This window comes from Toxorhynchites rutilus, chromosome 1 (assembly GCF_029784135.1).
Source record: "Toxorhynchites rutilus septentrionalis strain SRP chromosome 1, ASM2978413v1, whole genome shotgun sequence".
Classification (NCBI taxonomy): Eukaryota; Metazoa; Arthropoda; class Insecta; order Diptera; family Culicidae; genus Toxorhynchites; species Toxorhynchites rutilus.
In genome coordinates this window covers 62,909,632-63,047,541 of record NC_073744.1, presented here as the reverse complement: position 1 = coordinate 63,047,541, position 137,910 = coordinate 62,909,632, and the positions used below count along the sequence as shown (strand labels likewise).

General features: G+C 39.1%; 6 protein-coding genes and 1 pseudogene across 17 annotated transcripts in view; 2 read left to right on the top strand and 5 right to left on the bottom strand.

Moving 5' to 3' along the window:
• The window catches only part of LOC129764029 (atlastin), a 43,504-nt gene extending 34,073 nt beyond the window's left edge, over nucleotides 1-9,431 (bottom strand). For 2 of the 8 annotated variants that reach the window (XR_008741069.1, XM_055762932.1), the window contains exon 1: nucleotides 9,218-9,431. The gene's annotated coding sequence lies outside the window, so the exon portion shown is untranslated. Of the gene's footprint in view, nucleotides 1-528; nucleotides 635-657; nucleotides 788-1,225; nucleotides 1,373-8,648; nucleotides 9,041-9,112 lie in introns of those variants that run through there. The other 6 variants (XM_055762933.1, XM_055762934.1, XM_055762936.1 and 3 more) reach the window with 6 other exon arrangements.
• Nucleotides 9,432-18,131: 8,700 nt separating this feature from the next.
• LOC129762421 (uncharacterized) lies at nucleotides 18,132-29,903 on the top strand. The gene is made up of 13 exons (XM_055760656.1): nucleotides 18,132-18,267; nucleotides 18,333-18,701; nucleotides 18,761-18,946; nucleotides 19,008-19,373; nucleotides 19,432-19,608; nucleotides 19,667-19,948; nucleotides 25,409-25,750; nucleotides 25,810-26,139; nucleotides 26,200-26,481; nucleotides 26,547-26,732; nucleotides 28,338-28,538; nucleotides 28,600-29,049; nucleotides 29,111-29,903. Exons 1-13 carry the CDS (start codon nucleotides 18,258-18,260, stop codon nucleotides 29,803-29,805), a joined length of 3,876 nt encoding a protein of 1,291 aa, XP_055616631.1. The 5' UTR covers nucleotides 18,132-18,257; the 3' UTR covers nucleotides 29,806-29,903.
• Nucleotides 29,904-33,919: 4,016 nt separating this feature from the next.
• LOC129766646 (uncharacterized) lies at nucleotides 33,920-50,025 on the bottom strand. Its single transcript, XM_055767227.1, has 7 exons — nucleotides 49,589-50,025; nucleotides 48,196-49,527; nucleotides 36,557-36,823; nucleotides 36,320-36,487; nucleotides 34,638-36,254; nucleotides 34,298-34,561; nucleotides 33,920-34,226 (listed from the first exon to the last, which is right to left on the bottom strand). The coding sequence occupies exons 1-7, from the start codon at nucleotides 49,884-49,886 to the stop codon at nucleotides 34,033-34,035; spliced, it is 4,140 nt and encodes a 1,379-aa protein (XP_055623202.1). The 5' UTR covers nucleotides 49,887-50,025; the 3' UTR covers nucleotides 33,920-34,032.
• Nucleotides 50,026-57,580: 7,555 nt separating this feature from the next.
• On the top strand, nucleotides 57,581-76,622 carry LOC129771947 (uncharacterized). 2 transcript variants are annotated; one of them, XM_055776116.1, is made up of 12 exons: nucleotides 57,581-57,682; nucleotides 57,740-58,072; nucleotides 58,127-58,375; nucleotides 58,434-58,478; nucleotides 58,536-58,814; nucleotides 58,894-59,076; nucleotides 63,353-63,535; nucleotides 63,593-65,755; nucleotides 65,815-66,081; nucleotides 73,777-74,061; nucleotides 76,372-76,443; nucleotides 76,539-76,622. In XM_055776116.1, exons 1-10 carry the CDS (start codon nucleotides 57,676-57,678, stop codon nucleotides 73,962-73,964), a joined length of 3,897 nt encoding a protein of 1,298 aa, XP_055632091.1. In that variant the 5' UTR covers nucleotides 57,581-57,675; the 3' UTR covers nucleotides 73,965-74,061; nucleotides 76,372-76,443; nucleotides 76,539-76,622. The 2 variants fall into 2 exon arrangements, with proteins under 2 accessions (XP_055632091.1, XP_055632083.1); XM_055776108.1 differs by having other exon boundaries at nucleotides 73,777-76,443.
• Nucleotides 76,623-90,438: 13,816 nt separating this feature from the next.
• On the bottom strand, nucleotides 90,439-115,978 carry LOC129772461 (uncharacterized). The gene is made up of 9 exons (XM_055776209.1): nucleotides 115,816-115,978; nucleotides 115,399-115,724; nucleotides 104,982-106,184; nucleotides 104,637-104,912; nucleotides 104,358-104,564; nucleotides 104,136-104,297; nucleotides 103,795-104,070; nucleotides 103,553-103,729; nucleotides 90,439-91,555 (listed from the first exon to the last, which is right to left on the bottom strand). Exons 2-9 carry the CDS (start codon nucleotides 115,694-115,696, stop codon nucleotides 90,591-90,593), a joined length of 3,564 nt encoding a protein of 1,187 aa, XP_055632184.1. The 5' UTR covers nucleotides 115,697-115,724; nucleotides 115,816-115,978; the 3' UTR covers nucleotides 90,439-90,590.
• A 6,925-nt stretch (nucleotides 115,979-122,903) lies between these two features.
• LOC129776873 (putative nuclease HARBI1) lies at nucleotides 122,904-124,203 on the bottom strand (annotated as a pseudogene).
• A 3,557-nt stretch (nucleotides 124,204-127,760) lies between these two features.
• On the bottom strand, nucleotides 127,761-130,667 carry LOC129770849 (polyadenylate-binding protein-interacting protein 2). Of its 4 annotated transcripts, none has more exons than XM_055773994.1 (3): nucleotides 130,427-130,667; nucleotides 129,401-129,760; nucleotides 127,761-129,336 (listed from the first exon to the last, which is right to left on the bottom strand). In XM_055773994.1, exons 2-3 carry the CDS (start codon nucleotides 129,724-129,726, stop codon nucleotides 129,216-129,218), a joined length of 447 nt encoding a protein of 148 aa, XP_055629969.1. In that variant the 5' UTR covers nucleotides 129,727-129,760; nucleotides 130,427-130,667; the 3' UTR covers nucleotides 127,761-129,215. The 4 variants fall into 4 exon arrangements, with proteins under 4 accessions (XP_055629969.1, XP_055629958.1, XP_055629951.1 ...); XM_055773983.1 differs by having other exon boundaries at nucleotides 129,401-129,744; nucleotides 130,427-130,665; XM_055773976.1 differs by lacking the exon at nucleotides 130,427-130,667 and adding an exon at nucleotides 129,841-130,073.
• Nucleotides 130,668-137,910: the final 7,243 nt, after the last annotated feature.

The following is a 137,910-nucleotide window of genomic DNA, read 5'->3' as shown; positions in this document are numbered from 1 at the left end:
TGTTCTTTAGCAGATCTTTTCTTATTTTCTAATTTTGACCATTTCCTCAACCCACTGTATATCTGTGGAAATTCTAGCTCGTTTCATTACTAACCATAACGACGATTTTGAGAGGTAAAAACTTTTACAGGTTCACAGATTACATGTTTTCAAGGAATTTGAAGCACATTTTCGCTTCATTAATTGGGCTTGACTTCCATATAAGTGAAATACATGATTGAGATGGAGTGGTTCCTGTTTCTCTCATAGTGGAAGTTTGTATTCGGGGCATGGAGTAACTGGAACATGACTATTCCACGAATAATCGGAGTTCTACTGTACTTGAACATAGTTCTTCAAATTAGAATATTGAAATGATAAGGGGAAACAAGTGAAAAAAAAAATTATGAATATAAAATCCCCCAAGAGAAATCTTACTGGTCCAGCTACAGTAATACAGTCCATTGACGGGTGTGTATCTTATTCGCGTTAATCGGCGTGACTTTGCACCAAGTCAGTCATTTCGATGTACTTGATGACGATACGTACGGTTTGAGTGGGCAACACAGCGGCAAAAAGCACCACATTCACATCCACAACGTTCAATTATATCTCTGTTTGCAATGTAGCAGCACAATAACACTTGGGAACTGTTTCTTCTCTTCATCTGTTACTTACTAATGACTCGATATGTCAGTTTCTTCAATTCATTGCCTCTTCCAACGCACGTCACTCACTATCACCCAACTTCTCCTACCCCTCTTTTAGCGACCGAAAATTGCCAGCTATTGCTTCAGTGTCCACAGCAATACGATTGATCGATCTGGCGATCTGGTACCTTACCTCGGTGCGCATACTTTTCTGTCACTTTCTATCAATGGTGTGTCGCTCACATTCCGGTGTTAATGAACTGGACCCACATTTGGCTATATTACGATTCGCTTTCACCTCACATACACCCAACAACTGTTTCATATACGTTGTTTTATAACCTGTTCAAATCGTCCCAATCGGAGACCAAAGCGGACACCAGCCAACCCGTCGCTAATCGTGTGTATAATAGACATGAACACCTGTCGCCATTCACAGGCTTCCTATCAAACCGGCCCAATACAATACATCTCCAATCAAAATGTTTCTACTCGGTGTCACAAAGTTCGAACGCAACATTTGCATGCAAGTCACCCAAACCCAAGTGATAGCGATCCAGACCAAGTGCACTTACGCACACACAGAGTTTACTCACCCCTAGAATAAATCTTTCGAACCACGATCGACGGCTCCGTAAAAATAACTATTTTCGTGCGAGCAGCATCACCTCGTTCTGTAGAACCTGTAGGGGGCAGACACACACGAACACCAGCGCGCAGCACTTTGGGCCGAGATCCACAGACACCAAGGTTCGACGAGTCTTGGCTATGTGGCTAAGCCACACATTCACGTGCACATGCGCTCTGCGATTCTCTTGCGTGAGCGAGTCGTATGGCTTTTTGTTCCACTAAACCACGAGAGTGCTGCACTAGATACAGTGAGTGTGACTTCGGAAGTTTGATTATGAGTAACGTGTTTTCCCGTGCCCCAAAACCGATGTTGAGCATGTCTGGTCAACCCATGTGGATGTTTTTTTTTGCAGTGGCCCAAGACGAACATGCATGTTGTCGTTGTATTCACCGGCATTAGCGATTTTTTTCTATTGAGAGATCTCACCAATAATGGAAAGGTTAAAAGTGAAGGGCACGAAAGGTATTGTGCGAATGTCTCCGATAACATAGTTCCTAAACTAATCCTCTATTTTGCTTGTTTGTGCTGTAAGCGCTCATACATGCGGGAGATGTAGGCAGATATGCCAAATCTGCGGCAATGTGCGTAGACCAGTTTGTTTGATTTTCAGATTTTTTTACCAGTGAAAGCAATGAGGTACATATAGAGGTGGAGCAGTAGGCGAAGTGTATATAAGTGTATATAGTGCCAATACAAACAAAATATCGTATCGTTATTATTTGCATTCAACATGGAATGTATATGGAAGAAACACAACAATGTTGAGAGTACCCACGGTTGCATGATAATTTGAGCCAAAGTTCTCATGAAATCATTCAACTGTTTGTTTTTTAACAAATGACAACTATATCGTGGCTAATTTCGATTATTCATGTGGCAAAAAGGTCCAGAGAGCAGTCGTATGCTTAGTTCTCGAAAACAGTAACATTTTCGGTGAAATTTTGATTAATTGGCGATTATTATCTCACAACATACACACCGACACTGAGAGCCTTCGAAAAATCAACATCATAACGGTAAAATAATGAAACTTTGTTTGTTTCTATGAACGTGAACATTTCACTAATATTCACTTCATGCTATCACATAAGCCTCATATTCAGCGGGAGCTCAACAAAAATGAACGTTTTTAATTGATAAATTACTTCCTGAAAATAGCATTTTCACGTGAACGCGGTGGGCAATCAAAGATAAACACAACGACTGACGTCACTATTTGCGAAATAGTTATGGCAGCGCATGCTATGTCGCTCGAAACCATCTTCATTACCTTTTTTCCAGGACATTGCAGTGAAAGGGAAGTTTCTAACAATCTTAGTAGATTTAAAGCCAAAGGGCCTGACCGGATAAGGGAGTAAAAAGTGCCCCCAAACCAAATCACTAGCTGTATGGCAAATATTGTAAAGAATATTAAATAAGAAATTTTGGCGGTTTATTTGAACCCCTAAAAAAAGATTCGAGATAAAAATTTGAAAAAAATACTGAATGTGCATCTTACTACGGTGTATCAAGAAAAATTATCAAAAAAAAATTTCATCAAAAATTTTAGTACTAAAAAATATTGAAATTCTGAGAAATTTTTTTTTTGGGATTTAGAGATTCAGTACTACTCTAATTCATATTTAAATGTGTTTCTACGGCTTTTCTAGATATGTGTGATTTTTTTCAAATTTTTTTCAGTGTTGCGCGGTACAAAAAATTTTTTTTTATATTTCCAAAGAGTCTGGCTAGGTAAGGGAGTAAAAAGTCCCCCAAACCAAATCACCAGCTGTATGGCAATTATTGTATAGGATATTAAATAAGAAATTTTGGCGGTTTATTTGAACCCCTATGTGGTTTAACATAGGATCTATAGTGAAAAACGTACTTTTTCGTTTATTTCACGCCATCCTCAACAGATCCGAGATAAAAATTTGAAAAAAATACTGAATCTTACTACGGTGTATCAAGAAAAAATATCAAAAAAAAAATTCATCAAAAATTTTAGTACTAAAAAAAGTATTGAAATTCCGAAAAAAAAATTTTCGGAACTTAGAGATTCAGTACTACTCTAATTCATATTTAAATGTGCTCCTACGGCTTTTCTAGATTGATAAATATCTTCAAACTATTTTTTCATCTAATAATAAAAAAAATAAATACACAGTACAAAAAATGTTATAGATTTTCTGGCATTTCGAAATTTTGAAAAAAATTTGAGACCCACATCTGCTCAAATTTTTATTTAAATGCGTTAGTATGTGTCTTTTTTCTACATGTGGCGTAATTTTTCCTGAATTTTTAAGAGCATTGCGACGCACAAAAATAATTTTCTTCATCATCTGCATTATTTTTTTATTTTCTTGAAATCGATTATGCTATTGTATTCGTGGTTTTCAATTGTAAGATTAAAATAAAAAAAACAAATCGGATTTTTTTAAGTGTTCTTCTCATTAATCCGAATGATCTTTCCACAAGGACTTTATTTTTTTCTCACAGAGCTTTATCGTACTGCTGACTCCTATGAACTTGGTAAACCATCTAAATCCAATGTAAAGATAATCTCATATATTTTAAGATACGAGAAACAAAGTTGTACAGCGCAATGCTCTAAATATACCGATAAAAATTAGACATATGGAAAACAAAATTTAAAAAATATTAGAGCAGTTATGGGTATCTAAATTCAAAATAAATTAAAAATGCCCAAAAGCCAAAAAAACATTTTTGTTTTCGCACAATCCTCTTTAAAATTCAAGAAAAAATACGCTACATGTGGAAAAAACAACACATACGAACGCATTTAAATAAAAATTAGTGTAAAATTAGGTCTTTGAGTAAATTTTTTTTCAAAATTTCGAAATGCCTGAAAATATATATAATTTTTTTTTGTACCGCGAAAAACACTCTAAAAATTCTGAAAAAAATCACATATACCTAAAATAGACGTAGGAAGAAATTTGAATACAAACTAGAGTAGTACTGAATGTCAAAATAAAAAAAATTTAAATTTAAATAAAAGATAAAAATTAATTTAAATTATTTTTTAGTGTTTGATTTTCTGATGAAAAAATTGTTTGCAAATATTGATCGATACACCTAAGTAAGATGTACTTTCAGTTTTTTTTTTGCATATTTTTGTCTCAAAGCTGACGTGAAAAAAACGAAAAGGTACCTTTTTCACCATAGATCATATGGTGTACCATATAAGGACTCAAATATATGGTACTACTGCCAAAATGTTTGATTTAGTACCCTATACAAGATTTTCCATACAGCTGGTGATTTGGTTTGGGGGACTTTTTACTCCCTTACCCAGCCAGACTATTTGGAAATATAAAAAAAAATTTTTTGGTACCGCGCAACACTGAAAAAAATCACACATATCTAGAAAAGCCGTAGAAATACATTTAAATATGAATTAGAGTAGTACTGAATCTCTAAATCTCAAAAAAAAAATTAAAAATTTCAATATTTTTTTAGTACTAAAATTTTTGCTGATTTTTTTTTAATATTTTTTCTTGATACACCGTAGTAAGATGCACATTCAGTATTTTTTTCAAATTTTTATCTCGAAGCTTTTGAGGATGACGTGAAACAAACGAAAAAGTACGTTTTTCACTATCCTACGTCAAACCACATAGGGGTTCAAATAAACCGCCAAAATTTCTTATTTAATATTCTATACAATATTTGCCATACAGCTAGTGATTTGGTTTATGGGCACTTTTTACTCCCTTACCTGGCCAGGCCCTTTGATTTATTTGCCAAATTCAACCATATTTTCAAAGCTTGTTGGTATCTAAGACCTTTCTATATAAAAGTTTAGCATAGTTAATCGGTTTGATTGTTAACGCGAAACTTGACTTTTTCTACGATGTAAAAAAGTAAAAATCCGTAGATTAAGCAAAGTCTAATAGAAAGTGTGGAATCTCTGTTTGTCTGAGCTGTAAGTGTTCGTTCAGTCATTAAATCATTCTCCTAGACCCGAGAATGGTTTGATGGTATGTGGCAGCATCGAGATCGTTAAAACAGAAATAGCAAAAATAAACCTTAAATTGAAAATTAAGTTCAATCTGAAAATTCGACGAGAGATGAATGTGTAGAGTAGGATTGGACGATCTTGGATCGATTTACAGAAGATCGGTATTATCCATTTCGATCCCCGATTTTTTGGATCGATTGATTCATTGTACCCGAAAAAATCGAGAAGATCGATTTTTTTCCTTCGATTTTTTCGATCTTAAAGGATAGCTTTCGAGAATGTCAAATTAGCGATAGTGAATAGGATTGGGCGATCTTGGATCGATAATTAGAAGGTCGGTCTTATCCTCTCCGATTTCCGATAGGATCTATTCTTTCTACTCCAAAAAAGTCGTGAAAACCGATCTTTTCTTTAAGATCTTTCCGATCGTGGAAAAAAATTGTAAATTTGTTTTTCAGTGAACATTGATTTTAATCTCACCAAAACCATTTGACAAATTTCATAAACATTGGATTCCCTTCAAGGTTGTCAAATTTGTAGTCGTAAACTTAGGAGAAGCAGTTTTGTAAGTTTCACACGATTGGATTCAACGGGATTATAGTCAGTAAAGTTCTGGATGAATATCAGTTGTTAAATTTCTAATAATAATTTAAATTTGATTTATTCAATTAAATAATTCCATTACGGTTCAAAATGAATGCCCTGGAAAATACTTTTTTCTGGGCTTTAAAGTGTCTGTGCCGTTTAGAAAATCGATTGCCGATTGGCCGAATATAGAATATAGCTTTCATCTATATATATAAATTAAAATGGATCACCGAATGTGTTGATAAGAGCAAAACTCTAGAAAGGAATTGTCCGGTTTTTCTGTATCAAACATTTATTCCATGTAACGGAGAAACATGTTATATGCAAGTGGTTTAGGTAGAAGTACAAGAAATTTTATAGTAAAAGGTAATTTTAAAGGGTAGATCAAAAGATCAATCAATGAATATTTTTGCGATTGAACCCATTAACGTGCGCTTAATAAGAAAACGTGGATGTGACAACGAAAAATAAATTTTGGGCGAGACGAAGTTTGCCGGGTCAGCTAGTAATATATAATGTTGATCAATTTCATCCCAAGGTATGTTTTGAAATTTTCCAAACTATGGATTAAGCAATTTTTTCAACAAAACATTTCATAACGGTTTGTGACCTTGACACCAGTACTGATTTAAGAAAATAATCGGCCATCATTTAAACAGAACATTTCAAAAATATTTACATTTTTCTGAAAATCGTGATCAATTTGCCCCCGGTTTACGGTACATAAGTAAGTGATCAGTTCCAATACAACCTGGAGATGTCTCGTTTAAGCTCTTGATGTGAATGAGGAACAGTACGCACATCCTAGCTAGTGTCGATCAACCATGGCGAAATCTCCGGATCTTGCAGCCAAATGCCTTGGAGGGTAGTTTTGCCTGCCATTTCGTACTGCTATGTACTGTTATGCTTCCTATGTAACAGATAATAGTAATATTTTCTGCAACATACAAATCATGTTTTATAAAAAAAAAATTATGAAAATTGCCAAAACTCCAAACAAACAACTTTATGATTATATCATACCTTTCTATCTGATTGCGCGAACATATATGAAACCCTACAGAGAGTCAAGCTAATCAAATACAATTTTTTCTATCATTAACTTTCTAAATACTGCATTAACCAAAATTCAATTGGCGGAATTTCACTTTTTCCAGATTGGTAACGAAATTCCCTGATATTCCCTGACATAGTTTGAATATTCCCTGATTTTCAAGGTTTTCCAAGGTAGTCGACACCCTGCACCTTCTATTGGTGTCAACGCGCTCCTCATTTGAACTTTTAATCAGCCACCACATGATTATATGGTACGTATTCAAACTTTTTCTTGATTATAATACAAGGCGGACTCGATTGTATACAGTCTCTGATTTCTTTTCACTTTATATATTCGAATCCTGTATATTATCGAGTCGAACAATTTTTTTTTCATTCGTTTCTAATGTATATGTTTTTCGTTTATTGAATATAAATGAAGAATTACATTTTTGATTCATCCCCTTGAAGTCAGAAAACACCTCTTTTCTTCTCTCTCAATTTATCCAGAATCTTGCAGGAAGTGATAGACGATCATATTTGATGAAAAAAAAATCTTCTACGCATATGATCGAATTTCAACAGTGACAGAGTTATAGAACTTTATTTTTGTTTCGGACTCTGTTGCCCCAAACTGGCTCATCATTAAAAAGTACACTACGTAAGACGATTCTGTTGCTTCCATTTGAAAGATGAGAAAATTTAGTACAGGATATAGTAGTGTAACATCTAAGTTAGTGGATTTAAATAACATTTTGGAAGCGATAAACTTAAAAGTTAGTAATTTTTAATGTGTTATTATTAATTTTATCCAAAAAAAAATCATACTAAACGTGATTATTTCTATCAATCAAATTAAAAATCTCTAATCTCTAACGAGTTACTCGTTTCGAGAAAATTCGAACTCAAATCGAATTGGTTTTAGTATTATGTATCTTTTTCAAGTTCATATTTCATAACATATTCATAACAAATGACAAGTGAGTACAGGGGACATCGAAATATTTTCAAAAAATTGCTTCTAACTGAAAAAAATCAGGAGGTGTCGGTTTTACCCTGATTTCCCCTACAAACATACAAAGTGACTGGCATTGAAAACGATCGTTGTGCGGTCCAATTACGTGTTTTAAGCTCTCCACACAGGCAACAGAATGCTTTTTAGCTTCGCACAGTTTTTGGCCCTCGGACTTTTCTAGCACACAAACCGCCAAGAAAGCGAAAATCGATGAGTTTTCTGCATTACTGTACTAAACTGCCAAAGGTCAATTCGCTTAATTCGCTCGAAGCAATAAGCACAAAATAATTAAGTGTTCAAGACCAAGTTTAACAGGTTCAAGTTTGAATTGAAATTTCCAAACAAAACAAAGCTTATAGTCAACTTCAACTACAACTCATGGCTTCGTCAATTGTATATCTTAATCAATCGTCAAAGTCTACCAACGGTAGATTGTTCAGATTTTCTTGATAAAGAAATTGTGGAACCAAGAAGGCTCAATTCCGCCGAAGGTTCATAGTGCAGGGTCATATGATTCAATTGATTCAGAAAAAGAATAACACGCTTTCAATAACATAAAAGTACTCCTACTGATTTGGAGTCTAGTGCCTTAATAGAAAAGAGAATGGAAGAAAGAAAACTGGAAATAAAGTATAAACAAGCAATGTTGCTCCGGCTAATCACAGCTAGGGTCCAGTCGTTCTTCACCGTCTTTGCGCCATATTCGTTCGTCTTCCACAACCACCGAAGTTCGGCTCCGCTGGAAGATTGCGCACTGTTACCACAACAAACGACTACCAAAAATACCTTGATATTTTGTATCCGCTGCAATTTCGCTGCTGCTTTTCTCCCAATATTGATACTGATGATGAATGTACTGCTGAAACTAAATCCATTTCCCTAATTTCTGGGCAACATTAAATCTTGTCCTGATTTTGGGCTCACTCATTGCACCCCATTCTTCTTCGCTTCGCTGCTGTTATGTATGATAAAAATGAAGTTTGTTATCAGCGCTGTAACCTTTGGAATCGAATGGAATCTCGCTCCACGTATAACTGGCTAAGTAGGCTCTAATAGTCATCGAACGTTTCGTCACACAATAACAGCAAAGGCCACTGCGATAAATGCCAACACCTCGTCTTATGCCACACAACGTAATCGGTTCAAGTTGGAACCGAAAGCATCACCTCGATTTAAAGATTCACCGCGAATGTTAGGAGCTACTTTACTGTTTCACGTTTTCCCTAATCCTCTTCATTGTTCACACTCACTTGCTCTTGCCTCTGAGGATGTTGCAATCAGGAACCAGCACAGAAGAGAAGAAAAAAATCCTTTCCACACCACCTTACAGCTAGAGGCATGATTTTTCTGCTCACCAAATAATTTACCACAGCTTTGTACCTTGGAGCTACTGCTTTCTTCGATATTAATGAACAAGTTTCCGTCACAATAAAATCTCACATTTCAACGCGTACCAAATAGAAAGAAAAATAATGCCCGATGCTTCCGTTCCCGATTACGGATGGCAGAGAAAAATCGTACCTTCCTTCTCGAAAGCAGTCTCACTGATAATGACGACAGCCGTGGTCTGCCTTTGTCATCTAGCAAACGTCGACAACGACAACGCAATTCTGCCGCTGCTCGAAAGGGGGCAAGAAGTGCTCGAAATGCTGTCAGCTAGTCTACTGACAGCATAATGATATCGTACTGGATGTTATTCACAATAGAGTTTTATACCACGAGGAAACTGATTTTTTTTTCTATTATAGATGGAAGATGCTGGAACGAAAATAAACAAAAATCGTTTGATAGGTGGACTCTTCTATCACGAGAAGGAGTTGAAAGTCTTCGGTCAACGCAAACATTGGTTCATACGAAGGTATTAAGTAAATAATATTTTATTTGCAAGGCTTTCCAATTCAATGAAATCAACTGGATTGCACCACCAGTAGCAAAACAGTTACTCCTCTCTTAATCAAGCAATAATTGGTCCAATATAAACCGCAGTATATATGAGGGGCTCAGAATGCAAGGGGTGTAAGTGACTTGATCGATTTCTCTTCATCAACTTTTTATTTAGTTAATAACTCAACTGCAAAAACGTTCCAATTTAAGTTTGCTATACAATCCGATAGATGAGGTTCTGACCTATCTTCCACATTTTCAAATACAGCTGGGAATGTATTTGCAGCTAAGTTATGACCAAAAGAGAGATTCGATGTAGAGAAATCGATCAAATCACTTACACCCCTTTCATTCTAAGCCCCTCATATAATGTTTATCTAAAATTGCATAAACTGTACAAGCCCGATTTTCTTTATTAGGAAATCTTATATCGGTATTATATGCATCGTGATATCGTTGAGGGCTTTCATTTTCAGGCCCGTCAATTCCCATCTAGTACAGTATTCAAAATCGGTGACTTTACGGAATTTCACCGCCCCTGTTCATATTTGCCAATAAAAACAGTGCCACTTCGATGAACGCATGGGGTAGTTAATATAGTTCGTCTTGTACTTGTGAATGTAGCATGAAGCGGTAAACATATAAACCGGTTCCGGTTCCCGATCGGGTTTGAAATTAGCAAAATGGTGCATGGATACCAAATTTGCAGACATGTTCGCAATTTTACTGATATTAAAATTTCTGTCGCAAAATCTATCCTGTTGCAGACTGCAGGAATATGGTGTTTCTTTTCTTTATGGCTTGGTTCAGTTCCCTGCGCTAACAGCCTCTTTTTCAGCCATCACTTTGCGATTCTCGCGGTTTCAAAAGTAACTGGCAGATATTTATGCACATCAACATTTCAGATTTTTGTCGCTGACTTTCCAAAAAATCATGATGACATTTACTCTGACAAAAGGCAAAACGAAAACAACAAATTTTTAAACTTTCACTTCATTTCGCACTTTCACGAAGGTTTGTTTTTTTCTGTGGAAATCTTCAGATCTGCCGTATTGAAGAATTCCTCGGGGTTGAGTTTAGAAAATGTACCTGTCTATGCGGAAGCATACCATTTGCACACTAATTTTTGCTATGTAATTATGCTAGAAATTGAATCCCGGCATAGTACCATAGCCGGTAATGAAGCGGCCGACCGTTTTGCCGGAATCGGTCACCTTGGACAACTTATTGGCAACGAATCCTATCCAGGTTAAGAACCGGCCACTACAACATGTCTCACAATTTCAACAGGGGACCCTTTCATCCCCTTTTTGACTTGTGCGAGGTTCGCAATTCAGTCGAACATATCGTCTGTATTTATCCAAAGTACGAGAATCTCCAGAACTTACACGGGTTCAGCGGGAGCATTCGTGATGTGCTTGGACTCTCCACGAACTGTTATACTGCTCTGTTTCTTGAAAGAAACTTGTGATCAAATCGAAGATCCTTGTTCCTTCCCCTTCGCGATAAGGGAAACAAGAACAGTCGGCGGATTCCCCATCTGTGGCTTGGGGCCATGGTAAGCGGACATCCTCGTCAAACGACCAGGGGAAAAAAGCTCTAATGTGTGGAAATTCGCGTGACGAAATCTGTTTTTTGTTTATTGTTTTATTGTTAATTGCATGTCCGTATGTGCATGTAAAATGAATAAATGTTTATGGTAAGTGCACATCGCGGCATGGCTTCGGCCGTTTTTGCTGAGACGAACCAGTCCAAGAGGCTGAAAGTCTCAAAAATAAAGAAATAAAAAAAGAATTATTGCCGGCATAATGAACATTTCAGAACATTTTTAAAACTGTTGGCCAATGGATACTATGAACAATGAACCGGCGCTAACAGAATTGCACCCATATCTGCTACTGCTGATGGAACTCTTGACTGAATCGCCAATCCGACGTCAGTGATACATGTTTCTGGGACCTTTAAATTTCAAGAAAATCCATCGAAGCAATTCCAGCAAGCATGATAACGGCACAATGGAGACGAATGGAATTTGCTAGCGATTGCTTCCGTTTGCAGGATGCTATCTTTCCAGAAAATCATAATAAAATTGATGATTTGATAGATAGTAGATAGTGTTGATACTTAATTTTTTTATTGTTTCTTTGCTTTCTCACTCACTGTCTCATCGTCATTGACAAATATTGCCTTATGTTGCGTTTTCTAGTAGCCCAAAGCAATACAATAAATATTTTTCTCTGTCTCCACTCTCTTGCTCAGACCAAGATTCCTAATAACATACGACGACAGGGTGCCTCCGGAATTAGCAAAACGCCCTCATTTTCCACTGGTAATGGGTAAATGGTGTCGTTTGTGGTCGATTCTTCTCCAACTTCTTCCGATGAGAGAGAGACTGCTTCTGACGGAATATCTACAACGCGTGAGGAGCGTTGGGCGCCTCCAATTACTTCCGCATTCTCTCATACTTCGCTTCTCATCGTACAATCCGTGGATAATTCCATTTTCAAACCCATGGAAAATTTGTTTCAACTTCGGATTCCAATGAGTCCGAATAACATGTGAATCTGTAATAGGAATAGTCGTCACTGTTTCGAAGAGAACCAGAGATATTTGATCGTGAAGTATGAGAATAATTTAGAAGAAAATGGGTCACTTACACTGCATTGATCGACAACGGCTGTGTATTAGGCAGATACAAAGCGCGGAAAATCTCAGCGAGAAATTGCTGCGATTCTAGGTTAATCGAAAACATTCGTTTCCAATGTCTTTCAATGCCCCACGAAAACCCAAAGCCATTGGATGTCCCTGGAAACAACGTTCTCATCAAACGATTTCCTAGCATTGAACCATTGAAATCACAAACGAAGTTTAGAGACGAGTAAAGAGGAATCTCGACCTGGAGGACATACTTCCGTCCTAACGGAAGAGATTTTTGTTTTGGTTTGGTTTCACAGTAGTCTTACTGCTGCGATGAAAGTTCGAAATTCAAGATTTACCGCCTGTTTGAATTGAGGCGAACGGGTACAATGCAAAATATACGAACTCGATCGGATTGTGAAATCCAATCGCCGATCGTGTACCGGAATAAGGGTGATAATCTGGACCCACGCTTAGGTGAATAAATTTAGATTACGAACTTATTGTTACCAACTATATGTGCACATCATCATTATCGATCAGCGATGTAGATCAATTCATAGGTGTTGACTGACACATGCTCTGATCTTTGCAACAAGGAACCCTGGAATATTTGTGCTGTTAGCATTATGCATTCATACCCTAACTGGAGACGACGAACGGTGGACCCTGAGAAAATTTAGGCGGCCAAAACTCAGATTTTTTAGCCAAAAATCCAACTTTTGGTAAACTGTGGTTTTCGGATACGCTGAGTTCATTTTTCAAATCTGTTTCGCCCAAAAACCAAAAGAGCGGGAGGGGCAAGGGGGCAAAGTTCAATTTTTTCAGTTTTTATCGTGTTTGGTATCAAAATGTATGTTTTCGGATACGCAGAGTTCATATTTCAACTCGGTTTCACCGAAAAAAACAAAAAAAGAAGGGGGAAAAAATTGATTTTTCGAACCATTGGTTAACTTTGAAAAACCATAACTCAAAAACAAAAAAACGTAATAAACAAATACAATCAATAATAACAAGGATATATTTGGAATTTTCTACAAATGTAGTAAAAAGGCCAGGATTGGCTTTAATTTGATATGTCGATCATCTAAATCGGTTTAGTAGTTCAAAAGTTATGGATTTTTGAAAAAAGTCATTTTTAGAAAAAAAAAAAAAAAAAGAGGAAAAAGTTGATTTTTCGGACAACCTTAAAATGGAAATGGTCACCTTACTGAAAAAATTGCGATAAAGAACGAAACTACTTCTACTACTACCACGGCAGTGGAACTTCATACAAATCACTCGTCGAAAAGTGTCTCCTTTTTCACCGCTTGTTTACATCGACGAATATATTTTTTTCCACTATGTTTCGTAGGAGAGTGTATGCATACTGACAGATTTCTACTACGAGGTGTTTAATGAAGGATGAAAGGTGGGATTGTTTATGTTTATATATGATTTATCGTACGATTTAATTGAATGCATAAAATATGTTAACAAAACTGGAGTTCAGCACCTTTTTAAATTTGAACAAATATTGATAAGAGATTCCCAGCAATTCTTTATGTTTATTGCGTGATTTGGTTACTGTAGTTGTTTGAAACGAAGGTTTAGTGTAATGATTTTATTTTGAGGATTATATTCACAAACATACAAGTATGAATAATATAAATTGCATGCATATGATGTGCCGCTAGCCCATACATGCAAACGTGGAGACGATATACATACATTCTAGAAAAACTTAAATCGTATAATTATCGTTTATATCACATCATATACCTCATATACATGTATATGGCCTCCAATTGCATATGCATATGCCAGTTATACACATCATACAAGTAATGTGTCTTGGATGTATGTATATCGCCTCCAATTTTAAATTTTTGACGTAGGACTACGTCTTACATCAAAGGTGCCAAATCAGAAAACAGGTCACGTTTTTATGAAATAAAGTTAACGTTAGTAACTATTTTTTATACGAACGGATTTAAACGATTTGCATACCAATCAAATTGGAAATTTTCTAAGATTTTTTTGTTTGATATGCTATACATTACAATCCCATAGTCTGTATATGGTTTAAATTGATGAAAATTGGAAGCATTCCCATTTTCCCATACATTTGTTCTGTCCATTTGTGTGTTTTCCCGAACAGGGCTGTCAATAAGGGGTATCTTATGCAGCCGCTAGAACAGAAACAACGAAGGGGGATAGCGGAAAAAGAAAACTTGAGAAGTAAACTCCACCCTTGCGTAATAAGTAAGCTGTCGCTAGCGTATAAGTATTGCATCTCCTCTGAGGAAAATTTTCAGAATCTTTCTGTGACCAACAACAAAGGTCGCTTATTCTGTTCGTTTTGTGTTTAATGTTTCGCTAGCGAATATTTCACTTGAAGTGCATCTGGCATTGTAATTAACATAACCATCCAAGTCATGGCAAAGAAAGCAAAAAAAGAGAAGAGTGCAAATTATTATAGGTTCTAAACATCGATGTTTGGTTTTTTGTGTGTTGCTTGTTTTCGTTGCGCGAAACATAGAAATTTAAAGAAACTTTGTTGACGGTTTTGACCGAGAGTCGAGAAACGATTTTTCATAAACGGTCATTCTCGCGATGTTTCATTTTTAGCACTGTGTGTATCTGTTAGACGCGCCTGATGCCTGTTGAATGGCGATGCACTTCTTCTTCTTCTTTTGAATTATAGACACTTGAAACTCAGAGAGTTCATTTGTCTTTGATGGCGATGCACGGAAGATGCCTCTCGTTGATATTCAGTGCAATGCATGCATTGATATAAAGAAACAAATTGCGACATATAACCAATTAGTGTATTGTTCTCGCAAAGGCGAAAAATGATCGTTGCTTCTCGAAATGATTCTACAAAACTACGCTAGCCATTAAACCTTTTCAGCGTCCCCGAAACTTTTTACTAAAGAGTTATTTATGAAATTTCGACGTATTCGCAAAATAATATTCGAAATGATAAACCATCAAATTTCAAAAGAAAAAAGATTGCGTAGTCCTACATTCTAAGCGGTCGTGTCTCGGATACAACCCCTCGATTTTTTTACGATTTAATGTTTGCTGGGCAGGCTCGAAGGCAGTTTTAAATTGTTAAAATATGAATGAAATTTTTTACTTCATGTTATATGATTACTTGAAACATGCAGTACTGAACTTTATTTAACCATTTCTATATAAATTTTGCGATATTTCCACTCAAGCACAATGAACAATCAGGAATGACGTATCCGATCGCAATCATATGTATCATATGTAAGAGCTTTAATTGCCCTAAAATCATATTCCAGATAGCCGTACGAGATAGCTGCGGCTTGATAATCCAAATAACCGGAGTTCAAATCCCATCGGAGCATTTTATAACCGTCGTCACCACTCATATTAAAAATTTATATCCCTAAAAGTTAATTGTTTCGTTCCTATTTGTACAAACATAAATGTTTATAAAAGTTCTATATACATACAAAAATGGTGATTCCCCGGGCTGAACATTTTACTTTAATATTTTCCGCCATTTTTTTATGGCAGTGATGAATCGTATATTCGTATGACAACAGACTGGTTATGTTATTAGGTATTGCCTAATAAAATTGCATGTACAGTAAGTTACCTCTGATTCGACATTTAGTTAATTGAGCAGACCTGTAATGGGACACAAATAATTAGACATTTTCATCATTTTCATAATTGATATTTTGTAAACATCGAGTTTCGTACCCAAAGTATGCCACCAGATGTCGACATTGTACCACTATCATCGTGAATGTCCAATTACAGGCCAATCCCCTCTAATGCGACACTGTGTAGTTACCTCTAATTCTCGATATACCGAGGATTAGAGGTAGCTTACTGTATATGATATTTGAGCGCATCATATACCACACAAAATATCAGATATTCGATGCTCTATATACGATAGTTATACGATTTAATGTTCGCTGGGTTGGCATACTTGGCAGCTTCGTTTGTCAAGTTCATAATCTCATGTTTACAGTTTTGAGTTAAGTGCAATTGAATGACGCAGTTGAACTAATTTATTTTTGTCACTATGTTTATCAGAACGCCAAAGATCGGCATACAGATAATCTTTCGTTCATAAAAGTTTAAAATAAAAAAAGCAACTCTAACTTTCACTTTTCTTGAAACCGGAAATATTCGGAGTTAAAAATAATTTTAACGTAATATTTCAAACATACATGTATTTACAAAAATCTATAATAATTATTATAATTATCATGTATAAGTCGTATATTCATCCATCCAATCATCCTGAATACTGTTGCAAGTGGAAAATAAATGGGTGTTCGTTGCTTATGATGCGAACATAAATAACAATGTAATACAGTTATTTAAATTTATTACGACATGCCGATATGCCACTCAGTGTCGCTTTGGAGGTGATTTTGGCCTGTAATTGAATATTGGCGAGTGGTACAGTGTCTACGCCTGGAGGCAGCTTTAATGTGGCGCCATAATTTGGGCCCTGAACTCGATGTTTTCAAAAATGTCCAATTAAACGTGTCACATTACACGTCTGTCCAATAATCTAAACGTCGCATTAAATGTAACTTACTGTATATAAACAATATTTATTACCAGCTGTTTAGAGGCATCTCGCACAAATTGACAATATCATTCAGTTGTCAGTGCAAGTCGGTGCAAATTTTAGAGTGTAAAAAAAGTTCACTGTTTACATAAAAGCAATCTCGAATCGGTCCCACTTTTTTGCTTGAAGTTACTATCCCCTGCTACTACTACGAAAATTTGAAATTTGAAAAAAATCTATGTCGGTTTGGCACGGAATGGCTGACCGAATAGTTTGCCTCACACAAACTATTGTCGTACCTAGATGTCGACACCATACCGCCGTCATTAGTGATGTCTAAATTTTTCATTTATTCGATTATCGATTAATCATTGAGGCATTTTTCAATATTTGATTCTTTCGAATAATTGTCTTTCAATGTTCGATTAATCGAACGAATATTTATTTCTTGAAATAATCACGTATCACGTTGTCATTCTGGTCGCGTGATCTATCGGGTTGTCGATGTTAGATGGTTGGATGAAAAATGTTGGATAAAAAAAATTATATAGCCTAATTCTTAGCCTAAAAATGCATTAAACCTGAGAAAGATTCCTTCTTTAATTAATCGCGATTACAGTGACAATTATTCGATTTTTTTTATCCCTTTTGTTTAATCTAGGCTCATTAGCATTTTAGCTGTAACAGAGCCGAATTTGAATCGTGTACATGTCACATATTTATCATATCTATAATTAGCACATTACACAGTTGCCATTTTTCGGCGTTAGAGTATTCCCTTCTATACCATTGCAAATGGTACAAATTTACACAATAGCCATTTAGGCGTAAGAGTTTTCTATCTGTTCTTCCATTATCCAGTTAAGACTGGACAGCGGAGAGACAATTATTCGATGTATTCATATTTTGATTTCGAATAATTGTCTCTCCGCTGTCCAGTCTTAGCTGGGTAATGGAAGAACATATAGAAAACTCTTACGCCTAAATGGCTACTGTGTTAATATTTAACCATTTGCAATTATTCGATGTATTCATATTTTGATTTCAAATTATTTGATACAAAATTAATCGATTACAATTTCAGATATTCCATTATTCGAATTAATCGAACGATTAACCGACGTCTCTAGCCGTCATTGCGAATGCCGCCAATTTGAGTGGCGACAATTTTGAGCAGTTTTTATTTATTGTGTATTTGATCTGTCATTCATGCATTTATCCTTCAAAATAAGACCTACAGTGAAAACCGATTTTGTTTAATAGTTTCGCTTCTCGTAGAAAAAAAAGCTATTTGTACTGTTTAGGCAGCAAACCTAACGTTGCCGATGTCTAGAAGTAAGTAAACATTAGTACCGCAGATTGAAACAACACCGACGAATGAAAACCCCCTTCTCTCGCAGTAATAACACAAGAAGACGGTGCAGTGGGCTACTCATCCGAACAAGACGATGAAGATGACTCCGAGCGGGATGTTATCATTACGGCTGAACCGAACGAAATTTACGTTGGCAATACGGGCGCTGTTGCTGCGTCTAAATTGTACACCCATTTTAGAGCCCATGGGTACATTACGGATATGAACATATGGCGCACTCACAATCACTTATATCACGCACGAATTGTCTACAAAGGCAAAAATGGAGCGCAAAAGGCGATAGAGAGTACTAATGGCAAAATTTATAATGGAAAGCGCCTCCGGGTTTCGCTCGTAATCGAACGGATCCAGCTGGAATATCCCGCGGTAATTCGAATTGATGATCTATGCGCCGGTAAGTGAGACAACATAGTCAATTCAGTGATTCTGTGTAGCTTCCATTATTTTCCACAGAATGTTCCGAAGAGGATATCTATGAACATTTCGAATCCTGCGGAGCAATAAAATTTGTCATCAAAACGGGTTGTGCAGCATATATTCAGTTTGCAGCAGTCTCTGGGGCTTACCAAGCGCTAGGGGTAGAGAAAATTTTAATGGGTGATCCCTATATAATCTCTAGAGTCGGTCCGGATGATAGAGGTAGGTGCACTATAAAGTTTGAACCGATTAAGAACTACCAGATAATTTCTTTGGAATCCAGTGGATCATGTACAGGTGATAGAAAACATGAAGGATATCAAATACAGGAAACCTTTTGTGATGGTGGAAAATTATCCTGAACTGGACCCAGATACACCCCTCAAGAAATACAAAGCTGAATTCGAGAGAGTAGGCCCTGTGCGCCATTTCAAAATCGCGCCTACCCCCAATGGAACGGTGACTTTGGCTTTGTGCACAGAAAGAAACGACGACAGGGATTTGTTTATCGATAGATTTGATAATACAATGGTGCGCGGTAAAACCTTGAAACTGTACATGGCACCGGGTAAGGCTAGAATGACTATTGATCATGCTGCCAAATATGCCCTATCCAAAACGTCGATTGTTGTGTCCGGATTTCCCCCATGTAATGGATTTGTTTGTTAGACTGTTAGGATGGGAATATTGACTGGCTCTCGTTACAGATTACAAAGATTACGACGTCTGCAAAGTCTTCAGAAGGTGTGGAGAGATAAATTTTCTCGAGCGATTCGACGAGAAATGGATGATTTGTTTCGAAAGTCAAGCAGCTGTTCCTCTGGCACACTATTATCGATTTATGATAAATAGAGAAACATTGGTTATAAAGAAATTGATGCCAGGTGAGTTTTGTTTGGCGTATAATCAGTGATTGTGTTGCTTATTTTTTATTTTCCACAGCCACAATGCCCGGTAAAACCAAGATCAAACTGAGAGACTATGAAACACATGTTGAGCCGACGACTAGGACACATTTTGAACCGGCCTTCACGACCACCAAAACCAAGATTATATCTGAAGCGGAAAAACACATAGATTCATTGTTCAAGAAGAACGAAGCTGCAGTCAATAAAGTAATATCGAAGCGCGTTGCTTCTGATGAAGCTCCAAAAGATGGCACGTCATCCTCTACCACGAAACCAGATGGCCAGCCCAGCGCATTCATAGAGTTGTCCGATGAAGGTACGTACGTATATAACGTAAGGCTACAATTTCCGGAAAAAAATTCTATTTTAAACGAGATGAATTACCCTGGATCGTTGACTGGTTTGGAGCGTGATAATTTCCACACAATATCCAACTCTAAACTCTGATTATAAACATTGGCCCTGATCACGAACGTCACTTCACGGTGAAAACGAAATGAATTCTATGTAATTTGTATGCATTTTATTCCGTTTTCACCGTGAAGTGACGTTCGTAATCAGGCCCATTATCAATGGATCACGTAGTTCAATAACGTAGAAGGAAACGATTTTTTTCCAGCAATGGAGGGCAGTCAATTTCTCCTACAAATAATTTAGCAGCAAATGTAGCATGATCGATCGTGTGTCTAACTGCAAGTGGTTGAATGTGCAATGGACGATAACGCTCCTCGTAGGTTCGACGGGCGTATCTAACAAACTTCCTCTGTATAGCTTCAATACGGGCGATCCATGTGACGTGATAGGGGCACCATACAACTAAATTCGATTCCAATATTGACCGAACAAGTGAACAGTACAGAGACCTAATACACAGTGGGTCTCAAAATTAGTCGGCAATTTTGAATATGAAGCACAATTGATGATTGGCTCTGGCAACAATATCGTGGTAATGAATTCGATAGAATTGTCCACTATCCAGTATAATTCCGAGGTGTTGTACTCGGGTTAGATGGGAACCATACATGGTGTAGTAGTAGCTCGCCCCTCGGAATATATTCAAAGCGTCCTATTTGGCTTAAGAAATCTCAACTAAGTATTAATAAATTACGCTAGTTAATGTACACGTTGAGACGGCAAAAGTTCCACAGGGAACGTTAACACCATTTTATATATATATATATATATATATATATATATATATATATATATATATATATATATATATAAATCAAAATGATAATAACTTAACATAAACGAGAGTACAATTTTCTGAGGACTGAGCGAGATAAATGAAAATCAAAAACACTGTAACACTGATTAAAAATCCTACACATACTATTGACAGGTTCATTTCTACCATAATTAGTCCGAGCAACAGAGAGACGAAGAAAGTTATGGGAGCAAAAATTACGACGACGAATGTCTATATTAAGACTACTGAGTAGATCGCAGCAATCGATATTCGAGAGCAGTAGATCGGAAATAAATATCGGTTTAGCTACATTACGACACAAGGATAACCGTTCAAGCCCTATAAGATCACAACGATCTTCGTATCTAGGAAGGTTCAGAGGGTCCCTCCAAGGCAGACCACGAAGAGCAAATCGCACAAATTTTTTTTGAATGATTATAAAATACACTTTCTATTAGTGTCAATGCGCCCATCATTCGAGCGCAATAATCGATCACCAGATGATTATTTGGAACGTATTAGATCTTTTCTGGATTATAACACTTACAAATATTGTGAACATCATGCTTGTACACCATTTGTATCAGATTTACATAGTAAAACCATTGAATTAACGCATTTTGATTAACTTAATTCTGATCATGAGTTGTCCAATTCGATAATGTTGTTTTGTCCACATGGTTTCTATGCCAACCGCTTGGCGCAAAAAATGGTAGAATTAGCAACTAGAGGCTTGGGGCTTTTGAACAAACCCAAATTCATGTCGATTATATGTGGTTTTCATGAATAAAAATCGATTTGCATTTACTAGTTGCGTAAAAACACCCCAAATCGATTTGCATTTACTAGTTACGTAAAAACACCCCAAATCGGACAAACCAAGATCATTTACCCTATATAAATTATGTACCGCTTATCGCTAAAACACATGCGATTAGCGTCCTATTTCTTCTCTGCTCTTCGCGCTCATGCGATAAAGGACTAGACCTAAGAATACAATTTTTATCACTTCTCGTGTGGCCCATACAACGCACTCGCCTTTGGTCTTACCTAATTGCTAGCACTAAAATATTATTTCCACGCCTAGCGTTCTATTTATTTTGCTCAATTCTCGCTTGGATTGAGTCATAAGACTCTGGCGCGCTTATCTTTAGAAGCTAAGAAAAGAAGGAAAGGAGAATCACAGTCCCTTTTTGCTGGCAGTGATTAAATTGGAAGGCAAATACGTCTGTTGTGCTTCATATTTATTATGCGCTTGTTTGTGCTTCAAAAATATTATTTAGTGCCGGTCCTGCTATCTAAACTGGGTCCGTAACAGGGTTTTTGTACAACAAATTCCTGATGAAGAGAATCGTCCAAAGCTCACTCAACTTGTACAACAAATTCTTGATGAAGAGAATCGTCCAAAGCTCAATCAACGATTGAACTACGCTGCCAACTTCTTCCCATTCAGATATCGATCACAAACTATAAACACCTTTGTTCCTATACTCCGTTTGAGATGGGATCGAAACCCAGAACATGCAACAGTAAAGTTTTCCTACAGGAATTATGCTTCCCATGAAATATACATGCAGTCTATGCCCGTAATTCAAAATTCTGGATTCTCTTCCATATCCGTACTAGCACAAAAATGTCCAGTATGCTGCTGGCCCCTTCTTTATCAAAGCAAACTTTGATAAAGAAAAATCAACATTAGGCATAAATGATGTCCGCTCGTTGCTAGCTCGCACGCAACTGTGGTTTCATTCCATTCATTATTTGGTTTTAAACTTCTTCTTTTCATTCACCCCTAACCCTGAGAAGGGCCCTTGTGGAAAGAGAAACTCTACTCCATACTCCTACTTCTTGAAAAAAAATTCCCACTCCCCGCCATTTCCGCTCGAAGCTCGCCGGCAATGATGTTGCTCCGATGACCCCCAAACGAGAAGAGGTGTGTTTTCAAATCGCGGATGGCTTATTCATACCAAATAAGTTGAAAACGGACAGAAACGAACGTATTAGTTGTTCGTTTTGTACGGTACGGGAAGGAGAGCATACAAATCGGCAGAAGAAATGTATGGAAAAATGGAAATGCTTCCAGTTTTCATTAATTTAAACCATTTAGGGATCAGGGCATTGTAATATATAGCATATCAAACAAATCTTGGAGAATGACCGATTCGATTGGTATGCAAACCATCAGAATTCGTTCACTGTAAAAATAGTTAACTTTATTTCATAAAAACGTGACCTGTTTTCTGATTTGGCACACTTCCTGAAGGACGTAGTTCTACTTCAAAATACAAAACCAACGGGAAAAACACAACCAGAAAATGTAGTTTGTTTATATAAAAGCAGTGATGCCAGCTATCACGCGTCGTTCTGAGCGTTCTAAGTAATCCAGTGGATTACTATCGGGGCTGAATGGCGACCACATATCCTTCGCCCAGAACGGCAGATGATCATGTAATTATTTCTGAGTGCGGTTCGAGGTGTGGTACGGAGTCCTACGACGTTTAGCTTCCGGCCGTCTGTTCTTTGATCCATAGAAGTACATATTTATTCGAAATCCTGATGTAGATTTCTGTGTTTACTTTGACGCCTTCTAGAATAAATACCGGATTCTTTTTTTGTTATCGGAAGCCACCAATCCAAACACCATAAGGCTAGTAGATGCTTGATTTGTTGATCACGTTTATATGCTCGTCGGCCACGTCTTTTACCGCCACTTTCGCGGATAGTTCTTTCTTTTCTCGGTCTAAAGCTTTGTTCACGGTTCACCGAAGTCCACGGTTTTCTTTTTTTTTATTCTTTATTTGAGAGGTTTTCAGCCTCCTGGGCTGGTTCGCCTCTTTATCGACGGCATTGCCGCAAGGTTTCGTTGGGAACAGATTGCACATAAAATTATCACATAAAAATTGGACGTAAAAATTAAACACATATAAATCCAATCAAAATTTGCGAGACATGACTTAACAAAGAACTTGCTGTTTGCTTGTTGGACCAGATGGCATGGATGTCCTCGGACCATGGCTCCAGGCCAGTGGAGAGGAAGCCGTGCCGTTGAAGATGCCGACGTGTTCTTATTCCCCTTCATAGTGGAGGGGAAGGAACAAGGATCTTCTTGACTGATCCATTGTTCAGACGCTAAATCTTTAAAAATAGTTCGGCATCTTTTAGGTAGCAGACAAGCGCTGCTACTCTTGCTGGATCGTCCTTCAAGATGTCTCTTACACTCCCGCTGATTTCAAGCAGGTTTCGCAGATCATCGAATTTCGGGCAACCACACAAGAAGTGCTCGACGGAGTTGTGGATTTGGCAGAGGTCGCAGAGTACATGGAAGGGTCCTCTATTAAATCCGTGTGAGACCGAGCAGTGACCGGTCCTCAATCTGGACAGGATTCGTTCTTCTCTCATTCCTTTAACATCGTCAAACCTGACAATCGTGCCCTTGACTTTTCTGAGGAACTGTCCCCTCTCTGCAAACCACCTTTCGGTCCAAAAGGTGCAGAAAAAGTTGGTGATCCACAACTTCACATCGTCAAGCGGCACATCCCGAGTGAAGAACGGTCTGGTGTGACCGATTCCGGCAAACTGGTCGGCCGCTTCATTCCCTGCGATGCCGTTGTGTCCGGGGGCCCACATGAGCACAGTGTCGGGCTATATGTTCGTCCTGATGGCCTGTACCCATGGATGTTTGGACCTGGTCGCACCGATGGCATCAATGGCGCTTGCCGAATCGGAGACGACCAACAACGGCTTGGAAGATGAAGTTGTAGTTGCCTCGAAGATGCCGGCCACTTCGGCCGAGAAGACCTGGCAGATGTCCGCGAGTTTCTTGCTGGAAATCAGACTATTATTATTATCGCTTACCCCAAATCCAACTCCCGATGGTCCTTTTGAGCCGTCCGAGTATCTGATCTCGTGGAGACGGTATTTTTCTGCTATGATGGCCTTGAAATATTCTAGCAGACCGATCGAGCTCGCCCTGGCTCGAAAGTTGTCCCTAATACCGTTCTCGACGAGAACAGTTGGGAACCTCCAGTCGTTCGCACCAAACCAGGATTGTTTTGCCACTGGGGGGAGGTTGGCGTACGCCACCCGCTGCAGGATCATGTTGCTAAGGGCGGTCAGGTGGGTCTCCCCTCTACCGCTGGTTTTCGACAAGAAACTGGCAGTCCTGGCTACGATCGCCGAGTCTATGATCAGATCGAAAGGAGGTTCTCCAATTTCGGCGCAGACAGAGGCAGCTGGTGTTGATGGCAGGAGACCACGGTGATTAAATCGTATTTTTGCGACATTTGAGCGTGGGACACATCACGAATACGCTGCCATTTCGTCATGGTGTAATTGTCAAACTAAGGAGATCGGCTACTTTAACTCGAGGCCTATTATGATATGAATTAAAGTTTATGTGCACGCAAGAAGAACACTAAAGTATTGTCTGTACAGGTGAAACGGGAACCCTATTTGTACGATGGTGCAAACATTATCACTCATACGGTATTAGAAAACATTAAAAAACATCAAAGCTTCGAAAGTATCCCCGCATGACGGTACTTTTTACAGAGATTTCATAATTGAGTCCGTCTTTTTTTTCAGAATCGGAAACACCACCCGCGTCTGAAACACAACCGGAAAGTACTCACCCAATGAAAAACCGAGGTATCTTCATCGGGAACCTGCCGAAATGCGTCGAGGAGAAAGATATTCGACAACTCTTCCCCGGGAAGGAGATCCAAGAGATCGTAGTGCACTGCAGCCGGGACTCATATCATCCCACAGCGGCAGCGTATGTGGCGTTTGCACACAGACCCGATATGTTTGAAGCTGAAAAACGTAACCATATTATATTCCGCGGCAAACGAATCATGGTTAAGGGCGCGTACAGCTATGAGTTTTTCGCTTCGGGAAGAAGCCTGATGTTGAAAAATTTGGATATGAGTAATGAGTTTCACTTTACTTAACGATAGGTTTTATTTCTCATTAAAACTTTTTTCCAGATACCGACGAACTGGTCGTCATGAAAGAGGTCCAAAAAGTAATGGGTAAGGGTACGGTTGAGGACGTCCATAAACCGGCGCATCATTATGCGTATGTGGATCTCAAGGAAGATGTACCGCTCAACATTGCAGTGATTAAGCTGAGGCAGGCTTTTACTCGTTTTAAAATCGACGTATATCCGCTACAGAAATCCATACCGAAAAGATGGATACTACCAAAGCCCCGCAATACGAAATCAATCGAGGATATGCGCAAATATGCTGGTTTGAAAGATCCAAGTCAGATCAAATTGACTGACGAAAGATTTGGTCCCGATAAAGCCAATCAATGTCAGTCGGTCTATGTCATCCAATTCTGAGTTTATATTAACCCTCTATTTTTCACTCCAGTGTTTGTTGGCAACATTCCCCGGGACTCGCAGGCCGAGGATTTAATTCAGTATTTCAACAACTACGGAACGGTAATCGATTACAAACCAATCGAAGAGAAAAGTTGTTATTTGCGAAAATCGGTTTTTCTGAGTTTCATTGACGCGAAACATGCTGAGAACGCGTATCGCCAGCTGAACCACTACTTCGAGGGCAGCCTGCTGTGTATACATCGGATGGATGCTGTTCCCTTACAGTTCGAGAAGGATGCATCGGTTCTCAGTGTCAAATTCCATAGTCCGTGTAAGTTAATCATACGTTCCGTACTTCAACCGTGCAAAGCAGCATTTCTTTTTCTCTTGCCTTAGTTCTTACGTGCGACGAAATATATCACGTTTTGTCACAGAATGTGGTCGTCACCTACGGTATGCGATTCGATGCATATGATGAACGAGCCAATTTGATCGTGGTATATCAGAGAAAAGGAAGGAGGGATCCGCTCGAGAGTATTCGGAATATCAAATTCATAAATGATGAAGCAGTGCTTTTCGTTGGTAAGTATGACACAAACCAAGCATTTTTATTAGGAGAAAACTAGAAGTGGGTTATATCTGTGATATAGCGCAAATTGGGTGTAGGACTACCGTTGGTTTAGCAATCAATAAGTAACTATCATGAAGCTCTTAGACATTTCATCTTTCGAACGAAGTAATTATCATACCACTTCGTTTCGCCGGAAAAGAATTATTAACGCTGAAAGGAGGAATCGATTCCTTCTCGGAAATACCCTGCGCAAATAATACTCCCTCTCCAACCCCCGACAATTGGAATCAACGGTCAATAGCGGCATCGTGAGCATTCGATAATTGAACTGCTGCTTTTACCAAAAAAAAGCGGTTCTGTTCGGTCCGGCGGCAGAGAAGAAATAGAATTAGGTGAGAAGAGCATAGTGCTTGGCGAGCTAGCGAAATCATTCTCATGTCAGTTCACAATCACAACTAAATGAATTTCTTCCTCTTCTTCTTCTTCTTCTTGTATTATAGAGACTTTACACATTTGCAGTTCATTCGTCTCTAGCCCTGATAGATTTCCGAACGAGAACCAGTTTATATACAGATTTGTGCTAGTGCTAATCCCTGCTAATGACTGTTTTCGAAGTAGTTTTTCCAAAGCCATTTTCAGGTTTTCGAGTCGATAATTAAAAAGCATATAACTCTTGAACATTTTATCATTTGAATAAAATGATTCATTTAGCTGAAAAAAATTTTTTAAAGATCAAAGAGGAATCGTTTTCTCTTCGAAAATAACTAACCCGTTGACGCTAAGGCTAAACCCGTTGACGTTAGTGAATAAAAATAAAAATATTGATTTGTCTAAGTAGTGGAAAGTAGTCTAATTCTTTTTTGAATATTTCAAGTATGCAAAGTTGTTTAACCCTTAAACGGGGACCGGCGTCTATATTGCCACCAATGATTTTATTTTTTCTCTTTTTTTTAACAATAAATTATCACTTCTAACCTTAAAAAAAAATTTTTTCGCTGCACTTATATTTTACTTGAACAAAATCTTCTATACATATCTGGCAATACTTCATTTTTTGCTGTTAAAATTGTACGATATAAATTTGTGAGATATTTTTATGTAACAAAACCGCGTTTTTAGAGCGCCGGCAGAAAATACTGAAAATACTAAGTTATTCACTGTAAACGTACTATTTAGGATCTACTGTGTGAGATCATGCAGTTTTTTCAATAAAATAAATAGTGTATTTGTGATATTTTTTTTCTTTACCAGTTTATATTAAAACAATGTGTTTTCTCGTTGCACTAAAAATATTTTTTTGATTCTTGCATAAGGCGTAATAAAGTGAATTTACAAAGCAGCGGCAAACAGTGTTTTTAGTTAACGGTTAACGGGTAACTATATTGACACCAATATTTTCGCTGTTCCAATAGTTATTTTTTTATCAATGGTAAATATGTGTTATTCCTCATGTGAGGAATATGTTCTCTGAAGTTGGAAGCGATTCGTTGCCAAGTTTCAAAGGCCTTATAAACGGTTGAATGAGTCGAGCTAAAGAAGTACAATTTTAATTCAATCACCATCTGTCGTACATAAATTATTTAATGACGCTTCTATCGATATGCTTTTATTTTTAGGTGGGCTAGATTTGACCCACCCGAATCCTGACGAAGCGCGGGAACCCCGGAACATATCTAACTCCAACTTCCGAAGCCAGAAGGAGAAATATCTCAGCTATGTTATATACAAGGAGAATCTCAAGGACGATATGGACCTCCGTACACAGCCAAATCATGAAAATGACGTCCCGTTCGATTCGTTCGATAACTACAATTCAGGTAAATTGCTTGCGATATAAACCGTTGCCGAGTAACTGTGATGCTTCGTTTCAACATTCAGTGCAAATCAACAACGTTTCGCCGGATACAACGATGGAGGAAATTCGAGATTTGTTTTGGAAATGTGGCAATGTGGTAGACTATCGGGCAATACTGTTGCAAGAAGGCGCAAGCAAGATCTGCTGGGTTAAATTCGACGTGGACTTGGCCGCAGATCTGGCCTGTACGTACAACCAACGCATGCTCAACGGAAAACGCATTTTGGTGCACTTGGCAAAAGAATGTCCACACGTCGAACGAGATCGTTCCGTCATGGTCGAACGTCTTTCGCCCCATTTCAGTACGGAACAAATCTACGATGAGCTTAGTCAAATCGGAACAGTAAAGTACGTACAAAAGCAGACACCGAATGCCGCAGTTGTATGTTTCAAACACAAGGACTGTTTGATAGACGCTCTCCACCTTACACGAATGTCTCACTCGTCTGTCGTCGTAAATCCTTGCTGTCGAGGTGAATGTGTTCAACTTGCGTTTTAGATTGTGCGCCTCTATGTTGCTTTCTTCATTTGTAGGTTACGATGCCAGGTTCTTCAACAATTTCACCGTCAAAGAGGAATTCATCAGTGACGACCTCATTAAATCCGTGCTAAAGCCACGAATCCTGCCAGAATTCCACCAATCAGAGTTAGAAGTACCGTCCTTCGATAGCCTAACGGTGGATGTTAAGGCTCAACTAATTGAGGATGTGTTTATGACACGACAGAATATAGCTAATTTTAATAACATGACCAAGATCGAGCAGATAACCGAACTGAACAAAAACCCCGATTTCGCAGGCAAAGCACACTTCACACGGTTGTCCACAAGTGAGCAGGCAAAGCTGTTGGAGATAACAGAAACATTGGAACGAGAAGCCAGGAATCAGTCTAAACATCCACCACCCGTGAAACAGGCCCGTTTGAGTACTGAACCAACAGCTAGCAATGGAAACGGTCAGAGCAGTGGATCGTCGGAATATGCAGCAAATTCTTTTCCATCAACCGGAGGGTTAGATTGTCCACCTGACCGTCCTCCATGGTCTAGAGACCGCCCCCAAATGTTCCATTCCATGTTCCCAGAGCAGGGTCCATCACACCGGAATAACATGATGCATCCTGCCCGCAATAACTTGAGTGGTCAATGGGAGCAGCAAATGGCATCGATGTCATACAACAACAGTCGACGACGGGGACACCCTAGCAACTTTAATCGATCATCGTATTTCTAAACGGGAATAGTTTAAGTCATTTTTCAAATGTAGTATTGCAGAAAATATGCACATTGGACTTACAGATGCAATATACAAATGTTTGTATCAGAATCAAATGATCGTATTGTCTCATTGTATCCTTGAAACTTGAATGTTGTGAGGTTTTACGCACATATCGTTTCTACCCAACTGCTTCGTTCCTTTGCTCCAACTCTTTTCGAAGGCCATTTCTAAAAATCTATCACCAATGCTCTTGGAAATAATGAAAAGCTCCAGTTGTTGTGCGGAAGTGACTTACAACTCCAGAATCATTCATAAGCACTGTTCTGCCGTTCTACGCATAGTTTTCTCATGTAACTTTTTGAGAATTTTCACTTTTCCGGAAAACACACAAAAAAAGTTATTGTTTGTTCCCAGCTCTATTGTCCCATGTTGATATTCCAAGCATAACAGTTCCGCCATGTATTTCTCGTGGACCTTCTATCTTCTTCTTCTATCTATATTGGGGAGGTTGGGGAAAAAGAAATGTCGTATATTGTCAATTTATGGCAACACATAAACATATCTTGTGTTGTACTTATCGCATCGGGTCATACTATACGGCTATTTAAAGACGACAATCTGTGCTACAAGTGTCGTTTTAACAGTGTTGTGGTTATCCTTTTCAGTCTCAAGTTATAGCGCGTCAAAGATGGAGTTCACCAAGGAAGAAATTCGCCATATTTTACGTTTTTACTACCTGCGAGGTAAAACTGCAACGAAGGCGGCCGAAAAAATTCGTGTAGTTTATGGACCCGATACTGTAAAGATTTGCACAGCACAGCGTTGGTTCGATCGATATCGTTCTGGTGTAGTGGCTCTCGAAGATACACCTCGTACTGGTAGGCCAATCGTCGTGGAAACCGATAAAACCGTTGAAATCATCCAAGTAGACCGTCATGTAAGCACTCGCTCGATTGGCCAGGAACTGGGTATAGACCATAAAACCCGTTTGGAACCATTTGCGATTGGATTCCAAAAAAGCTGGATGTATGGGTGCCACACGAGTTGACGCAAAAAAATCTTTTAGACCGAATCAACGCCTGCGATGCACTGCTGAAACGGTACGAACTTGACCCATTTTTGAAGATGGTGACTGGTGATGAAAAGTGGATCACGCCCAACAACCTAAAGCGAAAAAAGTCGTAGTCGAAGCGCGGTGAGCCGGCCCAAACCATCGCCAAGCCCGGATTGTCGGCCAGGAAGGGTTTGCTATGTTTGGTGGGATTGGAAGGGAATCATCCACTATGAGCTGCTCAACTATGGCCAGACCCTCAACTCGGTTCTCTACTGTAAGCAGCTTGACCGTTTGAAGCAGACGATTGCCTAGAAGCGGCCAGAAATGATCAATTGGAATGGTTTTCCACCAGGACAACGCTCAGCCTCACACATCTTTGATGACCCGCCAGAAGCTATGGGAGCTCGAAAGGAAGGCCTATTGCACCCACCGTATAGTCCGGACCTGGCTCCAAGTGATTATCATCTCTTCCGGCCCATGCAAAACGCTCTTGGTGATACTAAGTTGGCCTCAAAAGAGGCTTACGAAAACTTGCTGTCTGAGTTTTTTGCAAATAAAGAGCGCGGGTTTATAAGAGGGGGATAAAGAAGTTGCCTTCTAAATGGCTGCCATACAAATGAAACACAAATTTCTACATTTCTCGAGAATCAATCAAGCAAATGCAACCAAATTAGGCATCTGATGAGTTTAGGGTACAATAAATGATTCTATGGTGGTTAGACACTCCACCCCCCCTCTCTAAGGAGGGGCTGCCATACAAGTAAAACATAAATTTCTGCATTACTCGAGAATTAATCAAGCAAACGAAACCAAACCGAAACCATGGTTTTAGGGTGCAATAAATGTTTTTTCGGTGGTTAGATACTCCTCTCCCCTCTCTTAGGGGGAGGCCGCCATACAAATGAAACACAAATTTCTGCATAACTCGAGAACTAATCAAGCAAACGAAACCAAATTTGGCATGTGGAGGTTTTAGGATGCAATAAATGTTTCTATGGTGGTCCGACACTCCTCCCCCTCTCTTAGGGTTGGCTGTCATACAAATGAAAAACGAATTTCTGCATAAGTCGAAAACTAATCGGTTGTGTCCCATTCACCCGAAACACGTTTACCCGAAGCACATTTACCCGAATGTAACGCATACCCGAATGTAACAAATACCCGAATGCAACACATACACGAATGGACATTTACCCGAATGAACACTTACCCGAATGCAACGTTTACCCGAATGCGACATTTACCCGAATGAAGAAGGAAAAATTCCGACAAATCAGTTTATGAGTTTTGTCGAATCTGATGTTAGGAAGTTACGAAGTAAACTGAGAAATTGTAATGAGGAAATTCGAAAAAGATGTTGAAGACTTCGCTGTGTTATTTTTAGAAATTAGTGTAGGCACAATTGACATGCTGTCTTCTTTCCTTCCCGTATTGCTCTTTAAGACCAAGAGATCATTCAGAAATGAGCATGGGTTATGAAATGTTCCGAAAATTAAATAGGTAACTTTAATATAAACATTTTTAATGAAAATGTGAAAAGAATAGATAAGAAAAAATGGTACTTACGTATTTGCCGCCGCAGCGCAATTTTTATCATGAGTTTATTATTTCGTGATTGTCGGAGTGGAAATCGTGAACTTCCACCGATTACTCGCAGCAGTACTAAACGCACACACAAAGCGTGATGAGGTACTTTCTCCCGCGAATCTAATGGTCATATATACATACTCACAACCAAATTGTATGGAACAATTCAATAAAGTTAATAGTCTGAATTTATATCTTGAAGATAAAACACGCGCTAAATCTCCACGAGTCGAAGATTGATTCCAACAGTGATGAAATTTATTTTGAGATCAATGTAATGGGGGCGAAGTCCCTATTTAACGAGGATAAGGAATCGAGGCGGCACCAAGCCGCCGAGGTGACGCAATCCGAGTAGGCCGCCGACCCGCCTTCGGAAGCGGCGGCCTCTTGCAAGCAAACCTGTGTTCCACCGATTGCCCGGTTTGTTTGAAACATAGGAGACGATCCTTCAGTCAGGTCCGAGCGAGCGTTAGCGAGCGTCGGACTGCATACGTTTACCTGGTGCATTACGTTTGCCCGGGTAATTATACATGTCATGCATTTTGATTGCCTGGTTGCAAACGTGATGCACCAGATAAACGTATGGCATCCGACGCATTCGGGTAAATGTTACATTCGGGTAATTGTTGCATTCGGGTAAGTGTCAATTCGGGTAGATGTTACATTCGGGTAGCTGTCGCTTTCGGGTATTTGTTACATTCGGGTGAGTGGAATTCGGGTGAATGTCTTTCGGGTAACTGTCATTCGGATGAGTAGGTTTCGGGTAAATGTGACACAATCAAACTAGTCAAACAAATGGAGCCAAATTTGACATGTGAAGATTTTAGGGGACATGAAACGTTCCTATGGTGAATATACACTGTTCTCCCCATCTCTAAGAGGAGAAGAGGGAAGGGGTCTGCCTTTATTCTATCATAATTTCTGTATCAAACATTTATTCCATGTAACGGAGAAATATATTATTTGCAAGTCGTTGAAAAATCTTTGAACGAGAATTGTGTCTGAAAATAATCTGATATTATAATGATGATTTTTTGTAAAAGTATTAGAAATTTTTAGTAGAAGGTAAATGCAACGGGGTCGATCAGAAGATCAATCAATGCGATTGGACTCATGAACTTGCGCTTATTAACGAGAATGTTTGAAGGTATTGATAACAAAAAACAAATTTTGGGCGGGACGAAGTTTGCCGGGTCAGCTAGTATTGTAAATAAGATCCAATCTCTTCATGGGATGGCATTATTGTAAATAAAAGGAGGGACTCATCGTAACAGAATCCCTCTTAGAATCCCTCGTTGTGATCGGCGACAACAACAGTAGTCGTGAAATTCGAAGACGCAAAATCAACGTAAGACGTGCCTACTATGGGATTCACAAATCTTCATGTTCCAGCCGAGGTGGCCATACACCAGTAATCATATTAAAATAAAAATGTCAAAACACTGTCTTTCGAATGAGAAGTTTCTTTTAAATTTAAAACGCTTCATCTATCCACTAATTCCTTTATTTGAAGATAAACAAATACATTCCCGATATTTTTGCTCTGTATACATACATTTGAATCATCCCCCGAATAAAAGGAAAGGAAATGCCCCGTAAACTCAGCGTTCACTCTCAACATACTCACGGACAATGATGGGTATTCGATTGTGCAACTCTCGCACAGCTAAAGCCATTAGCATCGACTCGGGACGCTCGAAAGTAATGGTAGCAATTGTGGAGTTATCGTAATACCAAATGAATTCAATACTGCCACAGCCATCGAATCTGGCGTAGAGATCCCGCTCGGGAACGGCTGTAACGAGGTAGGAATAGATGTCAAGAAGTCAGTACTCGGGTCGACCAATACTATCTAGAAATACTTACGTTCTGGCATCTCCACCACAACGGTATATCCCTCTTTATTGGCTGGCTTTCGACAGTTCAGTGCTACCCTCAGACGTTTGCCGCAAATTTTCACACGATTCATCTCTAGTGCTTTGAAAGCATCTTCGCGCTGATAGTAGTCAATGTAAACCTCACCGTATTTTCTGCGTAACTCGAGGTCATACTCGACGACCCGACCGTAGCGATCAAATGTGGCCTTCAGCTCATCATCTCGCACTCCTTCGGCGATATTGGCCACATAAACTAGAAAATTGTGAAATACAAAATACTGTCAGATAGATACATTGTGAACGAGCCGACTGCACTACTGCAAGCTTACCAGCGTGATCGGATTTCCCTTCGCGGGGCCGTCCCAGTTGCCTCATCTCGCGCATTAGCGATTCGGGTCTCAGTCTGACTTGGTTTCGCGACCGGTTATAATGCCGACCACGCTCGCCGGATCTGGAACGCCATCTGGTACGTTCCCTCGATGACGACCGATTACGGCGATACCTATCGTTCGAAGGCGATCGCCGTGGTTTTGATCGGCTTCGTCGATATCGACGCACCGGACTACGATTGGACCGACTGTTGCTGCTTGATCGACGCCTTCTACGAGAATTACTGCGACTGCGACTACGACTACGACTGCGCTGTACCCGGTTCGATGCAGATTGTTCTCTTTGTTCCTCCTGCTCATGACGGTCTCGCGAGAGCGAACGTTCTCTCTCCGTCAACCATAGCTGTTTAGCGTTAAGCTGACGTTGTATTTCCACGCACTCGCGATCCAGTTCCGATTGACGTTCGCAGAACTGAGCAAATTCTCTCGAGTTTTTGTATTCATTACGCTTTCGCAAATCTGATAGCTTGCGAGAGATGTCGATCTTCTCATTGCGAATCTGATCAAGGCGCTCATGTGCCTTACGGTCAGTCGGTGAGACAGATCGGACTTTTGGTTCTGGTTCTTCGTTAACAGTTAACTGTTTATCCAGCAATGCCAACCTCCGTTGTATATCACGTTCCTTCTCCCGTATGTACTTTTCCATTCTGTCGAGTTCGTTCGGTGAAGTTGAGCGCTCAGAACGTCTTCCATCGGACTGCCGATCAAGCTCTTCCAAGGGATCATACACGTCACGAGGACGAGTGTTGCGTTTTTCTGCGAGGTATTCGCGAAGATCGCCTTCCTGTGGCACTGGAGCCGGGAATGGAATCGGATCTGGTTGGACATGATGAATGGTGATAGGAGGGATGGCAATCGGCGTACCAAATACGTTAGCGACTACCGAAGGAGCGGACATGCCGGATGGTTCGTGCATAAACGCACTTCTGTTCACGGGAGAAGCGGACATGCCGGATGGTTCGTGCATAAATGAACTTCTGTTCACGGGAGGAGCGGACATACCGGATGGTTCGTGCATAAATGCACTTCTGTTCACGGGTGGTGGAACAATTACTGGGGGACCCCAGCTGGGTGCGTAGTGATGCTGCTGATCCCTCGGTGGCATCCCATATATTTGGTTGGGTGCTGGTGGATTGGCGTGAGTAATTGCATCAATATTCCGCTCGAACGAAGGAAACAACTCGCATTGATAGTTGTCATGTTGATCCGAGTCGAACCGATCCCGTGGCGTCTCCTGACGACTGAAATGAGAGTGTTGAACTGGTTCCTCTTCAGCGATTTCCATGTCCACCGAATTTCTTCTGTAGACTGCGGAATCCCTTCTGCCGTCTCTGGATTCGTGTTCCCATTCATTGTCGTACGTTGGGCGGCGATTTTCCCGCGTTGGTGAAAAATCATCGTCGCGTTCATCGTCATCGCGCATACGTTGCTGCGTCGGGATAATTTCATCCAATGGAATTTGAAGCGTCTGCCGGGAGAAATTGTTCGGTATCTGGAACTGCTCCTTGTTGCCGACTGAATTCCCCTGTGAAGTCCTCATCATAATATCTCGATATGCTGCCAAAAAGATAGTGGGTACAGTAAAACGCTGTCTTGATTAAAACCAATGCTCCCAAACTTACGAGAAACTTGGCATGTGGACTTTGCAAGCATTCTAACACGTAGCAGCTTTTTCATCGTCTTAACATCGCGACAGATGACGACGAATCGCTTAGGGCCAATTTTATCCACAAAAGAGATAGCCCCGTGGCTTACGAGATTTGCATACATTTTGGATACCGTAATGTGTTCTGGAAAAACGTTCAAAATTCGAAGATTCAACCATAAAGTTGCCTCAGTCAGTCATTTGTATCAATTACCGGATTCACATTCGACTAAAAGCGATTCATTGACATCCAGTCTGGGTCTTTCGCTAGCTAGGTGTTTGAAGATGGGACACGAGTTTAGCAAACCCTTCATGCGAACCGCGTTGAACGCGTCCAGAAACGTACTGAAGCTGACGTACAGTTTCCAGCTGTCGTCGTACTGGCTCACCTCGTGGCGCATCTCGGTGACGAACGCTACGTTGATGAAATGACGACGTATGTCTTGGAGTGACGTCCGCACCGGACAGTTGTAGATGACCACTGCGGGTGGAGAAAGATGGAGATGTTGGATGGGGTTGTTCACCGTTTCACGCACTGGTTCCCGCGACGCACGGTAATAAGAAAAACAACTCTCCATGACTCGATTTCGTGTGACCACCGCGATTAATTTCTACGGATCATGTCATGAGTTGACGCCGGGACAATGGAGTGTTGCAACTTTTCTCATTGAACGTCGAGTTATGGGGAGTTGATTGTAGATTGATTGAGTTTTTTTTTCAATAAAGCTAGATTGTGTAGACGTTCTATTTGCTCTACAGATTATCGACATAAGAGATTCCTTTACCAATATATGGAAAGAGGAACTCAAAGACATTCCGGATTCATACTAAGCAAGATGTGTCTAAACTCGAATTCCGATTCTAAGGAGAAAAGGAAGGCGGCACCATAGTGTCTCAGGAATAGAGTGTTATGATGAGTGCCGATAACACGCTTGATTCATGTCTAGAACAATTCGAAATGATAAAAGAATTGAAGAGCATGAACGATGCTTGAAGAGGACACACAAGCACGGTGTTTTCGAACGCCGAATGCTCAGAACGGTGGTGTACCGGAAACCGGAGTATGAAGAAAGAGAATGAACTACGAACCGGCGCAACTCTACGGCGAATTAAGTATCCAGAAAGGCGCCAGTGCTGGGCGAGTACGACGGGCAGGGCATGTTGCAAAATTGCCGGACAGCAGCCCTGCAAAAATGGTATCCGCATCGAATCCGGTAGGAACAAAAAGGAGGAGAGTCCAGTGAGTGAGATGGTTGGACCAGATGGAGAAGCACCTGACAAGAATCGATGCAGTCGAGAGTTAGAGATATGCAGCCATGTATCGGGTTTATTGGTGTCACATTGTGAAGAAGATCTAATCTTTCAATGTGATGTAGTATCACTATAAATAAATAAAAAAGTACCTTACTAAATCATGATCTTCCAAGCAAATTTATGTATTATCCAATACCTTATTGTTGTTTAGCTTTCAGTACAGCACTGTATCATTATTATGTTTCTTTACAATGAAACTGTTGGCTTAAGAACTTATAACTTATAATATTGTATATTTCTAATTATATTAAGTTTATTTGGTGCCTTATTACAACTTTTCCTGTCAATGTGTTGCAGTCTAACCACTCATCAGATAAATTCTCGATTATTTATCTTTAAACAATTTCGATCCCTAAAACACAACGACGTGGTCTGCAGTGCTGTTTTGCATTTTGTGGACAGTAGAAGCTAGCGGTAAAAAGCGTTCCGAACGCCTTTCCTTGACTGAACTGTGCTGGAAACTGTCTCTTGAAAAGTCGAATTGAACATGAGTGTATCTGTTTGCGGGTCTTCTACAAAAGTGTCCTGGAACAATTATTGCCACGGATACGGCGCGTGCGGCCCGACCAGTACCGATCTGGAGAATGGTTTTTGCTTCATGACAATGCGCCCGCCGCTCACCGCGATTTAGGTAGCGCTATTCTAGTCAAACGAAATGTGACTGCCATCACCCTTCCCCCCTATACTCCGGACCACGCTCCGACTTTTTCGTGTTTCACAAGCTTAAGAACGCTATTAAAGGGGACCGTTTTGACGATGTTCCAGACATTCAACGAAATGTGACGCGTATTATGAACTCCATACTGGCTGAGCAGTTTGAACGCGCCTTTCGACACCTCTACGAACGTTCATAAATTTGTGTGGAAAGAGAAAGCCTATAAGTAGAAAACTAATATCTAATCTTTTGAATATCTGGTTTTTTTTTGTTTTAAAAAATAGGCCCGGATCTTTTTGAATGCACTGTGTACTACAGGTGAGCGAGATTGTTTTGTATCGTAGACGAAAATTATTCACACGTATAAAATAGCGTGCAATGTTGCTTCCGCACCCACCGTATTCTCCAGATCTGGCCTCCAGCGACAATTCTCTATTCGCAGACCTGAAGAGAATGCTCGCTGGCAAGAAATTTAAGACCGATGATGAAGTGAATACCGAAATTGAGGCCTGTTTTGAGGAAAAACTGTACTAAAAAGTATTAAGTACTAAAAAATGGTATCGAAAAGTTGCAAGATCGCTATAATCGCTGTATCGCCCTTGAAGGCAATTATGTTGAATAATAAAATTGAATTTTGCAAAAAAAACAGTTTTACTGTGTACCTTATAAACTTTTCAGCCTTTTCAGTCGTGTCAGTCAGCAGTCAGTCAGTCGATGCGGACGATGTGTTGACTAGAATAATTTATCAGTCATCCTCGCCCTCAACGCTAGTCAATTCATTTTCTAGTCAATTCACTTTCTGTTAACGGCGACTGCCGAAGTATTCCTAGTCGAAGCGAAGCTACTGAGAGTAGAGTTTTCATTTTCCACCTTCGAAGATTTCGGGCCCTGGTTGTGTGTATCGATAAGATAGGAATACTCTTACGCCTAAACAGGGCTACAGTGTGATATACAACATGAGATAAAAATGTACACAAATAAGTTCGGCTCAGTTTCAGCTTGATAAATTAGCCTAATAAAATAAACAAATAGAAGAAAACAATTTTTTTTCTTCTACGTCCTCTAGTTGGTGCTATGCTTTCATTTTTTACTCCACAGGTAGCGCAAATCGTGAGATTCATGTGGGTCGCTTTAGGGCCATTTTGGAATATGCCGAAAAACGAAATACTTTTGATTTGGCTTCCGAATTTCTTTATTGGTGCACTCATGAACCGCATCAAATGGTATTAAATATAGTAAAAGAGTATGTCTACATAATGCAGTGCTAGAGTTGCAAAAATTAATATTTTAAATACTAATGAACTTTATGGTGCTTAAAATTTAAAAAATCAGTGGAGGCAATTTATAGCGTTGAAATGTTTAGCAAAATATTATTATATCATATATTATCCTTCGTGTTGATATATTTTCAGAAACCTCTTCGTGCCTGAAGAGCAGTTCGTCCCTAGCCAATACAAGCTCTTCATCGTTCAATATCTATGGGATTGGAATTTACTAACATTTTATATTCTACAAAGTTACTTACCCGCTTCCCTATTGAGAACCACATCACGAGTTTTAATGGGCACATTGACACCGTTGGAACCACAATACTTTTTGGAAATACTCTTCGAAGAAAAATTACACTATTGTAAAATAATATTTCACCGAAAACTGTTTAAAACAACGTCACATATCACAAATATCACCTTTGGTCACAGATGGCACATTTTTTTTTAACTGGGATACCACGAATATGAGCGTATTCGCGAAGTTACGCGTTATCGTGATGTTTCAACAATGTACGATTTTTCTTCAACCAATACAGGTCGTGGGTTCATCCAGTTCACACATTCCTTCACTGAAATCACGAAGGAAAGATTGCCAAAAGGGCCTGCGTCTGGTAGCTTTACTATGCTTGGCCTTGAATGACGGTGGTGTCCAAAGGGCTGAACTGCAAGCGACCGAGCGGTCCACTGGTTGTGGATGGTCGAACGGCTCCTCGAAATGGGAACAAGCTGCGAAAGCAGTCCAAAATGATTTTTTATATGCACTTCATTTCGTTTTCTCCGTGAAGTGACGTTCGTGATCAGACCCGAAAGCTTAAATTGGAAGAAAGGAAATGTATAGATCGGTAGTTGGGCTGAACAGTCCACAACCGACACGAACGACAACGATCAACGGTGCATCAATTTCGCACCCTCCCAGGGAATGTTGGTGAAAAGCAACTTCTTCTGTCTGTCAGTTTTTCGTTTTTTTTAAGGTGATATCTGCTCGGCCAGTGTCCGGTCAATAACCCGCTTAATATACTCAAATGTGCCTTATTCAAGCTGAGTGGCCTGCGTGTTATTCTGTTACAAGGTGTAATGAATAATTTGGATTGGTCAATCATCGATATTTCTCAGGTTTTGAGCGCTGTTTTCATGCATGATGTAGATAATCCACAAAATGGCTTGGGCCCGACGAATTTAGTTGAAGATTCTACTAAGAGATTGCTAAGAGATCGGCTTTTTCATTACCTTCTATACCGCAGTGACCAGGTACCCAGTACAGATTAACTTCGTTAGTAGCAGCTAGTAGCTTCAAAGATAGAATACATTCCCAAACTAGCTTTGACTGACATGTGTATGCTTTTACTACATTAAGAGCTGTTTGACTATCTGAGAAGATACAGATATTGGTATACCTGTATTTTCTGACCAAACAAATATTTTTACATGTTAGGGTAGCTTGTATTCCTGCTTGAAAAACTGTAGGCTACTGTTCCATTGAAATTGACTTGTCGATTCCTGGTCCAGTAATCCTGTAGATTTACCAATCGGTTTAAAACACGAGTGATCCTGGTCGAGTTTTAGGATTGTTGCGATTGAATTCAATCACTTTGAAGGGAACACTGAAGTTAGTATTTGTTTCCATCTAGTTTTCATTCCTGCTTACTATACGGTTCAGTTGAAAATCATTCAGGATTTCCGCTTCAAGTTGCACATATTGGAGTAAGGGTAGTAGGTATCAAAAAGCATCTACGCCTTTGGAGGGTGCGCTGGGCATTGATCCAGTTATTGATAAGCATGTCAGACGTCGCTGAGCTGATATTTGTGTAGTTGTAGGCCACCACACTAGCGGAACATATGTTAGTCTGGCTCTCACAATTGCCGAACAAATCATTCAAATCATTCATTCTCGGTTCGTTTTGAAAGCTCCAATTATACACCTCACAATCTAAGAGATGGAATCTTACACTTTCTTTTTCTGGTAAATGGAATTATGACCGTTTTTGAAGAATTAACGCTAAGTTATTCCAAGTTGCACTATTTGAGTGTGTAGTTAAGGGCTCACTAAAATGATTATGTCATCAGCAAAACCAATGAATTCGTATCCTAAATTAGCTAGATTATTAAAAAGATCGTCGACAACTAGGGACTACAACAAAGGAGACAGAACTCCTCCTTGAGGGAAACCTTTAGTTGGTTTCGTTGTTAGAGTAGATCCTCCTAATTTAGCTGTTATTAGTCGGTTGGTTAGCATGGTATGTATTCAGTTGGAGATGTACATATAAAAACTACATTTTTTCATAGCTTTATTTGTAGAGTTGTGGGGTGCATTATCAAATGCTCCCTTAATATCAAGAAATGCTGCAAGTGAGATTTCTTTAGCATCGAAAAACTTTCCTATTTTTGAAATTAACGTGTGAAGAGCTGTATCAGTTGATTTATTTGCTATCACGTTTACCAGCGTTGGGAATAAATATAACCCGAACTTCTTGTCGTTTGCTAAGAATGTAGCTTTAGTACCATACTAGCCCTAAACATCTCCGTCAGAAGAGAGAGAGATATCCTTGCTTTTTTGTAACAGCACCGGATAAAGTGCGCTACACATACAGCGTCACCGTCACAGCGTCAACTATTCTCTTGGACTTATTTTGCCGCCGTCAATGTTGCCGGTGATTGTGTATGTGAATGCTACCATACGATTTCCATGGGAGAATATTTGACATTTCATTCGTTTACGTTTGACTTTACGCTGACGGGACGTTGAATGTGTAGTGCACTTAAATTCCATCAAATCCTGGAGATTTAAAGGGCCCTAAGATATCCACTGATAGCTCAACCCTTGACTTCGTAAAGACCGCCCTAGCCATTTCTTTAGCTCTATTCTCGTCTTTGCTTGGGCAAGATTGAGCTGTATTGAAGACATGTACGTGTAATTGGATTGAGCCTGGGAAGTGTGTTTTCATCATGATACTAAGTGTTTCCTGGGAATCGGTTGTATATTGACTGTTTCCTTTTTTTCAGACTACCAAGTCCATTGGTATGATCCAATAGTTTTCATACTGAAATATCTTTCTTTCGTGTTTACAATTTATATTTAGTTTTTTGTTGCGTTGTCCGTGGTCACCTTGCTAATCAATTTTGTGGTTAATCGGAGCGTATTTCAATAAATTTTTTTTTTGGTTCTGTAAATTTAATTAAAACTAAAATTCATTAATAACAAGAATAAAGTCGAATTGACCTTCCACCAATTGGAGGGATCGAAGCTTGTCATGCAAACATCAGAGGCAAAGACCTCTGTATTGTCAGCTTGTATTAGCCTCCGAAAGCAGCGGTTAGTCGCAAGCAACTTGTTGACGTATGCTCACTCCTTCCTGAGCGACGATTGATCTTGGGAGACTTCAACTCTCACGGAACTGCCTGGGGGCAACAGTACGACCACAATCGTTCATTGTTGATATATGACCTTTGTAACAGCTTCAATATGACCGTTTTGAACACTGGGGAAACAACACGTGTACCTAAACCTCCTGCTAACCAAAGGGTTCTTTGACCTCTCGCTTTGCTCGAATTCACTATCGTTAGATTGCAACTGGAATGTAATCCAGAACCCCAACGGTAGTGATTACTTGCCAATCAAATTTCCCATCGCCATTGGGTCGAATTCTTCTGAATCTATAAACATGATATATGACCTCACAAGACACATTGACTGGAAAAAATATGCGAGCGCGATTACTCTAGCCATCAATTCCAGAGATGGTTTACCTCCATTGGTGGAGTATAACTTCCTTTCTCGTTTGATCTATGACAGCGCTGTACGCGCTCAAACGAAACTCATCCCATGTTCCGCCATTCGCCGAAGGCCTCCCAGTCTATGGTGGGGTAGCCAATGTTCCAGGCTTTATGTAGAAAAGTCGAATGCATTTTAAGCTTTTCGGAAACGTGGAACCCCTGAAAATTTTCAAACGTATTTAGCCCTTGAGAATCAGTTCAAAAATTTGATCAAATGGAAAAAACGTGCTTATTGGCAAACTTCGTGGGAGGTTTGTCACGAGAAACGTCAATGAAAAAATTTTGGAAAGTGGCTCGAAACATGAGAAATTGCTCTTCAACGAATGAAAACGAAGAATATTCACATCGATGGAGTTTTAATTTTGCACGGAAGGTTTGTCCTGAGACGAATGGCTTACTCTCAAATACACAATATGGGTTCCGCAGGGGCAAGGGGATTGTCTTGCTTTGCTTTCGTCAGAAATTAAAATGCCGAAAAAAATAAATGGCTTAAGTATTATTGGACATAAAGGGGGCCTTTGATTTAGCTTCAATAGAGGTTTTGTCGGACAAATTATACTCTCGGGGTCTGCCGCCTCTATTGAATAATATGTTAAAGGGTGTGTCACATCAAATTGCATCACGGAAAAAACGCTGTAGAAATTTAATTTTTAGGAATTATATCTTCAGCTTTCGCTTATAATCAGATAAGAGTGTATAGATCACGTTGGCCATGCTTCACTGTCAATTTTTCGTAAATTTGGAAAAATGTCGTCGAACGAAAAAGAGCGTCGTGAATTAATCCTGTGCACTCATTTCGAGAATCCGGAGTTGTCACATCGGGACATCGGTAAGATGCTGGGAATCGTCCAATCCACGGTCAGCAGAGTACTAAAACGATACTTCGAGAACCTAACCATCGACCGGAAGGTGAAGAACGGCAAAAATGGATGCTCCGTCAGTGAAAAAGATCACAAGCGCGTAGTTAAGCAGTTTAGACGTGATCCGAGAAGTTCGGTCCGGGATGTCGCCAATAAGCTGAATTTGTCAAGTTCATTCGTCCAGCGGACCAAGCAGCGGGAGGGCCTGCGTACATACAAGGTTCAGAAGGCTCCTAACCGCGACGAAAGGCAAAACATGGTGGGGAAGACGCGAGCCCGGAAGCTGTACACCGAATTGCTGACGAAGCCGCATTGCCTGGTAATGGACGACGAAACCTACGTCAAAGCGGACTTTCGTCAGCTGCCGAGCCTGTTGTTCTTCTCCGCAGAGGACAAATTCAGCGTTCCGGAGGAGATTCGCAAGCAGAAACTATCCAAGTTTGCCAAAAAGTACATGGTGTGGCAGCGATCTGCTCTTGCGGAAAGCGGAGCGCCCCCTTCGTGATGACCGGCACGGTAAACGGGCAGGTTTACCTTAAGGAGTGCCTACAGAAGCGCTTACTACCACTATTGAAGCAGCACGAGGGCCCGACCATCTTCTGGCCGGATCTCGCTTCGTGCCACTATTCAAAGGACGTGTTGGAGTGGTACGAAGCCAACAGGGTCACCTTGGTGCCAAAGGAAATGAACCCGCCCAACGCGCCGGAGCTTATGAAGCAGGCCCTCCGGAAGAACCCAAAAGTTGTCAAATCGGAGACGGACTTCAAGAGAAAATGGATTTCTGTTAAAAAAAAACTACAACCTGACGTTGTACAGAACCTTATGGACGGGGTAAAGAGAAAGGTGCGAGCATACGGGCTTGGGCTCGAAATATGAATAAAAAGAAAATGCCAAAAGTTGTTTAATAGTTTTTATTTTACTGTCTAAAATTTTCAAAAGGATCGGTCTACTGGGCGAATTTCTACAGCGTTTTTTCCGTGATGCAATTTTATGTGACACACCCTTTATATAACCTGCTTTGCGAGAAACATTTGAATTTTTCTCACGGAGATTCGACTCTAAGTCGGGTCTCTCACATGGGCCTTCCTCAGGGCTCATGTTTAAGCCCTCTTTTGTACAACTTCTATGTAAGCGACATCGACAATTGTCTTACACAAAATTGCAGTCTAAGACATCTTTCCGATGATGGAGTGGTGTCTATCGTAGGATCAAACGAATCTGACCTGCAAGGACCCTTACAAGATACTTTGAACAATTTTTCAACCTGGGCCATTGGTCTAGGAATTGCGTTCTCCACGGAGGAAACAGAGATGGTCGTCTTTTCTAGGAAGCATAGATCAGCGAAATCAAAGCTTCAACTTTCGGGTAAACCGATCACTCATGCTATGTCATTCAAGTATCTGGGGGTCTGGTTCGACTCCAAATGTACTTGGGGAGCCCATATTAGGTATCTGAGTAAAAAATGTCAACAAAGAGTAAACTTTCTCCGTACAATTACCGGCACCTGGTGGGGAGCCCATCCCGAAGATCTTATAATGTTGCATCGAACAATTATTCTCTCAGTGATGGAGTATGGCAGTTTCTGTTTTCAATCAGCCGCCAAAACTCACCTCATTAAACTCGAGCGAATTCAGTATCTTTGTATCCGTATTGCGTTGGGATGTATGCCCTCAACGCATACCATGAGTCTCGAGGTTTTGGCAGGCGTACTCCCACTAAAAGATCGCTTCAATTTATTATTTCTTCGGTTCCTCATCCGGTATAAGGTTATGAATCCATTGGTGATTGGAAATTTTGAGCAGTTGATCGAGCTAAATTTTCATTCTGGATTCATGAGTTCATATCATGAATTCATCTCCATGCAGGCTGTTTCTTCTTCGTTTATTCCCAACAGTGTTTGTTTTCATGACTACATCAATTCCTCTGTACACTTTGATCTGTTCATGAAGAAGAAAATCCATAGAATTCCAGATTACTATAGATTGGGGATCGTTCCTACGATCCTCAATGCAAAGTATGGGGATATCAATTGTGATAATATGTACTTTACTTATGGGTTCTCTATGAATGAGTCCACAGGATTTGGAGTGTTCAACGAATTTTTCAGCACCTCCCACAGTATTCAGTATCCTTGCTCAGTGTATATTGCTGAATTGGCAGCGATTCACTGGGCGCTGGACAGCGTCACTTCACGACCTGTTGTACACTATTACATTGTAAAGGATAGTCTTAGCTCTGTCGCAGCTATCCGTTCAGTGAGGCCGGAAAAGCACTCGCCGTACTTACTCGAGGGAATACGAGATTTTGAGTGCTTTAACCAGACGCTGTTATGTCATTACCTTTGTCTGGGTCTCTTCACATTGCTCAATTACGGGTAATGAGAGGACCCTCTCATTAGCAAAGGCAGCGCAAATAGAGTGAAGATGAATTGGGCCGATGGCTTCACTCGATTTCTCCTAAGGTTCAAAAGTCTGGACTTGAGTCGGGACTTTATTCGTACCTTCTTCCGACTCATGTCCAATCACTGTTCGTTAGATGCACTACTCTTCGGCTTCAATCTTGCCAGCATCAATCTCTGCGTTTGTGGCAAAGGTTATCCCGACATCAAACACGTTGTTTGGTCGTGCGAGGTGTATCTTGTCGCCAGATCGAATTTAGAAAACTCCCCTCGAACCCGAGGAAGACAGCCCAATGTGGCGGTGAGAGATGTGTTGGCTCGGTTAGACCTACATTACATGTCCCATATATATGTTTTCCTTAAAGCTATCGATCTTCGTATGTGATTGTCCCTATATCCTTATACCCTCCTTTCCTTCCTTTGCGAGTAAATCGTCCCCTGGCTATAAACAGTAGAATAAGTTGAAACGTAAATACACTATAGATATACGAATAGATTTATGAATTGAGTGTTCATCAACATTGTTACAATTTCCTTATACCCCATCCTTCTCCTAAAAATATGTCACCCTTCTAAACTCGAGTACACCGCGAATAATCGGTTTTCCACCTTACTATATACATAGTTTTAAACTTATAATTAAGAATTCGGCTCCTTTAAACTTAAGTAACTGAGCCTGAAAAATAAACGAATTGATAGAAAAAATAAAAAAAACAATAAAGTCCTCGAAGACATCTGTTCCGGGTGTCACACTATGCCACTGTATAGAATGCGAAGCCACTTGGATTCGGTTATGCTTTTGGATTTTGGTTATGCTGGAAAGCTGGAGCTCAGTCGGAGCATTGTTGAATTGTCGCCCGTGTACTGCTGCTACCATGTCCATCTCCGATCAAAGAACAAGATGTTTAAGCGTGTTGGATCTTGAAATATCACTCCACTAGAGAATGGAAGCTGACTTTTGGTAGGGACAACAGCCCGCGCGGTTCAGCCGATGCCGATTCGACAGGTGATCCAAACACGTTAAAATTAACGAGTGGAGTTCTGGTATGGTAGCGGGGCTATTTTCTGGTGTAGCCGTGAGCAAAGCTGTGTATCTTTCTTTAGAATCGTCGTTTCAAGTGGAGCTAACGCGATTCACAAAGGCAATCCAGGACGCATAGGTTTAAATCTAGTTGAGTCCAAAATCCTCGAGTAATGATAACATTTCCAGTCCAAAGCTTTGTGGTGTTGTTTAGATTTTACTCTATTTTGTCCAAATATTGTATATTTAGTGTATTCCACTAAATTCCAACGTTGGCTACCGTCTATAGTATCGCAGGTGCTAAGGTCGTCTAATGATTGTGTCCCAAGCGGTCCCACGATGTTTCTTGGAAACGGGAACAGATTTTACAGAAGACCGTACGTTCAACTGATTCGAATATATTATCACTCGTTGCCACTGTATTATAAAACCCATGCATTGCCAGCTTATAATACATTCGAGTTGATGTTGAAAAGTTGTTGTTAAAAATATTTGGAATCTACTACTAAACCCTGTTATACATCTCTAGATTCCCCTCTAACCGCCCTCCCATTACCTCTTACCTTCATTGCTGAACCGGTCCGGATTCGGATTGCGATAACTGTCGTCGAAAATTGTTCGAAACACCATCTGCATGCTCTTCTGTCTGCTCTCCTTCATTTGAATATCGACCATGCGTAAGTTTTTCAACGGCTTTTTAGTGTACGATTTTATGGCACCCCTCAGTTTCGTGTTCTCGGCGGTAAATAAGCGGTAAGCCTCCTGGCTAACCGGGACCACCTTAACCTTGTCGCCGTCGATACTGGTAACGCTTCTGGCACGATCAAATGAAATACTGTACCGGAAATGAACGACGGTCGGCTTTCGGTTGTTCCAATCGCGCTTCACATAGATAACTTCCCCTATGCCACGGAATGCCTCGACAACATCCTCGAAAACAATGCTCGGAGGCAGTATGTTTACAAGAACGCATTGTCCCGGTAAGTCCTGGATGGTTTCATAGGGGCGCATTGTGAACACCGTGCAAACTACTCCGGAAAATTCACACTTACGCATGAAATACTGCAGCACTTTTTTCGCGCTGCGTTCCTTTTGATATATTATTTTGTATGTCTTATTGTACACTGAGCATGGTGGGAATCCTATTTCAATGCTCAATATATCTCCGTATTGACTGAAGTATTGTATGACATTCTCATCATACACTTCGCGGGGAATGTTCTCCACCTTCACTGCTGTGTTTACTGCTTGTAGATTCTTGGACCTTTGTATCCTAACTTCACTGCGAAGAATTCCTATAACCTGTGGATCTGATTCTTGTCTTGAGCCGTCAAAAATATCTCTTGCCGGTGAGTTTTCGGTCAAGTCCAAATCAATCGAAGGTTGTGGTATATCATTGTTCCGCCGCGGTGCGGGCACTTGAATGTCAACATCCTCTGCATATTGATCATCAAAGGATGGCCCACGCTCGGGTCGGGTTTTCACGGGTTTGTCATAGAAGCGATTGGTGACCGGGTCGTAAACTCTATTATCTTCTTCTTCATCTTCGTCGTAATAATCATAATTAGCGTGCGATGTAACTGCCGGTTTCATTTCGTTCTGCTCAGCTGCCCTTTTCTTAGTATAATTGTGCTTCACTTTGGCATCCATCAACTCATTGTAAACTCGGGGTGTCTTGAAGCTGTCCAAATCTTCCAGCCTAACTCGTATATTTCTCTGTAGCACCTGAACGTTGATTCTGTTACTTCCCAGTACAGTATTACTCAACCGTTGGGCAGCAACAGCTGCCGATTGTTCCTTAAATCCCACGTAGGCGAAATTGTTAGTTGGAATCTGGACTGCTTCGATCGTCCCGTATCGTCCAAACGTTTCATATAGATCTTCTTCACAAGTTTCTGTAAAAAGAAATATCAGTGGTAAACATTGCATCCAACAGATTCACTGCAGACTACGTACCTCCACTGATGTTCCGCACGATAACAGTATGCCCGGCCCAAAAGTGACGCTCATCGTTTACCAGCGCAACAATGACCCTATTCCATTGGAATATGGTCTGGTCAAAGCTACATGCTTTGAGCGCTTCCATTTCGTTCTCGAACAATACGAAACCTACCTTAGTACGACAATCGTTGCGGTTCTCACGCATGAAAGACACTTTGATAACCGTTCCGACATCTTTAAAGAAGTCTGCAAGCTCCTGATCGGTGGCTTGTTTCGGTATGTTGGCTACGTACACCACCTCGTTTAAATTCATTTTCACCACCGGACTACGGCCGATACTTGTTTTGGGGTACGCAAATGTAGAAATTCACGAAAATTCAATCTTTTCGACACAACGTAAAAAGAGCCAAATTTCATAGGACTTCAAAAAAATAGCAACCAATTTTAATGAAGAAGTGTTGCCATGTGTATAAAAAATACACCTCGACACCTGTCACTACCAATCTACACATTAAATCGGAAAGGGACCTAAAACAGTAAATTTTGGTTTAATTTTGGTTCAACCCAAGATGAATAAAACGACATATCTAAGAGTCCCCGCACACTGCAGACTTTTGTCAGCCGATAGATAGGTCGGACCAAGGCGCCTCTATATATATACCAGGTGAAACAATCATATGAAATGCACTTTCAGCCATATTGGAATTGCTGTCGGTATTGTTTACAAACAGCATCCGAACGCTGCCGGCGGCTCTCTACAATCTGCTACGATTCTTATTCGAACGATGCCTACTATGTTCGGATTTCGAGAATTTATGTGAAAAAGACGGGATGATTTTGTAGAATTTCATTCTCATTTCCACTACTCTAGCATGTGGAAATGCAAAAATGGCGTATCCTAGCAATAACAAAACAAACAACCCCCGCTCCACAAACCGTAATCCCCTTCTTAATGAAGTGATGATGTTGCTTCACCTGTTATACATTGATATAAACGCCTTGGGTCGGACCAAGGAAAGTGAAGTGGAAGGTAAAACGTAATGTCAGAATTGCCGTTCTGACGTATCCCGTAAATTTGAACTTATTTACATAGATGGTATCCAAACAACACTAAACATTGACTACAGTTTCGCCGGCACAATTGATTGTCGTTATGAACCAGCACAAAAAACAAAGCTGCAAATTATGCGCCAGTGGCGGTACCACGATCAAAGCACTCCCTGAATCACATTAGCCGAGCCAGCTGGCGGAAGCATATGCATAAAGGTTACTAGGTTACTATTTTCAACGACAACTGTTTATTTATTATACTGCTTCAAATATCTTCGACGAAATCAAATGTATCCAATGTAAGTAATAACATAAACAAATCCAAACTTTTCGTCTTGCCATTCCTCAAACGTCTTTTGTAAATAGTGTAAATTACGAGCCACCTGTTAACTCCACCATCTTGGGTCGGACCAAGGCGTTGTACTATAGGTGGACCGCAATGTCAAAATTGCTGTTCGGCCATTGCTCGTGAAAAAACAAATTTGTTTACAAAACAAGTCGTATCTTTTGGTGACAAATGCATTCGTTGGCAAAATAGCTGCTCGCGCTTTATTGTCGAATCATAACAGTGCAGAAGGATGTTTTAGTATATCTTTTCGCCTTTCTTTCCAAGCTAAATGTACTTCAGTTTGGTTCCCATCGGCGGGGAAAGAGTACTATCAGCTTACGGCGATGGTGACAAAAAATAACGCTGATTGTGGCTCCACTGATTTCGCTCAGGGAGGAGGAGAATGCTGTGCATATACCGGGAAGGAGATCCGGAAAGGACCGTTACAAGTAATTGGCTAGAGCAAAAGGAGGTTGTGCACTATATTCCACGAATATTTATTTGTTTATTTTTTCCTTCAATTATTTTCCTTAGCGAGTTGACATTGAAATCATAACCACACACCCAAACAAAAAGTAAATAATTCTGAGAGTTACGTCTCGCTACTCGTCTCACGTCATGTCCTGAAAGTGTCAAGAACGAAACACCTATAGTTCAGCATCTTGGGTCGGACAACTTAATCAGTATGAAGCGATACAAGATGGAAAATGAAAGGTGGGAAGATTTTTAAAATCTGTGACGTCACAGATTTTGTTTATGTATATTACTTTTCTTATAATAGTTCACTACATAGAAAAAAGTATTGTTACTAAAAGTAAAAATAAGCAAATGAAATGAACGAACTAGTTTTTTTTCCTAAATCAATGCTAGCGTTCAAAATCATAAGGGCCCGACATTTTAACAGAAACTGAAATTTCAGTATTTTTGAAGTGTTCTAAATTTAATTTCAATTCAATTTTACTTCTCGTTACGTCGACCAAAAACGTAAACGAACAAAGTCAGAGTCACACAATCTTTTATTCCCTTGACGGATAAACATTTGACAGTGCATGGGAAAAAATGTTACAAGTTTTTTTTCATGTAAAATGAACTTGAAAAATAAATTTAATTGACTCCGTATGACTTAGATTGAGACGAAAAGTTTTCCGCTTGCGTCTTAGTTTTAGACGACTGAAGTTTTCAGCACCCTAATTGTGAAAAAAATAATTACAATTGCTGACAAAAGTCAAACTTCCATGAAGTTGCTCACGTATCCAAACATAGTAGACATTAGAATACTATTTCTGAAATCAAAGAAAAAAAATAAACATTTTAGTTCGTGATATGTTCGGTTTTTTTTCATAATGTGAAAAATAAGATTTGGAAATCTGTAATTAGCTTCTGCATATCCTCTTTCAACGTTATTCGTTGACACATTCAATTTTGTACTATTTGAGTAACTGACTGGTATGCCTGGTATGTGAACCTCCTATCTTCCTGGCTACTAACACAATCAAAGTTCAACACAACCAACCCCGTGAATCTTCCCACCTTCTATTTTTCATCTCGAAAGCGATATGCATTTGCGCACATTACACCGATTCAGTTTGGGCCGATAAAAAAGTTTGATAGGTTTCCCGATTGCATTTACACTATTCTGTTGGCCATCCGTTTAATTAGTACTGGCTAGCATCGATCTAAGCACACAAGACGATTGTTTATCTTTCGATAGTTCAATTCGCTCTCAGTTTTGGCATCCGACATACGCGCCGTGCGAATCAATGAGAGTGGGATGCACCCAATGCTCTCTGAATCTCTTTTTGATTTTCCTTCACCATTCTCTTCTCCGTTGTCAAACACAAGTAAATACAGTCTTTCGAGAATATTCGACCGACAGTTGGCTAGTATGCGCACTAGCGAACCAATCCGACCAAACTATCGGCTGAAAAAAAGTCTGCGGTTTGCGGAGGCCCTAAGAGGTGCTCATACACTGTTTGACCGAAGCCAAATATTTGACTCTTTTTGACAAATCAAATTTCGCAAATGTGTACTGATTAAATATATTCGACACAAAACACAATACGCAAATATTCAATTATTGGCTGTTTACAATATTTTTTCGATCAGTTCTTCGAACCTGTGTTTGTACAAATTTTAAACCACCCAGCAAACATTAAATCGTATAATTTTGCACGTGCCAAGTCTTACAAGAAATCCGAATAAATCATAATCACATATAATATCAATCAAAGTATAGTGCTCCCTTGGCCGAGTGGTTAGCGTCATTACTAACATGCCGGGTGTTCGGGTTCGATTCCCGTTCTGGTCGGGGGAATTTTTCGTCAAAGAAATTTCCTCCGACTTGCACTGTGATCACGCGTATTCTAGAGCTTGCCACTCAGAATGCATTCAAGGCGTGTTATTTGGCATAGAAATCTCAACTAAGTACTAATAAAAATGACGCAATTAATACTACGTTGAGACGGCGAAGTTCCTCTAGGAACGTTAGTGCCATTGAAGAAGAAGAAGAACTCGATTTTATATACCATTATCAAATTAAGTCGCATATCGGTATAATAAACATCAATTTTATGATGTACATTGTCGTAAAATATATGTAATCCGCATCATATGTGTATATTACGCTGATGCAGTTTGTGTGTCGTATAAGCGTATAATTTAAATCGATTCAGTACTGTAGTAAATCGTGTTGCATGCTGAAGAAAATCATGAAACAGTAAATCATATTAGATCCTAATAAAGAACATATTACATAATATTGAAATGTCAATGAAATGCTGATGAACTCGAAAGTTTTAACCGCTGTTGAATTAAATTTCAGATAGCCGCGCGAGATAGTTGGTAGATGATAATCCAGACGACCGGAGCTCGAACCCACATCGGAGCAGTTTTCACCAAACATCAATCTGTGCCATTTTAAACATTCATATTCCACTCCCAAAACAAGTCAACCAAACAATGATTATTTCTACGAACATAAATACTCATATATAAAAATGGTGATTCGTGAGGTTATAATAAACATTTCACGAAAATATTTTGCGCCATTTTTTTTCTCATGTCTGTAATAAATCGTATATGAGTATGGCAAAAGTCGTATTTGGTGCTTTGACATTTCATGAATATATTCATATTAGATCGCAATTCAATTTCAACATAATCGCTATTACAGCCGGTTAAAGTTGCATATTCATCCAAACAAATTCAGTAAGCATTTACCATGTATGTATATGGCCTCCACTCTTGCATGCATATGCCAATTAGGCGCATTATATGCCAACCAAATTTTAGGGAATATGATGTTATATATACGCTTGTTATGCGATTTAATGTTTGCTGGGCAAACTTTATCTGTCAAAAAGTGTCAAATATTTGACCTCCGGACAAACAGTGTACGGCTATCTATGGTACTAGGTGGACCCGCATGGTCACTAAGAGCATCTCCAGCAAGCATGACGTAACTTGACGTATTCTAAGACGCAAATAAAGTGAAATCGAATCAAAATCATATATAATGTCGATCAAAGGATATATTGTTTACATATGAAATCGTATAAAGTGCGAAAACCTCGATTTAATTTATCACTGCAAATTCGATCTCAATTCGGTGTAACAAGCATTGGTTTTATGATATACAATATCGAAAACCCAATCTATACGAAATCTTACATGCATAACAGGCTGATGCAGTTTGTGAGTCACATGAACATATAAATTGAATCAATGTAGTACTGCAAAGAATTGTTATACATGCTATGCAAAATTGTTCAACGGTAAATCGTATTGGATCGTAATTGATGCCATATTACATTGTATTAGTAATTTGGTATATCAAAATCCGCAATGTCGTATCTGTTGGTAGTGATATGGACGTTTAGGGAGGCTACCAGATCAGTAGGCCCGAAAGCAGCTTTAATTCGATGAAATTTGAGTGAACACTTTTGCTTCTACTATTACTTCTACCTTCACTTTTACTATTTGTCTGCTTTAAACACGTAGCACTGAACTTGAACAATTATATATAAATTTCAAGACATTGCCACTGAAATACAATAGATTAAATACAATACAATAGATGTGCCATCCACTCATGAGCTGTTCATCCGAATCGCTTCATCAAAGTGAGCGGATTCGGATCAGCTCGCAATAAAAAAAACACAGTTTTTCAATTCACATTGGAGCTGCTGAGCTGTTGAGCGACAGAGCTACTGAGGTGATGAGCTGTGGAGCGGCTGAATTGCGGATAGTGTGATAGCGCCCTCTGTGCACCCGTGGCCGAGTGGTTAGCGTCCCACACTATCATGCCGGGTGTTCGGGTTCGATTCCCGTTCTGGTTGGGGGATTTTTCTTCAAAGAAAATTCTTCCGGCTTGCACTGTGGTCACGCGTATTCTAGAGCTTGCCACTTTAGAGTACATTCAAGGCGTGTTATTCGGCATAGAAATCTCAACCAAGTATTAATGAACGACGCTAGTTAATGAATACGTTGAGACGGCAAAAGTTCCACAGGGAACGTTAACGCCATTCAAGAAGAAGAAGAAGTGATAGCGCCCTTCGTGATATGACGTCAGTCTATTTTCGTTCGCGTTCAATCGCTTTAGAAGAAATGCCAGAAAGGAATAGGTTTTAATTTGAAAATATGAAGTCACTTGTTTTTTAATTACATTCTCCATACAACACATTACAAAATGAAAAACATTATTATATCAATAATTGTTTGCAAATGAAATTTAATTTCAACATGACCACGGCCTCCATACCGTGGAGACACAAACTTTTATTCCCGCGTGCTGAATCAAAACAATTCAAAAATCACCTGGCAAAGGCAATTGATTGGTAAAGGTTTGATAATGTTAATGGACTTCCATGTGGAACAAATAGACTTTTATAATATGTACAACAAATTTTACTTTTTTCGCATTTGTTAATCTGATAGAGATAGAGAGTGGCTGTCTCTTTGTGACCTTTGTCATCGCGAATGATCATTTCACGTTGCGCCTACTAATGGAAATATTTTTATAAATCCTTGCGAGAGTGAATATAAAAAAGTTTATCTCGACAGATTTAAGGCTATATATGAATGTGAGGAAAACCAAATATCTTGAATGTTCATATCTTAAAACGGTTTATTTTTTCCGTTGTTTAAATTCATCTTCTAAGTTGGATTTCAGCATTCAGTATTTGTTGTATATTATACTAGCTGCCTCGGAAACCGTTGTTCTGCCATATACATTATTTCTAGAGCCTATTTTTGTTGGTTAAAAAAATAACGAATATATTTTAGATATATTTTAGGAGAAATTGTATGTTATCATTCGAGCCTGTAAAAAATCCATCATAATATTCACAATAACGACACATTAATCTCAATGACGTCAAAATTAATTCCAATTGAAAAAATACCTCCAATTGGACAAACTTATCATTTTAGAAAAAATGCACAATTATTTTTTTCTATCTCACTTTTCACTGCAGTACAAACGTGTAACCCATTTTTTCGATTTTTCCTTTTTATCTTGAGTTTCCTCCAAAGTATTCCGTCATTCTAATTTGAGTGAAGACATGCTCAACGATATAAAGACGACACCAATCTTCTTCTTCTGTTCTTCTGTGATGATGAGTTATACGTGCATGGGAAAACCCTTGTTTCAAATATAAAGATATTTAGAATTCATACCAGTCTTAGTTTATATATACAGTGGAACCCTGATTATCCGCGAGCGGATTATGCGCGACAGCGAGTTCCATAGTAGATCCATAAGCCTTGCCGGAATTTGTCAGTGAGTGATAGGCTCATGTGCTTTTGTTTTGCTCATGGCTTTCACATTATCTGACCACTGGTTTACATGACCTTGTAGAAGGATAGTTCAATGATTTCTGTATTGATAAAACATAGTTTGGAGCCCATTTTTAGTCTGTTGTTGCGTTATCCGTGATTTTGGTTATTCGCGGTGAGCTAGCCAGATTATTCCGTGGATAATCTGGGTTCTACTGTAATTACAAATACAATTCATTTATTTCGTATTGCTGTCTGTTAAAAAAAACATGCGCTTTAGAATTTCCCATGGTAGTTACGTTTCAAATGCAATTGTGTGAACAACCGCAACATTCAATTAAGTTGAAGAGCTGTTTCAAATGATCAGCTCACTTGTATGAGCTAAACGGCTCTGAGCCGCTCACCATGATGAGCTGATTTGCACATCTCTATTAAGTTGGCCCTTAAAAGAAACATGGTTCTTTCCTGAGCCGCAGTTCTTTTTTGAACCGTGGTTCTTAAATGAACGGCTCTTGAATGAACCACGGTTCAAAAAAGACTCCACGAACATCTCGGTTCATAGTTAATTCATGAACCGTGGCTCTTTTTTGAACCGCGATTCATTTAAGAGCCATTCATTTAAGAGCCGCTGTTCATTTTTAAAGAACCGTGGATCGTGCGCTCTTTCTGACTAACCGGCTCAAATGAGCGCTCGCCCATCTCCATGCGATACTGAGTGGTGCCTCAGTATGTCCTATTAAAGGTGAATCACTGTATAATTCTTTGAAAAAAGTTACATTTAACACTTTTTTATGAGTGTACGTGAAATGGTGCAATATTGGGGTTAATTTCTATCAGTGCTTATCCATTTGAAGCAAACTTCAATTTTTGGAAGCTGCAGCAGCTTTGGAACAACTGTTTGTTGTACGATAAAATATAAAACACCCAGAAAGTAAAATAAACGGATGCAATGGGAGGTATGAGGCTTACATTTGCAAAATTTGTCGACTTTGCTGTTATTTTGTCCGTTCTAGGTAATCCAGAAGATGCGGACGGCAGCTACAGCGGTATCAGCAGCGGTTTATATGCATACGTTGGAAACATTCCCAAGGCGGCCACTGAGGATGAGCTGCGTAAATTCTTCCAGGAGTGCAAAGGAATAGTGGCGTTCAAGTTTCAGCTGGAAAGTTGCACCTATTGCCCAACAAAGATCGCTTTCATACAGTTTTCCAACCGGCACGACGCCGGCAAGGCGTACCGACTGAACCAAACTTTTTTCCAAGGAAAGCGTATTTTTGTTGCTAATATTGATTCGGAGCAAAATTTTACGCCAAAGTATTCTGTTATGGTTAAAAACTTAACCGAATGTATGCGGTCGTTTATTTACACGGAGGTGGATGTTCTAAATGATTTTATTTCAGATATCACTGAAGAAGATGTCTACAAGCATTTCAAGCATATTGGCACGATTGGTAATGTCCAAAAGCCAGCCCGAAATTATGCGTATATTTCATTCGATCGCAGCGAATCAGCTCAGCGAGCGTTGTCATCCAAAAATCGCAGTTTGAAAGGTGTTGATATTGACATATATTCAGTGAAAAGAAATATATGTATGTTGCTTGAGAAGCCCAAACATTTGCCCTATCCAACTATCAAAGATAAATGTGATGGTGATTTAGCTTCGATTTGGTTTATTTGCTTTTATTATGTTTAATTCCTTCGTTTCAGCATTGGGTTTGCGGTATGATATACAAGCCGAAATGGAAACAAAACGTAAGTATTTTTCATCTCACTTTTTAATAAGTAATCCTACTGTTAATTTGATTTCAGTTTTTGTCACCAACATTCCGCGGCAAGTGTCCGAGGATGAAATACTTGAATATTTGGGTAAATTCGGGAAAATTATTGATTGGGAAATGCAAAAGTCTCCGATTTCGGTGTTGACCAACATTGGTTACGTGACCTACATGAAGCCATCGAACGCTCGCTTTGTGTACTTGTATGGGCCGCACAATTTTCAGGGCGTTGCACTGGACATCTACAATCCTCATATTACATATGGAGAGACCAAATCAACCACCGCTGTTCTCCTCAAAAGAACCAACGTGTGTACGTATTTGCATGAAGGAGTCTAACGTTAGTTAATCTATTGTTTGTTGTTGCTCAAATGGATCCTAATGAATTTCAGATCTAACAAACGACGAAATTTTTCAAGCAATGAACGAATGCGGTCGCGTTTCTTACATCCATCGCGTGGATTCTCAAAGGTATTGCACTATCGTTCGCTTTCAATTCTATATCTCCGTTAAACAAGCTTTGAAGATGAAACGAATTGCGGATGAGAACGTTTACGTGACGCAGTATTCTGACCGTGAGTATTTGCTTGTGGCTTTTGAGCAACTCCAAATGAAATCCGCAAATGACAAAAAATGCGTATTTTTGATTCGAATGAAAGCTAGTATTCCGTTTGGGTTGGAGGAAATATAAGTTTTTCACAGCAATTGGGAATATTTTTGATCATTTATATTTAAAAAAAAAACTGAGTCGTACCAAAATAGTGCCTCAGAAAGAGTTCTAGAGTATTTATTTATTTATGTATTTAGTCTTCGATTAAAAACACCGCACAGACACTTATGAACTAATTCTTAATCTAAACACATTTTTGGACATGTTAAAGTCAAATTGGTCATCAACTTCGTTGAATAAACGGCAACATATATCCAATGGGTTGTTCTGTCCATTTTGAGACCGATGAGTTTGTAGTCGGAAAAGCTCAATTATGTCGCGTTTGTCTTAACGGTGCGTGAAAATTAATTTTACCAAGTAGTTCGGCACAGTCGATATTGTTGGAAATTATGTCAAAAATTAAAAGTCGTTGTAGAATCATTCTCTATTTTTTGAGCATTGGCAAATATATTGGCATTGACAAACATTTTTGTACACTTTCAATTCTCCGTTATGGAACGGCGCCCATACTGGAACGGCATACTCTAGTACACTGCGAACTATAGAGCAGTATAATGTTTTCATGCAATACACGTCTTTAGAAGATATGGTATTCCTACGTATGAATCCCAACATCGAGAAAGCTTTGGCGATAGTTAACGATACGTGCGCCGTGAATTATAATTTGTGATCCAGGTATACACCGAGATCTTTTATTGTGGTGACTCGTTCAATACTCGTTGATGACATTTTGTAGCGGAAAGTAATGGGTGAAAGTGACCTTCCATGCCGTTTATGTCATGTCAACGTTTATGTCACACGTTTATGTCAGTGCGCAACAATCCAACATAGACGTTATGCTGCGAAAAACCTTCAGGTCATCAGCGTACATTAATTTCGGAGATTTGATCGATCTGCAAAGGTCGATGAATAAAACAAATAAGAGTGGTCCCAGGTGACTTCCTTGTGGCACTCCGGAAGAAATATCAAAAGTGCAGATTGTGTGTTCCCAATACGTACGAATGCACTACGTCCTACCAGATACGTCGAGATCCACCGGGTAAGCAAACCAGGAAGGCCAAGCCTTTTCAATTTCTCCACGGCACAACAATGAGGAACCCTGTCGAATGCTTTGGTCAAATCTACATATATGGCATCCACTTGTTGTCGTTTTTTCAATTTTTCCAATGATATTTAAAACATAACACATTAAATTCATTGTGGTAGAGCGTTTCCTAACAAAACCATGTTGTTCCTCGGCGATGATGTGATGCACGGACTCGTATAGAGTATCATGCACCATGCTTTCGAGCATCTTCGGCAAACAGCTGAGTATCGAAATTGATCGGTAGTTACCCACGTCGTTGATACTACCGCTTTTGTGAATTGGAGTTATTGCAGCTATTTTCCATAAACTCGGAAAAACGCAGTCGTTAAGTGATCGGTTGTAGATTGTAGAAACAGGAAAGGCGAGGGAAGCTGCACATTTTTTAATAAAGAGAGGAGGTAGTCTGTTCGGTCCTGCGCCTTTTGACGTATCGATCGATGGAAATTTTCTGATGACATCATGCTGACTGAAGAACATTTGAGGTATACTGAGGTTGTAATGCGGCAATTTATTCAGGTACGATTCAGTCAAGGGTGGTGAGTTATTACTTAGCACACTTTGAAAGAACGACGAGAACAAGTTTACCGAATCCAACAAAGTTTCCGCCGCCACCCCGTTGAGGCGGATGTTGATGGATATTGCTTTTGTTTTTTTTGCGCTGGGTGATGTAGTTCCAGAAAGTTCTCGGATCATGTTTGATGTTGTTCTCAATACGATTCATATAATTGTTAAAATATGTCATCTGTAGAGAATTGTAATGGCGCTCAATTTCGCGTAACTCGTCCTTATGTAATGTGCTCCTAGATTTGAAATAATGATTCCTCAATTTTCTCAAACGATTGCGTACATGTTTCAGTTCAGCATTCCACCATGGCTGCTTGAATTTGTCACGACAAGAATTTCTTTCAATCGGTACATTGATCCGAATTATTTCATACAGCTTTGCATAAAAATCATCAATCGTATCGCCACGAATTATTTCGTTCCATTCTACATCAGAAATGATTTCATTCAAGACCGAAAAGTTAGCCCGATTGAATTCGAATCTCTCGTCGTTAACACTCGCATCAGCCACACAAGCTGCAGTGGCTTGGAAATGAAGCAGGAGCGGCTTATGGTGACGGTCAATTTTCATTATAGGTATTGGCGGTTCAAGCAAGTTAAGATTCTCAGGCACGTTCGTGAGAATGAGATCCAGTAGTCGCCCATTGAAGTTCGCGAGAGTATTTATCTGTTGAAGTCCAATCGACATTAACTTTCAACTAAGGCAATTTCTTGTTCTGACGACGCATTAATGGGGAGCAGTTAGTTTATATCCTCATCAAATCGTCAGTCCAAGTGTGGCAGATTTTAGTCACCCAATATTATAATCAAATCTCTTTCGTATGCTCGCTCAAAAATTCGTTGTACGCTGGAAGAGTGTGCACCATATAGTGCCGCATTAGAGTTTGGCGGAAGGTAGATAGGGCAAATGAAAATCGATAGAAATTTCAGTTTAATTCGAACGATCGCTTGCTCCAGATGCTGGCAGTTATCCATTACAATTGACGACCTGTTGAGTGTTTGTTTCACTCCGATTACTACTCCGTCGCCTCGTTGGAACATGATGGTGGCTGTGTTACGTTCGCAACAATACAAACAATAGTTATTTGCCAGTTCACTGTTCATAATGTTTTCATTGAACCATGTTTCAGTCAGTACTACAATATCATAATCGCACATCAAAAGCGCCAGAAACAGCTCGTTTGTTTTGGTCCGAAGACCCCTCACATTTTGATAGTATATTGTGAAATTGTGTTGGGCGAGAGCGGATAACGTTTTTTTTGCCGATAAGACTCGCGATGAAGCGTCGGTTCTGGAGTAACAGGCGAATTTGAGTTGGCAATAGGAGTGGTTTCACTGGATGAGCGATTGGGCTGGTATGAAACGAAACGGAGCGCGCTTATTAGTATGTTCAAAGTCGAATTGCCGGAAGGTTATTTCTCTTTGCCAGGTCTCTGCTGAAAGTATCGCTTCTTTGTGTTGTGGGTCAATTGCAACTTTGAACGACACAAAAGTTAAGTCATCGAGACATTTGCCTTTCGGAACTAACTTTGTGACGTCTATAGTTTCGTTGATGTTGAGGTTGGGCTTCACTAAATCTGCAACTTGCTGATTAGTGGCTTCAGGAGCGAACCCAGACAGATACAGACAAAATCTTCCTCTTTCTGCCAATTTTGCGCAAAAGGAATCGTAATATTCGGTGCCACGTCTTTTGTTCCATGGTACTCACATTGGGTTTTTGGAGTTGCTGTCCTCGACATCCATTTACAAAATAGAAAAATAATTCTCAACAATTTGTTGATTCCCATATTTTTCGGAGTTTAAAACGTTGAATGCCGAATTTTCGATCAGGTTGCGTCAGTCACCGGTGACTGACAGTATATCATATAATAATGAAGGTAACTAATATAAGCGTATAAGCTTACGAGCATTCTCTTTCGATCAAATATGTCTTCCATTAAGATAAGAAACGATAGCCCTAATACGTTTAAAAAAGTCCACAGAGTCACTATAAAATCATGTCACTCAACGTGTTAAGAGATAATGATAATAACACTAGAATTTTTAGATTTTATTTTTCTTAACTAATAATTTTGTTGTGTATTTTTTTTTCACTGTTTTCTTACGTTTCTTTACACATTATGATAACTTGTTGCATTGTCATTAGAGTACAACTGTAAACATTAGTTTACAACTTTATTCTTGGATACATATACCACGGAATTTTATTTTTGGATACCTGGAATTTGTTTGGTGTTACCAATTTTTCAAAATTTTCGCAAAAGACACTGTTTCAGTACGACTCATAGTTTTTGAGATATAAATTATCAAAGATTACTCTTACTGAAATCGATACGCCTAAGTTACATTTGGGTCAAAACTTTTCTTCAACCCAAGCGGAATACAAACATTCTTTCGAATCAAAAATACATGTTTTTAATATCTGCCTTTTTAGGACCATTTCATTTGAAATTGCTTTTTTGTGTCATGTCTGACTTGCGGACAAATAACGAAAAAAAAATTCTACATATAAACTTCTTTTTTATTTCAGAGAGTTACGTAACGGACATTGAACCGATTCCAGAATCAATGCCCAAGGGCAGTAGTCGCATACACAAGGAAGCTGCACTGCGCAAAATAATTGAGGCCGAAGATCGTGCAGAATTGACGCGCCTGCAAACCCAACCCAACGAATCGTATTCATCACCAAACCCAGACTGCTTCAAGAATGAAGGTAACGAAGAATTGCTTTTGAGCTGTAAATATTAGTAACATTCCAATCATGTTGCAGTACAAATGATGAACTATCCCGATGCACAGACACCAACTCAGCTGAAAGATTATTTCAAAAAGTGTGGTGATGTGATAAACTTTCGCGAGATTTTCCATGATCAATTCATTAAAGTGGGATTCCTAAGTTTCAATACACGTCTGGAGGCAAGGCGGGCCTGCTCGATGAACCAAAACTTCATGAATGGAAAACGTTTGCTTCTTCATATGGCGGACGAGAGTTTGTACATAGACGAAGATCTTTGCGTTGTTGTAACCGACCTAACCAGCACAGTGACCGACGAGGACATTTACGATCGGTTCAATGACATCGGAAACGTGAAATTCGTGCTTCGCGAGACTGTCGCGAGAGCTACTGTATGTATGGAACAGAAGCGTTGGTTGGGGCAAATTCTGAAAGTAAATTTGATTGGAAGGTGTAAAGTTAAAACCAGACGAATTCAGAATGTTTCTAAAGGACCCATTCTTGGTATTATGACTGCAGGAGGACAGTTCGGGCCAACCGGCCCCATGATGGGTCGCAATGGGCCGATGATGGGTCCCAATGGACCAATGGTGGGTCCCAATGGACCGATGATGGGGCCCAATGGACCGATGATGGGTCCTAATGGGCCGATGATGGGTCCCAATGGACCAATGATGGGACCTAATGGGCCGATGATGGGTCCCAACGGACCGATGATGTGTCCCAATGGGCCAATGATGGGTCCCAATGGTCCGATGATGGGCCCCAACGGACCGATGATGGGCCCTAATAGACCAATGATGGGTCCAAATGGACCAATGATGGGTCCCAATGCTCCAATGATGGGGCCCAGCAGATCAATGATGGGTCCGAATGCCCCGATGATGGGATCTAATGGACCAATGATGGGTCCAAATGGGCCAATGATGGGTGGTCCGATGATGGGTCCCAATGGTCCAATGATAGCGTCCAATGGCCCTATGATGGGTCCGAATGGACCGATGATGGGTCCAATTCCACCGCAAGGTCCAATTGTTACTCCAGCAATGCGACGCCTGATGCAAACTATTGAGCGTCAAATGATCGGCACTCAGGCTTTTTCTTCATTACCTATGATTGATCAGTTTCAGCTTGTACATGGAATCGTTAATCAATTACTCAATGTTCCCAATTTCGTAAGCATGAGCTCAGACGACAAAATTCGTTATCTTATTAGTGGCCAGAACGGTTTCAGTTGTGCTCACACGTTCACACTGTTCACGTATCCTCAGCAGCAGCAACTACTTTCGTTGATTTATACTGATTACATGAACACAATAAACACTCCAGCGAATCCTAGCGTGGTAACTTCGGCCATAATAAATATTCCCGTTCAACAAACACATGCACACGCGGAAGCTGATATATCAAACGCTATGAAGGATGATGAAACCATGGCTCCGTGGCAGAAAAAACCTGCCACATCTGTGGCATCGACCAGCTTCGGCAACGGCGAAAGTGTGAAACAATTTGATGTGGTGTCTGCACAAGACAGATTTGAAGAAGCAACGCGATTGCAAGCATCTATCCAAGATAACCAGATAGATCAAGAAGCAGATGCGTCATCAAGTAGCTCAGATTCGGATCATATCCCACCAGCACCGGAACCACCACAATTCAATCCTACCAGATCCCGCTCGATATCGCCTCCGACATTACCTCCTCAGCTGAACAGAGTGCAATCACCAAGCTCATTCTATCGTAGGTCACGTTCACGGTCGGTTTCTCGAAGTCGTCTGTCCCGTTCTCGTACACCCGCATCACTCCCACGAAATCTGAGTCCATTCTCGAGCGCGTTACTTTCTAGTCCTTTGTTACGATACAACCGATCTCTATCAAAATCGCCACAAAAGTCAAGTCCATTACGAGGCAAATACCGTCACGAATCGCCAACCCGCAAAAAAAGAGCGTCCAGATCACGTTCACCTTACTCATACCAGACGCGTCACGTTTCCCCCAAAGGAAGCAGTCGTTACCGCAACCATTCTCGATCCCGGTCGCCTGAAAGGCTTCGATGTAGTCCGTCTAGAAGTTTTGAAAAACGGTACCAGAAACTATCGCCCCCACGAAAACAACGGAGCCGCTCTCCCCTGTGGGATGATGAAAAGTCTACGCAGGCTAAGTCGAGCGAACAATATCCAATAGGAGCATCCACGGATAGTATGTATTCAGTAACACCTCTAGTATCCTGTATTGATATCTTGTTCTCATTTTGACAGTATTTGTTGGTAATCTACCCCTGGATGCGACCGAGAGCGAGGTGTCCTGTATTTTTAGCAGATTCGGTCAAATTGTAGCGCTCAAAATTCCTGCGCACAACGTCGGCACGAAGAGGGCCTATATGAGGTTCGACACGTTCGACCAGGCGGTGAAGGCGTTTGAAATGCATCTCCGGCAGTATCGTGGACATCTGCTGCGGGTTGCGTTCACCAACAAGCGCCACAGGGAGCGACCCGGGTATGCGGTTAACGTAAGCGTTGGAGGGTGTAAGTATCGTTTTGTTTTTCTTGCAAAAATTGCGCATAGTATTGTTACAGTCTGTAATTAATATAGAATCTAAATCTGGATTCCGAATTTAGAAACTGAAATTTGAAATCATGGAATCTAAATTAGAATTCCAAATCTTGATATCAGAACCTTCATACTACATCACACACAGTCCATGACTGTAATTATCCAACCAATGGTTGGATCACGATCCACCAGATCTAACCACCTAGTTCGCTGGGGTTAAGTGGGTCACTGATGTATTTGACCTTCTTTACCGCGCAACTCCTGGGACTCACATGAACAATCCTAACAAGCTATTCGGGTTCCGGCAGCCTCTTCCTGAATAATGGAAACGAACAAAATGCTGTACAGAATAAAGTTTATTCAGGTGAACCTTCATCACGCCAAGTGAGCAAGCAGTGTCCTATGCAAAAGGTTCATTCGCGAAACTCTGATGTGGCTCTTATTCAAGAGCCTTGGTTCAATAATTCTTGGATTTGAGGGATCATTGCACATTAATGTAGACTTCTCTATTACACAACACAAACCGCACCAAGAGCAGCAATTCTTATAGGGGATAACATTAGGTATGTACCCATCACAGAACTCATCAATAGAGACATCGTGGCAATACAATTGGAGGTTCCAACGACCCGAGGGAAACCCGTTATCATAGTCGCTTCGGCTTATTTCCCAGTAGACACCTTTGAAGTTGCTGCGCTGATCCGACACAATGCAAATTCAATAACAAATAGTGCACCATAGCATGTGACGCCAATGTCCGCCATACGGTCTGGGGTAGTAGCGACATCAATATTTTTTATCTCATTTGATTATTTTATTAGGTTCATTTAGAAATTCAGCTGTAGAGAACAGCAGTGTTTGCCGATTGATCCTTTCACTGAATAATTCGCGTTCAAATATGATCTTACAGAAATTATTTCCCCCAGTGACATTCTTTTGCTTTTACGTGCTACAAATCATGACACAATAAAAAAACGAGACAACTCCGCTTCGCAACTTCATGACACACGAGCCAACAAACCAAAACCGTCATGTACGGTTCCAGGGGGTCTCCGTAGCCACATTGGTTGCGCGTTCGCTTAGTAAGCGATCGATCGTGAGTTCAAAACTCAGGACCCTCATTGACCATCTTTGTGTTGTTATAGAATAGCTACGTCCACGCAACAATCATCAGCGATGGAAATCGATCCACGGTCGAAATAAGATCGATTCATCCATACAACTGCTCTGCTTTGCAAGACACATCGGGCTGCTGTTCTATAAATAACTCAACAATGATCATTCAACTGTCTGCGCTGTCCGGTGGTCCAACTGGATAATGGAAGAACAGAAAGAATATTCTTACGCCTAAATGGCTACTGTGTGAATGTACCATATGTAATAGTATAGAAGGAATTCTGGCGAATGACAACTGTGTAATGTGCTAATTATAGATAAATGATAACCATTGTGACATGTACACGATTAAAATTCGGCTCTGTTACAGCTAAAATGCTAATGAGCCTTAAATAAATAAATGGGATAAAAAATCTGTACGGTTCCAGTGCAGAAAGTTTATTTTCTTCTTTGCCCCTAACATATACATGTCGAACCTCTCCATGCATCATGAAATAGCAGGATCATATGGACTACGCGAAGCGAATGATTCATATATGTAGCAGATCCTGATCCATAAGCAGGGTGTCGCTTTTGACTGTAGGTTTTTCAGTATGTAGTTTGGTTTTGTCAGTAGGTGAAGTTAGTCCTTCAGAAGGCTTCTACATTCGCGCTGTTTCAGTTGGCAGTTGGCAGATATGTAAGCGTAAACAGAAAGTTACGTTAGAGTCATACATTTTTCTGGCATTCTTTCCCAACTGTTAACTGTTAATTTTTGGCAATTTTCAAGCTATACATTATCGTTTGTTTCGACGAGTCTTTGAACAAGTGGCAATGTGGCACTGAAACGGTTGTGCTATGCGACAATTTCACTTTGGAGATCTATATAAATGTCGATCTCGAAATTCTCGTTCGCTTTATCTAGAAGACAAGGAAAGTTGTAGAAAAGAAGGTTTTGCAGTGAAATTGATCCGACAGACCTTCGAAAATGTCATCATTTAAGCTGACAAAATGTTTGTGCAGATATATATGTACAGAACTAGTAGAAAATTTGATTGCTGGTATGCATCTGGACTTTTTCTGAAAAATTACTGGAAAATCAGGGAATATCAGAGAATTTTTTTTTGAGTTTTGAGTCGACACTCTGGTTAAATCACACGTAATTCACACAAGATGTGGAGGAACAAATATGAACTGTGGGTGTAGTTGTAGTGTCTGGTTTTCTGACACCACTGCTCGAAGAAGATTGTGACAGGATCTAACGGGACAATGTAGTTTCGAGATAGAAATAGCGAAGAGTTGAAAGAGAGCGGTCGAATAAATAATAATTTAGAATATAAATAATTTTAAAACTATCAAATTTATTTTAAAAATAATAAATTACATTTTGAACAAAAATAAAAAAAAATTGGACTTAAATTAACATATTTTAAAAAATCTTCGGAAATTCTTTCTGCTCTCATGGATTCGCTTGCATGATCTACTGCAGTAACTGCTTCGTTTTGGTATCTCATCTGTGAAAAATGAATAATAATGTTACAAATTTGCAAATCATATTACTCTGGAATAAACACTCACGATATATTTCGTTGGTGATATAGGCAATCCAGTGGGTCAAAACTATGGACAGGAGATTCGTCTCGGAAGCTCGTAAATACGCAAAAAACGCAAGAGAAAATATTAATAAAGTTATCAACAGAAAAACAAAACAATCAAATAGTATAAAGTACGAATCAAGAAAATTATTATCATCAAAAGGGTTATTGTAAATATACCATGAAATATATAACAAAAATTGGCATCAAACATCGCAACATCAAATAACAATGTAAAGTTCAACAATACACAGAAAACGATAACAGAACAAATAATAAAAAACAGTACAATGAAAACAAAAACGAAAATAAATCAACTAAAACCATAATGTAGAACTCTAAGTAAAAAAAACATAATAAAAGCAGAGGCTACAAAAAACATCACTACAACGAATCAATCAAAATTAACAAAGGAAAAATCTAAAACCACAATACAGAAGTTTGAAAAAAAAACTGCCACAGAATACAGCAATATATTAAAACTGAATGCAACAAACGAACAAAAATAAAAACTACAATAACAACTCACAACAATAACCAAAAACCATAACATAAAATTGCTTCCGCTACCTCGCCTACCATTAATAGTAAGGATTCAAAACGACAACGATCGATAAAACTTACCCCTTTTGTTGCTTTCAGTCGTTGATTTTCCTGCCGCAGTTTGATATTCTCTGCTTGCTCCTTCCGAAGATCTCTCTCAATCTTCATTCTCTGGAACACCGCCATCTCCATCTCCGTTGCATCCAATGGCTCCCAGTCGAACAAATCCTCGTCATCATCAACGAGAATTACTTCACTGGGAACCATAGGCGGAGGCGTTTCATCCTCAATCATTCTCTCGTTCCACTGCTGCATCTGGTTTGGCTTTGAAATTGGCTGCAAAAAAGAGTTTTGTTAATACCATACAACACACTCAGAATTGATTTTTGTTACCTTGATGACGGAGCGTTTTCCACTCGATTCTCCATGCTCGCCGGGTTCCCGGTTGGCCCAAGAGCGCATTGGGACCAACGACCCGGTTCGAATCTTCGACGTGAATGCCGCTCGCTGCATATTGAATGGTGATGGGATTTATACTTGCTTCAATCTTCAAAGTATAAACCTCAGTGAGAAAACGTATTGCACAAACAAAAAGCTTGCTTAGATTGAATTAGAAATTAGGAAATGGAATCGGGTCTTCATTGTTTTTTCGTCACCATGACATTGTATCTTATGTCATGTGTAAGCTGATTTTGTTGTGATTCTGGTGATGGTTTGCAAATTAAGTTATTTATTAACTAGTTTCAAGCTTTTAATATACGTAGAGGCGAATGAACTGAAAAGTTTAAAGCCTCTTTAATCCAACATCATCATCATTTTAATATAATTTCTTGCAGCTTTATTGAGCATGGTGGAATTCATCTTCAATGGAAAATTGAAATGAACATAGCAAGAATCTTTATTGAAACTGCCGAACCCAGTGAATCCATATTTTGTGGGTGTGTTGCAAATTGCTTACACAGTATTCGGAAGAATTACCTCAAAATGGCATTCAACCATATCGCTTGGAATAAAGAATTGTTCGGCGAAGTAAGAATCAATGAAATGGAAGATCCAAAGAGACGTTTCTCTTGGTGAATACTTCTAGTGTAAAATAACAGTTGCGAACTAGCAACCACAAGGTGTTCATTAAGTGTTATTTTGAAGAGCCGCGATTCTTTGCTTGGACCAATTGTTTGTACTTTTGGTGAGCTTTTGTATGTCAAACCGGCGAAGATGTTAATTCGCGACATGATGATTATGTCGCGCGTGCTCTGATGTTCAATCCGGAAACCGATTGCTCTTCCGATAGTGTTCCGATACGTTCCACATACGTCATCAACTGTTTACAATCGTCTCCAAAACCTTTTTGTACAGCGGCAAAATATTTATCGATCTGGCTTCGTTGATTTCGGTAGTTTTGGTATGGGAATCACCCCCGTCTCTTCCATGCTTCTGGGAACATACCATGCTGAAGAAAACCGTTCACTATTAGAAGTGGTTGGCTCGCAATTACAATCAATGAATCAATCATCACTCCCTTCGTAACTACGCCAGCGCAATCTTTTAGAGATGTAATCGTTTGCTTTAGCTTCCACATACTATTTTGTTCACGGGGTGCCGACTACCTTGAAAACCCTTGAAAATCAGGGAATATCAGGGAATTCAAACAATGTCAGGGAAAATCATCATCATATCAGGGAATTTCGTCACCAATCTGGTAAAATTAAATTTCACCAATTAGAATTTTGATTATTAGAAAGTTAATGATTGTAAGTATTTCATTAGTTTGACACTCTGTAGTTTTTTAGAATATGTTTTTGCCTGTAGGTGAGCTTAGTCCTTCTAAAAGATAAACAGCGCAAAAGTAGATGGCTTTTACGTTCACACTGTTTTTATTGGCATTTGGCATCCGTATCTGCAGTTCAGTTTCAACTCATTCCCTTTCTTTTCTTCTTCGAAAACTATTGATAAATTCATGCTTGAAAATAATTATATCAAAGCCTGGAAACTGTGGTGCCTGGAAATAGTTATGTGTCACAAATCACTCCGCACTGCTGAAAAAGACATGGTTGTATTAAGACAGTATTCTAGAAATTTGAAAAAAATCAAATTTTTTTCCTTCATATTTCTGTTGTTTAGGAATATACCCTAGTAAGCCCTAGAAAGAACTTATCGAAAATCCTATCATTTACCGAGTTAGAGCCATTTTAGTAATACGGTATCTAACCTGGTACGGCCATAACAATGAACTTCAAACGCGTTTTTCTCGAAACTAGGGTTTTCAAACTGGCGTACACGATATCTCAAGTTCTACTGAACCGATTCATGTCGAATTTATATGGATACAATCTGCAGGCATCTCTCTATCGCATGAACCTCTTAAAAATAATATTTTTTGAATTTTACTATTTAAAAAAAAATCGGGAAACGTAAGAAAAAACCTTTAAAACCGCATTTTGTTTTTCAAACGGCTGCCATTTTGTCAAAAAACATGTTTTTGACTTGTCCGAGGTTCATGCGATAGCGGCATCTTTACTAATTCAGAATCTGTTCGATTTCAGATTTGTTTCAGATAACCAGAAGTGCTGGAATCGTGTACGCCATGGCACAACTTTTTTTGAACTCTCTCACTTCATCAGCTCTTAACTATACTAGTTATGAATATTTTTTCTCCGTTCAATTTTTGATTTATTGTTAGATAGATGAACACATAATGATATAATGGATTATAGAAATATTTTTTGTTTTATTTTTACGGAGCTCGAAAAAACGTCCGAAATTCGTGTCTCTACATTAGAATACCCCCTTAAGAAGTCAGAGTCAGAGACCAACTTTCATCTTTTAAAGAAGGCCTAGGAATTATACATTTGAACAAACGTCTTCTTGTGTTGATGGGCGGTATAAACGTGAATTGGTCATATTACGCGAGCTGCAATTGGTCTTTCGAAATGTAGAAAAAAGCCCTTGAAATGGGTAGCTTCGGATTGCATATTTTACACAGTTCATCAAATCAAAGATTGATGGATTCAAAAGAAATTCGCTAAAATTTTACGACAGACAAATCTTGAAATTTCATCTGAGATGCGAAGCACTGGTTTCAAAGCTTATTAAGCCTTGATGTATCCTTGATCTTTTCAACATTGATTCCAATAAAAAATTGGAGGGAAATCGATTCAAGAAGCTTTTAACTATTTTGATATTTGACGAATTTTGGACGCATCAGTTGAGCTCCAGCAGACTTATCACTGAAACAATATTGCTAGCAACACAAATCAATTGGCTCACTATGATCCAGAAAATGAACGACTAGAGCATTTTTGGAAAGTTAAATGGGGACTTCGCCATTTAACATTTAATATTGTTGTGTCCAAGCGCGAGAGATTCCAGATGGAGAAACGTTCACTCTTTTACCAAATTAACGTCAATTTCACATGAATTACAATGAGTTTCTAATTCGTAACTCATCTTTAGTTCTCAATCAGTTCAAACAACTCATTCGGGGTGGTTTCGACCAAGCTACGCCTTATTCCAGTATTCCAGTATGAAAAAATTCTATTCAAGTTGAACTTATTGCCATCGAAGAAGATCTCCTGAAAAAGTGAAAAAGTGCAACGAAGTACCTCAGAATCTTTTACAGCTGTTTTTGCACAAAAAACAATGTGATAATTGGGTAATTTGGCATCAATTCATAAAATCCGGAAAGTCATGGCTTGGTTTAATGAATAAGGGCTTCAGATTCTGGACTGGTCAGCTTATTTACCAAATCAAAATCCAATCAAGAACTTATGAGTAGTGATCGTACGAATAGTAGATGCAGCGTATAAGCAGTATGAGCGATTTGAAGAGCTTAAACGAGCAGTATCCTCTGAGTAGAACGAGATACACACTACAATATGGCGTAGCTTGGTCAAGACCACCCCGAATGAGTTATTTGAACTGGTTGAGAACTAAAGATGACGTACGAATTAGAAACTCATTGTAATTCATGTGAAATCGACGTTAATTTGGTAAAAGAGTGAGAGTTTCTCCATCTGGCTCTATAGTTATGAAACACTGAAATTTTAGTTTCTTGAATCTTTCGCGCTTGGACACAACAATAAAATTCAAATGGCCAGTCTTGAAGATAGATATTATCTCTATATATATATAAAAAATGTTCTGTTCGTTTGTGTACGCGTCAAAAACTCAAAAAGTATGGAACCGATTGAGCTCAAACTATGATACAATATACAAAACTACCAAACACCTCTAGGATTGTTGTTACAACATAAAAAATTGAAAAATTCAACTTAACCATGCAACAACAATGTGCCACAGCAAAGCGTGGCAGGGTACAGCTAGTATACTGTATACTTTAATTCAACTTACATATCTCTGTAAACTCAGAAAGATGGAGTGGTTCTATAGTTATGAAACGCAGTGTATTAAATATTTTTTTCCCTCCAAACACAGATTATGACGAAATCTCAATATATGACACGTTCCGAATGTGCGGTGACATTACGTACGTGTGGACGCGGGTGTACAACGGTAAATCGTACTGCGTTCTGGATTTCAAACATCCGGACGCGGTTAGAGCCGCTCTCGAGACTCACAAGCTGCTGGACGGAACCAAGTGCAAGGTAACGGCAATTCTTTGAGCGCAATGAATCTTTCGCGATAACGGGGGCTTTCCGGCGAAAGTGGCTATCTACCGATGGCGGTCGCCATAGTGGAAGCGTGTGCTTTCGGCTATCGGTAAGTAATTTGCGCTGCTCTAGAATTTAAATAAGCCGCAATAGTTTCGTCGGGTTCATGCAACCGTAGCGTATATCTAGACTATTCTTACACGAGAGACACTTCCGAAGAACTGGAATATTGTAGTTTTAATTGTAGGTTAAGATTTCCCTTTATATCGACTATTGTTTAGCATTAGTGAGCCTACGAGGAAGAGTAAAAGAAATTCCTTGATTCATCTGACACATTAGTCTTATCTAGGATTGGCTTGGATCGAGCACCCGAGCAATGTAGGAAAAAAAACATGTAGAGGTTGGATCTGATAAGTTGTTTGTTTACTAAGCTGAATAAGCATAAGTGATACATTGATCATGTATTTTAAAGAGGAAAAAAACATTTTAGTTGTAAGAGTAGTTTGTGATAATTTAAGTCGTTAGGCGTTAGGTTTCTTTTACCTTATATGCAGTTTCTTTTACTCTATATGCAGTGCAGTACTAGAACGTAATGTAATAAAAGGCAGAGGCGTTTACTATTAAATGTTGTTTGGATATATCTAATCAGATTATTCATAGTGCAAGTTTCGCTAGCATAAATAGGAACATTCCTTGTATTGGCGCATAGGATTACTTTACTTATCTTGCAGGGCAAACAATACGATTAGGAACGATTTGACTATAATTATCTGGTAATGAGCAGAAAATATATAGAAAGAGAGAATAATAAGATAGGAATTTTATCTTGCATATGTCAAAAGTTCCGCAATACACTGATAAGCACTACTAACATGCTGAAAGGCTTTGATTATGTATGTATATAAAAATGAAATGTTTGCCAGAAAACATTGCCACACTTATGGAATATCATTAATAAGTTGGAGAAACTGCAACTACAATGTAATGTTGTTACTCATAGAATATTATAGGTTAAGAAATTTCTAAATAAGCTAATTGAAATTCGTTTAAACCTCTAGCATACTAACTTGAACCTACAGTACTTTGGTAATTCCTAACATAATAATTCTATTCGTAATAAACGATCTCTTCTTATATTGAGGATAAAGTGGATATGGAAAATAGGCAGACGTTTTTGTTTAGTTGATAATACAAAACAAATGGAATCCCAGCTACTTTTAAACAATCAACCATGGCATTTCTAGTTGGGATCAACCGAAAATAGAGGGATGTAGCTATGAATGGAGGGTATTCACAATGTTTTGTGGAACAAGTTTTGCCTCGTTGGTAGGTCGACACACCAAGCAATAATGATCGGAAGAACAGGATTCGGCCAAATGTCAGAAAAGGTGCCGCATCAGCTTGTAATTCGATCAAACCGTTTCACCATTACGTCGGAACTTTAGGGGGTTTTAGATGACAGTTCTGAGCTGAAACTGCGCTCTGAATAATCCGGTCATAGCGTATATATTGCGTATATCTTAAATGTATGCAAATAGTTACCATCTTTTAGAACTTTAAGGTTAGTATCGTGGATAATATACACAGGATTCAATTATTTCTTAAGAGGTCAATTGAAGCAAAGAAAAGGACGATAACATCGGTTGAAGTTTTCTGGAAAATGGCAGCGGTAGCAGAAAAAAAAAAATTCATCGAGAAGATGCATTCGCACTAAACTTAAAAAATTCATGGAGAGTGGTTTTCGTTCAACGAAAAGTTTGAGTGAATGCCCATCCTTTACATTTATCGCGCGTAAAAAAAATCACCGAGGTACTGAGAGGAGCAATTGAGAGTGAACCGAGTAATGGACTTGATGTGAATCTTTCGGTAGCAACATTTTGATACACAAAACACGGATTCGTACTTTTAAAATTGACCACCATTTTCTGGAATTCGTGTAGGGTAAGTATGAAAAATTGTATATTTGAATAAGCAGTATATCCCGACATTTCCATAAGTGAAATGCAGGGAGAAACACAAAAAAGCTAATAATTTTAAGAAGTAGATTTAAGAAGCACACATCTACCAACCACACATTTTTTCTACAAATTCAGTAATCGATCGTCCAACAACAGACGCAATGACGCAACAATACCACAATTTTTATTGTCAGCAGTTCAGCGGTAATCATTAAACGTAGAATTCACTTGTAGATCTTATTCTTGATTCAAGAATAGATTTGGATAAGATTTACGAGCGACATATCAGACTGTTCAACATGTTGCTAGCACCACCCGAGAGGAATAGGCGAGCCACGCAATAATTTTACTCCTGTTTGTAACTTGTTGTGTTTTATTCATAAGAATGATGACTATTTCTACTAAACACTACAATTGAATTAAAGTGAATATACTAACAAATTTTCATTGTTCTCGCTTAGATGCAAACCTGGGGCGCTCACACTTGGATGCTGAATTTGTGAAATCAACAGTGGCCGATGGTGCATAAAATGGTGAGAATGAATTCGTTTTGTTCAAGATCTTAGACATATAAAATATATTTGACTTAAAAAATGAGTTCAACTTTCGCATGCATTATTTATTTCAGCATGGCAGAGTACACATTGCATATCAGGAACAAAAACTTAAAATCGAAGAAGCATTTGTGGAAGGAATAAATTGTGAAATTTTACATTTTCTTGTTAAATTCCAAATATCCGAATTCACCTATCTTATAAGGCTGTCCACATATCACGTGGGCCAAAAAAGGACGATTTTAGACACCCCTTCCCTTCAGTGGACAAGTGCGGACATTATCTATCCCCTGTTGTCGACGTGGACATTTCTCTATTTGAAATTTTTTTCTATTATTTATTATTATTATTATTATATAGAGTTATGGCACTTCTCAGCATTGAGCTGGCACATTCACCTACCCCCGGGCTTCTTAAATGCCAAAGGGGGATTAGGCTCTGTGGTATCTTTTTTTTTTCTTTTTTTCTCTTTATAATAGTGTCTGCACAATCATCGTGTTCTAATTATGGTGATTCAGGAACCGTCGCACTATGTTACACGTTCCAAGAATCACCGCTTTCTGCATAACCGCAAGCTGCTCTGTTACTTGCAGCTCCTCCAATGACTGCGTGAGAGAGTGTGGAACTAAACCAGTAGCAGAGATCACTACTGGTATAATACGGATGCCTTTCAAATGCCACATTTGTTTTAGTTCTTCTGCCAAGTCGTGATACTTGGTTATCTTGGCAGCAAACGTAGATTGTAGATTGTGGTCTAACGGTACTGCAATGTCTATTATCAGCACTTCTTTCTTATTTTTATCGTAGACCACAATATCAGGGCGATTAGCTGGTATTCGGACATCCGTAATAATCTCGCGATCCCAGTACAACTTGTAGCAGCTATTTTCCAAAACCGGATCCGGAATATACTTGTAGTAGGGTACCAACTGATTTACCAAGTTGCGTTTTGATGCTAGCTGTTGATGAACAATCTTGGCAACCGAGTTGTGACGATTGAGATAAGCTGATTCGGCTAGCGCTCCACAGCCGGCTATGACGTGTTCTATCGTCTCTCCTACTTTATTGCACTTTCTGCAACAGTCAACAACGTTTTCGTGCAAGATGTACTTCCGGTAGTTTTTGGTCGCTATTATCCGGTCCTGGATGGCTACCATAAACCCTTCTGTTTCAGAAAAGAGTTCACCTCGCACCAGCCACGTGTTCGATAATACTTTGTCGATATGCGCTTGCTCTAACCGATGGGGGTGTGTCCCATGAAGTTCCTTTTGCTTCCATGATGTTGTTTTTTCTTCTATGGTCTGCAAATTGCAGCTAAGTTCGTACTGCTCCTGCGCCAGATGCAGGGCACTGAATCCACGGTCCGCTTCACAGACAGCGCGATAGATATCGTGACGGGTCTGACTTTCCACGAAGTAACTCCGCAACTGCTGGATCTGGGAACTGCAAAGCGCTCTAATATCAGTGACACCTCTTCCTCCTTCAACACGTGGCAAGGTGAATCTTTCTATAGACGACTTTGGATGGTGCATACGGTGCTTTGTGAACGTCACTCTCATTGCTCTTTCTATTGTTTCTAAATCGGTTTTCGTCCACTTCAGCACCCCGAAACTGTACGTGAGTAAAGGAACGGCAAACGTATTGACGGCTTTGATTTTTTTGCCGCCGCAGAGGTTTGTTTTCAAAACCTGGTTGATTCTGATCAAGAATTGTTCCTGGAGTTCCTTCTTGATTTTTGTGTGACAAATCCCTTTCAATTGCAGAAATCCCAGGTACTTATAGGATTCGCCTTCCACCAAATCTTAAATCACTTCACTCTCGTTAATGCGGAATCCTTCAGTCTCCACCAATCGTCCACGGTGGAGCTGTACTGCGATTCCGAGTTCCATCCGCACATCGGAACTAAAGTCGCTAACACTAAAGTAAAGTAAAGTAGAAGACTATGTAGCGCTTCTGTTGATTCCGCAAACAGTTTCAAGTCGTCCATATAGAAGGTATGGTTTATTGTCGTTGTTCTGTTGATATGGTAGCCATGGCTGCTTCGGTTGAGTGCTCTGCTCAAGGGATTAGCAAGGCAAAACCACAAAGGACTGAATGTGTCACCTTGGAATATTCCCCTGCGAATATTGAGAGTTCTGGATCTCAACATAGTTGTTCCGTCGGTGATACTAAGCGAGGTGTTCCAGTTTACCATTGCGTGTTCCATAAACCTGATGACGCCATCATGTATCTTGTACATTTTTAGTACCTTTATCAGGTACGTATGCGGTACTGAGTCGTATGCTTTTTTATAGTCAATGTACGCCATACTCAGGTTCCTTCTGTTTCGGCTTGCTTGTCCGACGATGACTGCATCGATAACGACTTGATCTTTGCAGCCCCGCGTGTTCTGTTTACAGCCTTTCTGTTCTTCTGTTAATATTTCGTTAACTTCGCAATGGTTTTGTATCTTTTTATTAATCACCGACGTAAGTAGCTTGTACAGGCTCGTTAGACATGTTATTGGCCTGTACTTCGCCGCATTCGCTGTGTCTTGATCCTTTGGCATCAGATGAGTAATTCCCCTGGTCACGAACTCCGGTGTTGTTTGGGGATTTTCTAATACCTTATTGAAGCACTCTGCCATTCGCCCATGAGTTGAAGAAAACTTTTTGTACCAGAAATTGTGCACGAAATCTGGTCCTGGCGCAGCCCAATTCCTGGAATATCGAATGGCTTCGTTGATATCATGGGCGGTTACCATAACGGCAGGCATTGCTTCAAGTCCGTTTCCATATTCCTCTTCTTCTGCCAGCCACATCCTGTTACTTCGGTGTTGAATAGGGTTCTCCCATAAGCCTGACCAAAACTGGGTAACTTCGTCAATCTCAGGAAGACCACCATCGTAATTATTGCGTTTCTTTTTGATGCGGCTGTAGAACTCCCTTTCGTTCATACTGAACATACGATTATCCGCATGCCTTTTCGTACATTCCGTATAACGTCTTAACCTTTTTGATAGAGCACTCAACCGTTGTACATGGGTGTCGAGGATCTCAATGATGCGGTTTTCATTAAGATCAGAGAGCTCTGCCGGCTTCACAATTTCAGCAACTCCACGAATCAGCTTTCGCGATCGACTTCCCCTCTTGTACTGCGTTAGTCGACCGATTTTTACTCGGAGCGTTTGGATACGACCTTCCAGGCGTCTCATCCAAGCAGGTTTCGATTTTTTGGAGAGTACGCGGTTCTGTCTATCGTCTTGGTGAAAGGTGCGCATTCCTAACGTCCGTACAACAGCTACAGTTCCACAATAAACGATAAATTGCAGCTCCTCTAGATTCTCTACCACTTCCAGGTACACAGGTAGTACTTCCTGGTCGAGTACTTGGACGGCACTCGTTAGTCGGTGGGAATACTGCAACTTCGGAATCTTGTGTCGGGTTAAGGGGTCCGTTCCGTAAAACTGGGTCACTGCTGCATCCATGTGGAAAGCCAATTCGTTCTTTAATTGACCTCGTTGTTGATCCTCTGCCGGCTCTTGTCCTCTAGGCTCATCCACTGGATCCGGTGGTGGTGCAATAGATTCGCGCCTTTCACTAGCGAACGATGCACTCAGCCTAGCAGAGCTCCTTCTCGACATATCGCTCGATCTTCCACTCTCTCTACGCAGTTCTCGTTGCACTTCCAACTTGATGGCCTCTATTTCAGCCGGGGACAGCATGTTGTGTGACAAAATCGCTCGTCTCCGTGTGTAGAGCTTATTCCGATCTAGTTGGCCGGCAAATCGTGGGAACTGCTCGTTGAACATTTCCAGCATTCTTGGTCTGCTGGACATGTCCGTCTCCAATCTTGTGCAGACATAATAGCAACAAATCACGAATTCATTCATCTCTCTCGTCCACATGATTCGTTGCCGTTGGCGGCCTGTCAATGTGAGCGACTGACGTCGTCCAATCGCAGCATCATTTGCAGGTGCAGCATTGCCATTGTGATTTCTTGTGCTGCGGGTTCTGTTTAGCGTTCGGTTTACGGGCTGAGCCCGATGACTAGGGGTCCGCTCTTGCACCAATTCCTCTAGCCGCTGGCCGCTCGCATGTTATTATTATTATATAGAGTTATGGCACTTCTCAGCATTGAGCTGGAATATTCACCTACCCCCGGGCTTCTTAAATGCCAAAGGGGGATTAGGCTCTGTGGTATCTTTTTTTTTTTCTTTTTTTCTCTTTATAATAGTGTCTGCACAATCATCGTGTTCTAATTATGGTGATTCAGGAACCGTCGCACTATGTTACACGTTCCAAGAATCACCGCTTTCTGCATAACCGCAAGCTGCTCTGTTACTTGCAGCTCCTCCAATGACTGCGTGAGAGAGTGTGGAACTAAACCAGTAGCAGAGATCACTACTGGTATAATACGGATGCCTTTCAAATGCCACATTTGTTTTAGTTCTTCTGCCAAGTCGTGATACTTGGTTATCTTGGCAGCAAACGTAGATTGTAGATTGTGGTCTAACGGTACTGCAATGTCTATTATCAGCACTTCTTTCTTATTTTTATCGTAGACCACAATATCAGGGCGATTAGCTGGTATTCGGACATCCGTAATAATCTCGCGATCCCAGTACAACTTGTAGCAGCTATTTTCCAAAACCGGATCCGGAATATACTTGTAGTAGGGTACCCACTGATTTACCAAGTTGCGTTTTGATGCTAGCTGTTGATGAACAATCTTGGCAACCGAGTTGTGACGATTGAGATAAGCTGATTCGGCTAGCGCTCCACAGCCGGCTATGACGTGTTCTATCGTCTCTCCTACTTTATTGCACTTTCTGCAACAGTCAACAACGTTTTCGTGCAAGATGTACTTCCGGTAGTTTTTGGTCGCTATTATCCGGTCCTGGATGGCTACCATAAACCCTTCTGTTTCAGAAAAGAGTTCACCTCGCACCAGCCACGTGTTCGATAATACTTTGTCGATATGCGCTTGCTCTAAACGATGGGGGTGTGTCCCATGAAGTTCCTTTTGCTTCCATGATGTTGTTTTTTCTTCTATTATTGATTGGCAGACTTATCTCACTTCTTAACTAGGCGAACCTAGCCAGAATTTTCACCTGCCCCCGGGCTTCTGAATGCCAAAGGGGGACTAGGCTCTGCGGAATGCACGTATCTGCATGCTCGTGCTGTTTTAGTCCTGACCGAGGAATTGTCGGACAATCGCGCAGGTGCTAAGGATGACCGACTTTTGGATGCCGGCCAATTCCTTCTCGATGTTCAACACCTTTAGCGCTTCCAGAAGTGTCTTCGGGATAATTCCAGTTCCAGAGAGAACGACTGGAACAATTCTTGGGACCTCCCTTAGCCCCCACAGTTCCTTGAGCTCCACGGCCAATGGTCGGTACTTGCAGATTTTGCGACCGTGGGTCTCCTCCAGATTCTGGTTCAGTGGAATAGCGACATCGATGATGGTGACTTTGCGGTCGCTCTTGTCGTAAACCATTATATCTGGGCGGTTGTGGTGGATCGAGAGGTCGGTCAGAACAGTGCGATCCCAGTACAGCTTGAAACGGTCATTTTCCAGGACAGGTGCAGGCAGGTACCGGTAGTTTGGTACGTTGTCTTCCAGTAGAGCACATTGGAGCGCCAGTTGTCGATGAACAATACGGGCCACGTTGTTGTGGCGCTCGGTGTAGGCTGCGTTGGCCAAAACGGGACAGCCTCCCATAATGTGCTCTATGTTTTCACCTGGTTGATGGCACATCCGGCAAATGTCATCAACGTCTTGATGCCAGACGTACCGCCTGCAGTTTCTCGTCGGCATTATCCTGTCCTGGATGGCTATCATGTCGGCTTCTACTACTGAAGAGAGTTCACCACGCGTTAGCCACAGATTAGATGCGGCCTTGTCGACGTGTGGCCGGTCCAGTTGATGGGGGTGGGCACCATGCACTGCCTTCTGCTTCCAAGCTGCAATCTTCTCCTCCACTGTCTGCAGATTGCAGTTGAGTTGGTACTCCGCTTGCGCCAAGTGCAGAGCGCTGTATCCTCTGTCGGCGGCGCAGACAGCCCGGTATAGCGCGTTTTGGTTGGCGCGTTCTGCGAAGTACTCGCGCAGTTGTCGTACCTGGGCAACACACAGTGCAGAAATGTCGACGATTCCAAGTCCCCCTTCTTTGCGTGGTAGTGAAACTCTCTCCAGTGCCGATTGAGGATGGTGCATTCCGGCCTCTTTGAATGCTTTCCTCATCCTCCTCTCAAGGTCCTCTAGGTTAGTTTTGCTCCATTTGACTACACCAAAACTGAAGGTCAGCAGGGGAACCGCGAATGTGTTGATCGCGCGTACCTTGTTCCCCGCGTTGAGGAAAGTCCTCAGGACACAGTTCACTCGACTCAAGAACTTGTCTCGCAGCTCCGTCTTGATGTCGGAGTGGCGAATCCCGGTGAGCTGTCGGAATCCAAGATATTTATAGGATTCGCCACGAACCATGTCTCTTATAAACTCGCCGTCATAGACCTCGTAGCCTCCGGATTCGGTAAGTTGTCCTTTCAGCAGGTGGACACAGCGACACTTGTCGAGGCCGAACTCCATACAGATGTCCCTGCTTATGTCTTCGACAACCCGGATAGCTACACCTAGACGCTGACGTGAATCAGCGTAGACCTTGAGATCGTCCATGTAAAAGGTATGGGTCACTTCTTCGTGGGCGCCGTCGCCATACCTTATTTTATAGCCATGACCGTTTCTATTGAGCGTCCTACTATTATTATTATTATTATTATTATTATTATTATTATTTATTATTATTATTATTATTATTATTATTATTTATTGGACGGAAAAGCCTACATAAAATTCTACAGATACATTTATTTAAACCTAATCTAAAACTAAACACGAACGCATTAAAAAAATTAACTGGTTTAGTAATAACATCTTGTAAAGTTCCTGGTGCTGGAGGATCCTTGTCAGGATCGATGGCACGAGTCGCCATTTAGTAATCACGGGGATTTTTTTCTGTGTGTTATAATAAGTTCCGTCTGTTTACAGAATTACACTGGCTGCTCCAGAGAGCTCAGCTTTATTGGGGGTTTTCCTTAAATGTACATAATTAGTCTAATGATTAATTCTAGGGCGTGGTCAGACGCATTCTTCCGAGTGATAGAGCACGAACTTCTTTGTAAGCAGAATTAAATAGGAAGAGGAAGTGCAGATACATATGGCGCTGAAGGCGCGCCACATGTTTACTAAATTTCTGCTGCCAGCCAAGCTAACAGCAGGGCGGAAAGAAAACAAACGCGCGTCGTGGTTGTGGTGCGCGTCGAGTTACACAACCATAAATGATAAACGAACCCTTGGCCCAGATTGGTGTCGTATCACGCTTTATGGCTGTATCGCCCGGCACCTTCGTGGGAGGTTTATTGCCTTAGGGGCCTTGAATATTGGAAAGCTAAATTTATGAGTGTTCCAGGGTCATCATATTACATAGGGGCACAGACGGAAGGAGCTTGATGTAGGACTGTGATTGTTTATAATAATTGAGCTTGAATTGAATTTTTCCATTGTTCAGAGATCTGTAATTTTTACTCTTTTGATACATTAAATGGAGGTCCTGGGAAGACAGTTTCCATCATCAATTCTACCATCTAAAATCCATTTTTTTATTTGCTTGAAAAAACTATAGTAGATCATATTTTTGATGAGAAAAACGAAAAACATAACGGCATTTTTTTTAAAGTCACGGATTTTTTATTCATACCACAAAGCTAGTAATCCGCCTTAAGGCGGGGCTGGGTATGTGGTCGAAAAAAATAATTTTTCTTCTGAACTGCTCGTAGTAGTTATTCCTGATGATGGAAGGCATAAAAACAATCCTGGTTTGGCTGCAGGTGTAAATTGATGTCGCATTTAAGATGTATGACTTGCGTTTCCGATGTACATCTCGTGTTTTTGCAAGTCCTTCTTCCGGAGTATCTGGAAAATGATTCATTCTATCATGCCTGACATCAGAGGGTGGAACATATGCTCGCTTCGAAGTGGATGGTTTCTTTGAAGTGATCATACGTGGGTGAACGGGAGTTTTGAAAAACATCTGGGCTTGATAGAATTTCGTAATCTCGGTCAGAAAGTTCGATAAATGAATACCTTCGGATCAGTTGTGTCAGCGGATCCAGTGAACTTTCCGGGTCCTACAAGTAGGCCTGACACATTTGACTGCTTTTTAGTGATATTTTTTTTGTTCTTCAATTTCCTGGTCATTGTAGTATTCATCATTGTCCCGAAGTCGTCTTCACGATCTACTTCGTCGTGTCCCCATACCGTGCTTGAAACCTATAAAAACACAAAAATAGACTCAATTTCTGCAAAACAGCTGTATCCGATGTTGATTTTCAGTAGATTACACTTCAGCAGGAGTCTGATTTTTTTTCGCTCAGCTACCCAATACCGCCTCAAGGCGGGTTATGGTTTTTAACGAAAAACTGTAATTTTTTTACCATAACAACAAATGTCGAACGTAAAAAACTAGTCAGAAGAAACTTATCGACCAATTTTTCCACCAATGAAATGTTCAAAAAGTGTGTTCGTTTTTCGTTTGGAGTACGCAACCGAAATCGAATTATTTTTTTCCTTTTTTATCTCGAATTTCCGACTTTCGACAAAAAATTCTCCTAGCAGAAACCAGCCAGCAGTTATCCTGTGAAAGACTGAAACAAAACCAATGTGTTTGTATGATAGATGAAATTATTTTGAAGACGTGTTAGTGTGAATGAACATTGATAAAAATGTTTGAACAATTTAAAAATAACTCGACACTGTTTGAAAAACTACGGTGTAGTGATCATTTTCTGCTTCGGCAGGGCATATACTATTCAAGCATTTATCTGAGAAACCAAGCTCAGTAACTTGAGCGGTGCGATCGGGTTCAGCTTGATGAGATCCATCTCATGTAAGGATTATGTTCTCTGAACCTGGAGTCGATTCGTTGCCTAGTTTCCACAGCCTCATAAATTGTTAATATTTTCCGAGTTGTTTGGTATGCTTGTTCCATGTCTTTAGAGAATTAGCTTATTTTGGTTTGCGTCTGTGGTGTTTTGCTTTAGAAAATATTAGGTTGGGGAAAAAGTAATCCCTTATTTTCTCGGTGGCTGGCTTCAGTGATCAATATCTCGAGTAATATCAATTTCAAGTTTAGGCTCGTTGTTATGGTGACATTTCACACTAAAAAAATCTTGTGCTGTTTTTTTGTCCGTTCCATTCAGTTGTGAGTTACAGTTACAGTTACAGTGTTAACAATGGAGGTCAATAAAGAGGAAATTCGGTACATTTTACACTTTTCTTCTATAAAGAAATGCATGCTGAAATTGTGAATAGTGCTAATGGTTCCGATACTGTAACAGTAAAATACGTGCAATTATTTTGCAATTTTCTTTTTTGATGGACCGTTTGAACCTTCTGGTCAATCAGAAACGTTCAGAATCGACCAAAAGAGGAGGAGTTTTGTCCCATCAGGACAACACAAAGCCACACAACTCCGGGAGCTTGATTGGGATGTTTATTGCATCCACCATATATTCCGGACCGTGCACCAAGCGATTACCACCTTTTTCTCGCATTGTAAAACATTCTGAGTGATAAGAAATGGGGATCAAGAGAGGATTGTGAAAATCTATTGTTAGAGTTTTTCGTCAATAAGCTACCTTTAGAATGACAACAAATTTTCCAACAAAACGGTGCATATTTGATCGGACTATCGGACAATTCGAAGCATATAAGAAAAGATTTTGAATTTCACCCAGTAATGGAATACTTTTTCCACAACCTAATATTTCAGAAATTCCTGAATGTATGCAATTTGCAACTCATGAAGTTCGAGCAAGAACTAGACTCGAAACAAAATACAAAATACGAAATTTTACTGATGGTAATTTCTTATCGACTGGATTTACATAATAGGGCCCAATATTCTGCACCGCAAGCGACGTGTGATAGCAATGTCACGCGCTTTATTCTGGAAGTCTCTTCACTTTCAGTTCCTATCTTATACCCGAATCGATAACAGAAAAGTATTGGTTTGATCTCGTTTGTAAAGCAAACTGGTGCATTCTTCTCTCTTTGGAGATCTTCCCGAATGTGGTGGTATACGCCCGACAGTGGAACATATGCAGACAATTTTTTTATGCTTGGGATAGGGACCGCACAAAAAAAGTCGCATAAAAAATCGTGCAAAACTTCACCACCAAAGTCGTGTTCGGTATACATTTTGAAAAAAAACTTTTTTTGTGCGGTAGAAAGGGACCGCATAAAAAAAGTTTCTCCCGAGAAAATAACTCAAATCCACGTCATTCACCGTTCAATTTTCTTTTGTTTCCCTGCTTTGCGATGGGACACTTTGCCTTTTCGGTTGCGCGTAGTTGTTTTGTGCTTTTAGTTGCATGTCGAAACGTGTCGCTGTTAGAAATCATGTCATGCAAAAACAAGAGCATTTGTTGAGGGGAGGGTAATAATTTCACAAGTGGATAATTGAGACGCAAATATGCTTTTTTCGCACTGAAATGCATATAAATCATCGAAAAAAACTAAATGGACGATAACTTCGCCAAATATGCTTCTTTTCATACACCGTACAAAAAAAAACCGCACAAGAACAGAAAATCGCACAAAAAGAGGTTTTACTGTATGCCTAATTCTGCCGGATTTTCATCTCGTTCGAGTTAAAATTTTGTATTACCTATTCCGAACGTTTTGCACATTTCGATCGACTTATTTGAAACTGTTAGAAGGAAATTCGTATGAATGTCGAAATAAGCAAAATAAACTGAAACTGTGCTGAAATTCACGCTCATGGTAACTATATGGTAATGTTTTGGCATCACATGCTAGCTTAGTTTATTAGTTACCACTTTCCACTTATTACTTACCACTTGTCAATCCCATTCGGTTTTATATAACCTTATTGGGCAATAAATTCTGTTTAAAGCAATTTTGTGCGAAAAGTGCATAGCCTAATTGTTCTTCTTCAATGGCACTAACGTTTCTAGAGGAACTTCGCCGTCTCAACGTAGTATTACTTGCGTCATTTTTATTAGTACTTAGTTGAGATTTCTATGCCAAATAACACGCCTTGAATGCATTCTGAGTGGCAAGCTCTAGAATACGCGTGATCACAGTGCAAGTCGGAGGAAATTTCTTTGACGAAAAATTCCCCCGACCAGAACGGGAATCGAACCCGAACACCCGGCATGTTAGTTATGACGCTAACCACTCGGCCAAGGAAGCACCCCGCATAGCCTAATATACGGCCTGATTCTACGCGGCGTGTGAGGTGAGATGACAATTGTCACATCACCATCACGCAACTCTCCTCACTCTATTCCTACAGTCGTTTCGGATGCCGTGAGAGGTTCATTTGATGTATGTGAGAGGATGAACAGCAAGTGACAAGCGGCCTTATTCTGCGTGGCGTGTGAGGTGAGATGACAATTGTCACTTATGTCACGCGATTCCACCAGGCGTATGCCGTGAGAAATCTCACTTGAATGAACTCTCACTTTATTCCCGCTCTCAAATATACGTGACGATTGTCACATGAACTGGGATTTCTAGGTGACAATCGTCGACATGTCTTGAGGTGTCGACAGTGCATGAAAACAAATGAAAAAAGGAAGAGGAATAATAAGTGTTTTTTTGGGTCGTATAGAATCGATAGTAATGGTATTATATGTATCAATAAATTCAATTTATCTTCAATTTTCACAGTACGAAAGACAAATTGCAAGTAGTTTGTTTTTTTTGTGAAAGCGGTAGTGAGTCTGTTATTCCTCAATTGGACGAATAAGCACACCGAAATTATTTTCATTTCATGAAATCTATTTATTTTCTCTAAAATATATCTATCATATGGGTCTTGTGTTTCATCTATCTATCCGCGAGTCATCGTCACCGAACTGCATATCCATTTCAGAAGCCGTGGTATATGCCCGAGCCGGAGCCAGAGCAACAATTTAACACTGAGAGTGCAGAGAGCAGCAGCAACTACGACCAAAACAAACAAAAATGCTAAACTTTACAGGATGCAATCAACTGTTTCACCAAATCTAAATCAAATACCTGCAAATTCGGCAGAATGTCCTGATACACTAACAACAGGCCAGGTTAAATCAGATCTATAGATACGGTACTGACTGCAGCAAAACAAATATCTGACCTCTCTGAGCGAAACAAATAAAATTCTGGGATGCCAGATGTTTTTTCTCAAATATATGCGATAAAAATCTGAAATATTTGTAAATATGTGCTAATGTCTGACATACTGACCAGCTTCGTTTATCATATGGAATCAATAATGTTTTGTCACTATTTTAAATAGCCTGCAGCAGGAATAAAAGGTTGTGATAAAAGTTAAATGTCTGCAAATTCGTGAACACATGTGCGAATGTGGCATCTCTGATCAGATTTGGCAACCAGCAGAATGAACGCCTTGTCACTTGCTGTTCATCCTCTCACATACATCAAATGAACCTCTCACGGCATCCGAAACGACTGTAGGAATAGAGTGAGGAGAGTTGCTTGATGGTGATGTGACAATTGTCATCTCACCTCACACGCCGCGTAGAATCAGGCCGAAGGCGTTCATTCTGCTGGTTGCCAAATCTGATCAGAGATGCCACATTAGCACATGTGTTCACGAATTTGTAGACATTTAACTTTTATCATAACCTTTTATTCCTGCTGCAGGCTATTTAAAATAGTGACAAAACATTATTGATTCCATATGATAAACGAAGCTGGTCAGTATGTCAGACATTAGCACATATTTACAAATATTTCAGATTTTTATCGCATATATTTGAGAAAAAACATCTGGCATCCCAGAATTTTATTTGTTTCGCTCAGAGAGGTCAGATATTTGTTTTGCTGCAGTCAGTACCGTATCTATAGATCTGATTTAACCTGGCCTGTTGTTAGTGTATCAGGACATTCTGCCGAATTTGCAGGTATTTGATTTAGATTTGGTGAAACAGTTGATTGCATCCTGTAAAGTTTAGCATTTTTGTTTGTTTTGGTCGTAGTTGCTGCTGCTCTCTGCACTCTCAGTGTTAAATTGTTGCTCTGGCTCCGGCTCGGGCATATACCACGGCTTCTGAAATGGATATGCAGTTCGGTGACGATGACTCGCGGATAGATAGATGAAACACAAGACCCATATGATAGATATATTTTAGAGAAAATAAATAGATTTCATGAAATGAAAATAATTTCGGTGTGCTTATTCGTCCAATTGAGGAATAACAGACTCACTACCGCTTTCACAAAAAAAAACAAACTACTTGCAATTTGTCTTTCGTACTGTGAAAATTGAAGATAAATTGAATTTATTGATACATATAATACCATTACTATCGATTCTATACGACCCAAAAAAACACTTATTATTCCTCTTCCTTTTTTCATTTGTTTTCATGCACTGTCGACACCTCAAGACATGTCGACGATTGTCACCTAGAAATCCCAGTTCATGTGACAATCGTCACGTATATTTGAGAGCGGGAATAAAGTGAGAGTTCATTCAAGTGAGATTTCTCACGGCATACGCCTGGTGGAATCGCGTGACATAAGTGACAATTGTCATCTCACCTCACACGCCACGCAGAATAAGGCCGATAATTGTTAAATAACACCTAATAAAATACGAAAATATGAATCTTTTCTACAGTATTACAGTAAAAGAATACACATTGTGATATAGGCAATGGTTTTCGTTAAAAAACTTTTTTTACAGCTCGATACGAATACACAATCACTCGAACGAAAACATAAATGGATTGACATTCGAGTAGCGTCGAACGGATTAAACAACGGAATTTGTCAGGTCGGTCGCAAGCTAGAGAACGTTAAATTTGGTAAATACAGTGGATGGTGTAACTCTCCCTATTTTAATTCAATGATTTTCGTGATGAACGCACCAAAACTGAATCTTCTCAAATAATAATCCACAAACATGCTTACTGTATCTATTTATTCATCCATTTATTTATTTATTCATTACGATACAATACGAGTGTCAAATTTTTACTCAACCAAAGAGTATCTCAAATCGAGTCCATTCAATCTTACGTTGGAGGTTGAGAATTCTAAACATTATTCATCATCTAACTCCATGCTGCATTGAATCGAACGGTATCGAAATCCTCCTCCGCGGTTCCACGGCTTCTCTTCGGAGACGGGGAGCGATTTTCCCGTATAATCGGTGCAATGTCCAGCCCACTGAACGGATCCCGCGTGCGATAGTTCTCGTTACGGTTAGGGCGATTGCCTCCCTCGAATGGTCTAGTGGGACGACCCCTTCCACGGCCGCGACGCTGTCTAGCAGCCGGGTTAGGTACATAATGGACGTCACCATTGCTGCTAAAAATAGTCTCCTGGCGCCTGTCGTCGTATATATCCATCTCCCGAGAGGTCTCTGTTGATGTAACTAACTGTCGTTCCAATTGTTCGAGTCTACGCTGAATAGCTTCTTGTTTTCTTGATATATACTCATCAAGATCCTGTTCGGGTATATTCGTGGGGATTTCCCAGTCCAAACCAACATCATCGTGGAACCGACCGCGCTGATGAGGTGATCTTGACCGGTGTAATCGACGATCATCAAACTCGCGACAGAACTGGGGCGGAAACTCGTTATCAAGTAATTCTTGCATCCTTCGTTCCTGCTCGAATCGATTGAATTGCTCATTCCGCATAAAGTGCTGCTCGCGTTCGAAGGGATGCATCGGTTCATCACGTCCGAATTCATCTTGTTGCCACATGTTTCGCTTATGTCCACGCTGAAGCGATCCGCGTTGGTTCTGTTGCTGTCTATTTTGTTGATTACCGCCGCTGAATGGATTGCGGACTCTTCTGTTTTGTTGCTTGTTTCCGGCAAACTTTTGTTGGTTCTGATTCTGTTGCTGATCGTTTTGCTTTTGATCTTGTCGTGGCTGCTGTTCTGGTTTAGGTTTTCCTTGATTTTCGCTCTTTGCAGCGTCTTTCGTTTCAACTACTTCCACATCATCATCGAGAATAACGATAGGTTCGTCTGATTTTTCAGCTTTTCCTTGTTTTCCATCGAATAGGGCTGGAAAATGAAATAATGCGTTTGAGTAATGTATTCGTTGTCTAGGATCCAGACGATAGCGACAATTTGACAATTATTAGATTTACTACAAGCTCCGTGAGATTCGATTTTCTAAGCGGCGTAAGGATCGATTCACTGATTAAATCGGAATCGGAGAATCAATCTTTGCCGAATAAAAAAAATCAAGTGTTTCTCCGATTTATTTATTTATTCTACATGCTTTTTTTTTGCTTAAAACAGGAAATGAAAATTTAATATTTTTATTCAAACATCAGAAGCATTTTGTTTTGTTCCTCAACAAAAACTCTGAAGTCTACAAAAATGCATTTCCATAACGATCCCATAATAGCCAAACCTACAATACGTCTGTCACTTAGTCGGAACCGGTGCCAGTTCTTGAAAACAATCTTTCGCCTGGAACTGATAGCACCGTTTAGTTTTGCAATCGTGTGAGCCACTGGTTACAGTACATCGCGGCCCTCAGTAGCTGCGCTACTTTTGATCCTGCCTGCGTTTGCACGGAAGTGAACCGTAGAAGAATCAGACTGACTTTGTCAACAAGCTCAACCCTTTTATTACGGCAGGGTGCACCGCCGGAGTGCTACCCCTGCACGGAGCACTGCGCCGAAAAGTATGCACATCGCGTTGGTGTGATCGAAGAGCAGTATGAATTTCATGTCGTCTAAACACACACAGTACACACAGAACATCGCGCGGATGTCGTCTATAGATGACGCTCGTAGCGAAAGGGTTAATGAAGCGATCCAAATGTTGACATCTTCTTCTATGGGCCCCATTCTATATGACGAGACGAACGATTCATCTGTTGTCATTGTTTTATTGATATTTTTCTACCAGCATATGGTTTCATTACTCAAACGTTTCGTTATTATGGACTTATTGGGGTCAATTAACGAAAGAAAAACTTTTAATCTACATGCATTAGGGTGCCAATGAATGAATGGAAAAATAGACCCTAAAATTTCAACAAGTTTCCCTATACAAAATGTTTACCATCTCAAAAAAATACCCTATGCCAAATATCAACTCAATCGGACTTAACACATTAAGGGCCGTACGTTTTGGGGCAAATTTGTACGCTTCATTTGTTCGGATTCCACGAATAAGATCGTTTCCTTCGGAATGGATGAAACGAAGGTGAGCCATCGGTAGGCCTTGTTAGATTCTTGCCAGACCAAGAATTCAACCATCAAGTGTAGAAAACACGGATTCTTTCATGATCCATCCGTAATAGACGGAACGCAAAACACGAGAAATCTCGTGAGCGGTCTGCAATGTGTTAAGGGAGAGTGGCGTAAAGCGGTCAAAGTTTGAGTTTTTTGAAAATCGAAAAATCACCCAAGGGGGGGAGGGATCGGGGTTTTCGAAAACAAAAATTTTGATGCCAAATGTCTTAAAATTTCATGAAACGTCGATATCTAGTGTTATCCCGAAAATTTTTTTTTTATCAAAAATCGACACTATGGTACTTTTTTTTTCGGAGTACGAGACGAAACATATGGTTTTAAGTGCCAATAAAAATAATTATCTCGATTTTTCATTCTGAACTTGTTGCGAAATATTGGTTTGCACGATAATATACCCTATGCAAAATATTAGCTCATTCGAACTTAATTTATTATTGTTGTCTGCAACAATAATTTAAAATTTGAGTTTTTCAAAAACCGAAAAATCATCGGAACTCGGGGGTTTCAAAAAATTTTTTTTTGATACCAAATGTCTTAAAATTGCGTGACACAGCGAGCGCGTCCGAACGGTCGGGTCAGACGAATTAGTCGTTTGTTTATAGTCGAACGTTCGTCTTCTCGTCCCGTCTTATGGAAACGTATGAACATCTTGTGTCACGATGTTTGTGGTCGAACTCCACTGAAACGGCTCGATCGATTTTAATGAAATTATACACAAAAAAACTTAATAACTATGAGAATATGTTGTAAACTATTCATGATATCGCTAGGGTACCGATTGCAATCGACCAGATTCTGCGTGGCGTGTAAGGTGAGATGACAATTATCACGTATGTCACGCGATTCCACCAGGCGTATGCCGCGAGAAATCTCACTTGAATGAACTCTCACCATATTCCCGCTCTCAAATCTGTCATATAAACTGGGAATTCTAGGTGACAATCGTCGATATGATATGTAAATTTCGGTGAATCGAACGTTCATCGAGCGCGGACGTGTTTTCCGTGGCTCGGTGCATAGTTGTGTTAGATATTAAAAACATGTTTCCGTTCCTCCTGTGTTATTATTCTTTAGGCCTAGTTTTTCATAGTGAGGAATAATGTGCAAAAAAGTTGTTTTTCTGTTATGGATTACAGCGTGCAACAGAATTCTCATGCTTCGAAGAGCAATTCGATTACGATTGTGTGTCGATCTATCACACGTAGAATTGCGTTCCGTCGATGCGGTTTCGTTTTTGAAAACATTATGTGAATAGGAAAATAGGAGTCGCGAGAAATGAAAATCTAAAAATCTATAAAAAGTTAACATCAATGTAGCAAGATTTAGTGTTTTCCCTTTTTTTAATATGAAATTGATGCAAAAATTGCAAGCGATGATGTATGTGTATATGTGTGTTGATATTAGCCGGAAGAGAGCTAGCAATGTAGGAAAAGAGTGAATACATATTTCGTTTCATGCTAGTGATTAGTAATCTGTTGGGCAGACAAAAGAGATCACTGCATAGCATTTATATGGATCGACGAGATTGAGCTTTGTTGAAATAATTATTTTAGCGAAATAGTTACAGAAATTACACGCTACTCTATATTAATAACATGCGAACATTTGTGTCTGTACATAAAAATATTTACTTTTAACGTCAAAGCCATATACACGGAGAAAATTCGAAATTTCTGTTATGGCTATGATCCATATCAATGGAAGCAGATTCATTATAAAAACTTGCAGAGGAACAGTGCAAATTGCACATTGCGATTGTATAGCCGGAATAGGTGAATATGTTCCCAGGCTTTGTGCTTTTTGCCCTGGAATGTAGGTCTCGTGAAGAAGTAGACTATAATGAACATTCGTGTGCAGATATCCTTAATCGGTGGTTAGTTATGCGGTTGATTATGTTGAAATTAAGGACACATTCAGCCAGAAAGATCAACCAACCCCCAGTTATAAAACTCTGCGGAGAAGTGAAATATGTTTACATTCATTTTGTGCTGCTCGTTGTGTTGTTTGCTATTGGAATTGCTTATGCAGTTGATGTTTATATTTTACCTTTCGGCATACACCACATACAGATAGCAAAGAGAGAGGGGATGCAATCAGACACTGGAAGATTTTCTACAGCTGTCAGTTGTATCACCCCGCCCCACCCTATCCTGTTCTCGCTATAACACAAAGATGGTCAATTGAGGGCCCTGAGTTTTGAACACACGATCTATCGCTATTACAACTAATGACTACGAAGACCTTCTTGTTTAAGCGTTACATCTAGTTAATTATTGACCTGAAAACTTGTTTCAATAGCTTTGAAAACAGGCTATTGAAATCACACAAATCTGTATATAAACTGGCGCTCGCTCGAAAATCCATTTAGTCAGCGTTGCCAATGTTCCGGTTTAAACTGGATTCTTCCAGTTTTTTTTTCTCGATTCAGTCAAACATTTAAATCCTAAAATCTTCCAGTTTTTTGAAATATTATCCAATTTTATCTAGTTTTTTTGTGTGTGCTCCAGTTTTACCCATTTTATGTAAAGTAAATTCACAATGTTTAAATTTTATTCCTCCTTCACCTTTCTTATCTCTGCGAAAACTGTGAAACGAACTTCTAACCTCAACAAAACAAAGAATAGAGGCAGACTGGAGAATGTTTGATGAAAGGTACACTGGCTACGAAAAACTACACCCAAAATTGATTTTTAGCTCATGTTTTGTCATCCCGATTTATGACATTAAATGAGACATAACATAACAGAAAATGTCATGACTCACAAATACTGGTAAGCATTTGTATAATATACATGGTACAGCAATATAAGATTAATACGAGCGAGCGAAACAAAAGACAAATAAGCTTTCCGCATACTTTGCCACAGACACGGCCCAGACCGAGATAGATATTGTTCTCCTTCATGCGCTCTTTTTTTACTCTTACAACTAAACAACTGCTGAAGCATCATTAGCCATGTGGATAGCGTGGTCGTGTAAAATAGTTTTGCATTACAGCTGGCCTTGGTTCGATCCCCATAGACGTCGTATGGACTTTTTTTGGCACAATCCCAAGTGAAATGAGAAAAGAAAACAGAAAGATATGTCTGCACGCATACATACAAACCATTTTTAAGCTTATTATTTGTGCATTTGGCTCTACAGCACACTAAATGGCATCATTTCTGCCAAAGATGAAATGTTTTCTGCCAACGCTAGTTTGGGTGTACGATTTTTTTCACGGGTAATCGGGAGGGATGAAAATAAACGAAAATAGAAAGTTGAAATGTAACTGCATAATGAGCGAACAGATTAAAAGAAGTACCAGTAATAACGCGAAAGGACAAGAAAACAGGTAAAACATACGACATACAGGAACAATTAGGTACAGGATCTATCGCTCAACTTTTATCTTATTAACCAACCTACCCAAGCAGCAACGTGGTATACAGTATTTGAATTTGTATAAACATCAAATGCTCTACTGCCGTTCTACGCATAGTTGTCTCATGCTACTTTTTGACAATTTTCTCTTTTCTTCATAAAATGATGTTTTTATGCCTAATCTTGAAAAACGCAAAAAAGCTATTGTTTGTTCCTAGCTTTTAAAAAATCACCAAGCTCAATTGTCCCATGTTGATATTTCTAGGCATAATTGTCACTCCATGTATTTTTTGTAGATCCATAATAAATAAACCGGTTCAAGTATAAGAATTCAATGCCACGTTTCCAGCAGGGCTGTTGCATTCATTTCTGGTTTGGAAAGACGAACTAATTCTCAAAAATATAAAAAAAAGTTTACTCCCTTCTTCATAAAACGATGTTTTTATGCATAATCTTTCGGGAAAACACCCAAAAACTTATTGCTTGTTCCCAGTATTTCAAAAAAACATCAAGTTCAATTGTCCCATGTTGTTATTCTAGGCATAACTGTCCCACTATGTATTTTCAAACCGCAATCAAGCTTGATTGATTCAAGTGAGGGGAACTTTTCACATTTCATTAAACAATAGTTTACCCCTTATAAAAAAAACCCGGTAATTGCCTCGTAATACTAACCTCGAGCTTGTTAGTATTACGAGGCAATTACCGGGTTTTTTATAAGGGGTAAACTTGTAATACTTGTAATACTAACCTCGAGCCAACCGCGAGTAATCGGTTACATATTACTAACCTAGTTGTAAGCAAACATTGTCAAAATATTGAACTCCCGGTCCCGTTAGGCTGACGCCATATGAGCCTTTATAAATATATATATTTTGGATAAAAAAAGCTCTATATAAGAAGTAAAATAATAAAGAATAAGACCAAAAAATTGGAGAGAAATAGCTTTTGCATACCAAAATTTGATAATTTCAATACCAAAGTAATATTATTTTGGTATTGAATGCGCTCATTTTAGTAGAATACTGTGGGACATAATCAAAAATTATTCCTGAATTCATCACATAATCACTCCATAAATCAAATGCACGTCGGTTTGGCAGTTTTGCGTATTTTGTCTCAGTTCCCATTCGTTGCAATTTCCAAATTGTATTCTACATTCTTTGTGAGTGTGAAAAAAGGTAGCAACGAAGATGGCCGAAAGACGCACTTTAGAAACGTCAAAATTCGCGTTAGAGGAGAAAGAACAGAGAATTGAAGTTAGGTTCGATGCAGTGATCTATAACAAGAAACCGTGTCCCCACGCATCTCCATTAATCACATTGTCGAGCAGTTTTTCGACGATTTTTATCAGTGATTTTATAGACATGGAGCAAGAAATTTTTCATTTTTTACTCAAATCCAAACCTGGAGGTTCTAGAAAAAAGATTCTCAAATATTGTTTCACAGTAATGTTCGAGTAGTAGAAAACGTCATTTTAATATGCTTGAATGATATTTTCATTTTATAAAATGGTTTATTTCGCCATTTTATGAACTACATATTACACAAAGTTTCGAAGAAAGTTCTATTTCTCAAGCATTGGAGTGGGTAAAAATATTACTTTAGATAAATCAAAGCCCTAAAATAAAACGATTTTACAGGATCCAGTTCTCTTCCAGTTTTTTGAAGAGCAATCTTCCAGTATTTTTGAAAAATATTATTGGCAACCTTGCATTCAGTTGCTATTGCTACGTGAGAAGAGAATGGTCACGCTCACACGCCTATGCATTATGCTTTTCTCTCCCAATTCCAATTATTTTCTGCAGCCGGACTGAACGGAGCCGCATTGTTTGGTGAAAGCTGCAGTTCTATTATCGAATGCCCACGAATGCCGCTATCGACCGATTATTCCAATTGTCGTGGCTTGGAGAGGGGATATTATTTGCGCTGTGTATTTTCGAGGAGGAATCGATTTCTCGTTTAAGAGTTAATCATTATTTTCCGGCTAAACGAAGTGATATGATAATCAGTTCATTCGAAAGATGAAATATCTAAGAGTTATATGCTGATTAGTTATTGATTGCTAAGCCAACGTTAGTCCTACGTCCACCTTGGGGTTATATCACAGGTATAACCCACATCTAGTTTTCATAACATCAATTTCTAGAAACTTTTTGTATATGATTTTTTACGTTTTTGTTCAATTTTTTGGGTTACCCTACCGATATACAATCCGTCGTAAGATCATAATTGAGGGACTCCAAAGGAAAGGGATGTAAGTGACATTTTCGATTTCCTATTCATCGACTTTCTCCTTTGGTCATAACTTAGTTGTAAAACACATTTCCAGCTTATTTGCCAATGTTAACAATTGGTCAGATCCTCAATTATTGGTTTCTATAGCAAAATCAAATTGGATCGTTTTTGCAGCTGAGTTGTTCACGAAAGAAAAAGTTGATGACGATAAATTCGATCAGGTTTGAATTCGATCAGGATGAATAGTTGGATAACCATAGAACTTGACAGGATTTTAACTTCGTAGTAAAATATATATATATATATATATATATATATATATATATATATATATATATATATATATATATATATATATATATATATATATATATATATATATATATATATATATATATATATATATATATATATATATATATATATATATATATATAAAACATGATGAATAAAAGCAATGATTAGGGCTCGATATTCTGTAGCATTTGCACGATGTTGTCCGCCAGACTCGTGGGCTTGTATGAAGATATCCCCATATCCCCAAACCCTTTAATTTTGCGTCCGAGTTCGGAAACACATATGCCGATCAGCACGAATCCAAGTGTCGTCGACGAGTTAGATTGTTATGATTTGAAAAGCATACTTTCAAAGCAATGTTTGAACTATTGAAACGAGTTCCTGGATCAACAAGTAACAAGCATACCGTGAAGCACCCTTATTTCAGCCAGTGCATAATTCCACCCACTTGACATAAAATACTGTTTTCCACACTAGCTATCTTCTTTCTTCTGATAAACTATGTTTGTGTATACTTGTAAAACAATAATTATTTGAAAAATTGGCAACAAATTACTATTAGTTAAGCTTAAGGATATAAATTTCAACTAATATCGTTCGTCGACCTGTGACACCAAAGATGAAAAGCGAAATATGCTGTATCGCTTGAACAAACAAAAAAAAATATGTAAATACTCAAAATTCGTCGATCTGTCATCCGCCATTTTTGTTGTTTTTCTTAGCAAAGTGGCTAATAGCATTGTCCACAGTTGTTATCAATTTACAAGGTGTAAATGACTGAAAATCTCAGGAAAGTAATAAAAACTGAACGATACAGGTACGTTGCATTGATTTAATAGTTTTTTCACATATTTTCATTGCAAATTCGATCCAAAATAAACATGGCTGGAACAACGACACCCATATTTCTACCTGTTTTTTTATTCCACCCAACAAATTTCATTTGCTATATTGCGATGAGTAAAACAAACGTCGGTCAAAAACACATGCAATAGGCAATAGGTCGAAAATAGCAGACGCTGTGAAAATGGCGAGAACCGGATTTCCCTTTCGAAAGCACGGAATTCCGTGCGCAAGAATGTCTTGGGAAAGTATTCCAGACCACGTCCTGGAAAAGCAACCGTTCTCGATGTCACAGAAGGACGAATAGTTGAATGGCTGTTAGCCGAAACAAAAGCTGGATTCCCCGTGAGCACAAAGAGATTACTGTTAAGCGTAGCACATTAAGTGAGAAAATCAGCTCGTTCCAATCCATTTAAAAACGGGATACCAGCTCGTAATTGGATCCATGGGTTCATTAAACGGCATCCAGGAATATTGAAAAGGGTGCCAAGCGTATTATCCAAGCATCGTGCAGCTATTTCCAAGCAACAAATCAGGAGCCTGTTTCACGAATTCCATGAGTACTACGAAAAAGAAGCGCTGTTCAACGTGTTGAAATTTTCGGAACAGATGTTCAATTTGGATGAAACAGCAGTACGTACAATAGTTACAAAAAAAACTGGTTATAGCTGGTTCCGGCCAAAAAAACGTCCAGGCAACGGTAGTTAACACCGATCGAGAATCTTACACTGCCCTGTTTTGTGGTAACGCAGCCGAGCAGTTAGCGGCAACGTCGATTCTATACCCGTACAAATCCAGGATGCCAAAAAAAATCTGGCAGAACTTGGCCGAAAGCTGGGCCGCAGCAAAAACGGGATCGGTTTGGATGTCCAGGATTGTTTTTACCCTTGGCTTGTCCAGCAGAAACTAAAGTTCCCTATTACCCTCATTCAAAATTTACATAAGGCACATGTCTCTTGTGAGACAATGCTGCTATGCACGGAGAAAAAACATAATCCTGGTTCATCTTCCACTAAATTCCACTCAAATCATTTAGCTGCTGGACGTCAGCTTTTTCAGAACACTTAAAAGCTGTGGATAGAACGACGAACCTACAATCGACATTGATCAACGGTTTCCGGCGATGTGGATTGTATACGTTAGATCCTATTGCTGTTAATTATTCAGGTCTTATTGGAAAATCCATTAGAGCATCTTCATCACATACTGTGTTGCCAATACATAAACGACATATTACTACTGTAATTCATTCGATTATTGTTTTCGATTCATTTAACTTGTTTACAACATAAATCATTATCGAATCTACTATTTAAAACGATTCATTATTATAACAATTTGATTATTGGAATTAGGAACAGCAATTAACGGAATTAGGAAAATGACGTTTTTGCCGGTTAGAATTAGGATCAAAGGTGCAAAATATTTTTCATCATTATAGGTGGTTTGAATACAGCAACGCTCTCATCCGTATGTTTATCAGTAGTGGAACAAATACCAAGCAAGTAACACAATTAAGAACATTATGTACGCGTAAGCAGTAATTTTTCGGGTACACAAATGTTGAATATTGCCTTAGCTGAGCGGTATATGGGTACTTCACGGTATAACGCGTAGACATTTCATCTTTCGAATGAAGTGGTTATCATACCATTTTGTTCAGTCGTCAAAAAGGTATTAATGCTCAAAATCTTGTTTCTTCAATGTAATGCTCTCGTTTCCTAAACTTCGAACCCACACCCCAGTATAGATATGAAAGACGTAGTCCTACGCAGGGGTACCAAATGTACCGCACCACGACTGTATTCTGACGACTGTCACCATCATTGGCCCGTAACAGTCGTTAGATCAATCTATTAACGACAATCACACAGTGAAAATGTCGTGCGACATTTATATTTACTCGTGTGCTGTACACGGCTGCATTTCCATATGTGAGTATTTTGTTCATTCGTCTGCGACAGGCCTGGTTGCTAACTAGTCATGTTGTTTGTAGATTCGGAATGCAATCGTAAATGCATTGCTACTGTCGTGAATGATTTTTTTCCCTCGTGCTGATGATGTCGGGTGTCTTTGTATATATTATGCAACGTCGTTCGCTTACAAAAGTGTGTTCTTTATTCACCAGTATTTTATTCATTTTCTCATTCGCAAACTATAGGTTGTAGGCTTTGAAACGGAAGATAATTTTCAGTTTCTGGTGAATTCTGCAGCATATTCCGAATTGTGAGTAGTGAGGAGTGTGAGCAACAGGGGAGAATCTGTTGAAAGAAATGCGAGAGGAAGTGTTGTGGGTGGAATTAGCGTAGATGAAAGTTTCGCGGGTGCAAATGCATGGCCAGATGAGAGTGAAGCTGGGGGTAGTGGAGCGGGTAGGAGCAACGATGGAGTGGATCGTTCGGATGGAATTTCTAACCCGAACGGAAATCGAACTCGAAGCCCCCGTGGCAAGCGCCACGCAAGCCACTAGGTCATGAGGACCATACATAATAAAAAATATGTCCTTTTTTTAATTCTTTATTGAAGATACTTTCAGCCTCCTGGGCTGGTTCGCCTCTAAAAAAAATTGTACTGAGCCTGTTTGAAATCCATCGGTTTTCGAACGTTTAAAGTTGGCTTCCTACTTGGAGGATAAACCTAAACATTCCCATCACTGAGTATTTCCCGATGTCATCAATATACATATTAACAAAGAAACTCTCGCCTAGAATCATTAAGGAATCCGTGCTTGTTTCTCCTTGCTGCTCATTTGTGTACCTATCTTGATTCGGCCATCCCAACAGTACATCATTCTCGATACAGCCGATCTAAAATTGAATCGGCTGTCTCTGTATATACGTAACTTGTGCTCACAACCACATCCCAGAGCGTACTGGTGAAAAAGCACAAACGCATAAAATAAAGGCTTGTCTTACGATCGCGATTTCTTGGTCATGACATTTTTCTTGCGACAGTCAAATTTGACAGTAACTCGGGTAAACCGATGATATTCATCGCATCGTGAGCAACTGTTACAGCGACAGAATTAATGGAGTAGCAGACACGAAAAAATGGAAAATTAACAGTACGTTTGGCTCACTACGATCGGGCCCGACAAATCAGACAAATTCGACGAAGCACCGACTGCTATAGCACAGGTTTATTTTATTCATTCGTGCTCTGTCGCTTGTATGCGAATGTAGCGCGCACACAGTGAGTCTCGATTTTATTTCATACCGACTGTAATGAAAATGCAGTACTTTTGGGACGCCTGGTCCTACGTCAAAAAATATTTTAAGAGATCAAAGCGTCGGCGTAGTTATATTGCTTTCAAATGTGGTCCTATTTCGCTACGCGCGTCTCTGTCGTGATTCTGTTTTGTACTATGTCTACTGAAACATAGTTCATTACGAATGTAGCTCGGATTACGAAAAGTTCCGGATCCCGGATCGTCCAGAAAAAAAAATAAGAGGGAATCGATATTGTATTGTGATAACGATCAATGTCAAGAACGCTTCATACAGTGCCAGCTGCGAGGCCATCACTAAGTCGTTACACTGAATGAAAATCCCTAGCTTTCAGGAAGCTGAACAGATTACACCGAAAGTTCTACAAGACACACGTTCTGAAATAGACGGTACGACCATGCCCGCGAACAGGTAGCGAAGGCCATGAATGCAGTAGCATTGGGTCTGATCACGAACGTTACTTCACGGTGAAAACGAATTGAACTGCATACCATTTATTTCGTTTTCACCGTGAAGTGACGTTCGTGATCAAGCTCATTGTCAAACAACACTGAACCGAGCAGTGACAAAAAATGGAGGGTTCATCGTGACTTGAAACCGCAGGGAAGACCCATCGAGAGAAGTTCAATAAAACGTTCCGGCTTGTGGTCTTGCGAGCCGTGAGTACCTATAGAACAATATCGTCGGAAACAGTATATGTTACCTCAGGTATGGTTCCCATCGCTAACATCCTGGTAGAAAATAACGAATTGTATAAGAACGGCATGTACTCAAAACAGAACATCAACATAAAAATAAATAAACAATGATAATAATAATACCTATCTTCACAATCTTAACTCCACCAATCGATTTTACATCTTGAGCTTTCGACAGAGCGTCGGCTGAACAGGAAGATATTTTGAAAACGACCACTGCCTGCTTGTCGTTTTGCTTCTCGATGTTACGAATAGGGCCGATTTCCTTCATTCTATTGAAAATATCCTGGATAGTTAGAGCTGAAATGGTAAAAAAAGAAAACCCATAAGTCTCTAATCACTGTAAAATAAACACCCAAACTTACGTTCTTCAAACCACAACGACACGGCATTACGGTTGGTCTTTTTGGCTAGCCGTATCGCCTCGGTAATGAATATACCGTGCCCATCGAATGCATTGATCGGCGGTTCCAGATCGATCGCTCGCAACACTTTCGAAAAAGTGTTAAACCCAACGTAGATGCGCTCGGATGTGTCGTATGGTTCGGGCTCGCGGCGAATCGTAAGCGGCTCCCCGACCTCTTTGAAAAAATCTTTTATTTCCTGGTCAGTGGTTGTTTTAGGTACGTTGATCATCAAAACTAAATAAATCAGATAGTGTTAGGTGGTGTTTGGGTAGCCAAATTCGCGCAGCGTTTGATTTTACCTTCCGAGGAGTGTTTCCTGCTGTCGGAATTGTCAACCTCCTTTTGGTACGAGTAGTATAGTTCCGAATCCTGCTGTCGTATTTCATTTACCTTGGCTACGCGAGATGCTTGGTTGTCGGGTATTTTGTCCCGCTGATTTCTTATGCTCTTCATTGCAGCCCCTGGAAAGGAGGAACAGTATTTAATTCATGAAGACGTTAAATATTTCCTGCAATTCTCACTTGAAATTTTTCCGCCTCCATCTTTGGAAAAGCGTTCCAAAACGACCGGCATACCGCCGATTGATTTGACCGCTAACACTGCTTTTGGATCAACGTCTGCCGTGAAGAAGATACGAACCTTGCGCATGTTACGAAGCGTCAGCCGCACAAAGTAGAAAACTTCACCGACATGCTTGAACGCTTTGACTATGTCTTCGTAAACGATATCTGTAGAGTAAGGTATAGTGTTGAAAATGCGAAAATAAATCCGCAAAAAATCTAGCTATTGTTGAAACCTACACTGCGAAAGATAATCCGCGAAGAAGCAGCGCTCTGGAACCTCTTCTATGTTGCGAGTGCAGGAAAGCACAAACAGATAACGGCCATTGTACGGATGCAGAAAGTACTCGGATGCCAGGAGGGCACTCTCCTGCTTTGTGAATACAACTTTCGCCCACTTCGTGAAGAAACTGTTTTGCGAGTTGCCAAATTTGAAGTGCTCTACATCGCCGAACTGTTCCATGTATCGGACAATATCCAAGTTGTGCACTTCTTGATCAATATTGTTGATCCAAACTGAGATGAAAAAAAAAAAACAAACTCATGCCAGATAAATACCCTAATGTGAGCTAGTAAATTACATACCAGCTCGTACGTCAGGATTCTTAGCATCTGTGCTGTTCATTCTGATCTCCGCTGCCTTGATTGGTTTCATTAGATCGCCTGGTTTGGGTTGATATTTCGATGGAATAGGTGGCACCGGCAAATCACTATCCGTGTCGATATCGTCAATTATGACAATCTCTTCAATCGGGGCTGTAGTCATAGGTTTCTGTTGACCATTTGCCAAAGATGTTCCATTACTTGGTGAATTGCTGGTGACTGGGGAACGCAGTGGCGGCAAATCCTGCTGCTTTAGGACCAGAGCGTTGGCCTTCTCCTTCAACCTTTGAACAGCGGATAGCTGATTTTGCTGTTGAGGCTGTGGTTCTGAGTCTTGTTGTCGCATAAACCAATTGAGCTGAGTTGATCTCTGGGGTAGGGGTTGCTGCTGTGGCTGATGCTTGTTTTGTTGTTGTTGTTCATTCTGTTTCTGCTGCTGGTTAACCAATTGCCGATTATGTTGCTGTGATTGATTTGACCTTTGTTGTGGTTGCTGTTGGTTCCACCGTTGTTGTTGTTGCTGCTGTGGTTGATTCGATCTTTGTTGCTGTTGCTGTTGTGGTTGATTCAATCTTTGCTGCTGTTGCTGTTGTGGTTGATTCGATCTTTGTTGCTGCTGCTGTTGTGGTTGATTCGATCTTTGTTGCTGCTGCTGCTGCTGTTGTGGTTTATTCGGTCTTTGTTGTTGCTGCTGTTGTGGTTGGTTCCATCTTTGTTGCTGCTGCTGTTGTGATTGATTTGATCTTTGTTGTTGCTGCTGCTGTGGTTGATTCGATCTTTGTGGCTGTTGTTGAACCTGATTCGATCCTTGTTGAGGTTGATTCGACTGTTGTTGCTGGTCGTGAACGTCTACCATTGGTTCGACAGGTTCTTGCTTCGTCTGCTGATTGGCCTGATCTAGCCTCTCAGACCTTCTTATTTCAACTGGTAGACACATCATCCTATAAAGATCCGGCATTCGGTTGGGCAGAGTGTCAAGATTAACGATCATGATCTCGACATTACGTGTGAGCAGCTGTATCTTGAGATTCGCACCTTTCAGTGGCATGTTGTTTTTCAACATAGCATTGCGTACGCCTGCCTTATCCTGGAAACAGACATAGGCAAAGTCGTTCGTACGAATCTGCAGAAAGGTGATTTTTCCGCAATCCTCAAAATGTTCGAATAAATTCTCCTCCGAAATTTCTGTGAAGAGCAAAATTAACAGGTTAAACATAGATCTTAAAAGCAGTCCATTGGTATTGTTTCCTATTTATAAACCAAGCAAAATGTATCGTCATACTGCTCGGCCCCCTCCGTGTCACTCCTGCCAAAAAAAAATATCGGCTACTGTGCCGCATGCGTGATACCTCTTTCGCTACTCAGAGCAATTACATTGCTTTGATTTGAAAGATGAAAATATTTGCTACTGGATATAGTCGTGAACCATTTAAAAAAGTACAATTAGATAACATTTTAGAAGTGAAAACCAGTGCTCGGCAGTCATATTAAACTGAGGATAGTCAGGTGATTCTGAAACCATCGGTCATCTATGATGAATCGGAAATCCTCTCAGTTATGATTGCGCAGCGGTTGATGTATGATCGCTGAAATCTGTGTGTTGCCCTAACATAGACTTCAAAACCAATCAGCCTTAGAAAAATCTACACGAAAAGCGGTTACGAATGAATCGTAAGATATAAAGTCTCCGCGAACAAAGGAAAAGAAGAAGAAGAAGCATGCACAGCGATTGGAGCATTTTATCGCTGTTGTCATGAAAACGCTGATACGCTAAGAAGGCACCAGCATCAAGGCTTGAGCCATTAAAGACAACCGCGACACACACAAACGCGCCCAACTTTTTTAATCATTTTTTGATCATCGAATCAGCATCGATTGCCGGCGGGCGTCGAGGGTCGATGAGAAGAAAGCGGAAAGATGTCACCATCTGCTAACAAATAATCTGCCAGTTCTTTTTAGATCTTGGAATTACATTGAAACGAAAGAGTTTACATGGTTTTCTATTGATAATATTATACTGCGACCAAATACATTTGGCTTTGTAATTTTTCAATCAAGTGTAATTGATAGGAAAGCTTCCGATATAATCATAAAGTTGTTTGGCATTCTTCCTCGACTGTTAACTGAAGCAAAAGTATGGAGTTTTGGCAATTTCAGCGTTTTTTTTATAAAAAATTCTTTCTATGTTACTGAAAATATTATTTTTATCAGTAACATAGGAAGTATAACAGTACTAAATACGAAAGGCGGGAAAAATTACCCTCCCAAGGAGATGTATCCTTGATTTTTCCGCTATTGATTCCTGGAAAAAATTGGCTGAAAATTGATTCGAGAAGCTTTGACTATATTGATATTTGACGGCTTTGGATGTATCAGTTGAGCTCCAGCAAACTTAGCACTGAAATAATATTGCTAGCGACAAAGCAACAAGTTTGCTCGCTATGACCTGAAAAATGTACGACTGGAGCAGTTTTAGAAATGATAGGTTTACTGAACTTTTTACTAAAAAATTGTCTTTTGTTTCTCGTGTAATAACCCTAACGGGCTTATCCATCAATACCGAATGTTATTATGAAAACATGTGTGAGGATGTGGCAAGTTTATGATGCTATTCTTCATTTTGGAAGGATAGCATGAATAAAAATGTTGAGCTAGTTAATTCAACGAGTTCTGAATTCTTATTCTCATTATATCTATATATATATATATATATATATATATATATATATATATATATATATATATATATATATATATATATATGCCATAAAATAAAACTCAAATTTCTGCATTTCTCGAGAATTAATCAAGAAAATGGAACCAAATTTGGCATGTAGAGGTGTGAATTTATTTAGGATGTAATAAATATTTCTATGGTGGTTAGACACTCCTCTCGCTCTCTAAGGGTGGGCTGGAGAACTAACCAAGCACAATTTGGGATGGGAGGGTTTTAGGGTAAGAGGAATGTTTCTATAATGGTATGACAACCCTCCCTCCTCTGGAATGGAGAGGGGGTCCCATAAAAATATTACACATATTTCAACCAAAAATATTCTAACCAAACATGAAAATTGAAAATTTTTGGAAAAGGAAAACTGAAGGAAAACGGGAGAATTCGGAAAATTAAATTCCCATATATTCTACAATTACCTAGTGACAAGTGCTGTTAGTCCATTTGATGTTTACGCTAGCGAAATTGATCTTTATTCGAAACTGGAAATGGATTCTAATGTAATGAAACGCAATCCTATATCTTCTCCTATCTATACAAAAAAAAAAGGATCGCCGGATGTGTTGATATGAGGAAGGAATTGTCTGATTTAGGGCTGTCTTTATTCTATCAAATTTTCTGTATAAAACATTTATTCCATGTAACGTTATTTGCAAGTGGTTGAAAAATCTTGAACGAGAATTGTGTCTAAAAATAATCTGATATTATAATGATGAGCTTTGTTAGAAATACTAGGAATTTTATAGTAAAAGGTAAATTCAAAGGGGTAGAATAGAAGATCAATCAATGAACAGTTCTGCGATTGTACTAATGAACTTGCACATAGTAAGAAAACGTGAATGTATGAAGGTATTGATAACATAAAACAAATTTTGGGCGGGACGAAGTTTGCCGGGTCAGTAAGTATAAGATAAGGAAAGTCAGGAAGCCGAAATGAAATCTCTCGAGGTGAAACGAAAACAAATATTTTCGTTAAAATCGTTACAGTTTCGTGAATCCGAATCCAAATAGTAAAAGTACAAATCGTTTTGTAGTAGTGTTTAAGGATCCTTCAAGATAACTTTAAAACGTATTAAGGCAGTATTCTAGTCCAGAAAATTGAAAAAAAACCTTCTAATTTCTGTAGTTTAGGCAGCAAAATTTCAAGAATATACCCTAAAAAGGACTTATCGAAAATCCTATTATTTACCGAGTTAGACCTGCGGTATCTAACCTGGAACGGCCATAACAATGAACTTTAAACGCGTTTTTCTCGAAACTAATTTTCTTAAACTGGTGTACACGATATCTCAAGTTCTACTGAACCGATTCAGGTCGAATTTATATGGATACAATCTGCAGGTATCTCTCTATCGCATGAACCTCTAAAAATATTTTTTTTAAATTTTGCTGTGGGAAACGTAAGAAAAAACGGCAAATCGAAAAAACCGCATTTTGTTTTTCAAACGGCCGCCATTTTGTCAAAAACATGTTTTTGACTTGTCCGAGGTTCGTGCGATAGCGGCATCTATAGTGATTCAGAATCTGTTGGATTTTTTTGTTTCAGATAACCAGAAGGGCTGGAATCGTGTACGCCATGGCACAACTCTTTTTTGAGCCCTCCCACTTCATCAGCTCTTAACTATTCTAGTTATGAATATTTTTTCACTGTTGAATTTTTATTTTATTGTTAAAAGATAGATGAACAAATAATGATATAATGGATAGTAAAAATATTCTTTGTTTTATTTTTACGGAGCTCGATTAAACGTCCGCAATTCGTGTCTCTGCACTAGAATACCCACTTAACCAATCCAATTTCTTATCATTTACGACGCTTCTCAGTCATCGTTTAATTCAATCAAAAATGAAAAAAAAAGAAAATTATTGAAAGATATCGACATACGCTCATAGATTTTATTGTTCTAGCTTATTGAATATTTCAAGAACTACAATTACAGAACTAAAAGTAAATATAATTACTAGTCTTCATCTGGATTTTTTCTGAAAAATTACTGAAAATCAGGGAATAGTAGAGATTTTTTTTAGCATTTTGAGCATTTTGAGATGTCATCGCTGCTGAAGAAGTTCGGAAAATTCGGTAAATTGAATACCCATATGTTCGAAAATTACATAATGATAAGCGTTGTTAGTCCATTCGATGTTTGCGCTAACGAAGTTGATATTTGTTTGAAAGTGGAGATGGATTTTCAGGCGGAATAACGCATTCCTATACATATAAATAAAAAGGCAAGGCCGAATGTGTTGCTAATCGCAAAATCCGAAGAAGAAAAGGTCTCTTTTGAGCCGTCTTCATTTTGTTGTATTTGTTGTATTCTGCCCATTGAACAATGTTATGATGAGAAAAAGTTTAGAAATTTGTTCTAAAGAATTCATATCAAAACAATAATTTTGGGTGGGACGACGTTCGCCGGGTCAGGTAATATTCTAAAAAAATCGAATGTCGCCATACATGCGGCATTCCGTTCTATTCCAGGAATTCTGTTAGGTTATGCCTTTTTTCTGCATGCAACGTGATACACACATCTATTCCTTTATTTCAACTCCCATTCTGAAATTTTCATTTCATTATCCTTTTGTATGGACATACCTGTTCATCTTTTTCCTCTTCTTAAATGGCACTAACGTTCCTTGAGGAAATTCGCCGTCTCAACGTAGTATAGCTTGCGTCATTTTATTAGTACTTGGTTGAGATTTCTATGCTAAATAACACGCCTTGATTGCATTCTGAGTGGCAAGCTCTAGATTTTATTTGACGGAAAATTCCCCCGATCAGAACGGGAATCGAACCCGAACCCTCTGCATGTTAGGTGTGACGCTAACCACTCGGCCATGGGAGCACATACCTGTTTATATACTGCCTATTATTACTAAAAGTTTCCATAAAATCCAGAAAAGCGATATTAATTAGGTAACTTTTCTCGCTCTGGAAATAAATCACTTAATTTCTTGAAAAGAGACAGATTTGTATTCATTCGTCACGTCAATTAGACTAACATTTTTCTAGAATTGAATTGGCTAGAAATGGATTGACGAGCGTTAAGAGCGAGGATGACTGATAAACTAGTCATGTTGAAGGTGAATGTCGAAGTAATCCTACTCGAAACGAAGCGACTAAGAGGAGAGTGGATTTTCATGTTTAATGGCGGGTTTACATTAGGGAGATCTATAGCTATAGATGGATTTATTCACGTGAAAATAGGTGTAAACGGGTGAGAATAAATATGATACACTTATTCGAGGTATATATAATTTGAATAAATTCAGCATATGTAAACGCTTGTGAATTTCTCACTGGTGAGAAATCACTAAAGTTGGATGCAGTTCTACTTCAGGTGAATAAATTCACCGAAAATATGAATATATTCATTATAGAAGTTCACGCTAGTGTAAACGGTTGATGCGATTTCTATAAATCTCATCATATTTCTTCACATGAATATATCACTAGTCTAAACCCACCTTAAGAAATGTCTCGTCTTCGAAAATGTTGGACCCTGGTAAAAACATCAAAAATTAGTGTTTCCTTATGTGTTTTTATTTATTTCCTCCCAAAAATGGATTATAAACAATTCGTTCTTTGACAACTCATATCTTTTTTTCAATTTCGTGCAATATCATTTCAATTACTTTGCTATGAGCCTTCAACTAAAATCTTCAAAAACCACGATTTTTAACGATTTTTAGCAACTTTGCAACTTTTTCCGGGTCAGAAAAATTGTATCCAGCACCAGATTTGTTTTAAGTTGCGTATTTCTAGGATTGGAGCCATGTTGAGGTAAACATAGTCCAAAACAAGAAAAAAATAATAACTCGTGTCACAGTTGAGATTCGACCATGTGCTAGAAAGAATTTTATTTGATCAAATAGGGACCTCTATATGCTTCTTCCTGGATTTCTGATCAGTTATCTAATACCCTGTATTGAATCTCATATCACATTAGTCCTTCAACAAAATTAATCGATTTTCTCAGTCTAAATGTAGCATCCTGCTAAAATAACAGTGTATTCGCGATAGCTATATCTGGTTAGGACTACTCCCGTGGTGAGTTATAGAACAAGAATAGAAAGGGTAGCTATCTATGATTGTGCCTACAGGTCGTTTGAAGACAGCTCGACATCCGGAAGTTATCGCTGCGCCGGAGGAAGATTCCGGCAAATCTAGTGTGTCATGAGAAGAAAAATGGCAAGGAAACATGGTATTTCCGATTTTTTGGAATGGAAAATCGTAAAAGAAGATCGCGGAGCGAAGTTCTAAATAGGTATGGATTGCAGTGTGATACGGACCAGAGCCGAATGTTGTTTCTAAAAGGGTCCCATGTCACATCTCAGAAAGCAAGGTTGCAGAAACATCGGCTATTATGGGCGAAATATATATGGCCATATAGCATCCATTGGATTTCTCAGTGTGGCGCGCCATGAAGGACTAGGCCTGTTTCAGATGTCACCCAAGAACGAGAATGCTTAGGAACCTATACGTGGAGACAAATTGACTATATTATTCAAGCCTGCCAAAGATTCTCGAATCATGTCGAGGGAATAATGATTGCGATAGAAGAAAGAAGAATAGAAGAAATTCAATTAATTATAAACCTTAATTTTAGACGAGTTTCTAGATTAAAAAATATGTTTCCAGGTTTAAAATAAATTCGAAGAAGATTATTGAATTCTATGTTAAGTCAAAATGAGAACACACTACTTCTTTGCTTCCCACATTCGATAAGTCAGGATTATTCCCTGCTCAATATTGATTTTCCGCAATTGACGCAGACAATGATGTAGGTTTTTTGGAAAAAAAATTACGATCAAAATATTTGACCACACATTGGTTTTTCCACTTTCTGATATGTTCAATTCTTCATTATTTCGCAGTATCTCCCAATTTAGTGTAAATGAAACAAATATATAATATAGACTTGGGACAGAAACAAGGAAACAAATACTAGGCACTTAGATTTGTGTGAAACTGAATACAGCAGATTGAAATTCATTAGATTTTGCAAGGTAAAAAATTCAAAGCTTCATTTTTATAGGTAGACTAGCTGACCCGGTAAACTTCGTCCCGCCCAAAATTAGTTTTGACGTGGGACTACGTCTAACCGGAGTATATGGGGGGTAAAATGAAAACCTAAACACAAAACATGCAGAAAAAAATGAAAGATTCCAAATGTTTATAACTCGAACATTACTTACTGGATCGGAAAGATGTTTGCATCAATTGATACGGAATATTTCTACGCTTCTATCGCAATTAATAAAATGTTATTTTTCATTAGATAAACAAATGAACAACTGTAAAATGTAAAGCATTATCTAAACGCCCTAACTACCTCGTTTTGATTGGCCCGATTTACGGTTTCCCCAACACGGCCATCAAAACCAAGCAGCCTTGGGGAAATCGGCATTGCAAATACATGAAAGTATGGGGACTTTTGTTCTCACCGAAATGTGTTCCCTAACACATGCTTCGTAACCACTTGGTTACGCGTTCGCTTACCAAGCGATCGATCGTGAGTTCAAACTCAGGACTCTCAATTGACCATCTTTGTGTTGTTATAGAATAATTACGTCCACACAACCATCATCAGCGATGGAAATCGATCCACGGTGGAACAAAGATCGATTCATCCATACAACTGCCCTGCTCTGCAAGAAACATCGGGCTGCTGTTCTATAAATAACCCAACAATGATCAATTTGCACTGTCTCCGCTGTCCGGTCTGCTGAACAATTGAAGAACAGAAAGAATACCCTTACGCCTAAATGGCTACTACTGTGTAGTTTACCATAATGTAATGGAACGGAAATTTTACGCCTAAATGGCTACTACTAACTACTGTGTAATTTACAATTTATAGAAACATAAACATATGTACATGTACAAGATTAAAACCCGGCTCTGTTACAGCTTAAAATGCTAATGAGATGCTTAGAGAGGGGGTGGAGTGTTTAACCACCACCCTAAAACCCCTACATGCCAAATTTGGTATCATTTGCTTGATTGATTCTCGAGTTATGCAGAAGTTTGTGTTTCATTTGTATGGCAGCCCCCCTTAAGAGAAGAGGAAGGAGTATCTAACCACCGTAAACACATTTATTACACCCTAAAACCTTCACATGCCAAATTTGGTTCCGTTTGCTTGATTAATTCTCGAGTAATGCAGAAATTTGTGTTTCATTTGTATGGCAGCCCCGCCTTAGAGAGGAGGGAGGAGTATCTAACCACCATAGAATCATTTATTGCACCCTAAAACCTCCAGATGCCTAATTTGGTTGCGTTTTCTTGATTAATGTAGAAATTTTTGTTTCATTTGTATGGCAGCCCCCCTTAAGTGAAGAAAAATTGTTGTTGAAAAATTTTTGTTTCATTTGTATGGCAGCCCCCCTTAAGAGAAGAGGGAGGAGTATCTTACCACCGTAAAAACATGTATTACACCCTAAAACCTTCACATGCCAAATTTGGTTCCGTTTGCTTGATTAATTCTCGAGTAATGCAGAAATTTGTGTTTCATTTGTATGGCAGCACCCACCCCCCCCCCCCCCCTTAGAGAGGAGAGAGGAGTATCTAACCACCATAGAATCATTTATTGCACCGTAAAATCTCCAGATGCCTAATTTGGTTGCGTTTTCTTGATTAATTCTCGAGTAATGTAGAAATTTGTGTTTTATTTGTATGGCAGCTCCCCCTTAGAGAGGAGAGAGGTGTCTCAATCTATCACGAAAACCTTCCCCGGCCCCAAAAACCCCTACATACCAATTTTCATGTCGATCGGTTCAGTAATTTCCGAGTTCATAAGAATTAGACAGACAGACAGACAGAAATCCATTTTTAAATATATAGATTTTGTTTTGTTTAACAATCCTCAATCACACTCTTTACAGATACACGGGCCAAAGGTTGTGCAGTCCACTGATCATTCAACAAGAGCCAAAGGTTGTACCGCTCATGACAACTCTACACGAACTGATGATTGCGCCGGCTAGTGACCATTCTATCCTGGATTCCTCGAGTCGAGAAGACGCACCACGCTAGATATGGGGTACAGACTAAAGGGGCGTTGCTGATTAATGGACAGCTGCATCCCAATAGGAAGTATTCCGTGTCGGGCACACGTACAGAGCATTGGAGACAGCAACATCCCAATTAAGAAAACACTTGTTACATATTACTAACATAGATAGTATTAAAAATTGTCAAAATATTGAACTCCCGGCCCCGTCAGGCTAAAGCCATATGAGCCTTGATAAAAATATATATTTTGGAAAAAAACAATCCTCAATGTGACAAAATAATGATATTGTTGGCGTTGTGACACTTTCCTCCGACACTACTGGAAACTCAGTAGGCAGTGCCATTCCGGCCTAAAATCGCCCTTTTTAACATATAAAAAAAGGTATTTGTGATTTGGCTACTGCATTTCTTTTTCATTACCCTCATGAACCACACCAATTGGTAAAAACATTGTAAAATATTCCTAAACTACAATTCGACATTGAAATCGCCAAAAACGAATATTTTAGGTATGGATATTTGTATGCGCAGTGATGTATGCTGCGCAGGTCGGATGCACACTCGGAACGAACGATCCGTTCCCTTACCTTTTACTATTCTCATTCACTGATTTTATTTACCTACATACCCAGTTGAATCTACCAAACGATACCTACTTGATGTAATGTTTCTCACGATGACGGACAAATCGGCCTGGAAGAATTGTGGCTGATCCACGGTCACCATGAATAAACGTTTCCCACGATAGTTCTGCTGATTTCGCGTCATCACCTGTTCCAAATCCTCTGCGCTGGCCACCCGTACGAAGGCGGCAATCGAACGTTTGGTGCACTGCTTTTCCCGCAGGAAGTAAACTTGCTGCACCGGGCTCCATTTCGCCAGGTACGCCATCAACTGATCCTCCGTACTGCCCGGCGAGATGTTTTCAACGTATATGAAATGCTTTCGATTCATTTTGCCCCTTTCAGCGTCGGGTGGGACACTACAAATGAATGGCGTTGATTAGTGAAAGCGGCATGAAGATTGGGTTGCATTATAAAGATTGTTTATTGTCGCTTTCGTTTACCACTTACATTCACAAAAACACAGTGTTACTTAACTGAAAGCACTATTAAGTATTTCCAATTGCAAAAGTATACTTTCCGTTGTCTTATAGACTTTAAAACTTCCGAAGATTTAAGAAACAAGTTCGATGAAGCCAGTGACAAACCTACGGTACGCAAGCGGACTTGACACATGAAAATCAAAGATTTAAAAACGCAAAAGGCGTAATAAAGATATTATACTGACAGGTGGTTCGTTATTGACACCAAGATGATTCAATGGTGGGACGCAAAGACATTTGTGCTGAGAGAAATAATTAGAAAATATAACGTGTTTTTTTGGTAAATACTAACAATTCTCGCGTAACTTTTGAAAAGGTCCTATGTAACAAATGTAAACAAATCGAGTTACTGGATGCACGCTATTAGTTTTCAATCATTGAATGTATTACAAAAACAATCGTTCACGTATCTATCTTCTTCATCTTTTTATCGCCGATACAAAAAATATCCAATGTACAGATTCGAATTTTAAGCACCCGGCTGTTACTTCGGACGCCACTTTCCTCCGACGGCCGAAACGCCCGAAGTAACAATGCAGTCAATACAACTAGCAGTCGTACTTCGGTCGTTTTGGAATTTGTTTCTTACAGGTGTTGTTATCGATTTCAGTGCAATTCAACGAGTGATAACAATAACAATCAGTCTTTAGAACGAAATGCTGATATTTGGATTGTTGTTTATTAGTTAGTTTCAAATTTTTTATAGTGCAACGTATGTCCAAATATGTCCAATGTGCAAACGCGGGCAGTCAAAACGTCCAATGTAACATTTTTCGCTCCGAGGCTTCAACCTTAATCTCAAATCACGGAACAATAGTTACGATTGGTTTTACGGAGTTATTCTTGACAGCTAGTGGCGAAAACAGTGATAATGATTGATAGCTTTTAAGACAATTCGCGAAATAATGTTCGGGTCTTCAACTACGTTTTTCTCGAGTTGGCGAAAATGTTACATTGGACCTTTTCAAAAGTTACGCAAGAATTCATCATTTTCAAGCGTATTAATATAGGGTGGATAGGGGCAATATGACCAGGTGGGGCGAAATGGGCCACCGTTCGTTTGGGCTATGCCAACAATTGTGTTAGAAATATTCTTATAAAGTATCTCTGTGAAAACCGTATTCAAATTATAAAAAAAATATCACACTGACCGACTATCACGAAAAACATATAAAAAAGCAGTTAACAAAATAAGCTCTGTACGCTCCATGCTGAAATTTATGACTCTGCTCTTTATATCAATTCGTACTGGTATTATTTCTGAACATTTTCACTGATTTATTGCGCTGCTTTGCCGTTCCTTGTAAAAGATCGGTTCATTTTTATTGAGTGTAAATTTACGGTGCGGAATGGGCATATCTGCTTAGGGCATTATGACCAGGTATTTTTTCAAAATAACCTGTAAAAACAGGTATCAAAATTTGTAAATAGTTGGAAATAGTGAGATGTGGAATCATGGTGCGGAATCATATTAGAACATCCGATTGTAAAAAGTGGTCCCAGACCAGCTTGAACGCGGCCACCGAAGCAGCGAAAAGGAGTACGATAGTGTGACAAGCGTCCTTTGTGCATTGTGTCTGGTTTTCGAAAGTGTCGCCCACAAATCTCACTTCGAACACAAGAAGCAACCTCCGCCACTAGGAATAAAAGATTCAATCGCGTTGCAGTCGGGAAATTCTACGATTTACTAGAGGACGAACAGCAGAAATACAACACTCCACCAGAAAATTAAACGTCGATAAAACATCAGTGATTTCAGTAACTATCTTTTTTTTTCATAGGAGCAGCAAGTAAACTAAAAATTATTATCATTATTCAACAGATGCCGACCAAAAATTCCAAAATCCTAGAAATACGGAGAAAAAGCCAGATGAGCGCTGGATGCTGAGCAAGGAATAACCATTATGGAATATTCCACAGGACACCTTATGTTGCTACTGTGGGACACAATTCAGTTCCTCTACGGGTGGCGATAAACGGAACCAATGCTATCAATGCACAGATATTCCCTGTTCCTGATTTGAGCAACGTAAAATTGTAGTCCCATCACTTTGATCACATTGTTATTTTTTGTACATGCAAACTGAATGAGATCCAATTAAATACACGTGAAAGATGCAAAATAGAATAAGCTTTCGTTTTATGAACTTGTTACGTTATTGCCCTACGAAAACATGCTTGAATTATTCAATCAATAAACATGGTCATATTGCCCCGCATGGTGGCCCATTTTGCCCCGTAGTGTTTTCGATCGACGGAAGTGGAACACATTTTTAAAAGTGAAAATTTTTCAAATAAATCTTTTTTAAGACGTATTCATACAATCTACATCGAATAATAATGGTTCAAATCGTGAGGTTTTAACATGAAGCATAATTTATAGGTGTTCCTACATGATTTAGGACGTTTCGTTCTTAGGGGGACCATATTGCCCCTATCTACCCTACAGTGACTCAAATCCGTAATCGTACTCCACCATGCACATCTCTTTTCCCTTCTTTTGAAATCCAAAACAAACTTCCGGAACATTCTATTTAGATAAAGTCATAGTGTCATATGAGAATTAAAAGGTTTACTATCTATTTTCAGAATAATGGTTTTTATATCTCTAAAAATGGCGAATGTATGTGCTAATGTATGAAAATTGACTCAAACTCATAATCGTACTCTGGTTGAAATCTCTACTCGATTTTGAACGCGTTGGCCAATTTCCGAATTCCATCATTAGTATGGTATCCCTTGTTCATTGCAACTATCTTTAGCTGTCATCTACGAGTTTTTTTGTGTATTCGAAAGGAATATTTATCGGTTTTTTCATCAAGTGGTTTTCAAAATCATTATTTTAAAAAATTTAATGGTTTCTAAATTTCCTACACAGATAACTTCCTCAGTTTTTTACTGGGATTGATGTCAGAAGATTGTGGAGGAATATCAATAACTTTTCAATAATTGTAATGTAACCATGTGCGAACTTTATATGTCTTTAGCTCTGGGTCATTGTCTTGGTAAAACTGGAATCCTCGATTCCATCACATTTTGTAGACACTTCCCAGCAAACATTAAATCGCATAACGAGCGTATATATAACATCATATGCCCTAAAATTTGGTTGGCATATAATGCGCCTAACTGGCATATGCATGCAAAAGTGGAGGCCATATACATACATGGCAAATGCTTACCGAATTTGTTTGGATGAATATGCAACTTTGACCGGCTATAATAGGGATTATGTTGAATTGAATTGCGATCTAATATGAATATAATCATAAATTGTCAAAGCACCAAATACGACTTTTGCCATACTCATATACGACTTATTACAGACATAGAAAAAAAAACAAAAGGCGCAAAATATTTTCGTGAAATGTTTATTATAGCCTCACGAATCGCCATTTTTATATATGAGTATTTATGTTTGTAGAAATAATAATTGTTTGATTGACTTGTGTTGGGAGTGGAATATGAATGTTTGAAATGGCACAGATTGATGTTTGGTGATAACTGCTCCGATGTGGGTTCGAACTCCGGTCGCCTGGATTATCATCCACCAGCTATCTCGCGCGTCTATCTGAAATTTAATTCAGCAGCGGTTAAAACTTTCGAGTGCATTAGCATTTCATTGACATTTCAATATGATGTAATATGTTCTTTATTAGGATCTAATATGATTAACTGTTCCATGATTTTCTCCAGCATGCAACACGATTCACTACAGTACTGAATCGATTTAAATTATACGCTTATACGACACACAAACTGCATCAGCGTAATATACGCATATGATGCGGATTAAATATATTTTACGACAATGTACATCATAAAATTGATGTTTATTATACCGAATTGCGACTTAATTTGATAATGGTATATAAAATCGAGTATTTACATTTTATGCGATTTTAAATATACACGATACATACTTTGATTGATATTATATGCGATTATGATTTATTCGGATTTCTTGTAAGACTTGGCACGTGCAAAATTATACGATTGAATGTTTGCTGGGTTTGCTTCATATTAAGCTTCAGGATGTTCAAGTAAACATTCTGATCCATTACACCATCGATAGAAACCTAGGAAGGGCAACTTGAATGCCCGAGCACAGAGGGACAAACAGTATCTCAGCAAAAAAAAAATAGTAACTCCAATTTGATTATTCCAAACATCATGAAACACATCAATGTCTTACTGGTAAGATGTTCAATAAACATGGTCATATTTTCGTAGATGGGTCCTAATTTTATATTTTTGGCTCCGATGGTTATCGTTTCGTATGGAGGAAGCCAACGATGAATTAAACGCAAAATATCTGAAGGCAACGTTTAAACATGGTGGTGGTGGAGAGATGGTATGCGGGTGCATGTATGAGCAATTTGGTTTTCATCGATGGTGTATTGAATCAGAATGTTTACTTATTGAATCAGAATGTTTACTTGAACATCCTGAAAAAAAAATGAAGCAAAGTGTCGACAAAATGTGATGGAATCGAGGATACCAACTTTGCCTAGATAGTGACCCAGAGCTCAAGACATATAAAGTTCGCACAAGGTTACATTATAATTAGTCAAAAGTTATTGATATTCCTCCACAATCTTCCGACATCAATCCCAGTAAAAAACCGAGGAATTTATCTCTGTAAGAAATTTAGAAACCCATACATTTCTTAAAATAACGATTTTAAAAACCACTTGATGAAAAAACTGATAAATATTCCTTTCGAATACACCACAAAATTCGTAGATAAGGCCAAATACAGCTGAAGATAGTTGCAATGAGCAAGGGATACCATCCTAATGATGAAATTCGGAAATTTGCCAACGGCTTTGAAATCGAGTAGAGATTTCAACCAGAGTACGATTATGAGTTTGAGTCAATTTTCATACATTAGTACATACATTCGCCATTTTTAGAGATATAAAAACCATTATTCTGAAACTAGATAGCAAACCTTTTAACTCTCATATGACACTATAACTTTATATAAATAGAATGTTCTGAAAGCTTGTTTTCGACTTTCAAAAGAAGGGAAAAGAAATCTGCATGGTGGAGTAAGATTACGGATTTGAGTCACTGTATTTCAAACAGAACCATGATTCGTAAGGCGCAAATTCGTATATTCTACAAATGTTTGTATTTCCAAAGGTATTGGGTAGTTTTCTACCGAAGATTGTTTTGAGTGTGATCTCTAAGGTGGAGTCGATCTGGTGTAGTGGTAACATCCATACCGCTCACGTTAAACTCACGTATTACGAATTCAATTCTCACTCCCTACAAGGTAAAAGTGACGAACCAGTCAAAAAGTGTTGAAAGTCACTATAAAAGTGAAAAAAATGTCTCTAAGCTATAGAGAGGGGTGAGCAGTATTGCTGGAAGCGGAAGATGATTGTTTACTTGAAAGGCTTCATGCACAAATTACGTTACGCATAAAGGAGGGAGTGGTCAAGGCGAGTCAAGATGATAAAGCACGTGTTGTAAGGGGTTCAACAGCAGTCAATAAATAGGTACCGATATTGATGCATCTCGAATATCGCGTTTATCATCCGGATTGAAATGATCCGGATAATCTGATATGATGATGATCGAATGGATTTGATGCAACTTTTGTTGCTACAAATGCTCCAGGACTCAGTGGCTTGTACCGAGTTGAACTTCGGACGGCTCCTTTTTCCCGGGAGTTAGCAGGTTTAATACTTCTTCATGATCATTACGGATCTCATTTGGATGAAAAACTCAAAACAACCCAGCAAACATTAAATCGTATAACTAGCGCATATGCAGAATTATATATCCTAAATTTTTGGTGGTATATGATGTGCTCGACTGGCATATACATGCAAAAGTGCAGGTGACATACAGTCAATCCCAGAATTTAGTATACACATGCTACTTGACGATACTCTCGATTTATTTGGTACAAAATTTTTTGAATGCATTTATTATTTTGATGCATATTATTATCACACACATTTAACTAACTCTGCGCGCAAGAAAATTTCGCGAAAAGTTTTTCGCTAATTATTTATTCCAAAACATTGATAACAATCTCTATTCTAAGGGCCGTTTTCTTCACCTGCCCCGCTTAACGCGTTAAACCTGGCTTACGGTAAGCCTCGCTTAACGTTAAGCCGCACATTTAAGCGAGGCTTAAAAAATTACATTTCTTCACCCCGGTTTAGCAATCTGAGAGGCTCGCTTACCGTAAGCCGCGCTTAGGTATATTTCCCGTTTGGTCGCCCTATTTTTCCATTTGACCTGTCACTTTAAGCCGACGATGATTGTTTTGATGTGATACGCAATCGAGAAATTCGACATTGATCATTAATGAGGGCCAATTTCGTAAATGTAATAAATGATTTTCATGGATTTTCCATGTTGTTATGTTTTTTTTACTTTACTCATCAATTCTATGCAACAGCATGTGTTTTTCTTTTCACAGTAATGATGAATGTTTCCTTGAGAATTACATATTTCTCAACACATAACACCAGGAAACAGTCATTTTTATAAATAAGACTTTGGCTCTTATGAGATAGTGTCAGTAGTAGAAGAATTGAATCTATTTTTCTGTTTTTAACAACTCGTTGGGACTTTGAACAAAAAGGTAAAGTAAAATGACGCCGAAACTCGGAGACAAAAAGCGAGTCCGCTCGATTAATTTCACAGATGCGGAAGAAGAATTGCTGCTGAGATTAGCATTGAATAGAAAAGACGTAATTGAATGCAAGGTCAGCGACGTTAAAAGGAATGAAGAGATGATGGAGGAGGTTCATCGTCTCGATGTCCAAAAACGAAGAACTGAATTGGAATCGGCTCACATCAATCTTCAAACCGACAAAATAAAGCTACAAATGGAGCAGCTTCGTTATCAGCATATGAGGGAGGAGCATGCGCTTCGGATTAAATTGTTGAACAATTCCATCGGAAATAATACGGAAACAACCACGAACAGTTCTGGTTCAATAAGTGACTGAATCAGGTATATACCTACTAATAATAAACGATGACAACAATTAAAGTTTGATGTATATGAATATAAACACAAGTCTTTTATTTACGTAAGATCCTTTTACAGTTTAGCAAAATAGTTTTGAACCAAGTGATCGCGAACACAACCTGCATCATTTATCTCTGTGTTTGAAGCGTTCGGAACCACTGTTGCAGCTAACATTTCTTCAAATCCTTCTATCTCTGGTGGTGGAACCTCCTCTTTGGCATCGATTGCTATATTATGTAACACTGCACATGCAACAATTATTAGCTGTACTGTAGAAATTATCACACGCATTCCCAAAGAAAGTACTGGAAATCGTCGCTTCCAAACACCATATGATCGCTCCACAACATTACGAGTACGGATTTGACTTTCGTTATACAAATTTTCGGCTGCGGTTTAACATCTAAGAAACGGTGTTGCCAGATATTTTGTATTACGATACCCGGAATCGCCTACGATTATAAAGTGTCCATAATCTCCTCGCTCAAGCTGCATCTTCAGTGAAGAGTTATTAAAGATGTGTTGGTCGTGGGATGCTCCAGGCCACCTTGCGACAATATTCAAAATTTTCAAATTTGCAGAGCTGACTGTTTGCACGTTTATCGAAAACCATGATTTTCGATTTCTGTAGTTTTCGGCATGATCACCACCAGGTGATTGTATTTTGACGTGCGTACAATCAATTGAAGCAATTGTTCGAGGAAATTTTGCGATTGAGTAAAACTCACGACTTGCTGCATGTAGTTCATGCTGCGTTTTCGGCATCTTGATAAACCGCGACCGTAATTGAGCTAACGCAAAAGATACACGACGAATGATACGACACACAGAAAAAATGCAAATACCAGCAAAATCAGCGACGGCTATCTGCACCGACCCTAGTGCGTAGAATCGAAGAGCCACCAATAATTGTACTAATGGCTGAATATAACGCGATCTGCAAAACATAGATACAAAGGATGTAAGAATTATATCTTTCAGATACGCTGCAATACAGGTTATATTTTCTACCTTGTCTCATAGATTTCTAAAGAAGGTTGTATGATATCTAGTATCATCATGACCGTACTCTTCTGAAGACGAAATCTCATAAAGAAATCCAGATCGTCCCAATTATCAATATTTATTCGAACACGCATTTTATATTGACGACGTGCTAATAGTAATTCGCCGTATTGTTCACTATTTTCTTCATCATCATCTAAAAATCTCCAATAATATGTATCCCAAACACAATTACGATAACAAGACATTTTGTATAAAATCGTTTTTAATACTAGTTGAATGGCTGAAAAAATATCTGCTACTACTACCAAAGCACAACAGTGAAGAAAAGCAAAAACTGAAAATCGACCGCTTAACGGCGTTAAGCTGTCATAGACCACCGCTTAAGATAAGCGACGCTTAGCCTAAGCCAGGCTTTATTAAACCCTGGCTTAGCCGTTAAGCGGAGGTGAAGAAATGGGAAAAAAGTTAAGCGAGGCTTAACTTGCCGTTAAGCCTCGCTTAAATCTTAAGCGGAGGTGAAGAAACCATCGGTAAGCATTGCAAAGTTGAGTGTACACCTTAAATTTCTCCAAACAAATTAAATTTTTAGTAAGATCTTTGCGAAATAGAGTACTTTTTTGTCAGTTTGTAACGTCAACACCAAACCTCTGCTTGGGCTGAGTTGCTTTTTGTTTTTTTTGCAAAAGTTTGAAAAAGTTTTTATCAAAATGGCAAGTAAGAGGAAATAAATAGATATTGTTACACGTACAATGATAATAAGTAAGATTTGTCGAGGAAAGACATTGCGGGAAATAGTAGCTGCTGTCGAGGAACTCACTCTACAGTAAAGAAAATCATAAACAAGTGGAAATACGAAGGAACCTCCAGGGTAGAGGACGCAACCGGATCCTATCTATTGATGATGAACGAGTGCGAACGAGTGCGAACATTGCGGATGAACCCTAAAAAAACATTCCTAAATTGACTACCGAAGTAGTCGGCATCATTGGAAGACCTGTCAGCGCAGACACTGTCTGAAGAGCAGCATACAGGAACAATCTGAGAGGTCGTGTTGGCCGTAAAAAGTATTTTATCTCAAAGGTGCATATGAAAAAAAACTACAGTTTGATAAGGCATATGTAAAAAGACCTAAGGAGTTCTAGAAGAAGATCTTTTATACGGATGAGGCGGAAACCAATCTCTTTGAATCGGGTGGAAAACAGATGGTGTGGAGGAAACCAGGGTCGATGCAGGAATACCTGCTTCATAATGTCCCAATCAACTCAGAACTCCTCCGCAATCACCGGACATGAACACTATTGAGTATCTATGGTTGGAAATCAAGAACCATCTGATAAATAAAAATCCAGGGAACAAAGCGGAACTCAGAACGACGATTACGGAGATCTGGGGGGCATTTCTGGTCTACAGTGACCAGAAATCTAGCTTCGGAGCTTGCATGAAGTACTGAACGCCAAAGGGGTGAGTCGAAAGAGGGGGGGGGGGGGTTCATACGAAATACAAGGGGATTGATTTTTGTTATCTGTTAACACTTCTGAACTGATTTTAATTTTAGTTTTGAGAAAACTTTAAAATGTACACTCAATTTTGCCACGTTTTAATTGGAGATTTTATGTTTGTATATTAAACATGAAGAATACGTAGTATGGCTTTTAAATAACGAGACTGCGCGTACGAAAACACGTTTTTGTCGCTATAGTAGTTTGCGAGCAGCAGTGGTTTGAATGGAACGTGGTTTGTAGTGCGCGTCTGAAATCATGTGTGTCGAAAAACACGAACAACAACGCTCCTGCCCATAACGCGCTGTCGGTGAAGCAATTTTTAGCCGATAAGGGCATTCCAGTGTTCAAACATGCCCCGTACTCGCCGGATCTAGCCCCATGCGACTTTTTTCTATTCCCCAAGACCAAATCCGTGTTGAAAGGTACCCGATTTCAGTTCGTAGAAGAGGAGTAGGAAAACGCGACGCGGCTTTTGAACGCCATCACAAAAGAAGAATTTCAGCACTGCTTCGAACAATGGAAAAAACGTATGGAAAGGTGTGTGAGGAGCGAAGGGGAGTATATTGACCATTTCATTTTTTTTCTCATCACTACATAAGACTAAAATAGATCGATTTTACGATGAACATGAGTCGCATTTAATTATTTACTTTTAACCCCGAAAAACTCAAAAATAACAAAGCAGCACGAGGTGTATACTCAATTTTGGGATTGACTGTACGTACATGACAATTGTTTGCGAATTAACTGGGGTGAACACGCGACATACACGTGCATCTAATACGACTACTGTCATACGTGTATACGATTTACAACAGACAAACAAATAATGGCGGAAAATGTTTGTGAGGTTACAAATAACAATTATATTTATATTCTGCAAAGCTCATAAGTCCGTGTTAGGGAAACACATTTCGATGTAAACAAAAATTACAGGTAAACAAGAATACCCCCGACTTGCACGTATTTGCAAAGCGGATTCCCCCAGGCACATCGGGTTTCTGTGTTGGAGAAACCGTATAAACCGTGTCAACCAAAACGTGGCAGTCAGAGCGCTTAGATAACGCTTGACATTTCACAGTTATTCAATTGTTTATCTCATGAAAAATTATTCGTTTATTATTTATCTATTCCGAAGCGGTTCGCGTTATCGGAGGTACATTGTTGACATTTTTTGAAACTTCAAGTTGCCGTGAATGAAAGATTAGCACGCCCGAAGGTAATTTGATATCGTTATATTTTGAATGGAACAAAATTGCTTGATGTTTTTTGAATGTTTCAACTACTACGTGCCTGAGTCTCACTTACACATTTGTCTGTACATTTCTTTTAAATTTTTGAAATTATATTTGCACAAAAACAAAAACTCCAAATCATAATATTAAAACATTATCAGATACAGTTTTTTTTACTACTTTTCGAAGCTTTTGAAAAGGGGTACTTCTATTACGTAGAATACATATTCGATTTGGAAAAGTAAAAATTCATAATTTTATTTTGAAAGTATGTTTTTTTCAACTGAGAATGCATTATGATTTTCGCTTCACGATGACAGAACACGAAGCTCAATGCCGTCAACGCGAATTAAATGAATTAATATTGAGAATAGTGTAGCGAGATGTTTTTTTTCTCTCCCTCTAGAATCTTATTTCAAGAATGGCAGATTTACAAACATTTTGCAGATTTTATATTTTGATATATATATGTATATATGTATACATGTTACATATTACATATTATAATATGAAATATGTAATCCAGGACAGACTTCCAGATTTAGTCGTCGCATTCCATCAGGGCAATGCCAAACTTCATGTCTCTTCAACAACCCCATTAACTTTAACAACCTCATAAACTTTAACAACACGACGAATAATTTTATAAAAAAATACGTTGAACAGTTTTCGACGAGTTAGTGAAAATGTTTCGGGAGGATAAAACCTTTAAGCAGCGTGAAAATGGCGAAAGATTGTGGAACAAAATTGTGCATATACAATTAAGAGAACGAATTTGTTTTGGTTTTCCCAAAGATCAACATGCACTTTACGGACAACCTTATATCGCCTACAGTAGTCGTTCGCTATCTGGACCTACTTCAAATGGCCTATTCTTTAACAGAATTGGAAATAGTAGGCGTCATGTTCAATTTGAAGTTTTGCAGCCCTGTTAGCGAGTTAGCAAACCGAAACATATCCACCAGCGAACTGAATTTTGATATTAAACCACTCAAATGCCTAATATCGAAGCCGCCAAAATTAAATCCACACGTAGAATAATTTATTTTCTCGGTTTTTGTTTCCCTTTTCCACTTTTGATCAGTATTCATTGCCATAGGGTGGTTTAAATATTACAGAATAACATGTAGAAGGTGTTCTCATTTAAAGAAATCTGAAATTCAAAATGTAACTATACACAGTTAAAATAAATACAATTAATGTTTTTAAACTTTTTATTCATACTATCACACTGTTGATACTTAGTTTGAACTATTTAACTTACATTTCAGTTGTGTTTTTGCGCTGCTTACTTCATAAATAAATAAAAAAATCACAATAAAAAAAGTTTAACATCAAGGACTAAAACTGCATTCCTCCGTTCCGTTTATCGTTTAAATGCAAGGACATATTACTCATGACTGGATAGAAGCTTTACTGACGGAAAATATAAAAAATTGCGTATATCCGGTAATGTGAAGGAACGGAGAGAAAATAAATTGTAGATTACTCCCTTAATTTTGTATGCATAAGCAACGTATCGCAACAGAACCCCTATCTGCCCTAAAGGATTTACAATCCCGTAAATTACAATTTCCGTATTGTTTTACACCAATCCTGCCTTCTAGGCGCACTTATGAAGCGTTGTTACGGATGCTACAGTTATTACAAGGGAAATTGAAATGGATTCTAAAACAAACACAGAAAAACGTAGAGTAGAGTAGCTTAACCATTTAAAAGTATCTTAACAGCATTTTGAGATTTTTGTTTTGTTTTTTTTTGTACGTTTTCATTTTCGTGAACTATACGTTTACTATAGGCCACATGCTAAGCATCGTGGCATTGTTCCGCTGTAACGTTGTTTGCATTAGAGCGAATGGCAAAAAATACTTGCGAACTAAGGAACTGTTTCACGCACAAGTCTACCGCGAATTTCAAACATTCCCCCAACTTCCATACCTTATGCGCGATTACTCAACGATTGTTTCAACTAGTTTCGGTAGAGTTATTCGGTTCAAGATTTTAAGCTTTTATGACATTAGCATACAAACTTGGAATATCGCACATTTGTTTTAGACGTTGAATTTGATAAAACTGAACTATGTCCGAGTGGATCAATACTTTTCGTTGTAGTTTTGTGGTTGGAACCCTTAACATTTTCATAACCTCCTGATTCATTTCCTAAAACTTTTTTTTATCATTACAACTTAATGTAGAAAATGAATTTAAGTATGCGTTCACTTTTTATTGCTCAATTACCGCTATACCGCAAATATTACATTTGTTCGAATGTCTTGATCATTAAATTGTTTTACAATATATTTACTTCGCAAATATGTACCATGATAGTGGTTACTAGCAAATATACCGAAAATCTAATTTTCGTTTTATCCAAAGTCGTTATGGGGATCTGAATATTTTTTTTCCTTCTCTAGTGTTCCGTAAATTCATAAGTCCTGACAAAAAAAATACTCAACGTTACTTTTCACAGAAAAGTAAACGAAAATCGAATGGTGGTAGATGTTGGTTCAGGTTAAAATGTGTACGTTAGGGTGGATTCGTTACTTTTGTTTTGCACACGATTTGAGTATTTTTTTACGTTTAACCTATCGCTAGAACAGAAAAAAAGGTTGTTGGCGGCAACTTAAGTAGATGCGGGCGGTACTGATGGCACGAATTCCGCGGCTAGAGGGTTCAACGTTGACCTCTCAACATTGACCTGCTGTACTTGCGGTGTGGACAGTGCATTACGCTGTCCTTTTGAGCTGTAGGACAAAATACTTACTATATTTGATTGACAACATTCCCCCGCCCCCGAATGATACTAACCATCCCGATTGTGGTTCACTACAGAACGCACTCTGCTCTCTCGTTTCCTGAGCTTCCTGCTCATCATGGAGCATTGCCTCGATGCACTGTTCCATGAGGGCTTCCTCTTCGAGCCGCTGCATTTCCTGCTTGTCAAATTCCTCTTCGTTCTCCATCCACATGTACTCGGAGAAATCTTCATCATTATTGCCACCCCCATTCGAGCTGTTCTCATTCGGGGGTGTGATGTAACCCTCCGGATCCGAATCGTAGCTACTGTCGCTGTAGTTGTCATTGTTCGAGTAGCCACTACTTTCAATATTGTGATCGGGCATCTTCATCCTCATGATTGATTTCTCGGTAACCTGAAATAGCAACAACCTGATGTTTCATCTTAAAAGCGCCATAAAAAGTGTCATCAGTCAGTTGATATTGTTGCTAAATAAAGCTAGGTTTCTTACACGTTAATTGGCACTTTTTGTTGTGAAACACAATACGGTTCTATGCGTAGATAACGCGTATTGTTGTATTGTCCCACCATTGTTTCTATTGTCAATCGCTAATCTATTGAATATAGAATTCGCTTTTGAAAAGCCACATGTATGCAATGAATAGTCTCGATAATTAACGAAACCCGAATATAGTGGCCACATATTACGCGGGATCAGAAAAACAAAATAAACACACGAAAGCAGACATAACACTGCGATCGAAGGACTCCACGCTTACATTGAATTATTGCTTATTCTTACGGCACATGTTTGCGTGTGTGCGCTGTGTTCGCAATGCAAATGAGCGCAGTCGAAATCACGCTAAATGTTGGCCATGGAGACACGTCCAATGTAAATGTTGTTTTTGGTGTCCTCCACGCCAGCATGGAATTTTAAAATATTGACCTCCACGATGCAGAAAAACCACCCAAAAAGATAGCACTATCTGTTCCGCTCTGGTTGTGTGCTAAATTTTAATACGCATTTACGAAATCGTAATGTACGATATAACTTGGTACCTTTGGTTGAATGGCCTCTGGAGGCCATCTTAGCCTACCTGATATAATTTTGCTGAACACGAATGAAGTTTGTTATCACTAATCAATTTATGTACTGTTGATACCCAAAATTTAGACTACTGCACAATTTCCAAAAGATCTAAGCCTTGCACAAGCTAGGACACAACTCCCGAATTTGAAATAAAAACACTTCTGCTTGCTTTGTTTTTCGTGCACAATTTTGACCACTTGAGCTGTCTCTCGACCATCGGCTCTATGCAGCCCAAGGATTTAGCGAGGCGGCTGTATTGTGCTGTCGGCTGTTTGACAGCAGCAAAATTTGTCAACATGAAATGGATGAGGCGGCCAATATGCCCTGTTGAGATTCCAGATGGCACCCCATGATTCCGGTCGATCGGCTGGTATAATACAGGGTGCTAGGTTACCCCGTGCACATACATATTTGGTATGATAGAGGATCATATTTGGGGCTTTCCTGTTTCCTCTCCGTGGACAAGCGTGTTGTCCACGTGGACATTTTTCTTTATTTTATTAGAATATAAATTAGTAAATAACTAAATTGCGCATAAATTAAATTTTAACTCCATATAAGTTTTACTAGTTGTACCCTGCCACGCTTTGCTGTGGTACATTGAGGTTTTATGGCAGAGTAGTAGTAAGTAGCAAAACAAAAAAGAATATGTGTCATATGAGTTTAATTTTGAAATAAAGTTTTGTCTCAAATTCCTAACACTTAAGCTTAGATGGCCATTAAACAGCGTCTCATTACTCAGAATGGTACTTTTTCGCGAAATTTATTTGATTTTTGGATACAATAGAGCCTTCTTCTTCGTTTGACTACAAGAAAATGATTTACAAATACATATTCATGGTGAAAAACTAAAAGTATGTCGCTGACTCATATTCCGAACACTTTTGTCTCAAATTACGAACAGCGATGTATTTTTTATATTTTATCTTATGCAAAAATCAGAGATCTGATTGCTTTTTTTCATTTTTGAGTTAAGATTTCCCAAAGTAGAGATGTTTTGGTTGCAGTAGCTTATTGGACAGAAGATAGGAACATGGGAAAATCAATTTTTATGCAAGTTTTATATTTTTTCAAATAATTGGCCAATTAGCCGGCTTTATTTTGATGTGTGGATAATCTGAATCAGACCAGTAATTCAAGAGATATGAATTTAAAAAAAACTCATTTCAACGGTCAACGGTTAACTTTGAAAAATCATAACTCAAAAACGATAAAAATCACATTAAACAGTGTCTCGTTACTCAAAATGGTACTCTTTCGCGGAACTAATTTGGTTTTTGAATATGGGAACCGCTGACGACTTCATATGTCATTCCACACAAAACCTGACTAAGAAAATCAATTTTACTCGTTGGTCGTTGGTTTGCGCCTGCGACCTAAGTTCTGCGTGAAAAGAGCTCACAAACATTTGTTAAAAAATGGTCTTTTCATATTGTTTCTGCAGAATTGGATTGTCCTTGTACCTCAATTTGTGAACTATTGTTGTAATTGTCTGAAAATAGTGTGTTCAAACATCTTCTGTTCGGAATTTGAACCATGCGTGGAAATTGGATTCATATTCCGTACACTCCTTTAATACTAGTTTTAATGAAGATTTCTGCATAAAATATCTTATTTTTTCATCCATTTATTGTAGATTCTTACCTTTTCTAACACTTAACATGAAAACAGGAAACAAAATAATTGAAACAACTGTAAAACTGAAAAATGAACGATGCTTGTTTTCTACAGAATTTGCAAATGATGTAAAAATGAAGCCTTTACCCAAAGAATGTCAGAGTTTTCATTATTCTATTATTTATAACATAAAAGTGTAGTAAATTTACATTTAAAAATGAAGTGTTTGGAATTTGAATCATACGTAGCAATTTGATTCATAATCCGAACACTACTTCAATACTAATTTTAATGAAGATTTCTGCAAAAAAATTTTTTTTTTCATCCATTCATTGTAGATTAATACCCTTTCTAGTAACAGCAGCAAACAAAATTGCTGAAAAAACTACAAAAACTGGAAAATTAACAATGCTTGTTTTTTACAGAATTTGTTAATGCAAACATTTTATCATTGGTCTGTCACTTTTTTTTGCAAATGCTTATTATTATAAATTACTAGCTGACTTGGCAAACGTTGTTCTGACAAATGAATTATTTCTAATGAATATTTTGGTGACTGAATAAACAATAACTAATATATTGTAAGTATGTTTGAATGGTTTTACGTTTTTGATCGATTAAGAGCTATGACATACAGAAGAACTGAGCTCTTTAGACGATGACCGCCGATAACAATAAACAAATCAAATTATTCAAACCACCTCATTCCAATGTATTTCATTTACGTAAGTGATGTGTTTGATGTAAAGTGTCAATATGTAAATCAGTAAAACATAAATAATGTTAATAAGCAAAATGCGAAGTGAAAGAAAGTAATATATTTTTGTCTTAAAGTAGAAAATGAAATAAAATAAATCAATATTAATTTTGTTCAATTACGGTCTCGTTAGTGAAAAATAAGTTTTCTGATCGAGAAATAGTCACATCGATATCCTGAATTTGAAACACAGCCATATTGCTTCCCTTATTAACGGACTTTTATTTGTATTTGCTGCTTTTCGCCGAACAGCGGAGCTCAAGATTAATATGAAGATTGAATGTTTTGTTTAGCTGAGGCGAATATAGTACTACCCAACGATTTTCAGTCCGTCAACGTCTGTGTTACTGATATTTGAATACTTAGATGACATAGTCCTGACCCTAACTCAACTTTTTTTCTATATTTTTCAAATACATTTCCGCTGAAACTTTCCATAATATAAACCAATTATCAGACACAATTTTCGTACACGATTTTTACCTACTTGCAGAAAATGTGTTTCTGTGCTACATATAAAACATATTTGAAAAAGTATAGCTTATTTCCATAAATGTTTTTCGTTTTAAAAGCGTGTTTATTCCACCCGAAAAATCGTTTCTATTTTTACAGAAATGGAATACGAAACTCAATGTCGTCAATGTCAAATTGCAATGTATTATCACAGTATCACAACTTGATTGGACTTGAATCGAATGGATTACAGAATGAAAAATGCGATCCGCTCGAGTTATTCTGACTCGATAGTATTTCAGAATACGGGTGAGTAGTTGATCAGTAGCCGGATCTGGAGTTTTCGAGGCATTTAACTATTCGTTTCATCGACAATGCATTATGTTTTATCCTGTCAATAGCAAAGGCTGTGTCGGCGTTGCTTTTGATAGCTTCTCGCAGGTCAATTTATTCGTCCTCATGCTGCTTCTGTCGATTGTGTCGTAGGAATCGCAGTCGTCCGCGCCCTACCTTCGCGTAGATGCCGACCATGAATTGTTGGCACAGCTCACGACATCGTAGAATGACGTTGCCTTAGCTGCGTGTAATCATCGTTCGATAATAAAAATCCATCGTGCTTTCTTGTTTGTTTCGTCTCTTGTAACTACACTTTTATAAATATTAATTCGAATCATTGAATCAATACACGTGTTCTCCAGCTGATAATTTAGTAGGTTTCAAAAAAATATAGTTCTTTTAAATTTCAAAATTCAAAAATAAGTTTTCATATTCTTTAATTTTGAAATTTAAAAAAACTATATTTTTTTGAAACAAGTTTTTGAGAAATCTATTAAATTTTCATGAAATTTTAAATAAATGTTTAAAATGTTGAGAAAACTATTGAATAAAATATTGAAAACTATTTAGAATATTGTTATATGCAGGTTTTTGGGAAGCTGATCCAGAATATTTCAGAAGGTGATAGAGGATAATATTTGATGAAAAAAATCTTTTACGCTTATGGTCAAATATCAACTACGAAAGAATGATTGAACTTTCCTTGAGGCTGATTTTTTGCCTTAAATTGACTCCAATTCAAAAAGAATGCTGCTTAGCACGATTCAATTGCTTTCATTTGAAAGATGAGGAAATTTTGGATGAAATTCTGTTGTGAAACATTCAAATTAGTGAAATCTTATAAAAAGAATGACAATGTGGTGTGAAGGAAGAAAATGTAGAATGGTTGGAGAGCTTCAATTTGGTTGATAGAAACGATCCAGTTTGTCATGCAGGTTTTGGAAATTTTATGGGGTAACCCATAAAAAAAAGCTTCTTCTTCACTTCTAAAAGGTTCCATTAACTTGAATGTTTCACGATTGCATTCTACGCAAAATATTCAAAATTTTGAAATGAACAGCATACTTATTCTAAGTAGTGTACTTTTTGTATTAGAGTCAGTTCATGCTGTAGAATTGGGCTCAAGAAAAGTTCCACAACTCTGTCCTTGTCAAATATGATCTTCTGTCACCTTCTGAAATATTCCGAATCAGTGACTCAATTCCATGTATATTTTTATCAGAATACTGGCTCAATTGTTTTAAGTTTCAATACTCTTGGTGTATGGACAATCTCATGCAAATATAACTAAAGATTTCCAGGAATCGACGAAATTAAAATACTTAGAAAGAATGATATTACACTCAATAAAAATTTGAAAAACTATACAGACAGTATTATCCTAAGACAAACTGTTCTCGAGATATAACAAAATATATAGAAAATTGTACAGGGTTTTCCAACTTTAAATTCCGAAAGTAAATTGAAATAAAACACACTTAGAATTCGAATTTCGATGAAACTTTTATTTCAAATTAAAGTTTGGTTTATGCCATTATGTGTGAAATACAACATCATTCAAATGTCCACCTAGGGCTTCCTCGCACACCTTGATCCGGAACAGGTAATTTTCGATGACTTTTCGGCACATATGGGGCGGTATCTCGGTCATAACTTCACGAATGTTGTCTTTCAAATGTTCAAGAGTTTGCGGAGAGTTGGCATAGACATGGTCTTTCGCATAACCTCACAAAAAAAAAGTCTAGCGGGTTCAAATCGCATGATCTGGACGGCCAATTGGCATCACCAAAACGCGGAATTATGCGTCCCTCAAATTCCGTTCGCAATATGGCCATGTTCGGTCGTGTTGTGTGGCACGTGGCGCCGTCCTGCTGAAACCACATGTCATCCGTATCCATATCTTCAATTTGTGGCAAAAAAAAATCGTTTAACATGCGGCCATAGCGCTCACCATTCACAGTTACCGTCTCGCCGTTCTTATTTTCAAAGAAATACGGCCCGATGACTCCACCAGACCATAATGCGCACCAAACTGTGACTTTTGGCGGATGTAATAGCCTCTCAACAATCACGTGTGGATATCTGAGCCTCATATACGGAAATTTTGGGTGTTCACATAGCCACCGAGCTCGAAATGTGCCTCATCGCTGAAGAAAACTTGATGCGAAAATTCAGCATTTTGCTGCTGTTGTTCGTTCACCCAATCGACGTATGCCCGACGCATTCCATGGTCACCACGCTCTAATGTTTGTACCAGTTGGACTTTATATGGATGTATGGGGCAAGTCAAAATGCAAAATTCGCCACAATGATGTGTTTGACAAGCCCAATTGCTGAGCACGCCGTGGAATCGAAACATTCGGGTCATCCTCCACACTGGCAGCAACAGCAGCAATATTTTCGGCCGAACGCACATTACGATGATGCACAGGTTGCACAATACCCGCTACGGATCCAGTTTGTTCGAATTTACGCACTACATTAGCGATTGTGTGCTCTGTAGGCCGTCCATGACGACCAAAATCCGTCCGTAATGCTCGAAAAACATTTGCCGGTTTTTCATTATTTTTATAGTATACTTTAACAAAATTAACACGTTGTGCGATGCTAAAACGATCCATATTGTAAAATGGCAGACATTCAACTAACGATATGACGTTTTGGTTGACAGATATGTCAAACGCTTGTCAGCGCAGGGCTGTATACTTTTGGAAGTCCGAAATGGAAAACCCTGTATTTGATAAAATACTATTTACGCATACCATGAAATCTCAACCATTATGGGATCGTGGCATGGACGCGGTACAACATTTTGTTCCACTAAAAAAACCATTTTTTCACGTTCACATGTGTACGGTCCACGATTTCCAAAAAGTAAACTACGACTAAATGAAACTGAGAAAATTTCCTACAAGAACCGTCAGCTGAAAAATATTTTAATAGTTAAATTCGTTAAATTATTGACACCCGACTTTTCGCGGTTTCCGACTCTTGAACATCAATTTTGTATTTTCAGCTCTGTTGTTGATTCGTCAACAATGGATGAACGTAAATTCCTGTAGATTCAGTTTTACAGAAAACTTGCAAGAATCCGACAAATATCGGCATGAATTTTGTTACGTGAGAACACGCTCACGCGCTTTTACCCTATTGTAGAAATCTATTTTCTAATTTTTTATGTTAGTTATTTTATTGAACTTTTTTCACTGTCCTCTGAGACCTCCTGTCCCCTTCCAAGGGTCCAACAAGTAATCATTCAAACTCTTGAATTTGGTTTTCCGGTGCATAACCTCATGGAATGGGTCATAGGATTTATAAATTGTTGGCTATGGTTGCCTTTAGATCCTCAATTCCCCAAAACCATTTTTGAACACGGGAGTATTTTCAATTAGAATTCAATTCAATTTCAATTTAGATTCAGTTAGTGGGGTGGTTGAAAAATCCTACGGAGATTTAATTTATTCGCGTATTACATTTTTCTAATGAATATAATTACTTTTAGCCTCCTCCACGACCTATTTTGCACCTACTGCCTCTGACATTAAAACCTTCTGTTGCATGGAATGGAGTTCGATTTAAATTTCATTCAAAATAAATTCGATATAGATTGATTTTAAATGATCTAATGACAGCTCTTCATTTTCTAACAACGTTTAGCGATTTACGGCACTGATTGAATGATGTGAGGAAGTCGTATCGTGGGAAATAACATTTTATCAAATATGTGTTCAATAAGTTCGAATATATTTGAAAAATGCTACGTAGAGGTTCCGAGGTGCCGGTGTCCCAACCTTCTCAAGAACCTCGGTCTTATAGTACGCGGCGTTGATTTTCACGTTTTTTTTCTATGAACACCAGTGAGAGCTTCCCACGCCTGGATACGACCCCCTAAACTATCACCGACGCGACGCTCTGGAACCGCGGGATGTTTATGTGGGACGGGGGTGATGCCGGCCAATGTCGGCGTCCGCAGCCGATCATTTTGGACATTGTGCGGCTGTTGCAAGTCAAATAGTTTCTCATCAGAAAACACGAACTCCTGCCCTACGTGCCTCGAAAGTATCAGTTTTGCTCTGTCCAGCCTCTTCTTCGTTGTAGCCTTCGTTACCCCGTAAACCTTGCGTTTCTTGTACGGTTTGTATCCAAGGTCATTCGTAATGATGGTGTGGGCAGTCCCGAACGACACATCCAGGTCAACTGCGGTCTTCCGGATAGAGCGGATCCCGACGACGAACTCACTTCCTTGATGACCGCCTGGGTCCCGCACGGTCCTTGGCCAAGCCCGTCTCCCGGTATCGACAGATGGTAGTATAGATGAACTTACGTTC

Coding starts and splice junctions, on each gene's coding strand:
- LOC129762421 (XM_055760656.1), top strand. Junction 18,702..18,760: donor AATTGATGATCTATGCGCCG/GTAAGTGAGACA, acceptor TATTTTCCACAG/AATGTTCCGAAGAGGATATC. Junction 18,947..19,007: donor AGTCGGTCCGGATGATAGAG/GTAGGTGCACTA, acceptor TTTGGAATCCAG/TGGATCATGTACAGGTGATA.
- LOC129766646 (XM_055767227.1), bottom strand. CDS start 49,886: ATGAATTTAAACGAGGTGGTGTACGTAGCCAACATACCGAAACAAGCC. Junction 36,255..36,319: donor GTCCACATGCCAAGTTTCTC/GTAAGTTTGGGA, acceptor TCTTTTTGGCAG/CATATCGAGATATTATGATG. Junction 34,227..34,297: donor TGTGGTGGAGATGCCAGAAC/GTAAGTATTTCT, acceptor ACCTCGTTACAG/CCGTTCCCGAGCGGGATCTC.
- LOC129771947 (XM_055776116.1), top strand. Junction 59,077..63,352: donor CGTGACGCAGTATTCTGACC/GTGAGTATTTGC, acceptor TTTTTATTTCAG/AGAGTTACGTAACGGACATT. Junction 63,536..63,592: donor AGACTGCTTCAAGAATGAAG/GTAACGAAGAAT, acceptor ATCATGTTGCAG/TACAAATGATGAACTATCCC.
- LOC129772461 (XM_055776209.1), bottom strand. CDS start 115,696: ATGAATCGAAAGCATTTCATATACGTTGAAAACATCTCGCCGGGCAGT. Junction 104,565..104,636: donor CGCGGATTATCTTTCGCAGT/GTAGGTTTCAAC, acceptor CTTACTCTACAG/ATATCGTTTACGAAGACATA. Junction 104,071..104,135: donor CAGGAAACACTCCTCGGAAG/GTAAAATCAAAC, acceptor TGATTTATTTAG/TTTTGATGATCAACGTACCT.
- LOC129770849 (XM_055773976.1), bottom strand. CDS start 129,920: ATGGTGGGACAATACAACAATACGCGTTATCTACGCATAGAACCGTAT. Junction 129,761..129,840: donor CAAAAAGTGCCAATTAACGT/GTAAGAAACCTA, acceptor ATGAAACATCAG/GTTGTTGCTATTTCAGGTTA. Junction 129,337..129,400: donor AGTGAACCACAATCGGGATG/GTTAGTATCATT, acceptor TTTGTCCTACAG/CTCAAAAGGACAGCGTAATG.